General features: G+C 47.2%; 2 protein-coding genes across 7 annotated transcripts; both read right to left on the reverse strand.

Moving 5' to 3' along the window:
- Positions 1 to 1,713: 1,713 nt before the first annotated feature.
- On the reverse strand, positions 1,714 to 25,532 carry CLEC19A (C-type lectin domain containing 19A). The gene is made up of 5 exons (XM_059038053.2): positions 25,396 to 25,532; positions 13,316 to 13,481; positions 6,942 to 7,035; positions 3,500 to 3,632; positions 1,714 to 1,994 (listed from the first exon to the last, which is right to left on the reverse strand). The coding sequence occupies exons 1-5, from the start codon at positions 25,481 to 25,483 to the stop codon at positions 1,915 to 1,917; spliced, it is 561 nt and encodes a 186-aa protein (XP_058894036.1). The 5' UTR covers positions 25,484 to 25,532; the 3' UTR covers positions 1,714 to 1,914.
- A 6,497-nt stretch (positions 25,533 to 32,029) lies between these two features.
- Positions 32,030 to 113,947, reverse strand: SYT17 (synaptotagmin 17). 6 transcript variants are annotated; one of them, XM_059038028.2, is made up of 8 exons: positions 113,544 to 113,947; positions 109,918 to 109,935; positions 109,115 to 109,263; positions 103,219 to 103,367; positions 99,797 to 100,416; positions 67,344 to 67,464; positions 65,429 to 65,584; positions 32,030 to 33,420 (listed from the first exon to the last, which is right to left on the reverse strand). In XM_059038028.2, the coding sequence occupies exons 1-8, from the start codon at positions 113,556 to 113,558 to the stop codon at positions 33,224 to 33,226; spliced, it is 1,425 nt and encodes a 474-aa protein (XP_058894011.1). In that variant the 5' UTR covers positions 113,559 to 113,947; the 3' UTR covers positions 32,030 to 33,223. The 6 variants fall into 6 exon arrangements, with proteins under 6 accessions (XP_058894011.1, XP_058894012.1, XP_066868559.1 ...); XM_059038029.2 differs by lacking the exon at positions 113,544 to 113,947 and adding an exon at positions 110,087 to 110,281 and having other exon boundaries at positions 109,918 to 109,940; XM_067012458.1 differs by lacking the exon at positions 113,544 to 113,947 and adding an exon at positions 110,087 to 110,174.
- Positions 113,948 to 144,179: the final 30,232 nt, after the last annotated feature.

Here is a 144,179-nt window from a genome sequence, read left to right on the forward strand (position 1 = left end):
GGCCATTCTGACCGGCGTGAGGTGATACCTCATTGTGATTTTGATTGCATTCCTCTGATAATTAGCACTGTTGAGCATCTTTTCATGTGCGTCTTGGCCATCTTCTTTGGAGAAAGGTCTATTTAGGTCTTCTGCCCATTTTTAAATTGTGAACCCATGTTTTTTTAAAAAAAATTTTATTTTTGGCTGTGTTGGGTCTTCATTGCTGCGCACGGGCTTTCTCTAGTCGTGGCGAGCAGGGGCTACTCTTCGTTGCGGTGTGCGGGCTTCTCATTGCGGTGGTTTCTCTTTGTTGCGGAGCACGGGCTCTAGGCACGTGGGCTTCAGTAGTTGTGGCACATTGGCTCAGTAGTTGTGGCTCGCGGGCTCTAGAGCACAGGCTCAGTAGTTGTGGTGCATGGGCTTAGTTGTTCTGCGGCATGTGGGATCTTCCTGGACCAGGGCTCGAACCCGTGTCCCTTCATTGGCAGGCAGATTCTTAACCACTGCGCCACCAGGGAAGCCTGAACCCCATGTCCTTCTGATTCCAGATGTGGTAACACTGAGATGTATCACCCAGATCCCCACCTTCAAGGAAGGGGGTAGAGTGGCTTCCAGCTGTCAGCTCCTACAGGGTCAGCCTCAGCTGCAGAGAGCTGCCTTAATCAAAGTCAACTCCTTGGGACTTCCCTGGTGGCGCAGTGGTTAAGAATCTGCCTGCCAATGCAGGGGACACGGGTTTGAGCCCTGGTTCAGGAAGATCCCACATGCCGCGGAGCAGCTAAGCCCGTGTGCCACAACTACTGAGCCTGCGCTCTACAGCCCACGAGCCACAACTACTGAGCCCACGTGCCGCAACTACTGAAGTCCGTGCTCCTAGAGCCCGTGCTCCACAACAAGAGAAGCCACCGCGATGAGAAGCCCACGTACTGCAACGAAGAGTAGCCCCCGCTCACTGCAACTAGAGAAAGCCCACACGCAGCAACAAAGACCTGATGCAGCCCTCCCCAAAATACATATATGTAATAATAATAATAATAAGATAAACAGCCGAGGACAAGTAACAGGTCTTGCTCCAAGAGTAAAAGCCAAAGAGCCTCTTTGGTTGCAGACAAAGAAGTTCTCATCTCTTGTGGCAGTAGGCAGATCAAGCCTGGGACTTAAGAGTGTCCGAACTTCAAAGGGAGTTGAGCTCTCAACCAGGGCAGCGTGTTATGCTACCGTCAAGGCCCTGGTTGGGATCCTGACAATGGGATGGGCTCATCTGGGTGGTGCCCCCAAAGATGTTTCCACTTTGGGGGCCATTATGAGTAATGCTACTATGACCACTCATATTTGAATACCTGTTTTCAGTTCCCTTGGGTATATACCCAGAATTGAAATTGCTGGGACCATATGGTATTTCTGTGTTTAACTTTTTGAGCAAGTGCCAAACCGTTTTCCAGAATGGCTTTACCATTTTACATTCCCACCAGCAATGTATGAGTTTGGTGATATTTTCCTTTTCCTTGGGGAGCCACCTTCTTCCTTGGGCCCATGTGGTTCAGGTGATGTTGACCCCACCCCTCCTGCCCAGCCATGTGCATCTAAGCAGGGTCTAGCCGACCAGCATATGCCAAAAAGATTGTTTCAAGAATGGGCATGTGCCCTGAGCCAGGCCAGTGAGATTCAACTGTGAATCTAGAACAACCCCTGGACTTTTATTACTTGGACCAATAAATCCACCATCCTTTATTTATCAAGCCAGCTGAGTTGGTTTTCCTGTCACTTGTCACCAAGTGATCACTCTGTATCTTAAGATTTGCTTGTATAAAATCTCTGTCTGGGGGATTTGTCTCCTCTGTGTGTTTTACATTTATTGAGTGTCGACTTTACATTAGGTGCATCTACAAGTCGATGCTGGAGCTGGGATTGCTCCGAGAGGGCGAGACTGGATCAGTGAATGGTCAGAGCTGCGATCTTGCAGACAAAGGGGAACTTTCGGCTGCAGGTGTTATCATTCCATGACCTCAGAGCTGTGATGGGAAAAAGCAGAGACTGTGCGTGAAGGTCCATCCACCACAGTAAAAGTCACCCTGCCATCCCACCAGAGTAAAAGTCCTCTCCCGTAGGCCTGGTGTCTACACTGGCATTCCTTTCTCGCAGATGCTTAACGAGGCTGCTGTCCAGCCTTACTCTCTCATAAGGCTATTGTTGAGTTGCCACTGTGGAGGAGCAGGAAAAGCCTCACCTAGAGGCCTGGCCCAGCTCTGGCTCCCAGGATAGCAGGTCGCTGTTCCATGCCCCCCTCCCCTAATCAGAAAAAGAAAAAGGAGCAAAGTAGGAATGGCAGCAGTTCAGCACTTGAATCTGGAGTAGATATAGGTTTGAAACCCAGCTCCATATCTGCTTGCTGGACAAACTTGAATAAATCACTTAACTTCTCTGAGTCTTGATTTCTTCATCTGCAAAATGGAAATATTAATAGTTTTTACTTCTTAAGATTGGTGTGAGCAGTGACGTTGTTGTTCACGATGATGGCGGTGATTGCTGATACCACATGCAAACCATTGCAGTCACTTTATGTCTCTTATCTTCTTTTTCCTTCATATCAACCCTGTGAGTTGTGTCATTAGCCCCATTTTGCAGATGAAGAATCTGAGGCACCAAGAGGTTAAGGCACTTACTTGGGGCTACACAGTTCATAAGTGGTTGAGCTGGGGTTCAGACAAGGACATTCAACTCCAGAGTCCATGCTCTTACCACTGTGTTGTATCAACTATATCTCCTTCAATGCTCAGAACAGCCCTGTGGGTAGCAACGATTATTAAATCCATTTTACAGAAGAGAAAAGGGAATCTCAGAGAGAATAAGTAATTGCCTGCAAGGACACAGAACTAGAAAGCAACAGGGCCAGTACTTGTACCCATCTGGATACTCTTTTCACTACTACACCTGGGCGCTCCTCCAGGCATCCCTTCATTCTAATGTCCAGGAGCACGAGCCACCTCTGGTGCATTGGTGAGATGACATAAAAGCACCATCCTTTGGTCTCTATACAAGTTTCTTTCTTTTTTTCATGCTTCTATCTCTAATGTCTTTTCCTCCAAATCACAGTTTGCATGTCAACAAGGCACCATTAAACATTGTTTAAAATGCATCCACCACAGGGCTTCCCTGGTGGCGCAGTGGTTGAGAGTCCGCCTGCCGATTCAGGACACACAGGTTCGTGCCCCGGTCGGGAAGATCCCACATGCCGTAGAGCGGCTAGGCCCGTGAGCCGTGGCCGCTGGGCCTGCGCGTCCAGAGCCTGTGCTCCGCAACGGGAGAGGCCACAACAGTGAGAGGCCCGCGTACCAAAAAACCAAAAAAAAAAAAAAAAAAATGCATCCACCACAGGGAACTGCCACACCCCTAACACCTCCCCACCCCCCAGGGACCTCTGGTCACTCTCCAAGATGTTGAATAATTCTCAGTTTCCTGGTTATCCCTGGCACCTCCCCAGCACCCCTGCAAGAGCCCTGGTCTCAAGGGCACCCACCGCTGGTGGGTCGGTACCATATTTGCACGCAATCCTCCTCTTCTGGGTCCGCATGGATGCCATCGTCCGGCTGGCTCCCATCCCAGTAGCTATAGTCATAGGATGAGCCGTCTGTCCATTCAAACTGCCCTTCCTGAGGGGTTGCACCCAGAGGAAAGGAAGCAAGCCAAGGAGAGAAAGATCAGGCATTTGAGCCAGCTCCAGCTTGGGCTAACATTCTAATACCTCCATATCTAACAGTGCAGAAGCCCTCACTTTTATCTGATATACTATTATTAACCACCATTCCTGAAACTGAGCAGGACCCTACAGGGCCCTCCCAGGTACAAAAGCCCCTCCATGTCCCCTGCCTCTTGTTTGCAGAAAAGCTATAGTCTCCCAGACCTTCCCTGAGTCACAAAAAAGCAGGCTCAAACAGTTAATGAATAGGACAATAGAGTCACAGAATCTTTAGTTCCTTCCTGAAGGATATAGATCACAGTGTCCTATGCACATTCCTGAGTTGTTGTGCAGATATTATGACTGCCACCAGAGGGAAAAAGCTAACTGCATGATGACCAGACTGTAGCCATGACATAAGCTGCTCCATCTTGAGCAGTACTGAATCTATGGCTAGCTCAGTGCCAAGAACTGGCCTCAAGGCAGTGAGGATAAACTGACCCTGGAGTTGAAGATTATGCTTAAAACAATCAAGAGGATGCTGATCCGACCACCGCATGACCAGTTTCAAGGTGATTGTCGGAGCTGGCTGTGCTGTTCTGCTCATAGCCCCCGTGCCTGTGCAGCCCTGAAACTCCCCTTTAAAACTTTTGTCTCCTAACCAGCAACTGGGAGATGATTTGGGGGATGCTAGTCCATCATCTTCCCAGGTTGCCGGCTTCTGGAATAAAGCATCTTTCTTGTTCTACCAACCCTGTCTCTCGAACATTGTCTTTTGAGCAACGAGCAGCCAAACTTGAGTTTGGTTCTGGCTCCGGCTGGTAACATTACTAGCCGCCGTTTGTTGAGGGCTTATTATGTACCATGCCAGGTGTGCTTTACTCATTTTATCCTCACCACCCTGCAAAGCAGGCGTTGTCATCTCCCTTTTACAGATGAGAAAACTGAGACTCGGATTAGTCTACCCAAATTCACACAGTTAATAAGGCATTAGTGCTAGGATTCAAACCTGGGTCTATCTGACTCCAGTACTCAAGACCCTAACTACCATATGAAAAAGAAAATATTTTTTACCAGTGGGTGGGAGTCACCCTTCATCTCTTTTCTTTCTGTCCAAAGAGTGTATATTTTTCTTGCCTGCTGTGGAACTAGTCTGTCCAATTACAAGAAAAGTCCTGCTGGGGATTGACTGGTGTTGCAATAAGTGTGCAAATTAACTATGGAAAGAACTAATTCTTTGCAATGTCCTGGAACAAAAGTCATTTCTCCATTTATTCAAGTTTTTAGAGAAGTGTCTCCCAAAGCACTGATGATTTTGGAGGCCATGTCATATAATGGAAACTGCATGCTCCTTCTGGGAGAGAGACTAGAGTCTGGGATTCCAGCTCCACCCACTTCCTAGCTCTGCAATCTGGACAAGTTACTTAACTTCTCTGAGCCTCAGTTTCCACAACTGTAAAATAGAGCTAATATTTCCCTCAGAGAATTATTGAGAGAATTGAATGAATTAAAAGCATTAAGAGGCTCAGCTAGTGCCTGGCATGTGGTGCCTAGGCTTGAAAAGAAAAATATAAAAACAAGTCATTTTACTGTATCATTTGTTATTATTATTCTTAGGTCTTTTTATACAAGTTCCTTAACTCTAAGTATATTCATAAGCCAATTTTAAAGTTACTATTATAATGGGACATTTTGGTTTTTTAATGTTACAACTTCTATACAAGTTTTTGCCAGATGAATTCTATTGAGTTTTTAAAATATCTATACTGAGTCTGGCCACTATTGATACTTCTGCTACTTTTTTAAAAAATATTTGTTTATTTGGCTGCACCAGGTCTTAGTTGTGGCACACGGGATCTTCGTTGCGGCATGCAGGATCTTTAGTTGTGGCATGCAGAATCTTTTAGCTGCGGCATGCAGGCTTTTAGTTGCAGCATACATGCGGGATCTAGTTCCCTGACCAGGGATCGGAACCCAGGCCCCCTGCACTGAGAGCATAGAGTCTTAGCCACTGGACCACCAGGGAAGTTCCACTTCTGCTACTTTGATAGCAACTTCAACCACCTTTAATGAGCTCTCACAGTGTGCCAAGCACAGGCTAAGTCCTTTACGTACCTTGGCCCATTTACTTTTTACAACCAGGCACTATTATTGTCATCCCATTTTACAGCTGAGGAAACTGAAGCTCAGAGATGCAAAAAAAAAAAAGTTCCAGTCACCTACCATCCACTACCATCTGGAAGAACAGGAGCTGGAACTGGAACCTTATCTGAGGCAGGGCTGGAGGCATACATTCAGGAGAGATGCTCAGGATACAACCTGTCCATGGAAACTGTGGAGACCAAATCTCCAGGTGGAGGGTGCCGTGATATTGCCAGATATGAGGTCTGGCCCAAGCCGGCCTCTTTGGCCTTGTTCTCCACCATTATTCCACGCACCCCTGCGCCACTCTGCATCCCAGAAACACTAGTCTTTAATGTCCTTGAGTGTGCCGTGATCTCTCCCACCTCAGGACCTTTGCCCATGCTGTGCCTGCTACCTGGAATGCTCTTCCTCTGGCTGATTCCTATTTATCCACTAGATGTTAGCTTAAATATCTCTTACCCAGGGAGGCTGTGGCAGCTGTGGACGTGCACTGCTCAGAGCTCCTTCAGGAGGACCAGCTGAGGAAGCATGGCTGACTGAAAGCCCCTTGGACCCAGCACTGTATCCACAGTGAGACTGTGCTTCCTCCATGCTGTTCCCAGCTGGTGACTTAGCATGTCAGAGGTATAAGTGCTGGCTTGCTCCTGCCCATGTGGGACTCCTGGAATGGGCATCCTTTGCCTGGGGACACCCCACTGGCTTAGCTAAGACTTTCCAGGGTGAGCTGTGATCTAAGGCTCTCCCCACTCAGCCGTTCCCTCCCCCTCTTCTTTCACAGGGCTCAGACCCACATCACGGCCTGAAGGGTCTTCCCTGCCTCTTCAACCCTCCCGTCTTTGTTCCTTTGCAAATGTTTTCCCTCAAAAGCCTCTTACCCATCCAATCACGTTTTTGTGTCTGCTTTTCGGAGAACCCAAACCTAAACAGAGGCCATGCCTGGCCATCCAATATGTTCCCATAATACCCTCTTTCACAATGATTATCATATTCTACCTGGGGCACCATCGTGTCTGATCTCTCTGTGTGCTGGGCACATAGCAATGACCTGGCACACAGGTTCCATGTGAAAGGCTGGTTAAATCAAAATGGGATCTTGGCTGGAACTTCCAAAAGGGCTTGATGGTCAGCACTTCCTCACCTGCCTGTGATCGTGAAGCCCTGTCCAGATGTCAGCTGGGATCCCAGGAACACAGCTGTTCACGAGGTCATACACGAAGACATTCTCCTCCCAGCTGCGAAGGTAAGAAACCGGGTAGCCCGTCACTCATTGCCTCTTGCCATAGGATTGAGTTGAAAATGCACAGAAGTCTTTGTTAGCCCTCCCAGACCAAAGTAAATAGAGGATGCGATGCAGTCCTGCTTTCTCTTTTTCCTTTTTTAACTAAGGCACCCATATGGGCTGTCCTCTCAGGGACATCTCTGGATTTGGTCCAAAGCAGGACTCAGCACACACTGTTACTCATCCTAGAAATGTAAAAACACTAGCAAACAAGGTGGATTGTATTGAACAGACAAAGAAAGGAGCTGACTTTGCATTGTACACATCAAATAATGAAAATCTCCACTGGATGTTTTTTTGTTTTTTGTTTTTTTTCTTGTGGTATGCAGGCCTCTCACTGTTGTGGCCTCTCCCGTTGCGGAGCACAGGCTCCGGATGCGCAGGCTCAGCGGCCATGGCTCACGGGCCCAGCCGCTCCGCGGCATGTGGGATCTTCCCGGACCGGGGCACGAACCCGTGTCCCCTGCATCGGCAGGCGGACTCTCAACCACTGTGCCACCAGGGAAGCCCCTCCACTGGATGTTTTTGCTCTTTCTCAAAAGCCCTCCTTATGGCACCAGTCCTTACATAGCCTCCTCTCTCCTAATCCTTTCTCACAGAACATCTTCAAAATCTTTTGTTTTGCTGGAAAATTCAGCTCGAGGCCTGAACCTGCATAGCCGACTCAGCAAAACCAAATCCTGCAACTATCAGTCCACCCTCTTCAGAAGGTATCTTAGGCCATTCAGGCTGCTACAACAAAATACCACATACTGGGTGGCTTATGAACTACAGGAATTTATTTCTCACAGTTTTGGAGGCTGGGAAATGAAAGATCAGGGTGCCAGCATGGTCAGGTGAGGGCCCCTTCTGGGTGCAGACTTCTTGCTGTGCCTCCATATGGCAGAAGGAGGCAGGGGAGCTCTGTGGGGCCTCTTCTATAAGGGCACTAACCTTATTCATCAGGGCTTCACCCTCAGAACTTAAGCATTTCCCCAAGGCCCCATCTCCTAATACCATCACATTGGGCAATAGGATTTCAACATGTGAGTCTTGGGGACACACGAACATTCAAACCATAGCAGAAGGCATTGGTGTCTTCTTGGGGGATTCTCACCTCCTATTTCAAAGAGCTTATAAAGTAATTCACCCAACAAAAGAAATTGATGGAGGACCCTGGAGGCAGTCTGCTGGCATAAACAACAGAGAAATAGGGATGGATGAATGGATAGATAGACAGATAGATAGATAGGAACACAGAGATTTTTTTTCTTCAGGTCGTTAAAATATTTCTTGAGCACTGATTTCATGCCAGGTACTATGCCGAATGTTTTATATACATGAACTCATTTCATCCTCACATCAGACAGGCACAGCGGCAGATGCTACAGGTTACCTACCTCACAGTCATTCCTAAACCTCTTGCCCGTTGCCTCCAACCAAATTTAGGAAGGGCAGATTTCACTTTCTCAGCCTCCTCTGCAGCTAACATTGGCCATCTGACCAAGTTCAGCCAATTAGATGTATGGGGGAATTGGTAGAGGACGTCTTGGAAACATTCTCCTCCCCTATAAATGGAGAGTGGTGTGTGGAAAAGGCCCCAGTTTCCACCAATGCCTTCCTTCCTGGGGTTGTAGCTGTGTGTGGACATGATACTTGGAGCTGCTGCATTGGAGGCCCTGGAGGGGGGGCCAAGGTAACCGCTCACCTAGTGCCCCAATATCCATGAACCTGGGAAATGTCATTTGCAGAGATAAGGGCGGGCAAGGGGTGTGACAGAAAACCAACAAATAACAGGCACAGTTCACTCAAGCAGTTCACAGACCCAGAGGGACAGATCCCACTGGACAAGGGATTCCACATTTTTGGCTTCCACATGACACTAAAAGGTGAACATTGGTGTGTTGAAGAAGTCATTACAAAGTAATAATAATCAGCCCCAGACCTAACAAACACCTAACCAATAACTCACTTCAAAACAGAACTATGTTGAGGTACCCTTTACGTTACAACGGTGTATATCTGCTCCCATTGGCGTCTTCTAAATCAGGGGTCGGTCTCCAACCCCCGGGCTGTGGACCAGTAGCAGTCCGCTGCCTCTTAGGAACCGGGCCGCACAGCAGGAGGTGAGCGGCGGGCAAAGCTTCATCTGCCTCTCCCCATCGCCCGCATTACCGCCAGAACCATCACCCCCACAACCCCCCCCCCCCCGGTCCGTGGAAAAATTGTCTACCACAAAACTGGTCCCTGGCGCCAAAAAGGTTGGAGACTGCTGTTCTAAATGACCTCTCTCTACAGGCTGCCACCTTGTCTAGAACACCCACCAATAGATTTCCTTTTGCTTGAGGCATTGGTGGCAAGTCAAAGCACACATATCTACACTCCTTAATTTTGTGTTTGTGGAAGACATTCTTAATCCATCCCAGAAGCACTCAGAATTCTGGCTCTCAGAATCCTTCGCAACACAGTGCTCTAGGCAGTCACATGCTGGGGATTGCTAAACAAATATTGTTAGGAATGGAATGTTAGTCCCCTGCCTTACAAGTCATATGTTGAAATCCTAACCCCTAATGTGATGGTGTTAGGAGGTGGGGCCCTTGGGGGTGATTAGTTCATGAAGGTGGAGCTCTGTGAATGGGACTAGTACCCTTATAAAAGAGGCCCCAGAGAGATCCCTTGCCCCTTCTGCCATGTGAGGACACAGCATGAGGGTGACCATCTGCAAACCAGGGAGTGAGCCCTCACCAGAACCTGACCATGATGGAGCCCTGATCTTGGACTCCAGCCACGAGAACTGGAGAAATAGATTTCTATTGTCTATCAGCCACCCAGTCTGTGATATTTTTGTTATAGCAGCCTGAATGGACTAAGACAGATATTATCAGAGGCAATGGAAAGGAAAGAGGGCAGGTGAGTCAAGGCTCACTTGCCCTCAGAAAGATGATCTGACGTGCGCACGCTAAGTAAGCACTGACCTCTTGAGACACCCATAATTATAATTAATAAAAATAATAACAGCTCCCACCATGGAGCACTGAGTTACCCAAGCACTTGTGTAAGAACTTCAGGTCCATTTTTATCTCCTCTAAAGCCCCTCAACGTTAAAGTCCGTGTGACTGCTTCTATTTCCCAGCTGAGGACTCTGGCTCAGGGAGTTTATGGGACTTGGGCGAGGTCGCCCAGGTAGGAAGTGGTGGAGTGGGGATGAGCCTAGGGCTGACTGACTCTAATGCCCTCAATCAATGCACGTAACATTGCACAGGTTTCTTCCTTTAGAACATCTGCTGCCCCCATTCCCTAGGCTTCCCAAGCCTTCAAGATCCTGATCCAGGACTAGTTCTTCCAGGAAACCTTCCATGAGCACCCTCTATCCAATTCTTGCCCACCTGTAGCACAAAGTTTCCATGCTCCCCAGGGCAGGCTGGTTGGTTTAGTTTTCTATTTCTGATGGGCTGGTCTCCCCAAAGAGAGAGAGAGCAACACGGACCCACATGACGCCTTTTTTTCTATTTGACATCTTATCTCACACCATCACCAGGCTCTATTCAATGCCGATGTTCCAAGACAGTGTGTTCTGTCTAATATCAGAGTGGCAGATTTCTGGGGACAAAGTGCTCTCCAGTGCAATGGGTCTTTGCCATTGGTCCTACCCAGCTAGGCACTGGCATCCCCAAGTGCCCCTCTCATGCACAATTCAGAGTGTCCTACATCAGCCGCTGAACATGCATGGTGAGCGGTCATCTGGGGGAGTGGCTGCCCAGCCATTTTAACACTAGTGTCATCTTTGTTGGGCGGCACCTGCTCAGGAAACTATTTCAATATTTTATTGCATTTTCCCCATATCTGGTCAAAATAACTGGGAGGGGGCTTCCCTGGTGGCGCAGTGGTTGAGAGTCCGCCTGCTGATGCAGGGGACACGGGTTCGTGCCCCGGTCCGGGAGGATCCCACGTGCCGCGGAGCGGCTGGGCCCGTGAGCCATGGCCACTGAGCCTGCGCGTCCGGAGCCTGTGCTCCGCAACGGGAGAGGCCGCAACAGTGAGAGCCCCGCGTACCGCAAAAATAAATAAATAAATAACTGGGAGACAGAAAGGCCCAAGGTGCTACTGCAAGTACTAAGGAGCAGAGATCAAATGAACTTAATTCAATTCAACTGTCAGTCGAAGCAAAGATGGAAATTAAGCTGAAAGTATGAAAATCTTAAACTTTAATCAGATGCTCCACGAACATAAGTTGATAGTGTGCTTAATTATGAAGGCAAAGAAGGAAAAGAACAAAATTACAAAGAATGAAAAAATGCCAGAATTAGAAAATTGGATTGTGTCTCAAAGACAAGATGTAATTAGAGATTTTATAATATTGTCTAGCTTTATGGGAACTGAACTTATAACAGATGAATGCGTTGTGCAAATTCAACTTTTCTACATGTTTTGGGGAACGTATTATATACCAAAGTGGTAAACTACCTGTATAAGAGAGGAAATGCTGGTATAACATTTGGGAAACGTTAGTATAAGGGAGAAAAACACAGATGTCAGGACTTGAGAAGAGAGGAAGGAGGTAAATTCAGGCAGAAAGGAACAGGATCTGGGTCAGGGGCTGTTGGAAAACCCCTGAATTTGCCTGGAATCCTTTCTAATGCCTATTAAACCAAGGGTTAGATTGCATGCACCGTGAGGTAGGCTGAGCCGTCCTTCCTGTGAAATGGCCAAAGGGAAATCTTCATTTGGAATCACTTTTACATTTACTGTTAATTACATATATTTCATTTTCCTCTATAGGTTGGTTATTTTTGAGAACTTATTTTATCCATCTTTATAAGTGCCAGTCACGTGCTATGCTCTGTATCACAGGGGATTTGACCCCCGAAGATCGCCTTTCCCAGGCTTCCATGTCAACTGCCCTCCATGTAATGGGAGGCACTGATGGGAAGGATGGGAGGGAGAGAGAAGCCAGGGTATTTCTTTCCCTCTCTGCCTGGGGAGGTGCTGGCAGGGGCTGCCTGCCTTCTGTGGCTCTAGCTCCCATAGGACTGGCCTGCCCTCCAGTTAGGGGTGGAGTTGGCTTCCTGCTGGTGTGATTCTCTAGATACACTACTGCTTCTTTAAGTTCTCAGCGTCCATCACTTGTGTATGTATGAAACTCTCTCCGTGTTAAATGTTTGTAGTGGCTCCTGTTTTCCTGGTCAGACCCTGACTACCTCACTCTATTCTTCAGCACCACCAGGGATGCAGTGGGTGCTCAATAAATCTGCTGGATGAGTTGATGCAAGGATTCAAGACTTCTTTGGAAGCTAAGATTGAGTACCCCTTCCCCACTCTTAACAAAACTCAGTGACTCTAAAGCATAAAGGACCAACCATCATTCTAACTTCAAGTCTCTGAGATTCTTAAAAAATGAGGTAAGATTGTAAATTTGTAGTCTAGTGGCAATGGAACACATCACACCTGGCTTCAAAGAACCCACAAATCAACAAGGAAGAAAGATGTGAAAAGAAGTCATTAAAGTGATGAAGAAAGTGCTCCTGGAGAGGTGGGTGGTGAGTGCAGTCAGATGCCATCGAGTCAGGGGTGACTTCGGTGGAAAGATGGCAGAACTGAGTCTGGAAGGTTAAGGAAGTGTCTCCTTGGAGGAGAAGATAGGGATGGGAATTCCCAGTAGAGGGAACAGAATGTGCAAAGTATGCAGGCGTAAATGGGCTGGACCACTTTGGAGAACTTTGAGATGGTGAGCATGGCTGGGGCTTAGGAGGCATGGAGGAACACTGAAGGAGGCCTTGGTGGGTGGGCTACGGAACCCAACTGCTCAGGTTCAAATCCCAGCTCCACCACTTTATAGCAAGTTACCTTCTTGGAGCCTCAGGTTCCTTATCTGTGAAATGAGGATACTTACCTAATATGGTTTGCGGGAACTTGATGCCTTATAAACTCTTAGCAAATAAATGTCAGTTATTATGTCTTATGTTATGTTCTTTACATACATATTATGTGAGTTATATCATAGGGTCAAACCCCCTGTGATACAGAACAGGGAAGAGCCCGAGATCAGCACTTATAAAAATGGACCTTCCAGCCTGCTGTTTGCTACCCTTGCTAAATGCTTTGTCCTCTACTGCCAAGGCCAGTTTCAATGAGAACTTGGACTGAATTAAAGGTGCAATCACCAAAGAGAAATGCCAGTGGGACACACCATTCTCCACATCCCTTTCCAAAGTGGGTGTTTGGTTGGGCTACAGAGGACAGAGGAGTCCACTCACCTGTGGATGGAGGCCAGTTTGGCGGACTTCCTGCCGATGGAGAACTCAGAGCAGTAGAAGTCAGCCTCAGCCCAGGTCTTATTGAGAGGGAAAAATCTATAGCAGTGGCCTTTGAACTCCATCCAGAACAGGGGGCACAGGGAAGCCTGGGGCAGCTCTGGCATGGCTGGGGGCAGAGAGAATACGGATTGGGAAGAAGATTGGCCACGCAAACGCTGATGCTACAGTTTATGACATCTTTTTAAGAATGAAAGTAAAAAGTGTCGCCTTATGATTAACGCATCCCTAAAGTTTACAAAATAATAAAAGTAATATGTGCTCATTATAGAATCCTTGGAAAACGTTCCTACATTAGAGTGTTTTTCTTCTTGTCATGTTGAATGCAAAGATTTTTTTTTTAAATGCAATTGTGATTATATTGACCATACACCCCTGTCAGTATTCTGATTTCTAAAAATTAAGAGTATAAGCATTTCCCCTCATGTCATTATAAATTTTTGTAAACATTGTTTCAAATAGCTCTTTAATATTCCCTAGTGGCCCCCCCTAGAGTTTATTTAATCATTCCCCAATTTGGGGATAATTAGATTGTTTTCTCTGCTAAAAAACAATTAGAAATAATCCTGAGATGAAAAGTCTTGCGCATAAAGCTTTTGCAGCATTTCTGATGATTTTCTGGGGATAGATTTTTAAGGCTTTGATACAATTTGCTAAATTGCCTCCTGAAAGCAATTTATACTCCCACGGTGATGTCTGAGAGTGTCCATCTCACAGCGCCCTTGCCTGCACTGAGTGTTACCACTTTAATGGCAATCTTTGCAAATTTTATAAGCAAAAAAATGGTATCTTATTTCAATCTGCACTTCTGGGCTCTCTGGCCAAGGTGTATATTTCCCTACTGTAGTCAAGACTATTTCTATCTTTAGCCCGTGGAACTACTGGGGTTCAGGATGTGTTCTTAATTCTGAATAGGGACAAACAAAAACCCCATGTTTGAGACACTAAAGTTCTCTGAAGTCTCAGCCCCTCTGGAGGCCTCTTAGCATATACTTCTTTTGGAAACCACGATTGAAGATGACTGACTGGGGGAGAAAGGCATGCCGAGAACCTGCCTGGAACTCAGTTGGGTGGCACATCTCTGAGAGCAGGCACCGGGCAGCGGTGAAATTGTTAGACTGGGGTCCAGAAGCCCGGGTCCCAGCTCCAGCTCTGCGCCTGACATGCCACGTGATGCTGGCACGTTCCTTCCCTTCTCAGCTGTCCGACTGGAAGATCTTTGGGGTCCCTTTTGTGATGCCCAGGTGTGAAATCTTGCCTTCAAAGCCACTGTAATAGCTGTCTGGGATCATGAATAAGGAAGTAGTGGACCACCTTTACTGAGCATTTATGATGTGTCAAGCACGCAGAGGGAAACTGAGACTTAGGTTAAGTGACTCGCCCAAGATCATCCTGCTGGTAGTAGGCTGAGTCGGGATTTGAACCCAGGCCTCCTGATACCAAAGTCTTTGATTTTAAAATCCACATGACACTTCATCATGGGAAACCAATAGGGCTGAGGATGGTTAATCATGTGTTAGCCCCTACTTCATCTGGTTGCTAGGCCAACTAATGGGGTCAAATAAAGTCGCTGAGTGCTTGGCATGTATGGATGCTCCATAATAGTATGATTCTTAATGATTAGCTCAGGGTTTCATCACTGAGGTTAATGGGCTTCAGGGGTCCAGTGAATCCCTTGAAATTAAATGCAAAATCAAAAGTCTGTATGCATGTATGTGCACACATACGCATCTATATGAATTTTTCTGGGGAAGGAAAGGGACAGTTGCTTTAGTCAATAGAGCTATGCTGGGACTTCCCTGGTGGTCCGGTGGTTGAGAATCCACCTTCCAATGCAGGGGATGAGGGTTCGATCCCTGCTCGGGGAACTAAGATCCCACATGCCACAGGGCAACTAAGCCCGCGTGCCACAATGAAAGATGCCGCATGCCGCAATGAAGACCCCGCATACTGCAACTAAGACCTGACACAGCTGAATAAATAACTAGATGAATTTACTTTAAATAAGTAAATACAGCTTTAAAAAAAATAGAGCTATGCTAAGCAGGCAGCTTCCATCTGGGCTACCTGTCCCTGATGAGAGCCATTGGGCTTTCCTGTTTGATCAGGACCAGCCCTTCCCCCACCCCAGGCAGCTGCGCTGGTCAGTCCTGCCTTGTCCCACCTCTCCCCACCAGTCCCGGCCAACTGTCTTTCAGTGTGTGCCAGTATGTAAACTGGAGCCAGCTGATTCAGAATTTGCTCTCTTAACCCTCCCTTACATGGCAAAGGGAGAGAACTCTTGCTTATGGAGTTGGGGGCTCAGGACCTCGTCTCTTCCCTGCCCCTCCCCGGACTTCGTTCTCCTCCTTTCTCAGTTGAGAGCATTGGTCTAGGAGGACATTGCCTCGATGCTAAGAGGGCTGAAGGACCCCTTGTGATGCTGGGCGTTGCTGAGCTCCCCTTGGGGACTTTTGCCCATTTCTCCCACACAGAGAGATTCGGCTGAATCATTCCCAGGGGTCTGCTTTTGGAGCAGTTCCCCCTTTGCATGGATGAGAAGCAGCAAATCATTTCCATATGCTTTCCACCCATCACTTGTAACCAAGGACACACATTGATGAGAATGTGGCCACGTCTGTCCAGGTGTTGGCTGGAATAGTTAGCCCAAGAGTATGATACTTGCTGGTGCTAAACCACTTTCTCCACTCTCACCCATCCTATAATTATTTTGCACCCTAACTATTCATATTAGAGATGGAAGTAGGGGATGTAACCACCCCAGTTTGCCCAGGACTGTCCCAGTTCTAAATCTGAAAGTGCCACATCCCAGGCCCCCCTTAGTCGATCACCCTGGAGCACTGATTCTCAACCAGCGGTGATTTTGATTCTCAGGGGACATTAAACAATGCCGAGAGACATTCTTGGTTGTCAAAAATAGAAGCGGTGGTGCTATTAGCATCCAAATGGGTAGAAGCCAGAAATGCTGCTAAACATCCTACAATGCCCAGGACAGCCGCACAGCAAAGGGTTTTCTGACCCCAAATGTCAATAGAATCCTCGCCCTAGATGGAAGGCAGAACTCCAAAATGTAAAATAACCCCACAGGGCAGCAACACAAAACATCGCAGCAAACGTCCACATTTCTCAGCCTGTCTGTAGTTTCTTTAACAAAAATTAAGGCACACAACTGATTAGAAGTAGAGTTTGTGTTATTTTTCTAATTTTGGAGTTAAAATATATAACTATTATAAACCCATGGCTTAAAAGCCCCGGGGCATTGCTAGAACACTGTGTTTAATGGTACAGACTTCACCAAAGGATGCTGCAGAGGGGAAGTCTTGCATTTCCTCCCTGAGTTTGGCATGAAGCTGACAAACTTCTTCATCGTCTCTCTGACAGAGGGAGGATTGCCCCCTCCCCACTCGGCGTATCCTTTCCTCTAAGGTGGGACTCTTCACGGGTCTCCTCTCTGTGAAAGGGTCCGAGTCTCATCACTCCCTCCCCGGTGTGGATGTGAAGCCCGAGCTTCTGTATTAGGGAGGCTGACACCGCACCCAGTGAGTGCTCTGCTGCTCATGTGCCCACTGCTTTGGTTTCCATCTCTAACTTTGTTTCCTGCCCCTGGTCGCCCTTCTCACTTTCTTGGAAGCCCAGCTTAATTTTCAAAGGATGTTTGTAAAGTTTATCTGTATTTCTGGATGTCTATAGTGGAGATGTTTTCTGTTCTCTAATTTACCATAAGGTCTGATCTGGAAGTTTCCACCCTCGTTGTCCTCTATCTCTTTTTCTTTTCCTTCACTTAAAAAAAAAATTAAACTTTTTATTTTTGAATCAATTTAGATTTACAGAAAAGTTGCAAAAATATTATACAGAGTCCCTGAATAACCTTCATCCAGTTTCCCCTGATGTTAACATCTTACATTCCCACAGCACATTTGTCATAACTAAGAAATTAATATGGGTACATACTCTTCAGTAAACTACAGGCTTTATTCAGATTTCACCAGTTTTTTCTTTTTCTGTTTCCAAGATCCAACCTAGGATACCCCATTACATTTGCTCTACCTTTGTGATTTATTTGATATCAAATATTATAGTATAGCTGTTTTGATTAAAGCTACTGTTCCTTTCTTTCCCCAGAAAAATGCACAGAGATGTGTACACACACACACACACACACACACACACACACACACACACACACACACACACACACGGCATGTGAGATCTTAGTTCCAGACCAGGGATCAAACCCGTGCGCCCTGCAGTGGAAGCGTGGAGTCTTAACCACTGGACCACCTGGGAAGTCCCATACACACACACAGTTGTTTTTTTTTTTTTTTTTTTTTTTTTTTTGTGGTATGCGGGCCTCACTGTTGTGGCCTCTCCCTTGCGGAGCACAGGCTCCGGACGCGCAGGCTCAGCGGCCATGGCTCACGGGCCCAGCAGCTCTGCGGCATGTGGGATCTTCCCAGACCGGGGCACGAACCCGTGTCCCCTGCATCGGCAGGCGGATTCTCAACCACTGCACCACCAGGGAAGCCCCCCACACACAGTTTTGATTAGACAAAACTGACAAGAATTGGCTGGACCTGACAAGAATGGTCTAGCATTGTTGGATATTTGCCCCAAATCATCTTTACCTCCTCTCTTTCCCTCTACACACATCAATCAATTTTTAAGTCTTGTTTATTCCATCTCCCAGCACCTCTCCAATTCCTTCCTTCCTTTCTTCTTTCCTCCCCGTCTTCCTCCCTCCCTCCCTCTCCCTCCCCCACTTCTGTCTCTGTCTCTTTCTCTTTCCCTTCCACATTCTTCCTCCCCCTGTCGTCTCTCACAGAGACCTCCTCAATTGGCTGTTCTTCCTGCCTTATCTCACCTTCCAGATCCAGAGGGATCCTTCCAACACCCTGATCTCATCTCACCGAAGCCCTCCAGGAGGGCCCATCACCCTCGGGAACAGGGCTCCCACCTGCCCCCGCAGCTTTGTCGCTCACAACATGCTCCAGATTTGCTTCAGCTCTTGCCATTTCTCAAAGTGTGTCCAGATCTTTGCAGATACTTCCCTTGGCCTGTCTTCGGCCAATTCGAGAGCCACATGGCGGCTTCTTTAGGGAAGATGAGGTAGGAGCCTCTCTAAGAGCTCCTAAAGCCCCTCATCCCTCCTTTCACACATCCCCGGGAATTCTCGTTCAGTCTGGCCTCCCCCTGCACAAGGTCAGCTGTGATCATCCCTCTCCCCAGTGCCTGGCACATAGAAGGTGTGCAATAACTAGTTTTGAATGACTAAATGCATGCTAGGAAATCAAATGCTGCTTCTTTGGGTCAACTGCCCCTTTTGGAGGACAGTGGTGAGAACGGTGTGGGCACCACCCATGTGCCCTGATGCCTCCAACCTGGTGTATCTTTTTTTTTTTTTTTTTGGTACGCGGGCCTCTCACTGCTGTGGCCTCTCCCGTTGCGGAGCACAGGCTCCAGATGCTCAGGCTCAGCGGCCACGGCTCACGGGCACGTGGGATCTTCCCGGACCGGGGCACGAACCCGTGTCCCCTGCATCGGCAGGCGGACTCCCAACCACTGCGCCACCAGGGGAGCCCCTAACCTGGTGTATCTTGACTCTAGGATGGCGTGCCTGGACCTTTCTAACTCGGCACTGAAGGCAGCTGACTGACTCTGGTTTTCCAGATTACTTAGCTGTGAGGGGCAGTATCACATCACCAGGGAGCTCATTAGCAACGGAGATCTCAGCTCCCACCTTCCCGCCCTTCTCCCCACGCCTGGTCCCTTTGATTTTCTCCACTGAGCAAGTGGTGATTATGGATGCCTGGGGTGAAACATACCAGAAAATGGGGCTGTGACAGGTCACTGCTCAATTACTCCCCTTTCCACCTGGGCAGGCAAAGGCCTTTAATTGGGAGGACCTGGGAGGCAAAAAGGAGCCACTGGCTTGCACTGGGCTGATAATGAACTCCACCCTGCCTGGCAACCCCTTACCTCTATCTCTGGGATTTTAGAAACAAGGATTAGACTTAGGACTTTCGTTTTTCTTTCTTTTTTTAAAAAAATATTTATTTATTTATTTGTCTGTGCTAGGTCTTAGTTGCAGCATGCAGGCTCTTAGTTGCAGCACACAGGATCTAGGTTCCCTAACCAGAGATCGAACCCGGGCCCCCTGCATTGGGAGCGTGGAGTCTTAATCGCTGGACCACCAGGGAAGTCCCTTAAAGGATTTTCATCAACCTGGAACCCAGAGTAGCCTTTGCTAATTTGTGTCTCTCTGGTAAAGAGATCTCTATAGCTTTATAGCTTGACACTCAGGTAGTGATGGTGACATTATAACCAGGGCCAACCCTACTGAGCTTCCATCTGAGCCAGGTGTTGTGTCAGGTGCTCTGTACATAAAAATTCATTTAGTCTTCATATATCCTACAAGGTAGGTACCATGATCATCCCCCTTTATAGATGAAGAAACCAAAGCACAGAAAGGTTGAGTAACTTGCCTGAGGTCACACAGCTCCTAAGTGGCAGAGCTGGGTGTTGAAGCCAGACTGTGTGGCTCCAGACCTAATTTAGAGATTCCTGCTGCATTTAAGCCCATTTCCTTTTGTCTCAATCTTGATGGTCTGGTTCTTCATTCATCCCTTTATTCATTCAACAAGTCTTATTTGAGCACCTACTTGGTCTCAGGTACTTGGCTATGTGCTGGAGATACTGTGGCACACTACACAGAGGTGACCTCTGACCTCATGGATCTTATACTCTCTGGAGGCTGACATTAAGAAAAATTAGCACAGAAATAAAATGTCATTAATATGCAATTAATATGGATTTGTGTCATGCAGGCAAAAACTTGAGGGAGCAGCACTCAAATTATTTTGGAAACTGGTTATTTGTTTGCCCCTTTTCTCTCCCTAGTTGAACTGGTGGCCACCCCAACCCTGCCTTCAGGGTGTCCACTGGTGATTATGACAGGACACCAGAGTGAGTCCCCTTCTGGATGGGGAAAATAAAGGTGCTGCCACAGGAGCACCTAAAAGTGGCACATAACCCAGATTTGGAGATCCAGGAGGCTTCCTGGAGGAGGTGATGTGAAACCCCCCACTGAGACCTGAAGGATGAGGAAGAGTGTTCCAAGTGGAGGGCACAGCATGTGCAAAGGCCCAGAGGTATGAGAGAGAAGGGAGCATTTGGAGAATTGCAAAAGGTTCAGCCTGGCTGGGAATTTGAGAGAGGGATGAGGCTGGAGGTGACAGAGGGGAGGGGTGGAAGCCAGGGAGGGATGCACAAAGAAGCTTGTTGCTCTGGAAACCAAGAGGCCAAACTACATGGTATTTTACTTCAATTAGCAGCACCAGAGGCCCCCAGGGTCTCCCAGCTGGGGTGGGAGTCAAAGCCTTTGGAAGCTCTGTTAAGGAAAGCTTGTTAAGGAAAGAGGACATGCCACTGGAGTTCAGGCCTTGTTTTTTTAAATCTCTCTTTTTTAAAAGAATACATTGTCACCTTCCCACACGATCTGGCTGCTCGCTCCCCTGGCCCCAGTCCAGCTGCCCACAAACACACTACCCTGCCTCCTCCTGCCCAGATCAGCCTTGAGAGCCAGCTGGGAGTGGAGGGGGAGGCTCTGGGGGCCACATTGGCAGCCTCCCCGCCCCCAGTCACTAGGCCCCAGATGTCCCAGGGGGTTAGAAGTGTCTCCCAGTGTCTGGGAAGGTGGCCACTGGGAGGGCTCAGTCACCTTCATTGCCTGCTGTCTCCCTGGTCCACACATCCCACCCTCAGTGAATTCAGTGGATTCACCCCCAGTGAATCCTGGCTCTGGGGTGCAGAACTGCTGATCCCAGGCCTCTCATGCCTGAGCTTTGCTTTCCCTCCTTCCAGGCTGCTTTTGTGGTCACATGATACAGAGGAGACAGCACTGGGTGATTTTTTATATTGCTCATAACAGTGGCCATTCATTGCATGGTTAATATAACTGTCAAGACCAAACTGGGAGGGGTATCTGTATCATCCCCATTTTATAGGTGCAGAAACTGAGGCTCAAAGATGTTAAGTCACTCGCTCCCACAGCTAGCAAGTGGCAGTGAGATTAAGGTTGAGATTAAGGTCTGATGGACTTGAAAATTCCTAAGCACTACAGTGCCTCCAGAAAACATCTTTTGCTGGTCTTGGTTTTCTCATTTGGCAAGACAACTATATTGAACACCCAATTTAACAGCATTATGGACTGAATGTTTGTGTGTCCCCCTCCAGTTCATATGTTGAAGCCCTAACCCCCAGTGTGATGGTATTTGGAGCTGGGGCCTTCAGGAAATTAGGGTTATATGATGTCATAAGGGTGGACCCCCATGATGGGGTTAGTGCAATTAGGAGAAGAGGAGAGACCAGAGCTCTCCTTTCCGTGGCCATGTGCAAGCCAGGAAAAGAGCTCTCACCAGGAACTGAATTGGTCAACACCTTAATTTCGGAGTTCCCAGGCTTTAGAACTGTGAGAAATAAATACCTGTGGTTTAAGCCTCCCAGTCTATGGTATTTTGTGATAGCAGCCTGAGCTAACTAAGACCAACATAATTAAGTAATAATTCAATGCCTCCTGGGTGCTTATTTGGCTTGAGGTCTGTGCCCTCAAGTTACTCACAGTCTGAAGGGAGGAATGCATAGCATTCATACATGGCAATGAGTCCTCATATACTAAGGGACATTCTAGAAATATGCAGAGGGCTCTGTGACCATAGAGGAGGGGTAGGGAATGGGTTAGAGTGTCCAGGTGGGGGCACTCTAGGATCTGACTCTATGATACAGACTGGAAGGTGGGGAAGGGTGTACTCTAGGAAGTAGGGACACCCAGTTGCCCAAGCCTCTGTGCTCCAGCCTCAGAGCGTAGACTGTGGAGTTAGATGACTCCAGTTAGAAACTCACCTCTTTGTGCCTCAGTTTTCTCATCTGTAAAATGGGCATGATGATAGTGCCTACTTCACAGGGAAGCCAGTGCCTGGCTTATAGTAGGTGTTCTAGTAAACATGAGATATTACAACAGAAACAGCCTGGGCCCTGGAATAATCCTGGTCCTGAGTGCACAATGCCAGTTTCTTGGAGGGGAGAGGAAGAGGCTACAGAACTTGACTGATTCTCCCTTCCCACCCCTGAAGCCCTGCAGAAGCAGGCCCTGAGCATCAAAACACTTTGCTAGAATTTCCTTTGCTGTGGAAAGTTCTTGGGCTCAGGAGCCAGGGAAATGAAACTTTTTTATGGTTATGGTTGAAGACTCATAACAGCAAATATTTATGTAGCTTTTACCAGGTGCCAGGCCCTCTTTTAAGCACTTAATATTTGTTAATCCACGTAACCAAAGTGATCAAAGCCAGGTTCAGAGAAGGGTTTTAGGAGAAGGATCTAGTCTGGCTAACTCCTTCCTAGTCTCTCAGAAGTGTCTAAACGTTTGTTTCCAAAGCAGATCTAAGGGTATGGCTGGGTTGCACTATTTGCATATATTTGCATGTTCATGAAAGGTCCAGAGCAGTGGGATGAAGGATGGAACGACCCTGTTCTGTTTTGTACCTAAAGACTCGGGATGCAGGGGAGGAAGAAGAACCAGGCCCACTTTCAGTAAGGAGGGCTATGGTTGTGCGCCCACCTTCATGGTCTGCAAGGGCTCACCAAGACCCCAGATAAGGCTTCCCTAGTCACACATCAACACGCACACTCACACGCACACACACTTAACTCACACCTTCTCTTCTGCATTGAAATCACTTTCCTCTAGCAGATTTATCCACTCAGGCTTGAACTGGGCTTTCTGCTGGACTGGGTGGATGATGACCTTGGCCAGATTATTTGGCCTCTGTAGGCCTCAGTTTCCACAGCTGTATTGTGGAAGGATTGGGCCAAGTGGATTTCCAGGACCCTTCCTTCCAACTCCAACTCTGAGGTCTCCAAAGTTGCTGGGCTGGAAGGGATCTCAGTCTCCTCATCTGTAGAGTGGGACTGAGGCATGGGGCTAGATGTCTGGAAGTTCCTTTTTGAAGGCATTTTGTCACAGCAGAAAACCGTGTCTCCTGGTCAATTCTATCATAACGTCAACAACCACAGTGGCAGAAGTAGTAAGGTAATAAGCCATTTTTCAAGTGCTTTCTATGTGCTAAGTGCTTCACTTGCATGATCTCATTGAAGATTCCCCAAAACGTTTGATGGACACCATTATCATCCTCACTTTCCACAGGAGGAAACTTGAAGCTCAGAGAAAGGTCCCATGGTCACAAGCTCTCACTCTCAAACTCAGCCTCAGGACTTTCCCCTTATGCTGGGCAGAAAGGCAAGATCTTGGAACACACAAATATCTTTCAAGGATATTTTGTCCAACTTCTCTCCTGCTCACCCACTGCACGGATGAGGATATTGAGGCACGAGGGCAAGCAGGCAAAGACGCTGTTATGGACTGAACGTTTGTGTGCCCCCCAGATTCCCATGTTGAAGCCCCAACACCCAACGTGATGGTGTTTTCATGGGGTCTTTGGGAGGTGATTAGTGTTAGATGGAGTCATGGGGCCCCCATGATGGGATTAGTGCCCTTATAAGAAGAGGAAGAGAGACAAGAGCACTCTCTCTCTCCACCATGTGGCTACTTGCAAGCCGGGAAGAGGGCTCTCACCAGGTAACAGATCAAGTGGCATCTTGATCTTGGACTTGTAGCCTCCAGAACTCTTCCTGTTGTTGAAGCCACCCAGTCTGCGGTATTTTGTTATGGCAGCCCGAGCTGACTAATACAGATACTCAGAGAGTTTATGGCAGACCAGAGCCCCTGATGCTTGCCCAAATGAACTGACCACCCTTTATCTCCCATCACTAGGGTTACCAGATTAAAAAAAAAAAAAAGAATTCCCAGTTAAATTTGAATTTCAGATAAACAAGAAACAAGTTTTAGCATAAGGTATGTCCCATGCAATATTTGAGACACTTACAGTAAAAAATGATTTATTATTTATCTGAAATTCAAATTTACCTGGATATCAGGTATTTTATCTTGCAATCTTATCACCCCACTATTTAAATTCCCCTCAAAACTGTAACTACCCAATAACATGGCTTTATGGGGATCTTACAGATGTTTTATTACAGTGTTAGTTTTATTTTAATGGGGATAGAAATAGTATCTCTGCCATAGAGCTACTGTGAGGATTAAATAAATCCGTATGTAAAAAGTGCTTAAAACAGTGCCTGGCATATAGTGAGGGCTACAAAAGTATCAACTGTTGTTATTGGTATTATTATTATTATTATAGTTTTTAAACCATGTTTGGAAAGAACCCTCCTGGTAGAGGTGACGGGTAAGATCTTCCACCTTGAAGGGACTGAAGGACTCAGGACTCTTCCTACCCCAGAGTCAGCACCCTAGCCTCCCTATTGCAAGGGTGAAGAAATTGAGCTCATTTGAAGCCCCATGTCCTCCAAGTGGGACCCTGGGAGGCCACGTGCCCGAGGCTGATGGATCCCAATCCCTGGGGACACTGAATATCCGCAGAGCTGCTTGTCACTGGGCCAGGCCACCAGGGAGGTCACTAGAGGGACAACTATGTCCTCCTGCATGCCCAGCTCCCTGGGAACAGCTGTCACAGCCAAGGTGGGACTGCGGAGCCCAGATGCCAAATCCCTAACAAAAATACCATCTTCAGATCTTCCTGTGGTGCCGGCCACTTTCCCCAGATTATCTCATCTCCCTTGCACAGTAGCCCCAGGGGGTGCCATCGTGACCACCGTTTTCTGAAGGAAACAGGCTCAGAGAGGTTAAGAAACTTGTGCCAGGTCATACAGCTTTTAAGATGCAAAGCTGGGATTGATCACCAGGTCTCTTTGCGTCTGGCCCTGGCACAAGGCGCATGAGCTGGAGGGAGACTAGCTGGAGGGGCTGTCAGGGGGCTCAGCTTGGCCCCCTAACATTCCTTGGGTCAGGTAGGCCCGCAGCCCAGGCAGCGAGGCCTCACTTACAGCTCAAGCATTTGTGGAGTGTCCTCCTCTCCTCCTGCTCCGGACCCTGGCCCCGTGCTCACCTGGGCTGATATTGATGTCCGTCTGCGGAAAGGCCTGGGCGGAGAGGAGGGTCAGGACGGCCGCGGCCCACAGTCCCCACCTCTGCATCCTGGGCCCCGAGAAAGCCACCTCACGGTCTGAGCAGAGGAGAGAGGCCCTGCCGTGGGAGCTGGGGTGCAGACGGCTCTCCTGCCCAGAGCTCAGGAGGACTGGGTAGACCGTAGACTCCTCCCCCGCCCCTCCCCTGACTCCTGTTTCCTCCCTGCACGGCCGGCCGCCACGGCCAGCTCAGAGTGACAGCCTGAAAGCCGCCCCTGGCCGGCCCCCTTCGGAGAACTCAGAGGAAGCACAGCCCTGTTTCCGAGCCACCGAGTGGCCTCTCGGAGCCCTAGGAGGAAATAGTACCAGAAGGTAAAAATACAAGTCAGCATCTAGGGCAGAGGTCTCCTGGGCCAAAGCGAGCTCACCTGTGGATGTGACGTGTTGGGCCAAAGCGAGCTCACCTGTGGATGTGACGTGTTGGGCCAAAGCGAGCTCACCTGTGGATGTGACGTGTTGGGTCCCATGCTGTGTTTTAAAATTTCTAAAAATTCGTTGTCAGGGTGTAAGATCAGGAGATTTTAAGTATAAATAGAGATTTCTGCCTCTGCTGAGAATCTGAAGATCTGACAAGACTTAGGCCTCCTTTGCACACGGGAACAATTACGCGGAGCTGAGAAAGGGCTCCCCCTGCAGGCGGGGCGTCAGCGCTTCGGCTCAGAGGGGCCCCAACGTGTCGGCCCAGCTCCGAGGGCATTGGATTCCCCGCAGCGAGGAGGAAGGGCAGGCGCGTCACCTCCTGCAGGGTCTCTTGGAGGTTAAAGGATGTGCCGGTAGAAGGTTCTCGACACAGAGGAAGAGTTCAACAAAAAGGAGCAAACGTTATCATTAGTGTACAGTTCTGGCGTGTTCCAACTTAAAATAGATCCACTGGTATTTCTTTGGAATCTCACTGCATTTATGAATTGATACCTCTAAAAATCAGTCTTTGTGTATCCTCTGCCTCTCTGAGCCTCACTTTCCTCCTTTAAAAATAGGGGATTGGGCTTCCCTGGTGGCGCAGTGGTTGAGAATCCGCCTGCCGATGCAGGAGACACGGGTTCGTGCCCTGGTCCGGGAAGATCCCACATGCCGCGGAGCAACTAAGCCCGTGAGCCATGGCCGCTGAGCCTGTGCGTCCGGAGCCTGTGCTCCGCAACGGGAGAGGCCACAGCAGTGAGAGGCCCGCATACCGCAAAAAAAAAAAAAAAAAAATAGGGGATAATAACAGTACCTACCTCACAAAGATTAAATGTAATAATTTGTAATACTTAGCATAGAAGCTGGCTCGTAGTAGGTGTTGAATACCTGATAGCAAATTTTGCTATGATTGTCATTGATCCAGTGCAGGTCTTTTCCTGGCTTTCCCTGCACACTCCCTCCTTTTTCTCCCGAAATGCTCAGCCACGTGCCCTGACGCTTCGTGTGGCTGGCGTTCACAAGGGCTCAAGCCTGTCCCAGTCGCTCACTTTCTCTCTGGAAACCTGCCGCTGTGCCTATGAGAAATGAAACTCGTGCCCACGCAGCGTGTTTTGCCGGCCCACACGGGGCTGAAAGCCTGCCAAGGCCTGACTCAGGCTACGAGCACAGCCCAGGCCCAGTTTCAGCCATGGCATAACTCATGTCTACCCGTTGTCTCAAAGCTTTGCGCGGATGCACCCCAGAGCATGAACATTTATTTATTTATAAACGACACACGTTTATTATATGAGTGATGTGCATCGTGTCTGTTAGAAAAAAGCCCTCCCCCTAATTGACTTTTTTAAAAAATTGATACAAACTATACAAATGGAAGAAAGTTGGAAGGCTTTCTCCGCACTCCCCATCATCTGGTGTGCTGACTGTACTTTAGAGGCCCCTGCTGTCATGGAAATCAAACACTCTCTGTGTGAATGGACCCGGGGAAAAGGAGGGTCGTCAGACACAGGCCGCTGGAAATGCTTTTGAAAAGTGGGGGAGCCTTTGACTTGGCAAATAAACCTCCTAAATGATCTGCGTTGATAATACAATACGTGATGGCTGGAGGTTTTGGTAAGTTGGTTCATGCCCCCTCTCTGGATGGAAACATGTAAAGTATTTGTGACACGCTCATTCCCAACTGTGGTCCGTGGACCAGCAGCATAGGCATTTCCTCGGAGCTCGTTAAAAATGCAGAACCTCAGGCCCCACCCCAGGCCTGCTGAATCCGAATCTGCATTTTGACTAGATCCCCAGGGAGTCATATGTACATTAATGTTATGAAGCACTGTTCTAGATGGAGGTAGGCAAACTTTCTAAAAAATTCTATTTTTTAAGAAAAATTGTTTGTATTTAAGGCGTACAACATGATGATGTGATATACATATATATAGTGAAGTGATACCACAGTCAAACTAATTAACCTATTATCTCCTCACAGGGTTACCTTTTGTGTGTGGTGAGTGCACCTGAAATCTACTCCTTAGGAAATTTCCAGTGTTCAGTACAGTGTGATGAGCTATAATCATTATGCTGTACCTTACATCTCTAGACTTATTCATCCTACATAACAGCAGCTTTAAATTTTTTTCTGTAAAGAGCCAGATAGTAGTGGCTTTGCAGGCCACATGGCCTCTGTCACAATTCTGTGAAAGACTTTAGGAATGGGCCTGGCCAGGTGCCAATAAAACTTTATTGACAAAAATCAGCAGTGGGCTGGATTTGGCCCACGGGCCATAGCTTGCCACCCCTTGCTCTAGACCTCAAGTTTACTGGCTAGGAAATAGACAACTCATTCACTTAACAAATAGGATCTTTGCTGCCATTTGGAGGTTGTAGAGGTCTCTCTGTAACACAGTATATATTTTCTGGGTTCTTAAAGACATTACTCTCCCCCCGTCTGGGCCCACGCATACACACACCGTGCTCATGGTGGCCTGGGGGTTCGGTGAAGATCTATTTCTTCCTTCCTATCATCTGTCTGCCTATCTATCTATCTATCTCCTTTAGTTTCTTAGCTTTTTAAAATTGTCATTTATTTACCAGTAAGTAAAACAAAGTTCCCTTCCCCTCACCACCATTATAAAAGGGACAGTAGAGGCTAGTTTATTTCATGCCTTTCAACCCAGGCACATCTGTATCTGTGTTCAAGTTCCAGACCTGCGTCTGTGTGACCACACACTGATTATTTAATCCGTCTTAGCTTCAGTTTCCTCATCCGAAAAATGGGGACAAATCAATACTTTTCCTCATACAAGTGCTTAGAACAATGCCTGACACATAAATGTTCAATATACGTTAACTACCATTATGTCACTATGGAACCTTCAAAAATACTGACTAGGAAGGTATAAAATTGCGAAGCAAAACAACTTCCCAAAAGTTAACCCCTGCAGCCTTCAGGGCAATGTCTTCCAGTCTCTTTCCTAGACATAAGTTTTAAATGTTTACTCAGTGGTGCTCATTCTTGAATTATTTTAAATCGTATTTTTGACCATGAAAAAAGAAAAGGTATCCCAATGGTGGTGGAAGACAGGCCACCCAGAAAGGAAAGGAATTCTTCCTCTTTCCCTGCAGTGATTCCCAGCTTTCTGGGAGTAAAATATCGGTACCCCAAATAGCTGTTCCTGGTGCCCTGAGAACCATCACATCTGGGCAGGGCTGGGCAGAGGTCATAGCTTCTGTCAAGTCCCAGGGGGTGGACTAGAGTCCTGAAGGGTTCTGGAGTCCCCCGAGATGAGACAGCTCACGATGGGCCCTGGGAAAATAGATTCAGGTTTAAAACTTCACACCACCGCTTCCACTCTACCTCCTTCCTTTGAACTCAGGTCCCCGCACCCCAAAGAGGGTGCATAGGTGGCCCATGCATCTCCTTTCTCACCTCCTGGCTGAGGAGGAGGAGGATGCTAATTAAACCGGGTAGGTGGCCCACAATAGGGCACCTGGGGTCCAGGTTTCTATAGAAACCAAGTCATTTCTTCACCTTTCAACACATTTCCCTCATCTCCTGACAAAGTACCCTTGGAGACATAGATGGCTCTGACATCTGTGCTCCTGCTGTTTTCTCCAGTCACTCAGCAAACACTGCCTGATGTGTGCCCGGTAGGAATAGCCATCAAGGGCTGTGTGTTAAGCCTTTGCAGGCGTTATCCCGGCCAACCCTCAAATCCCATACGATCCTACGGGGTAAAAACTGTCATCCTATTTGCAGATGAAACAGCCCAGCCGAGCGGTCAGCCACACCAGCTCCGTGTAAGTTTGCTAGGGCTGCCGTAACAAAGGACCACAAACTGGGTGGCTTAAATAACAGAGCTTCACGGCCTCATGGTTCTGGAGGCCGGAAGTCTGAAGTCCAGGTGTTGGCAGAGCTGCTTCCGTCTGAGGCTGGGAGGGAAGGAGCTCTCCTTGGCTTGGGTCTCCAGGCCTCGCTCCTTGCTCGTAGATGCCGTCTCCCCTCTGTGTGTCTGTCTCTGTGTCCTAATTTCCCCTTCATATAAGGACACCGGTCGTATTGAATTCGGGCCCACCCTGATGACCTCATTTAACCTTAATGACCTTTAAGGACCCTACCTCCCAATACAGTCACACGCTGAGGTACTGGGGGTTAAGGCTTCATTGAAGTATGTGAGTCTGGGCGGAGATACAGTTTAGCCCATACCAGGCTCTAGAGTCAGCTGGGCCTGGGCTGGCGTTCTAGCTCCAATGCTCGTTTGCCACGTAATCCCACGAAACCTCGGCTTCCTTATTTATAAAAGAGGAATAATAACACCACCTCTCACGTCGGTTGCTGCGTGAGGACTAAATGAGATGCCTAGCACTTGGCAGGGTGCTTAGTCAGACCTGTGGTTGTCGTGAATGAGGGGAGTAGGTGCTGGGGATGCCCCAGTCCCAGCGCTGGGCCACCTGAGTTCCCCGGATGCTGAGGTGCGCTGGGCCACGCAGAGGGACAGCTCACCTGCTCAGGCACGTGCCCCTCATTCTCTCCCGGGGGAGTTCTCCGTGCTACCCAAGCTGGCTCCGCCCACACAGGACAGCCCTAAATTGCCAATCATTGGACGCCTCCGGGGCTTTACTCTCAGGCCCTGAGAGATGAGGGGCAGTAGTTAAATAGTCCAGCTTCCCCAGAGCAATCATTTTCAAGCGTGTTCTACGTGCGCCCCCAGCACGACTGAGCCCCAGCGGCCCACGATGCCAGTTAAAGCAGCCTTTGCGTTTCTCCTTCCCCTGACTTATCCTTCCATTTATGCCTCCTGGGCTCACCTCCCAAATCAACTTGGCACCCAAGTCCTTGCCTCAACGTCGGCTTCTGAATGCCCAATGTAAGATAATAATGAGGAAACTGAGGCCCAGAGCAGCTCCGCGGCTTGTGTGAGGGCACAGGTAGGGTGTGCTGGGCCTGGGGTTTGAACCATGGCTTCTCTGCCTCCAAAGCCCACGGGCCCAATCACCATATGACCTCATCTCTGGTCCTGAATGCCTGTCCTGTATCTGTCTTTCCTCGTTCTGTCTGTTCTCTCATATTTTTATCCTCTTCTGTACAACCATGGGAAGGAAGCCATTTTATAGAGAAGGAAAAGTTTCTCCTTTTGTCTCCTTACAAGCATAACCTAACTCAACCTCCCTGCCTTTCGCCCTTGACCTTCATGCCATCTCCATTCCAGAGTGAGAGAGACAACAGAGGGACCCACGAGGGGACCCTGCAATGCCCAATGTGGCCAGAAGGGGTGAAGCCATCTCAGCCCACAGGGGGTTAACCTAGGTCAAGCCCCTTTCATTGGGCATGGCCAATAGAAAGCTAAGTAGCCATGGCTCTTGCCCTGAACAAGCAAACCGTTTTATAGAAAAAAGCGTTACTTTCCTCACCTGGAAAATGGGGATAATAGCTTCTTCGTCAAAAGGTTGTTGTGAGAACTAAACAAGACTGTGCAGGTATTGGGCTTAGCACACAGTAAGGCCCCAAGAGTTAAAGAGAAATATAAGCTTCTTGTGGGGAGGAGAGAAAGCAGCTGTCATTTCTGTCTTGGGAAATCAGGAAGTGGTAGTTTAAGCTGGGTCTTGATGATACGTATGAGTTGGAACTATTAAGCTGCTGGTAACCATGACACTCACTGAATGGGGAGAGCCTGTCCAGGAGATAGCATGATCCACAAAGCCCTGATTACTTCATTTGAGCCCCTGGATCCAGCTATGCCTGAAGACAGGACTTCCTTTGTTGCTTAAACTATTTTGTGTTAATTTCCTGTTGCTTGCAATGGGAGGGGCCTAACATCAATCCTCGTCTTCTCTTTGCCCGGGTTCAGTCGTCAGATGAGTAGATCTTAACGTTTTGACTGTTCTTCCTTCCCAGACCACACACTAATCTTACCAGCAATGTCCAGTGTGACCGGTTGTCTGCTTATACCCACTGTGGCCTTCGAGTCTTCCAGCTGAGGCCGGAGGAATCATGGGACAGAGACAAGCCATCCCTGTGTCTGGTCTGAATTCTGGAGCCACAAAATCTGGAAGCATAATAAATACCAGTGTTTTGAGTCGTTGGGGTATTTGTTACACAGGGGGAGGGACTGAAATACCCTCCTACCCTCCATGCCCATGTTCATGAAGAAAAAGATAACTCAAATGCATGGCACAAATAGATAATCTTTAATTTCAATAAACAGCTCCCCATTATACCAGACAATATGCTGTGGGAAAAGATACAGAAGCATCCAACAGAGAGAGAGAGGTCTATTCTAACTACACGAATTTCTTAGCACGAGAGAAATGACTTTAGTTCACACACAAACACAGAGGGATCCTCAGGGTGTCACGAGGAGGGCTATCGTCTTGGATGGGGGGGTGCAGCCGCCGTGGTGGCCGTTTTATTCCCTGGAACTGTCCTTTGCCGGTGTTCTGTGAGTCACAGTCGCCATGATTCGGTCAAAAAATGTTACTTCTGCTATATCATATTTTATTTACTTGACTTACACACACGCTACTGTTACTGAAGGTGGGGTCTTCACAGACGGGAGGACGCTGGGTGAGACTTCACTGATGAGCGAGGCAGAGAGAAGGGAGCTACTCAGGACTGAGGTCCCGGCCCAGCGCCTTGCTCACGAAGGGGACACACAGGCACACACAGGTGCTCACCTGAGGGCACACACAGCAGAACACCCACATACATACCCACAGGGAGTCCCCAGAAAGAAGCTAACACAAGGACGAGTTCAATTAAGCCAGGAGAGCCTTCTTACACTGGAATATTTTTTGTTGCCATTTGGTTTCTCCAAATAGTCTAATCTATTTATCACGTCCACTAAAGAGAAGACAGAGTACTTACACTTTGGGGGAAAGGTACCAGGTTTGAAGAACCCCTAGGAACAGCAGCCCATTCAGAAGTCACCCAGTGGGTGTGCATTTTAGGCATGGGGGTCAGGCCTCCCAACACTGGCCAAACTCTTGGAAAATTTTGTCTCAATGGAGGTTGGCACCTTTGGGGAGGCCCTTTCTCTGGCCTGAGGTTGAAAGTGCATTTTGGGGCAGGGAGACCCACAAGAGCAAGCACTACCCATAAGTCTCAGAGCAGAGCCTACTCAGCTCATGACCTATGGATGGGACTTCTGGAAAGTTCTCAGGCTTCGCTCCTTGAGGGTGGCCAGTTTGTGATCAATAGCTTCCTTTCAGTTCTGAGAGGTGTGTGTGTGTGTGTGTGTGTGTGTGTGTGTGTGTGTGAGTGCGTGTGCAGGTGTGGACGTAATAGTATACATATATGGCATATTTTTTTGTCCTAAGTTTTCTTTCTTTTTTCACAAATGAAAGCTGCCTTCCCCGCAGCCCTCAGGTCACCTCCAGCGAGGCAGGGGACACACGGTCACACTCAGCCCGGGACCGCAGGCTGTGCCATTGCTCTACGGCCGTGCGGTGGGCACTGAGCATCCGCCGCCAGTGGTTGGATTCTGAGGGGCCCGAAGAGTACTGGCCGATGACGATCCTCCCGATGAAGTCGTTGCTGCTCTTCATGTTGTGGCCGAACACTAGCCAGAGGGCGAGAGGCGGAGGGGGCAGGGCAGGAGGCAGGAGCAAGACAGAGGCGTTAGTCTCCATACTCCTCAACTGCAGACGTGAGGTCCTTGTTTTCAGGACACTGTTACTTTTAACCATGAGAATTCCCCGATTCCCTCATCATCCTCCCACGAGTCCCTTGGCTGCAACTTTAAACTTCCGACCCCTAGACTCACCACACTGTCCTCAGGGCACTACAGCCGGACAGTCCTGGTGGAACTGCCAGCCACCACTGGAGTCCAGCTGAGCACTTAAACCAGGGTTCTCAAGCCCGGCACTGTTGACATTGGGGCCTGGATAATTCTTTGTGGGGCGTCCTGGGCACTGTAGGATGTCCAGCAGCACCTCAGGCCTCTACCCACCTGATCCCAGTAGCACCCACTGCCCCCAGATGTCACAACCCCAAAGTCTCCAAACATGGCCTGGTATCCCCAGGGGGTCAATTCATCCCAGATAAGAACCACTGGGCCATGGAGCCAGACATCCTAGGTGAATCCTGGCTCTGTCGTTCAACAGCTCTGAGACCCTGAGACAAGCAAAGGAGCCCCTCTGACACTCAGTTTCCTCCTCGGTTACACAGGAATCTTAACAGTACTTTGAGAGCTTCCAGTGAGATAATGCACACACTGTGCCTGGCACTCAGTAGGTGCTCAATAAACACTACACTGCTCTTTCGATCCTCAATTTCTACCTCTTGACCTTTTACAAAAGGGACTTAGGCAACAGAGGCAAGTTTCCTGAGAGAAAGGGCTCCAGCCATTTCTCCTCCCCTTGTTGCACTGCATGGCTCTGTGGAAGGCTGTTAATTCTCATGCAAGCTTAATTTGTGTCTTTCAAGCCTAATGAGATAGTTAGCTTGATTTATCTTCCCAGCCAAGTTCTGCCTAATTCCTTATCTGCATGTGGGTAGTCCAGGCATGCCATCTCACTAACAGGGAAGCAGGCTGTGTCTGTGTTACAAATGAAAGACTACAGAATGGGGACTATCACAAATTCACCCAGCGTGAGCAGAGCACAGGCAGGCTGGATCCCAGGAGGGATGCCCATTATCAAACAAACCAGCTAAAATATGCAGCCCAAAACAGAGCCTGAATGCTAACACATCTCTCTGTTCCCTTGTGGGGCTCACATCAAGAATTCCAAATGTAAAAATATGTGGAAAAAAAGAAAAGTGGAAAAACAAAACCAAAAATCCCATCCATTGTCTTTAAACCCAAAAAAGACCTAGAGTGAACCAGGCTAAGTGAAATGCTGTGCCATCTCCATCAAGAGTGTTCTGTACCTGTCAGCTCTGTGAACAAAAATTGGACCATGTATATTTTTTGTACATTTGGTAAAGTGTTCACGGTGCACAAGTAGACCTTATTTATATGAAAATCCCTTACGGAAGAGAAAAATTAGGAATAGAATCTTTGCTTAATAAAGGAAATTGCTGAGAAGCTCTCTGATGCATCTGAAAAAAAAAACCAAAACTTTTTTGAATAGGTAACATTCAGGACTCTTGAACTACACCTCGTGGGCAATGTAAGGTTTAATTTTCACCAAATGAAAACAAGTTACCAGAGTCCCCTTCCCCGTGGGCCTCAAATCTAAAGGAAGACATTAGGAGACCATTTCAGGCCCCATTTGGTTTTCTTTCCTGGGGGCAAAATATTCTGTCTTCCTCTGCCTCTCCAAAGCTCAAGAATGAAAATGCAGAAACATCCTAGTCAATAGGTGTAGGTTTTGCTTCCTTGGCAAGTGGTTCTAAGAAAGGAAATCTCAAAGGTTCTGTTGGTGAAGGAAGCACGTTCAACTTTTGGGGGAGGTTCACAGTATCTGCTCAGAATAAGAATGTCATTACTCAAGATCCAGCAATTCTACTTCTAGGGATCTGTCCCATAGAATTATCTGCACAAATGGACAAAGATAAACATACAAGAATTATCCACTGTAGCAGGCATTGGCAAATTAGAGCCCTCAAGCCAAATCTGGTCTGTACCGGTTTTTTGTAAATAAAGTTTTACTGGAACCCAGTCAAACCCATTTATTTACATAATGCCTGCAGCTGCTTTTGCACTACAGCAGCAGAGCTGAGTAGTGGCAGCAGACTATGTGGCCTGCAAAGCTGAGAATATTTACCAGCTGGCCCTTTACAAAGAAGTTTGCCAACCCCTGCTCTAGAACATCATTTGTGAGAATGAAAAATGGAAATAACAAAAACACTTCATGATGAAGCGTGGCGAGGCTTGCTGGTACCCTGCCTGCCCCCTCAGCCCACCCCAGAGGCTACCCATAGCTTCTGTTGCTGGCATCCTACCATGAGCGCCCAGTGCTCTCTGCCTGGGACATGTCGGTGCATGCTGACAATGTGAGTTTTGGTAGGGGACCTGGGCCACTCAGTAGAAACTTGACCTCTGAAAAGGCTGGGGACTAGGATCAATCCAAATCCTAGACACCAAGGCTTCAGTGCTCTTCCCTGGTTGGTGATCCTCTGAAAATGCTGTCACACGTTGTTACTGGGAGAATTAAGTGCTGTCCATATACAACCGGAAACTCACGGCCGATCTCTCCTGGACTCTGCCTTTTGCTGATTTGAGTCTGTATCCTTTCACTTCAATAAACCGTAACCACAAGTATAACAGCTTTTCTGAGTTCTGTGAGCCCTTCTAGAGAATCACTGAACCTGACGGTGGTCCTGGGGCCCTCCTGAGCTGCAGTTACCCACGCATCAATCGTCCTTGATTGGGGGCTTCCCTGGTGGCTCAGCGATTAAGAATCCGCCTGCCAATGCAGGGGGCACGGGTTTGAGCCCTGGTCCGGGAAGATCCCACATGCTGCGGAGTAACTATGCCCGTGTGCCACAACTACTGAGCCTGTGTGCCACAACTCCTGAAGCCCGTGTGCCTAGAGCCTGTGCTCTGCAACAAGAGAAGTCACAACAATGAGACGCCCACACACCGCAATGAAGAGTAGCCCCCGCTCGCCACAGCTAGAGAAAGCCCGTGCACATCAACGAAGACCCAACACAGCCAAAAATAAATAAATGAGTAAATCAATTAATTAATTAAATAAATTTTTTAAAAAATTGTCCTTGATTGGCCTGCCTCCCTTCCTGGTCTCACTTCCCCAGCCTCTTATTGGTGTTTCCTGGGATCACCTTCCTAGTAGCCTGCTTGCACCCACATCATTGTCTTAGGATCAGATTTGGGAGCATCCAAACTAAGACTGGAGAGGACTAATTAAATAATTTCTGATGTGACAATACCATGGAAACCAGAACCATGGTAAAAAATGAGACAGACCTATATATACAAGATGGAAACATCTCCAAGACACATTGCTAGGAGACAAAATCAAGTTGCAAAACAGTATATGTAAACACAATCTCTTTTTGCTTAAGAAAATGTTAACATATAGAATAGAAAACAGTATCTGGAAGCATAGTCACAAAATTCTTAAGAGTAGCTCTCTCTAGAGAGAGGAAACAGAGAACTTGCCACTTTTTCTACTTATTATATTAAGTATGTACAGTTTGAACTTCTTACAAGAATATATTATTTTGGAAAGAAAACAAAGGAAAAAATAAGTTGATATTAGAGAATCAACATCGAAATTACCAGAAGGGGCAGAAAGATGAACGGAAATCTGAAAGCCTACGTTCCTTATCCCAATGTGCAAAGTAACTTGGCTTGGTAAATCACTCAGCACTTGAAAGGTGGTCGCTGCTCAGTGATTCAGCCCTTCTGATGGCAAGCAGTTGCTGCTATGGCCATCTGACCTAACTGGCAGGCTTTGGGACTTGCAAATCACTTGGTAAAGTTATGGCAATCTTAACAGTCTTTTAAAAACCATACATTTAAAATGCAAATTATAACAAGCTGAATAAAACTAATGACTTCTATCATAAAAGTTGCCTGGGAGAGTATCCTAGTATTCTAGGAAGTGTGAGAATAGGGTATTAAGACTGGGTGTTTATTGAATCCAGAAAGGGGCTCAGAGACAGGAGACCAGATACCCCCGACCACTCCACTTTGTAGATAGGGAAGCCAAGTCACTGAGCAAGCTGGGGAGACACTCGCAGTATTTGCAGCAAAAAACCTGTAAAGGAAGCAAATTCCTCATAACTAGATCCCTACATTTCTCCTCTTTAGAAACAATAACATCTAGAAATTTTGTTGTGAGGCACCCCAAATACCCCCACTGGGTGTTATGGGGGACTCGTCTTACTGCAGTCAACAGTATATACCTGCAAAATGTACAGGCTCTAATTTACCCTCATCCTCTGGAGGGAACTTCAAAACAACCTTTACAAACCAGAGAGTGACAAAAAGGCATAGATGTCAACAAGGACCTACTGTATAGCACAGGCAACTATGCTCAATATCTTGTAATAACCCATAATGGAAAATAATCTGAAAAAGAATGTGTGTGTGTGTATGTATAACTGAATCACTTGGCTGTACCCTTGAAACTAACACAACATTGTAAACAAACTATGCTTCAATTAAAAAGAAAAGGCATAGATGTCACAAAGTCCATGCACAAAACCTGTGAAGAGGGCACCTCACATTTCCTCTTAGATCCTATTTACTCTTCATGGCTTTAGACATAATTCAAATAAACTTGGTCATGTGGTTTCCCCATCTGGAGTAATTTAAATTAATCTGGTAGATTGTGACTACCAGACCAATACCAGAACTTAAAACAGTACAACAGAACCAGGGCCATTAGGTGAAGGGGCAAATAACCCTTTTCTCCTTTAGAGAGCCTGGGGAAATTCACTGCGTGATCATTTATTTTTATAAGTAAGATTCTGAATCAGTAGGAAAGCTCAACGTCCTGGTTAATGGGTCAAAGGAAGTACAAACAGTTTTCTATCAAACAGTTAAAAACTTTAAAGTCTTTTTATTTTTAAAAATAAATTTATTTATTTATTTTTGGCTGTGTTGGGTCTTCGTTGCTGCGCGCGAGCTTTCTTTAGTTACGGCGAGCAGGGGCTACTCTTCGTTGCGGTGTGCGGGCTTCTCATTGCGGTGGCTTCTCTTTGTTGCGGAGCACGGGCTCTAGGCACGCAGGCTTCAGGAGTTGTGGCACACGGGCTCAGTAGTTGTGGCTCGTGGGCTCTAGAGCACAGGCGCAGTAGTTGTGGTGCAGGGGTTAAGTTGCTCTGCAACATGTGGGATCTTCCTGGACCAGGGCTCGAATCTGTGTCCTCTGCATTGGCAGATGGATTCTTAACCACTGTGTCACCAGGGAAGTCCCTAAAGCCTTTTTGAAAGTTTAAGGGGAAATGCATCTGGCGAGTAGAAAATTTACTCACACAAAACCCCTTTAGTGCCCCTCCCCCAGTGATCAGAGTACAGCACCGGGCATGCCAGGAACGTGCTCTGTACCCTGTCACACTGTTCTCTCTCTAGCCTCGACAAACCTCATGCACCCTGACGGCTACGGTCTCCAAGGATCACCCTGTGTGGACCAGTGAGTCACTGAAGTCCAGCTCTATCCTCAGACGGGGCGTGGACACACCTGGCATATTCAACTTTCTGAAATTTATCTCTAAAGAAGCACCAACATATTGAAACCATGTACAAGCCCCTGTGTCCTTGTCATGTTGCAGCAAAAATAGAAATGAGGTTTTTTTCTTTTCTGACAAACAAGGAAAATAAATGAACAATGGGTAGGCTAGGGAAACAACATAAACTGGCCTGAGAGAGTTAAGCAATCCTAGTTTTACTTTAACTGTTACTTGTCCTTCACAAAGCTAACTCCTTAAACACTCTCTGACTCATGTGAATTACATCCTGCACCTGGTATTTACATCCCCTACACTCCCTTGTAACAATTTACCCCTTGTAGCATTCTTCATTTCAGGAAGAAGGTCACCAGTGATAACCCAGAGATGAGCAGACCTAATTACGATGCCAGCTGTGACTGTTGTAAATTTTTGCAAAAAAAAAGAATAAAAGGCCATCACTGCTTTGATCCTTATCACCTATCCCAGACCTCAGACTATAACACCTCTCCTGGGACTCCCCTGGTGGCACAGTGGTTAAGACTCCGTGCTCCCAATGCAGAGGGCCTGGGTTCGATCCCCGGTCAGGGAACTAGATCCCACATGTGTGCCACAACTAAGAGTTCCCATGCCACAACTAAGGAGCCTGCCTGCCGCAACTAAGACCCGGAGCAAATACATAAAATGTCAAAGAGAAATGCACACTTAGATATATATCCCAAGGAGGGGGGGGAAAGACCTCTCCTAATTCCCCGAAGAGGGGGGCACAGTTCTTGAGGCACCAGCCTGCCGTGTTCCCTTTTTGTCTGGCAAAGAATAAAGCTACTCTTTCTCCTCCAAAACTCTGTCTCCATATCTTATTTCAGCATCCGTGTAAAAAGAGCCCTTATTTTGACATCAATATCTGTCTGCTTCTGTGGTGCCGATTGCCATGGCAATTCAGGTTAGGGAAACACAACTGGCAAAACAAAAGCATGATGAGAGGCACCGATGGGCTCAAGGCTTTGAAGGAACATGGAGAGTACCACTGTTTATGAAGCACCTACTGTGTGTGTATGGCCCAGGGCTAAGCATATCACATGGATTAACTCACTTAATCTTCATAGCAACCCACTAGAATGGGGTTTCTCACCCTCAGCACTGCTGACATTTGGGGCCAGGTCGTTCCGTGTTATGGGGGCTGATCTGAGCACTGCAGGATGTCCAGCAGCACCCCTGGCCTCTGCCCACTGGATGCCATTAGCAGTCCTCTCCCCAGCCGTGACAACCCAAAGTATCTCCAGACATGGCCAAACATCATCCACCCCCTCCGCTTCCACTGAGAACCACTGCTCTAAGGCAGCTGCTGTCACGGGCCCATTTTACAGCTGGGGAGCCCGAGGCCCAGAGGTGCAGGGAGATTCCCTGTTCCAGTCAACATCCACGTGCCCTGAGTGAGTCAGGGGCAAGTTGAGGCTTTCACGTGTTGATACGTGCTGTAACAACGATTTTGTTCTTTGCCACGAGAGCTAAACTCTTTTGGTTGCTAATTTGGTTTGCCAAGGCAGACGGTTCTGGAAAGGAAGCTGGACGACTTAAAGAGTGTGGGTGTGATAAACACTGCAAATGAAAAGGAAAGAAAATCTTGATCTTCACCAGTGGAAACAGACTTGGCAGCTGCCCAGTTTGCAGGTTCGGTTCACAAGGTGATGCCCCCACCCGCACAGAGACCCCCGCCTCATGGAACCCCACCTCGTCGCTGTCGCCTGCAGTCCCCCTCTTGGGTGTTGGATTGAGCATGCTCTCGCATTTCTGAAAAAGCTGCACTAAGCTACCCAAACCCATCCTAGCTGTTTCACAGTCCTCCTGAACAACTCCCTGTGGAGGGATCCCCAGGCTTCATCAGGCTGTTCAGGAGTGATCTCAGCCCTTGGAGGAGCCCAAAGCAGTCTCTACACGTCCCTGCTTTCTCGCCTTCACCCTCCCCACAGGCCACTCCACAAACGTACCCATTCTCTTGTCAACTTTTGCAAAACTTCCTCAAATTACAGTTGGCCCCCTGCATCCGTAGACATGGAGGCCATTTCATATAAGGGACGTGAGCATCCACGGAGTTTGGGATCCAAGGCGGGTCTGGAACCAAGTGCCTGCAAATACCTCTTTTTTTCTTCTCTCTGGAACCTAGAAGCTGTTTCAGGTTTTTCTTTAAAACCAGGTAGATCATCTCACTTCCCTGGGCCTTGGTTTCCCCATTTACACGATGAGTGGGTTTATGTAGGACTTAAGGTCCCTTTCAACTGAGATTTCTTCAGTTCTAGTTTCATCCATGATTTAAGGGTGATGTTTTTCATGCTTTCTTGGCTCATTCTGTGATTCACAGCAGCTGCATGGACGGAATTTTTTTCTCCATGGTTTTCCTTCTAACAGTCATCATGACAATTTAGATAGCAGTATTATAATAATTTAAAATCAGCAGTGACGAATCCTGACGTCTTTTTACTAGGCACTGAGCAAAGTACTTTATATACATTTTTGACTTAATCAACACCACCATCCTATTAGGGAAGGTGCTATTTATACACCCATTTTGCAGATGGAGAATTAGAGGCTCAGAGGGCTTAGGAGGTTGAGTGTCCAAGGTCACACAGCCAACATGGGCATAGAAGGAACTGAAATTCAAAGCTCAGCATCATTTCTCCTCCTTCTGTCTCAGAAAGAAGAGACTTCTCACCCATTCCCCCCTTCCACTGACCCTGACACAAGACAAAGACAAGATTAGGAACAGAAATATACACAACAGGTCCTCAAGTCAGCATGTCAAGGCGGAGGTGCTAAGAGTCAGAATGGCCCTAAAACCCCCTCAAGACAATGCCATGTTGGAGACCTTCACACCATCTCTCTGAGGTCCAGCAAGGTCAGGTTAACCTCCAGCATCTGAATGGATGGCTGCTTCTTCAGGGGCACAGCAGATAAGGACGTTGTCTTATGTTTAGGGCCTATGGATATGAAAAGTATAATAATAGCAGCTAACATTTACATAGAGCTTATCATGTGCCAATCCTGTTACATGGACTTTGGATACACTAAATTATTTAGTCCACACAACTCTATTTACAAGGAGAGTACTATTATTATTATCTCCTTGGGCCTAGAGGTCACACACTGGCATCATGGTCTGCCTTCCTGAAGATGGACCTGGAGAAAACCCTAAGCAGGCTTCAGTCATTTGGGTGAAAAATTCTGGGATCCCAGTACTCAGAGGTGATCTGGAAAGGAAGATGTGGGTTCCAGGTGGGCACATCTCCTTGTCTCCCTGGACTCCTTGCCTTCAGACCCCCTCACCCCATTTAAAGTACAAGGCCCAAGAAGACCTAAATAGACATTTCTCCAAAGAAGACATACAGAGGGCCAAGAGCACATGAAAACATGCTCAACATCAGTAATTATTAGAGAAAATGCAAATTAAAACTACAATGAGGTATCACCTCACACCAGTTAGAATGGGCATCATCAGAAAATCTACAAACAACAAATGCTGGAGAGGGTGTGGAGAAAAGGGAACCCTCTTGCACTGTTGGTAGGAATGTAAATTGATACAGCCACTATGGAGAACAGTATGGAGGTTCCTTAAAAAACTAAAAATAGAACTACCATATGACCCAGCAATCCCACTACGGGGCATATACCCAGAGAAAATCATAATTCAAAAAGACACGTGCACCCTAATGTTCATTGCAGCACTATTTACAATAGCCAGTCATGGAAGCAACCTAAATGCCCATGGACACATGAACTGATAAAGAAGATGTGGGACATATATACAATGGAATATTACTCAGCCATAAAAAGAAACGAAATTGAGATATTTGTAGTGAGGTGGCTGGACCTACAGTCTGTCATACAGAGTGAAATAAGTCAGAAAGAGAAAAACAAATATCGTATATTAATGCATGTGTGTGGAACCTAGAAAAATGGTGCAGATGAACTGGTTTGCAGGGCAGAAATAGAGACACAGATGTAGAGAACAAACGTATGGACACCAAGCGGGGAAAGGGGGTGGTGGTGGTGGGATGGATTGGGAGATTGGGGCTGACATATATACACTAATATGTATAAAATAGATAACTAACAACAAAAAAAGACCTCTTTAAGTAATAGAAGACATGATGAGATGAAAAATAAATAAATAAAATTAAAAAAATAAAGTACAAGGCCCAGGGTAGAGGCCCCTTCTGCCCAGGTCTGCAGGCAATGATGGCTTAAAGTGTTGGATTCCTTTAATCCAGTGGTTCTCAGCTGGGGCCAGTTCTGCCCCCCAAATTTGGCAATGTCAGGAGACATCTGCATTGTCATCTGGATGGGGGGTTATGGCTGGCATCTAGTGAGTAGAGGCCAGGGACATTCCTAACCACCTTACACTGCACAGGACAGCACCACAACAAAGAGTTATCTGACCCCAAATGTCAACAAGTGCCAAGGTTAAAAATCCTGCCTTAAGGGAAAAGCAGGGGTTTTCGGGTTTCCCTTCATTAACACCCAATCCATTGTCACCAAAGGAAAGTCCCTGTGACCCAAGTGCCTACAAAGATCTGCAGGGAAAAAGGGTTGGGAGGAGAGAGGGAGGGAGAGAAGTCACCTCTCTGAGATAAAGAGGGTTTGGGAGCTCAACAGAGAAGAAATCCCAGAGCAAATTCAGGGCGAGAGGAAACCGGGGAGTGGGGGAAGGGACTGCTGAGAATGTCACTGTGGCTTATGAATCAGATCTTCCTCCTTTCCCAGGAGAAAGAAGTCAAGATTGCAATCTGTTTTAAAATTCCTTCGGACCACGGTCGGACTACTTCTTTGTGTCTGCGTGGAAACTGAGCCATGTGGAGCCTGCGTTTACAGGGATGACATATGGGTTGAAGAATCACGTTCAGATCTGTGTGTGGATCACACTGTCTAGGAGGAAGCATTTACAAGTGTGACTGTAATGTAATGTGCTTGTTTTTACATGAACAACTGAAACCTACACGTCTGAATGAGGATCATCTCTGTAATATTTGTTAAGAGATGCTGGCATTGCTTTGGGAGAGAATGTTCACTGCAAACTGTCTTCCGAGCTAGTTAAAAGACACCCATTCCCATTGAAGCTTTAGAAGATGCCCCTCGTCTTCTAAAATAACTGAGAAAATAGAGGAGAGATACCACAAACATGAGAATCACTTGGAAGACTTTTAAAAGTATCAGTGCCTGGGCCTCACACCAAGAGATTCTGTTGATTGGTTTAGGGCTGGGGGACTGGATGCCAGTGTTTTTCAACTGTTCCCCAGGTGATTCTCATGTGTGGTCAGGTTAGACACACTGTATTAGCAGCAGATCAAAATATCCACTGGACTGCTGGCTTAGCTGGGCAGAAACCCCACGTTTGGTGGCAGAAATGTTGTGAGTAGAGAAAAGCAGACAGTTTTTTCTTTTCACTGTGTTCCAATAAAACGTTATTTATAAAAACAGGGAGTGGGCCAGATTTAGCCCATGGGCGGTGATCTGCCAACCCCTGATGTATCTAGGGCAGCGATGTTCAAAGTATAGACCCCAGACCACCAGCTTCAGTATCACCTAGAGCCTGTTAGAAATGCAAGTTCTCAGGTGCCATCAAGGATCTACTGAATCTACTGGAGATCTACTTGTCCTATATAATTTTTCCTTATTCCCCAACAGCGTCTCTTTCTTAACCTTCAATGCGGGTCAATGCAGCAATTGTCTTGAATCCTAGCTCAAGACAAGGTGTCAAATCTTAGTGATAGGTGGAGGCCCAGCTGGGATCCAGCCAGAGGGACAGTGGTATAGAGCTGGGATTGAACTCAGGTCCTGATGACCTCCGGGGTCCCTACTCTTAACCTCTCTTGGCATTTGCAGCATTCTAAATCATGCTTTGAAAGAAATGATGCTGATTTGGATGGGCACATTCTAGTATGTTTAAATATCACCCTACTTTTAGAATAGATACGTAAATTGTTGTATAGTTACACACTGAAATACTATATTAAGAATGTGATGAAAGGGGACTTCCCTGGTGGTCCAGTGGTGAAGACTTCGCCTTCCAATGCAGGGGGTGTGGGTCTGATCCCTGGTCGGGGAGCTAAGATCCCACATGTCTCGCGGCCAAAAAACCAAAACATAAAAAACAGAAGCAATATTGTAACAAATTCAATAAAGACTTAAAAAAAATGTGATGAAAAACCACAAGTACACATAATTATATGAATAAATTTCATAAGGATGATGCTGAATGAAGGAAGTGGTATGATTCCACTTACACAAGGTCAAAAAGAGACAAAATGAATGTATGATAAGAAAAGTCAGCACAGTGTTCCCTGCGGGAGGGAGTAGTAATTGAAAAGGACACAAGGAAATTTCTGGGAATGCTCTTTTTCTTGATCTGAGTGCCAGTCACATGGGTGTGTTCGTTTTATAAAAATTCATGAATTGTATCTTTAAGATTGATGCACTTTTCTTTTTTTTTTTTTTTTCCTTTTTTTGTGGTATGCAGGCCTCACTGTTGTGGCCTCTCCCGTTGCGGAGCACAGGCTCTGGACGCGCAGGCTCAGCGGCCATGGCTCACGGGCCCAGCCGCTCCGTGGCATGTGAGATCCTTCCAGACCGGGGCACGAACCCGTGTCCCCTGCATCGGCAGGCGGATTCTCAACCACTGCGCCACCAGGGAAGCCCCTTGATGCACTTTTCTATATGCATATTACACTGCAACAAAAAGTCAACTTTAAAAAACAAACGAATTGGACAAACGAATGTCTACAACTGACCTTGAAATGCATAGGAAAAAAAATGAATCAAGAGATAGAGAAGGGCTTCCCTGGTGGCGCAGTGGTTGAGAGTCCGCCTGCCGATGCAGGGGACACGGGTTCGTGCCCCGGTCCGGGAGGATCCCATGTGCCGCGGAGCGGCTGGGCCCGTGAGCCATGGCTGCTGCGCCTGCGCGTCCGGAGCCTGTGCTCCGCAACGGGAGAGGCCACAACAGTGAGAGGCCCGCGTACTGCAAAAAAAAAAAAAAAAAAAAAAAAAGAGATAGAGAGATGGAGAGACGTGTGATAAAGCAAGCAGAAAATGTTCATTGCAGAATCTAAGTGGTAGGAATAGGGATGTTGACAGAGCCATTCTTTCAAAATTTTTTAAAGTTTCTTCATAAAATGTTGGGATTAAAAAAAAACCAAACACACGAACAGCTTAATTGTCCTACTTTTATATTTTATAGCTTCTGCTCGCTTCTTTATACCACAGAAATATCAATTTCCAGGTCTGTGTGCCCATTCAGTTCACAGGCTGGTCACAGGGCTGTTGGTTCCTGCAGCAGGAAGGCAACTTGGTGAATCATTGGGGACACAGGAGCAAGCAGGACGAGACTCTCTGGAGAGACGGTGAAGACCTCCCAGTGGGTCCTGCCAGCTTATCCCAATGACCACAATAACCAGACCACACATGGCCAGAAACACTGTCCTGCGCCTGAACCGAGGGGTCTCACACCGTGATGATCTGTCTACTCACAACACCAAACTAAAGGCTCAAGTTGACTTTGGACCACTGATCACAGAGCAAACCCCTGCCTTCAATGCCTTCCTCCTTCCACATGATCTACACCACAAGCCACTGGAGAAATGCAAACTAAAATCACATCTAGTTGTTTCATTAAAAAAAAATTACCTACATAGAATAAAATTCATCCATTTTTAAGTATACAAAGTTTTCTCCCTAGTACTTCACATCATTTCTACTCAGCATAGCTCAGCTGTTTTGTTTACTGCCTGTTTTATTTATAACATTCAAGCACTCACCCGATGAAACTGCGATTTTTGTCTGATTCCTTCACTGATGTATGTACAGAGCCTGGCTCACAAGAGGTACTCAATGAATATGTGAGTTGAATGAATATATACATTAATATGGAAAAAAATCCAAGATATATTATGTGAAAAGAGTAAGTTGCACGAAAGTATATTTATATAGTTTGGATGTTAACAACTGAGGATGGATATCTATGCACACACACATGTATACACATGTCACACACACACACACACACATGCGTACATTCCTGGAAAGAAGGCTACAATAAGTTGTTAAGAGTAGTTACCTTTAAGTAGGGGGACTTAGGGATTTTTACTTTTTATTCTACTCTCTCCTGTATGTTTGTATCATACACACATATGTATTATACATACATATATGAATATACATTTACATGTACATATAATAACAACATAAAAAAGCCTCCAGTACTCCTTGTCCCATGTAACCCCTTCACGTCACCACATGCAGGTGACATGCACCCATAAACCACAACGTGGGGTGGAGTAGAGACCTGATTGAAAAATACTCCGCTCATCTTCCCAGGAGGGTTGCCCAGCCCTGTCTCCCGCTGAGCCAGGCCACAGTGCGTCTGCCCAGGCCACACTACCTGGGACATGGGGCTTGTTGGCAGAGCAAGATGTTTCTGTCTGGCCCAGTGTTTATGGGCAGAAACAGGGAAGCCGTTTGAAACCCTGCACAGATGAGCACGAGTTCAGCCAACAGGCTCTGCCCTGGAACTCTTCACACTTAGGCAGCTAAAGCGAAACTGCTGGGAATGATGAGAGGTTAAAATGCCATAAAGAGAAGAGACATGCCCCAAAGAGGCGCATTACGGGAGCAGACCGGCTCCAAGCCCACACCAACCTGCCCTTCACAGCTCCTGGAGGAGGCCACCACCTCACCTGCAAACTCCAAGGAGACCAGAAGAGTTGCTACTCCAGCTCAGGGGGTCCCAACCTTAGAACCCCTGACGTTCTCCTCTGTCTTGGGCAGTGTAGGATGTTTAGCAGCATCCCTGGCCTCGACCCACGAGATGCCAATAGGCTCCCCCAAGTTGTGACAACCAAAAATACCTCCAGACATTGCCAGATGTCCGTCCCCTAGGTGACAAAAATCAGCTCAGCTGAGAACCACCCATCTAACAGCTTTTCTACTTGAGCAGGTGCCCAGGGCTTGCCAGCCAAAAGGTATTTGGTGAATATACTGCAAGGACTTCTCTTGTTAGGCTGAATTCCCCAAGCCTGGAATTTGGTGGTGTGGGATCTCCCATTGACACTGACCATGAACTCAGGTAACAGGTGCTTAGAGAGGCAGTGGAGCAAGCTGGTTCAGGGTCCAGGCTGGCTCTTTTGTTTGCCTCTTGGGTGCCTGTGGCAGAGACAATCGTGTGGTCTCCAAAGCCTTTTCTTCCTGGACAAGCAGCTGGACTACATTTCCCAGCCTCCCCTGCAGGGAGTTGTAGCCAAAAGTGTCTGAGTGGAAGCGGAAGTGATATTCGTAACTTCCAGGACTGCCCCATGAAAACTTCCCACGCAACACACAAACCTCAACTCTCTCTCTCTCTTTCCCATTCACCAGCTGGAGACGAAACCCTCCGAGGCCTGAGAAGATGGCACAGCCACAAGATGGAAGGGGCCCAGGTCACTGAATCACCGAGTGGAAGGCCACTTGTGAGAGAACCCACAAAGGATAAGAAACACACCGAGACACATAGTAATTAAATTGACAAAAATTAAAGAAAAATTATTGAAAGTAACAAGGGAAAAACAACAAATTACATACAAGGGAACTCCCATAAGGTTAACAGCTGAATCTCAGCAGAAACTGTACAAGCCAGAAGTGGCATGATATATTTAAAGTGATGAAAGGGAAGAAACTGCAACCAAGATTACTCTACCTGGCACGCATCTCATTCAGATTCGATGGAGACATCAAAAGCTTTACAGACAAGCAAAAGCTGAGAGAGTTCAGCACCACCAAACCAGCTTTACAACAAATGCTAAAGGAACTTCTCTAAGTGGGAAACACAAGAGAAGAAAAGGACCTACAAAAACAAAGCCATAACAATTAAGAAAATGGTAATAGGAACATACATACCAAAAATTACCTTAAATGTGAATGTATTAAATGCTCCAACCAAATGACACAGGCTCGCTGAATGGATACAAAAACAAGATTCATATACATGCTGTCTACAAGAGACCCACTTCAGACCTAGGGACACAAACAGACTGAAAGTGAAGGGACGGAAAAAGATATTCTATGCAAATGGAAATCAAAAGAAAGCTGGAGTAGCAATACTCATATCAGATAAAATAGACTTTAAAGAATGTTACAAGAGACAAGGAAGGACACTTCATAATGATCAAGGGATCAATCCAAGATGAAGATATAACAATTATAAATATATGTGCACCCAACAGAGAAGTACTCAGTACATAAGGCAACTGCTAACAGCTAAAAAAGAGGAAATTGACAGTAACAGTAATAGTGGGGGACTTTTAACACCTTACTTACACCAACGGACAGATCATCCAGATAGAAAATTAATAAGGAAACACAAGCTTTAAATGACACAATAGACCAGATAGATTTAATTGATATTTATAGGACATTCCATCCCAAAACTGCAGATTACACTTTCTTCTCAAGTGCACATGGAACATTCTCCAGGATAGATCACATCTTGGGTCACAAATCAAGCCTTGGTAAATTTAATAAAATTGAAATCAGGGACTTCCCTGGTGGTGCAGTGGTTAAGAATCCGCCTGCCAATGCAGGGGATGTGGGTTTGATCCCTGGTTCGGGAAGGTCCCACATGCCGCGGAGCAACTAAGCCTGCATGCCACAACTACTGAAGCCCGCCCGCCTAGAGCTAGTGTTGCACCACAAGAGAAGCCACAGCAATGAGAAGCCCACGCAACACAATGAAGAGCAGCCCCCGCTCTCCATAACTGGAGAAGGCCCACACACAGCAATGAAGACCCAACACAGCCAAAAAAAAAAAAAAAAATTACAACCTTAATATAAATAAATAAATAAATAAATAAAATTGAAGTCATATGAAGCATCTTTTCTGACCACAACGCTATGAGATTAGAAATCAATTACAGGGAAAAAAAATGTTAAAAACACAAACACATGGAGGCTAAACAATACGTTACTAAAAAACCAAGAGATCATTGACGAAATCAAAGAGGAAATAAAAAAATACCTAGAGACAAATTACGATGAGAACACAACGATCCAAAATCTATGGGATGCAGGGCTTCCCTGGTGGTGCAGTGGTTGAGAGTCTGCCTGCTGATGCAGGGGACATGGGTTCGTGCCCCGGTCCAGGAAGATCCTACATGCCGCAGAGTGGCTGGGCCCATGAGCCGTGGCCGCTGAGCCTGCGCATCCGGAGCCTGTGCTCCGCAACGGGAGAGGCCACAACAGTGGGAGGCCCGCCTACCGCAAAAAAAAAAAAAAAAGACACATGCACCGCAATGTTCACTGCAGCACTAGTTACAACAGCTGGGTCAGAGAAGCAACCTAAATGCCCATCGACAGTCGAATGGTAAAGAAGATGTGGTACATATATACAATGGAATATTACTCAGCCATATAAAGGAACGAAATTGGGTCATTTGTAGAGACGTGGATGGCCAGAGAGACTGTCATACAGAGTGAAGTAAGTCAGAAAGAGAAAAAAAAAAATCATATATTAACACATTTATGTGGAACCTAGAAAAATGGTATAGATGAACAGGTTTGCAGGGCAGAAATAGAGACACAGATGTAGAGAACAAACGTATGGACACCAAGGGGGGGAAAGGGGGTGGGGGGGCAGTGGAACTGGGAGATTGGGATTGACACATATACACTAATATGTATAAAATGGATAACTAATAAGAACCTGCTGTATAAAAAAGTAAATAAAATAAAATTCAAATATTCAAAAGAAAAAAGAAAGAAGGGCCACAAAACCTCAGCATTTGATCTATTATAGCTGCTCTCCTTGCCTTCACTAATACAGTGCCTTTTTTTTTTTTTTTTTTTTGGTGGTACGCGGGCCTCTCACTGCCGCGGCCTCTCCCATTGCGGAGCACAGGCTCCGGACGCGCAGGCCCAGCGGCCACGGCTCACGGGCCCAGCCGCTCCGCGGCACGTGGGATCCTCCCGGACCGGGGCACGAACCCGCGCCCCCTGCATCGGCAGGCGGACTCCCAACCACTGCGCCACCAGGGAAGCCCCTAATATAGTGCCTTTTGAGCAGGTCACTTGAGCTCTGAGTTTCCTCCTCTGTAAAATGGGAATAACACTAGTACATTCCTCATTTGGTTGGTGTGAGGATCAATTGAGAGAGTGCTTGGGACAGTGCCTGGAACATACTGAGCCTTGATAAAGGCTGGCTATTATGATTAGTGGGGAGAAGAGCTACAACTGAATTCCTGCCCCTCCCACTATCTCTTCTGTAAATTCTTTCCCAAGTCACACTCAGTAACCTGAAGAAGAATGATTTGCTGCCGTCCTGAAATGCCTTAGGGACACACTGGGATTTTAGGGATACTTCTTGTAATGACGCCAGGGACCCTCATTTTATCACGCGGTCGTCCAGGCATCTCTTAAGTATCTTGGCCTCTCTGGACCAAAGAGGCCACTGAGAAGCCAACGTAACCCTGCACAAGGATGGAAGAGGACCCCACCCACGAATCATTCACAGGCTGCCTCTCCTCTGCTTCTCCAGCCCCAATAAAATGTAGAATAAAATCTGAAAGCAGACACATAGAACGGGAAGTTTGGCACCAAGCCAGCGGATACCCCTCCTGGATGCTGTAACTCAGGATCCTAAAGGGAGTGGCTGAGAGTTAAGCCCCCAAAGACCCTCCCTTCCCCGCCGGTGTGGGCACCAGCTCCTGGAGACAGCGGGAAGGATGAGCCCTTCCGCCCACTCTGCTTATTCTTCACCCGCTTGTATGCTTTGTTTTTTTGTGTTTTTTTTTCTGGTAAATTATGCCCTTGCCTAAGGCCATCTCTAGAAATAATTGCCATTATAAGTCAACTACATTCTGTCCTGATTTAATGCAGGGGGCGGGGGTCAGGCAGACGCCCAGGGAAGCAGTTTTCATGTCCACTTACAAACAGGGAAAGAGAAAATTACACCCACTGAGCATCTGCTGTGTGCTAAGTGCCCGGCACTCACGTCAGCTCACCCATCCTTCGTGAAGGCAGAGCCACACCTGCCTTGCTCATTTCTGTTTCTCCGGTGCCAAGCAGTGCTAGGCACACGGGAGGTTATCACCTAAGCTCCTGACCATGGCCCCTACTTATCACTCTGACCTCGCTGCATAAGCCACTCCCCTCATGAACTATGCTCTCGCCACTGTACCATCTTTCTTTTCTTTGAACAAAACAAGCTCATTCTTACCTCAGGGTCTTTGCATTTGCCATTTCCTCTGCCTAGAATGTCCCTCTCTCCCATCTTTGCAGGGCTGCTCCTTTCTCAGCTTACCTTACCCAGTTTAAAGTAATGCTCCGGGCCCTCTCTGTTGCCTTACTTTACTCATCTTTAGGTGTTTATTTCTTTCTTGTTTGTCTCACCCCAACTAGAATGCCAGCGTCGTGAAAGGATGGATTACTTCTGTCTTTCTGCTATCTCTCCAGCAACTAAGCACAGCACCTCAACATAGTAGAGGCTTGATAAATATTTGAGGCTGTTAAAACCCAGCGACTGAGAGCCCAGAACCTGGATCGAGATGACCTGAGTAGGAATCCTGGCTCCAGGATCTTGAACCAGATGCTCATCCTATTGCTGTCTGTTTCTTCATTCCTCATTAAAATGATAACGACGCCCACGTCACAGTGTTTCTATGAGGATTAAATAATTCACGTGAAAACAGCTGGAGTAGTTCCTGGCATGTAGGAGACGCTGTATATGTATTTGCTATTATTATTGCTAAAAACTGAACGAACAGGGTCGGGGAGGGGAGGGGGGAGAGGAAGAAAGAAGTCAAAAGGTACAAACTTCCAATTATAAGATACAGAAGTACTAGGGATATAATGTACAACATGATGACTACAGTTAACATAGTATGATACGCAGGAACGCTGTTAAGAGAGTAGATCCTAAAAGAGTTCTCATCACAAGGGGAATTTTTTTTTTCTTTTCTTTTTATTGTATCTATATGAGATGATGGATGTTAATTAAACCTATCGTGGTGATCATTTCACAATATATGTAAATTAAACCATCATGCTATATGTCTTAAACACATACACTGATATATGTCAATTATTTCTCAATGAAACTGGGAAAAAAAGAAATCTAAAATAAGAAACCAGGGCTTCCCTGGTGGCTCAGTGGTTGAGAGTCCGCCTGCCGATGCAGAGGACAAGGGTTCGTGCCCTGGTCCGGGAAGATCCCACATGCCGCGGAGCTGCTGGGCCCGTGAGTCATGGCCGCTAAGCCTGCGCGTCCGGAGCCTGTGCTCCGCAACGGGAGAGGCCACAACAGTGAGAGGCCCGTGTACCGCAAAAGAAAAATAAATAAATAAAATAAAATAAGAAACCAGGAAAAAAACCTGAACAACCCCAAGGTAGATTCTATGTGCATCTGAAAGATGGAGAATTGGAGGCTCAAAGATATTAAAAGGTCCTTCACAACGTGATACAGCAACCAAGCTCTGGAATCTGGTTTTCTGATTTCTAAGCCACATCTATTTCCATGACAGTGAAAGCTCTCCTCGAAATACAGAGAGACCGGTAACACTATAGCTTGTGCCCTGCGGGCCCTGGCATTTTAAAGGTTAAGCCTTCTCCAGCTGACTGGCAGGTCTGGGTTGGTGAAGTCAGGACAAGGCAATGGACAGAAGGGATATCTGGAAAGGATACTTTCGATTTCTGATTTTACTTCACACACAAGCCTTCACCTCCACCGCCCTCGGGTGCTGGCCTTGGCTGCCGGGCCTGACTGCTTGCAGCCAGCACTGAGGCACAGGCGAGGCTGATCCTGGCCTCCACTGTCTCCCTCTTCTCACTCCTTGTAGCTCAGACCCTGCAGGCACACATATGGCTGGATAAATTCCCAGCCCCCTGATGGTCTCCCCCATGGGGACCTGCCTTCATCAAAAGGCACCAAAATCATTAGCCAACCATGCAAATGGAATAAAAATCCCCAGGAACGCTGGCAGCTGGCCTGGTCTTCAAAGGCTGCCACTGGAACCCAAAATGAATGTTTAAGATCCAGCCAAGTTTTACCACCTGGGTGGACTCCGGCAGCCTCAAGGAGCTCTCTGGAGAAGAGGCTAAAGTGCAGGTGCCACTGTGGGCTCTGTGCTCTGCCAGGGGAGCCCCAGGGTGACGGGTCTGAGCTTCTCTCTCCTGATGACTCAGCTGGAGTTCTGTGTCCGCCCACATCCAAGGTCAAAGCCACAATCCGCAGAGGCCTCACCAAGCACTGTGCTAAGCATGTTACCTACAGGATTTCCTTTTGTCCCTGCAACACTCCACTCTGTGAGGTGGCAACTGAGATGTACGGATAAGGGAATCGTGGTTCAGACTTAAGTAACTTGCCGTGATAGAGGATGGTCCTTTACATCTAATCCACCAGCACGTTCTGTTGACTCTGCCTATACAGTTACATCCTATCACGCTACTTCTCTGAAACCCTTCTCTGCCACCGCCCTGGTCCAAGCCACCGTCACCTCTCCCCTGGACCAGCACCACAGCCTCGCACGTGGTGGGGAGGAGCCTCACTCCCCCTCCTGCTTTCCTTCAACCCAGCTCAACAGCTGGAATGATACTTTAAAACGTTATCCAAATCCTATCAGTTCCCGGTCAAAACCCCTCCAAAATGTGTCTCGAAGCACTTAGAAAACAATTACAAGCTTCTTTCCCTATAGGCTCTAGTTGATCTGTCCTCTGCTAATTCTCCAAACTCAGATTGCCTTCCTTGCTCTAGATGTAGTGGGGTAACGCGGGAGAACAGAGGGAAGGTCTTCTTGCTATTCAAACTGTGGTCCTCACACCAGCACTGGTGTCATCCAGAGCTTATTAGAAATACAGATGCTCAGGTCCCATCTCAGACTTCCTGATTCAGAACCTGCATTTTAACAAGATCCCCAGGTGATTCATACACACCTAAGTGTACGATGAACAGTCAGGAAGGCTTTGGAATCAGATTGATTGGGAAGCTCAGCTCAACCACTCACCAGCTGAGTGAATCGGCACAAGTCACTAGTTACTTGCTGTGCAGTGAAGAATTCACCTACCCGAAGCGCGGTGTGGTCAATGCCCTTGGCTCCTGGGAGGTGATCTCCAGGCCCCTGGAATGCCCTGCGGAGTGCCTTTGTGTGTCTCAGGGCTCTGGCCGTGGGACTAACAATGTGATTTATGATGGGAGCTTTTGGCCTCACAGTTCAATTCAGACCCCTGGAGAAACTGATGACTAAGACCTGAGCTGGACCTCCGGGAGGCGCTAGAGATCAAAGGTCAGCCACCAGACAGCGTGTGATCAAGCCCCAGTCAGAACGCTGGACATCAAAGGCTCGGTAAGCCTCCCTGGTTGGCAATACTCTGTGCACACTGTCACCCTTAGTGACCAGGAGGAGGTACCGCTGCCCATGACTCCATGGGGAGAAGATGACGGGATCCTCTGGACTCTGCCCTGTGCGTCTCTTTCCTGGGCTGATTTTAATTTGTACCCTTTCGCTATCATAAAACTGTAGTCGTAAGTAGTGCTTTCCTGAGTTCTGTGTGTCATTCTGGTAAATTATTAAACCTGAGGGTGGTTACAGGGACTGAGAACTTGTAGCCAACTGGCATGAAGTGAGGGTGCCCCTGAGCTGGGGATCCCTGAGCCTGAAGCGAGGACAGTCTTGTGGGGATGTTCTCTCAGGCTCTGCAGTTGACTCAATTCATTGCACTTCCCTTCTCTGAGCTTCAGTTTCCCCAACTGAAAAATGGCCATCAAAGAGATCACACCTTATATGGTTGTGGAAAGAGTAAATGAGACACTGAGTACATAGGAGCCTCACGATAACTACAAGTATCAGTATTACTGTTCCCATTGTTCAGACAAGGAAACTGAGGCTCAGAGACGTAAAGCAACTTGCCCACAACCACACAGAGTGTGAAGCCAGGTCTGGCTGACTTTGTCCACAATGCGTTACTGTCTACTCATGACTTGCGGATGTTTTCTGGGGAGGGAAGGACAGTAGTGGTCCTGCTGAGCTGGGGTCGCCCCAATGCTCCCCTCTGTTTCCCTTCTCTCCTTCTGGGATTCATGTGACATAAATATTAGACTCCTTAATATTTCTCCATAGGTCTTTTTCCCCTTCTTTTCGTCTTTCCCCCACCCCCAGAGAATTTTTTTTATTCTCTGTTGTTCAGATTGCCTAATTTCGCTTGATCTCTCTTCAAGTTCACCAACTCTTCCCTCTGTTTTCTCCAGTCCGCTATTGAGTCCATCCAGTGAATATTTCATTTCAGTGACTGTACTTTTCAGTTCTAAAATTTCCATTTGGGTTTCTTTTTATATCTTCTATTTCAATATCTGTTGATCTGCTGTCTTCTCTATCTTGTCATTCTTTTTAAGAGGGTTCACTCTTACTTCCTGAAGCATGGTTGTAATAGCTGCTTTAATGTCTTTGTCTGATAATTCCAATACCTGGGCCATCTTGTGGCTGGTGTCTGTTGATTATATTTACTCTAGGAACTTGCCAGATTTTCTGGTTCTTTATAAACCAGGTAATTTGTATCCTGGACATTTTGATCTTGGATTATGAGAGTCTAGGTCTTGTTTTTCTTTTTCTTTTTTTTTTTTTTTTGCGGTACGCGGGCCTCTCACTGTTGTGGCCTCTCCCATTGCGGAGCTCAGGCTCAGCGGCCATGGCTCACGGGACCAGCTGCTCCGCGGCATGTGGGATCTTCCCAGACCGGGGCACGAACCCTCATCCCCTGCATCGGCAGGCAGACTCTCAACCACTGCGGCACCAGGGAAGCCCTTTTTTTTTTTAGGTCTTGTTGAAATCCTATTGCATATGTTGATTTTTTTAGCTGCAGGCAATTGATCAAGGATTAGGTTCAGACTGCAAGTTCTAACCTGCCTTCATGTGCTGTTATCCCGATGCCAGTTCAGTCTGCAAAGCCTTTGCAGTGCTATTCCTATCTGTACCTCATGTGTGTCCCCCAGGGGTCTACCCTGTGATTCAGTTCTCGGAGCCCCTGTTACACTGTGTAGGGCCATCTCCACTCACGTGCAGCTTGGAATGAGCTCAGGAGTTCATACATAAGCTGATGGCATCCCTCCTGGAGCGCCTCCTCTCTGCAATCTTTCTCATTCAGGCTTCCAGGGCCCACTTTCAAGGCCCTCTGGCCAGAAAGTGGAGGCTTTCGTTTTCCCACTCTGCAGCTCACTGCCCGTGACTGGGTCTGGAGCCAAGTGCCCACTGCCAGCCCCGCACACACTGCCAAACCCAGGGCGCTGAAGGCAGCACAAGCCGGCCTGGTCCTGTGGCTGAGTCCACACAGCTTCAGTGTCCATCCCTGGCTCCTGGACGCTGTACCAGCTGGCAGCTTTGGGGTGACGGTGATTAGGTGAGGGAGACAACCACAGGCAGCTGGGTTGAGCCAGTAACCTCAAAAGTGCCAGCGTTTCAACTCACACACACTGCGATGATTAAAACAGCAGGTATGGATTTCTAAGTGGTCACTTATGGGATGGACAGGTCCACATGATGATCTGCCTTTAATTCCCATAATAGGAATGATTTGCTAGATTTTACACAAGAGAAAGTTGGGACTCAGAGAGGTGGAGTCATCTGCTTGAAGTCACACAGCTGGTTAACGGTGAGGCCAAGATTCAAACCCAAGTCTGTGTAATTCCAGGGTCCACTCCTCTATGGCAGCGTCCATTAATCTCACCATCATCATCAATCTGGTATTTCTTTTTTAAAAAAAAAATAGATTTATTTATTGATTGGTTGATTGCCTGCATTAGGTCTTCTGTTGCTGCGCGCGGGCTTTCTCTAGCTGCTGTAAGCGGGGGGCACTCTTCGCTGCGGCGTGAGGGCCTCCATTGTGCTGGCTTCTCTTGTTGCGGAGCATGGGCTCTAGGTGCGAGGGCTTCAGTAGCTGTGGCTCGAAGACTCTAGAGTGCAGGCTTAGTAGTTGTGGCTCACGGGCCTAGCTGCTCCACGGCAATGTGAGATCTTCCTGGACCAGGGCTCGAACCTGTGTCCCCTGCATTGGCAGGTGGACTCTTAACCACTGTGCCACCAGGGAAACCCAATCTGGTATGTTTTGAGCACTAACTATGTACAAGGCACCGCCTAAAGCTCTGTATATGAATTGTTGAGACTGGAATGTTATAACAGGGGAGGAAACTGAGGCTCAGACGAGGGATATCAATTACCCAAAGTCACAGGCACTTGCTGAGTGGTAAAGGTGATATCTGAACCAAACTGCATCCCACTTCAATCCATACTCTGAGTGGCCATGCGACCATCTCTCCAGGAGGCAGAGCTAGGCCTGGTACCGAGTGAGCAGGGCTGGGAGAGGAGAAGTCAGAGCCTTCGGAGGCTGCAGAAATGGGGCGGGGCATAGGTGGGCCGAGGCCAGATGCTGAGGAACATCTGTGCCCTAGAACAAACCCACAGCATCTTGATCTCAATGGAGTTTCTGGCTCTCACAGAATGGCTATGCCCCTCTCAGACTGGCTTGCCCTTCTCTCCTCTGTTAGAAACCCACTGCTCCACTTCCCAAACCCCGACACTTTTCCAGCATGTCCTCTGTTGCCCATTCAACCCTGAGGTCTTTCCAGGTAAGAGGGCAGCACACTGTGCTCCAGACCTCCCCTCTCATTCTCCTCCACACCTCCCCACCAGTCTCATCTCACCAGCAGATGCAATTAACCAATTTGATGCTACAGCTGCAGAAAGCCAAGCAATTATGGAAAACAGACCAGGTGCCTTGGAACTCACTCTCACAGAGGGGCCTGGGAAGCCTCCAAGCAGACAGTGGGGTCGGGAGGGAGGCAGAACAGGACAGGCAAACGCTTGCCAACCCAGGCTGTGCAAGAGATCCACTTGGGAAGTTTTGATAAATACACACACACACACATCCACACACACCCCAGATACAAATGCCCTGGCTGCTTTGGGCCAGGGCCTGGGCATCAGGATCTTTTAAAATCCCCACGTGATACTAACGTACAGATGGGGTTAAGAAATCTAATGATGTGCAGAGGTGAGGATCACAGCTGGAGAGTCTGATTCTTTCTAACACAGGCAGAAAGACCGTCACTCACCCTGAAGCACTTTCTGGGTCTCTGTATATCTGCTCCCCAAAGCATGGTCTGCAGACCTGCAGCACCAGCACACCCGGCTGCTGTTAGAAATGCAGAATCCCAGGCCCCGCCCCAGATGGAGTTGGAATCTGCATTTTAACAAATCCCTGGGGAATGCCTGTGCATGTGAAAGTTCGAGGGGCCATGTTCTCTAGTCCTAGCTAGAGACACTAAGAGTTGGCAAAAAGCTAGGAGTGTCATTCATTGCCTGGCTTCCCTTCCCCGGTGTCCTGCAGCCGCTCGGCACTGGTTATCACCGACAGGCCCCCTTCGAAGCCTATGCCCAGGCCAATTCCTGCAGCAGCTGCCTTGAGAAATTCTAACAGGACGGGAGGGCAGGAGGGCATGGGTTAGCGCCCGTTAGCACCAGGCTGAAATGTGAAGTCGGCCTCGATTTCTCCTCCAGCCCTGCCTGATCTCCTCTCCCTCCCTAAAACCTTCAGCTCCCAGCTCACATGTCACCTCCTCTCACTCCCCAGACTGGCTCAGGCACTTCTACAATAGGCCCTGCTTCTCTGTTTCATAACCCTTAGGCCAGCTCACAATTACATCGCTTTGCTGTGGCATTTGATTGATGTCTTCCTCAAGAAGAAAGCTCCAGCAGAACACGTGTCACGAACGTCTGGTTGTCTACTGAATAAGGAGCATCTAGCACAGTGCCAGGCACATAGTAGGTGCTCAAAAAAAATTCATTTGGTGGGGACGGACACCTGGTTAGTTCCTGTCTTGGGCAGCTGGACCCTGCCCGCCCCCAGCTCTGCCATCAGAGGCCGCCTGTAAGCAGCGGGTCCCCACTCCTGCTGCCCCCAGGCATTGGGAACGTTTTCTAAGCTAAGTGCCTCTTGACTAAGGTCACCAGATGAGTAAGAGCTCTGAATGCTTTTCAGAAGGCCAGAAGCCCAGGGCGGTTAGGGGAAACAGACAGAGGCATAGGGCCAGAGGAGCATGACATAAACTTTAGTTCCTTCTAACCTAGCGATCTCCCCCAAACTTCACCTCCAAGCGGACAGAGGGTCTTTGTCTGACGCTCAGAAGGAGAGGGACAGGAAGATGAGACAATACCCCACCCAGGTAAGTCTGTAAAATAAGTCCTTCCCTTTTTGGCCTTTCCACAGAATCTCAGACTCTAAATTGACAAAGTGGGTAGAACATATTATTTATTTATGTATAATTACCCGTCTTCTTTCAGAAGCTTTAAGATGGCATCTGGCTGCATAAATCTGATGTCTATCAACTAGCAATAATAGTAGCTAATACTGAAGGAGCACTTTCTCTGAGCCAAGCACCATTCTAAGCCTTCACATATATTAACTCATTTGGGGCTTGACAACATCTACTGAAGTAAGGGCCACTGTCCCCATTTTACAGATGAGGAAGCTGAGGCAAAGAGAGGCCAAGGAAAGTGCCAAGAGCACGGAGTGAACCCTGGGCATCTGGCTCAACGGTCTGGCCCCTAACCACTGCACTTACCCCCTCAGGGAGGACAGCCTGCAAGGGTCTGGCCTCAGCGTCCAGGAACTACTCTGAACCACTGGCGTTCTGCGGAGCTCAAGCTACATTTCTTGTCTCTCTCCTTTTTTTAAACTGTGGTAAAATACACGTAACATAAAATTTACCATTTTAACCATTTTCAGGTATACGGTGGCGTTAAGACAATTCATTGTGCAGCCATCCATCACCACCATACATCTCCAGAATCTTTTCATCCTCTCAAACTAAAACTCTGTATCCATTAAATACTAACTCCCCATTCTCCCCTCCCCTCTGCCCCTGGTAACTCTATTCTACTTTCTGTCCCTATCAGTTTGATTACTCTAAGTACCTCATATAAAGGGAATGACACACTATTTGTCCTTTTATATCTGGCTTATTACTTAGCATAATGCCCTCTAGGTTCATCCGTGTAGGAGCATGCGTCAGTTTCCTTCCTTTTAAGGCTGAATAACATGCCACTGTATAGACACACCACATTTTGTTTACCCATTTATGCATCCATCAGTGCACACTTGGGTTGCCTGCTCCCACCACCCCCCACACCCCGCTCTTTTTAGCTGTTGTGAATAAGGCTGCTTTGAACACGAGTGTACAGATATGTCTGAGTTCTGCTTCCAATTCTTTTGGGCATATGCCCAGAAGTAGAATTGCTGGATCATATGGCAATTCTATTTTTAATTCTTCGAAGAGCTGTTATCAAGCTACATTTCCTTTTTTCTTTCTTTTCTTTTTTCCTCCAACTTCCAATAACAGCCCAATAAGCCCAGTGGACAATTCTACTTGACTATCTGGGAGGCCTCTGGACCTCAGGCTGCAGTCTCAGGAGTCAAAAAGCATATTTTCCCCTCTTTTCTTTTAAACTTCAGCTGCAGAAATCACCTGATTGCAAACTGCAGAAGAACCCTCATCCCACACAGGAAAGGAACTGCTCAGAAGGCCCAGCCCACCAGCTAATTACAGGCTTTTACCAGGATTCTCCACAAATGCTTCAATTGCAGATCAACCTTCCTTTTGTTAGGAAGTGTTTGGAAACATGCTAATGCTCTGGCTTTCAGATCCTTAGCCTAGAGGTGACAGCTCTTTCCCCCAGTTGATAAATAAAGCAAGTTAGAACCTTATGCATTTGAATTCAGGAGAATCACAGCTTTGCCCAGATAGATACCAGCTTAATCCACATTTCTTTATTATTCCAGCCAGTGGCCTTTATGTAAAATGCCACCCCAGCTGGGATTTCCACTCAAAGCTGTGGCTCGGAAGGCTAACTGAGCATTAGAAATATCTGGGGGGCTTTAAAAATATAGAAATTTATAGACAGCCCAGGACCCCGGCTTAGCCCAGCTGAATCAGAGTCTCTGGGGTGGCATCTGGCCACTGGTAGCAGCTTAAAGCTCCCAGCTGATTCTAAAGTACAGCCAGGCTTGAGAATCCCTTGCTTAAGGGGGCACAGAGGCCTGCAATCCTTCCTGCTCTACAAAGAATATTTTCAATGGGCTTTTAACCTGAGGAGAGAAACCCGAGCTAGGGGCCTGAAACACCAACCTTTAAAGGAGAGAAGCAGGTCTTCCACAAATGGAGAGCACAGGCCTTGCTGATGGCCGCAGCTGACAACTGCCCCCTAAAGCTGGGGGAGGAGGGATGTCACATGAGGGATGTACGGTGGGGAGGTGGGGCTGGAAGCGCCACTCGGGTTTGAGGCTTCTGCCCTATTGGCCTCATATATGGGATTCAAGGGGTTCAAAACACCTCTGAAGTGTGTGCAAAATTTTCCGTCCTCCTGTGTATTTTTCTGGGGAGGGTACTCCGGAGTTCCTATCGCACGCTCTGAAGCTCTGTCACACACTCCTACCCCTGCCCCTAGAATGAATAACCTTGGCTTTTTATCACAGTATACCATGTGACGGTATATAATGCAGTTATTAAAAACAGAGTTAGATCCATTCATATTTGCATTGACCTGGAGGGACTGGACACACTTATTGTTAATGAAACAGAAGCAAGTTTCAGAGTGACATTCACAGAATGGTCCAGAAACCTCCAGAAGAGCAGGGATTGCTTAATACACAGTTCTGGAATTAACGAATAACTTTTTGAAAGAACTGACTCTTCCATATGTGGATGATGTTTGTGTGAACAAGGGGAAAAGTGTGGAGTGAGACACACCAGGACGTTAAAGGTGGCGACTTCCGGGAGAAGGGCCTGGAAGGAGGGGTGAGGAAGAGAGTAAAATTTCCTTTTAATAATAGTTAACAGTTGAGGGCTTGCTTTGTGCCCTGGCACAGTGCTCAGCATCGATTATGAATGGATCTCATTTAATCTACATAACAGTCCTTTGAGGTCTCCTTGTATGGTTATCCCTGTTTTACAGATGAGGAAACCGACGCTCGCTCGCAGATCTTGCCCAAGGCCACAAAGTCAACACCCGGGCTATGCAATGAACCCCCTCTGTTCTTCTGCTTCTCCGTCCATACACATCCTTCAGTTGTCTCACTCACAAGCATGCGCTACTTTTGTCATAAAATTTTAAGTAAAATACAAAAGTGTCAGGACTTTCCACACGGCCTCTCTCAATGCAACCCACCCCCTGCCCGAACCCTTTCCTGATCTAAAGGTGCAAGGTTAAGCCCTTTAGTCTCAGGAGGGATGGAGGAATCGATATTCCATACTTGGATCCAGTCTTGCTTCAGTATGGTTCCCAGAGCCTGCTGGCTACTTTTAAGGAGTCAGTGGAATCACTGTCTTGTCTTGACCTGAAACTTTCCAGGGAGTGGGGTCCTTGTCTGTTGGTAACTCAATCTGGACAGAAGCCATCACAGGCTCTATTAGAAATCATTACATCTGCTAGGGCAGGTGGCCCTGATTAGATGCAGACTCTCTGGGTGACAGGTCTTGAGAAAGCCCAGAACCAGCCTGCCTTGGAGGGGTCTTAGAGCACGGAACATTAGCAATCTTGGGGAAGAGAAGCAATAAGCTTGTGTAGTGGAAGGACTGCATGCAAGGACTTTTCAGCCATGGCCTGCTTTCTTGGGACACCTGCACCAAGGATTCTAGATTGGATCTAAACAGAGGAAGGTTTCCAATGACTCTGGGGCAGAACTCCTCAAAGTATGATGTCAGATCCTTAATGCCAGCACTACTTGGGTGCTTGAGGAAATGGAGATCCCTTGATTTTAAGGAGCTAGCAAGACCAGAGCTTGAATCCTGACTCTTACCAGCTTGAGACCCTGGGTGGATTGCTTATGTTTTAGGCCACAGTCCCCTGCCCTGTAAGTGGATGAGGATGATGTTGACTTGACAGGGTAGACTATGATGAATATTAGCAATAATATAGGTGAGGTCTGTGAAAAGGACACAGGAAATAATAACCATTACTTCTACTAACTACCTTGTACGGGTAGAGGCAGCTTCTAAAATGGCTCCAATGATCCCTGCCTCCCAGTATCCACACCCTTGTATCCTCCCCTCCCCTTGAATGTGAGCAGGACCTAGCGAGCTGCTCACACCCTTGTATCTTCCCCTCCCCTTGAATGTGAGCTGGACCTAGCGAGTTGCTTCTAATGAGTGGAATATGGCAAAAGTGACAGGACGTCACTTCCAAGACTGGGTTACAAAAAGACTCGAGCTTCCATCTTGCTTACCCTCTCTCACTCCCTCACTTGCCCACTCTAATGGAAGCCATCTGCCACGTTGTGCACTGCCCTATGAAGCAGCCCACGTGGGCAAGGTCACTGGCCAACACCCAGGAAGGAACTGAGGTCTCAAGCCAACATTTTGCAAGGAACGATTCCTGCCAACAACTATGTGAGAGAGCTTGAAAACAGATCCCCACCCTACCTCCAGTTGAGCCTTCAGATGAGACTGCAGCCCCCCACCAATACCTTAATTGCAGCCTTGCCAGAGAACCTCAGCCAGAAGCACCCAGCAAATCTATGACTGGATTCTTGACCTACAGGAACTATGAGATAATAAGTGTTGATTACTTTAAGCCACTAAAGTTTGGGGTGATAACTAATACACTCTGGAAACGGTAGATTAAATTACATGCTGGAAACAATAGATTCAGCCAGAGTGTGGCACCTGCAGCCTCTCCTTAAATACCATGTGCTCTGGGAAGCCTTTCAAAATCCTCCTCTCAGAGTTAGGTGATCCTATTTTCTCATGTTTCCCTATTAGACCATAAGCCACTTGAATCATCATATTGTCAAAGCTAACACAGCACTTACTGTTATCTTATAGACAGAATTTACTTAATCTTCATGACAAACCTATGAAGCAAGTACTATTATTGCTCACGTTTTATCGATGGAAGAAACTGAGGCTCAGAGAGGCTAAGTCAGCGGTCCCCAACCTTTTTGGCACCAGGGACCAGTTTCGTGGAAGACAATTTTTCCACAGACGGAGGGTGGGGGTGGATCGGTTGTTTGGGCGATAATACGAGCGATGGCGGGGATGGTTCAGGCAGTAATGCGAGCAGCAGATGACGCTTCGCTCGCTCCCCCGCTGCTTACCTCCAGCTGTGCAGCCTGGTTCCTAACAGGCCGCAGACCAGTACCGGTCCGCAAACTGGGGGTTGGAAGTCCCTGGGCTAAGTAACTTGCCCAAGACTTTAGTAATTATGTGGAAGTGCTAGGAAATCTGGCTCCAAAATTTACATTTGTAACAATTATACTTTGTGGTTCTATGAATCTTTTCCAAGTCCACAAATGGTGAGTTCAAACCCAAGTAGCTGAATACCAGATGTGAAGTTCTTAAACATCACCCTCTCTAGATCACCTTCTATCCCGAGGACAATACACTGAATATGCCTCACCTGCAGTTCATCAATGTCTGGAACACCACCTACCTGTAAACACTAGGCTAGCATTTTCCAGTTCTTCTTGGGGAACTTTGAAGCTGAAGGATTCATTGTAGAAAGGGTCAATTGTGCCTCTTAAGAAGGATGTCTTCTTTGTTTTCACAAGCTTGAGTCCATGTACCAGCTGGATTTTCACAAAGGGATCTGAGAATTGGATGTAGAATCATAGCGTTGGAGATCAGGAAACCCAATCCAACCATCCATCCATCCATCCATCCATCCATCCATCCATCCATCCATCCACCTATCCATCCAACTTCCCATCCACTTGACAGCCCAACCACTGACCCATCCTTTCGTTTCTCATCAGTCCACCCATTCCAGGTTTCCACTCCTCTTTTCATTCATCCATTTTCCCATCTATCCATCTATTATATATTCTTCCTTTTTCCCATCCAGCTGCTTATCTGCTCACCCTTTTCTCTCTTACTCTAGCCACCCAAAATTTATTGAGCTCCTCCCGTGTGTCAGGCATTGTGTTCATTTTACAGATGAAGAAACTGAGGACTCAAGACAGGAAATGATTTGCTTAAGATCAGGCTAGTGGAAGAGGAGCTAGACCCAGAACCTGTCCTAGTTGTCTGCCCTTAGAGACCCATTAACATGTCAGTGAGCCCACAGCCCATACAGGGAAAAACAGAATTATAACTATCATTCTCAGATCACTTTATGGTTTACAAAGAGATTCATGTACATTATCTAATTTTGTATCTGTTTAAACAACTCAGTAAGATGAATACTGTTATTATCTCAATTTTTCAGATGGAGAAATTGAGGCTTATAGAGGCTAAGTAACTTCCCCAAGGCCACATTATTTATAAGCAGTAGAACTAGGCTTTTGTTCCAGGCAGTTTGACTCCGGAGCCTTTAATCATTTTATCATACTGACTCTCCCATTGTGGTGATTCTGAAACTCTCCAGCCTTAATACCATTCCCTCTACTGGCCCCTCAAAACCTGTTTTTATAATGTGGTTTTTGAGAATACAAGTTGTCTTCTAAATTCAGCTGTCACTTTATAGCAAAAATAATTTATTTTAGGTATTACACTTAGAGAAGACTGTATTTCCACTACTGAGCAAACATGGCTGCTTTCATGATAATATCCTTTGCTGTCATGGGAAAGCTACCTACAAATGGAATGTAATCTGTTCTATTTCATTAAAAGTCACGTTTGAATTGGTGTGTTATAGGCACTTTAAATACAACAGTCTTTTCAGAGTTGGGATTTATAAAGACTTATGCTACTCTTGAAAAGAGCTGGGAAAAGACCCTCAGTGTGTCCACCGCTCTCACAGATTAGAATACATGGTCAGTGCACGCTACTGCCACCTGGAGTGTGGTGTCTCCATTACATGCATAGCATCTGGAAAGGCAAGTAACTTCTTTGGGGCTGCATGTGTACAAAGAGGATCTAGATTTCAGTAGTTATCACACCTGGTCTCAGTCAAACCCCTGCTTCAAATGGAGTAACTGGAATGGTATCACTTACCTGCCTCATCCTAAGAAACAACCAATCGTTTATTTTTTCTTTTTTTTTTTTTTGCGGTACGCGGGCCTCTCACTGCTGTGGCCTCTCCCATTGCGGAGCACAGGCTCCGAACGCGCAGGCTCAGCGGCCATAGCCCACGGGCCCAGCCGCTCCGCGGCATGTGGGATCCTCCCGTACCAGGGCGCAAACCCGTGTCCCCTGCATCGGCAGGTGGCCTCTCAACCACTGTGCCACCAGGGAAGCCCCTATTTTTCCTCTTGAACTAACATCCTAGATCTGGATGCTATTTTACCCTCAAAGGGTCGTATTAATTAATAATATCCAGGATGCAGAAAAAGAAAATCAGGTCCCTTGTGCCAAGCAAACATAGATGGCTTGTTAAAGAAATGGGGGAAGGAGAGGCCACACAGTACCTGAACCTTGGCTCACATCTGTCTGAAGAAGTTGCTTGGCTCGAATGACATCAACGTTCAGTCTCCCAGCACTCGGGAGATAATTCAGTGACAGAAGCAGCTCCCCCAGTTCTACCTCATTCTGCGAAGGAAGGATATGGTCAGGAAGGTGCATTTTTTTGGTATTCTTTTTGTACCTATCATGCAGGAAACTGATTCTAGCAGCTCACAAATGGACTTCTGTGGGTGGATCAGCTGACAGTGAGTGCCTTTTTCTTTTACTTCTTTTAGCCTCTGTCCCCACTTATTTTCTTCCATCTCTTTCAGAAAGTTTGTTCTGCTCTTAGAATGTTTCAGAGCAGCCACAACAGAGTAAGAACAAAAGCATCAATAACGATAGTAAATAAATGCTACATGTTGAGCTCTGTGTTAAGTACTTAACATGTCATTATTAGTTCAATCTTCATAACGAGGCTCAGAGGAAACAGGGGCTCAGAAACATATCCAAGGCCACACACAGCTAGAAAGTGGTAGTGCTGGTACTTGGAGCCAGGGAGGCTGATTCCAGATTCTCTGACCATTGTGCTATTCTGCCTCCCTGCAGGGTAACAGGGAGGAAGACCACCCTGCAGGGAAACCATCCAGGTGAGAAATCTGTTCTCAACCTGCAGGCAGAGTCCACAACAGAGCCCATGCTTCTCACCTCACCAAGGCAAGCTCAGACTGTGACATCCCTTGTTAAAGAGCACACATTCCTCTGCTGTCAACATTACCACACTCATGGGAAATTCACATACGCACCCAGTGCATGACTCCATACTTCCAAAAGTACCTAGAAACAAGAGGCCCCCATCTCTCTATCCCCTTAAACATTTTTTTAACCGTAGAAAATTTCAACCATGTACAAATTAAACACGCCAGTTCAATGAATCTCCGTATACCCATCACCCAATTGTACCAATTATCAACATTTTGCTGAAGGATGTTGCATCTTGTCTTAGTCCATACAGGCTGCTATAATAACAAAATACCACAGACAGGGTAGCTTATAAACAACAGAAATTTATTTTTCACAGCTCTGGAGGCTGGGACATCAGGGTGCCTACATGGTCGGGTGAGGGCCCTCTTCAGGGTTGCGGACTTCTCACTGTATCCTCAGCAGAGGGCTGGGAAGCTCTCTGGAGTTTTAGTAAGGGCACTAATACCATTCAAGGGGGGCTCCACCTTCATGATCTAATCACCCTCCCAAAGGCTCCACCTTCTAACACCATCGGACTGGGTGTCAGGATTCCAACATGCAAATTTGCAGGTGGTAGGGAGGGGAACACAAACATTCAGATCATAGCACATCTATACCCTGACTTGTGAAAAATTTTAGCTGAATATTTTATTTTATTTTAAAAATTTTTTTATTTATTTATGGCTGTGTTGGGTCTTCGTTTCTGTGCGAGGGCTTTCTCTAGTTGTGGTAAACGGGGCCACTCTTCATCGCGGTGCGCGGGCCTCTCACTGTCGCTGCCTCTCTTGTTGCGGAGCACAGGCTTCAGATGCGCAGGCTCTGTAATTGTGGCTCACGGGCCCAGTTGCTCCGCGGCATGTGGGATCTTCCCAGACCAGGGCTCGAACCCGTGTCCCCTGCGTTGGCAGGCGGATTCTCGACCACTGCGCCACCAGGGAAGCCCCTGAATATTTTAAACCACGTCCCAGACATGACGTCATTTTACGTATACCTCTTTCAGAGTGCATTTCTAACTGATAAGGACATTAAAACAAATATTTTTAGTATGGGAAATTTCCAGTCATATTCAAAAGAAGGCAGAAGAGTATAAGGAACCTCCTCATAGCCACCATCACTCAGCTTCAACAATTATCATCACATGGCCAATCTTGATTCACCTATCCCCTTGTTCAACTCCCTGTATTATTCTGAAGTAATTCCCAAACATCACATTATTTCATCTGTAATATTTTAGCACGTATCTCTAAAAGATCAGGTTGATCTATCTGCCTGTCTAACTATCCATCCATCCATCCATCTATCCATCCATTCTTCATCCACCAACCCACTCACACACCCATAATCACACACCCATAATGTCAGTCATTTGAGCAAATTAATGCCAAGTGGCAGCTCTAGAACAATGCTCCATAGATACTCAATAAAGATTTGTTGACTAGATGAAGAGTCAAACCAAAAGATTTCTGAACCGAGTGACTCAGTCCCCAAACAAGAAACAACCTTGTAAATTAACTCAGAGGTTGCAGACTGGCAGCCTGTAGATGTGTTCTGTTTGGTTCACATCATGTTTAAACAGATAATTCCTTGCTAATAATTATAAAATTTAAGAATCAAGATTTTTTCACACTAAAAAAAGTCTGGATTTCTTGTCTTTCTTGAAAAACAGGAAGGTCTGGCAAGGCTGGGCCCACATTCCCACCTGGCAACATCTGGCCACAATGCAGTGCCCTCTAGATGGGACCTGCCTCTTCACGTCACTGGGTCCCCACCTGTCCTCCTTCACCCTTTTAGGTTCCTGCTGTCCAGCTCCAGGCACATAAGCTTGCAGATTTTTCAAGAAAGAAATGGCCAACTCAGTGTCCTGAGTAATCAAAGAAGTTCAGAGCCCTTTACGCATCTGCTAGGGGTTTCATTCTTGTTCTTGAAGGCCTGGAAGATGCCGCATCTTCAGAGCATGACCCTGAAGACACATTTGTCCTCAGGCAAGGAATGCTGTGAATTATGCTGGTGCCCAGGCCATGGAGACGTCATTCATGTCCTGTGGACTTTTTGTTCCTCCCAGGTTTACAAGTGTGAGTGATGCCTTCCCTGCTTCTAAAACAAACCAGCATCTCCTTTGATGATGTAGCTGTAAAGACAGGGATCAGGACTTGTAATTCAGTCAGCTGAGCTGCATAAACAGGGCAAAAAATGGATTCAACCAATCTAGTCGTCGACGGTAGTTTGTTTAGGGATGGGCTCAACTGAGGAACAATTTAGGATGGCAAGAAATTAGCCTACGTACACAGACCAGTGGTTCTCAACTGGGGACAATTTTGCCCCCAGGGGACATTTGCCAATGTCTGGAGACATTCTGGGTTGTCACAACTGGGGTCAGGGATGCTCCTGGCACCCTTCCCTTTGTAGGATTATCCAAATCTAGTGTAAGTCCCGGACCCCAAACAAAGAATGATCCAGCCCCAAATGGCAACAGTGCTGAGGTTGAGAAACCCTGGATAGACAAGAGAAACGGGGGTAGATGTCTCTTTTGTGATAACAAGAAAAGAGTAAATATTCTTTAACCCAATAGTTCCATCCCCAGCAACTTAGCCCACAGATATCCTCAGACATGTGTGTCGGGATGTGTACACACAAGGATAATGAAGACAATATCATGGCTTCCATAGATTGCTTGTGGGCCTACTACGTGCCTGGACTGGGAATGGGATACGGTCCCTGCCTTTGAACATACACTCTGGCGGTGAAGACAGACAGGAAACAGACTAAAAAAGTCATGAATGAGGTGATTTCAGATAATGTTGAATATCAGGAAGAAAACTCCTGCAGGGTACGGGAGGTGAGGGGCCTTTCTGGGGATATGGAAATATTCTGTATCTTGATTGTGGTAGTGGTTACACAGGTGCATTTGCCCCCAAATCAATAAACTATGTATTTTAAATGTATTTATTGTATGTAAATTATACTTCAATAAAGTTGATTAAAAGGAAAGATCTAAAGTAAGCAAGTAACGCAGAACATTAGCCCTTGTCAAGTCTGGGAGACGGGTACACGGGTGTTTGTTATATTGTTTTACGTTAGAACTATTTCACTTAAAAACACAAAATAAATATTAAAAAAGAAAGCAAGAAAAGTTAGGCAAGAGAGTGGTGACCAATGGGGCACACATGGGGACCGCTATGTGAGCCAGGGTGGTCGGAGGGTGAGGCCTCTCCGTGAGGTGAGCTTGGAGGTGGGGGACACGCCAGGCAGAGAGAACAGCAAGTGAAAAGAGGGAGAAACCAAGCCGGTGTGTTCAAGAACAGAGGGAAGGCCAGTGTGGCTGGAGGGTGAGAAGAGGTGGTTTCTGGAAGGGTCCCCGGAGCCAGAGAAAGCTGCCCAGAGGCTGATCTCAGCCCCGGTTGCCAGGTCAAGAGATGGATGGAGAGAGAGGGGCCTGAGGACAGCTCCTGAGTGCTCAGAGCCTAAGTGGCCCTCAGGCCCTCTCTAAGTGGAGAGTGCTTTCTGGAGTGGAGAGAGCTAGAGAGCTGCTCTTTCCCTCCCCTGAGGCCATTGACTGAACCCTCAACGAGGCAGCTTCCTGGTGTCATCACCTTTCTAAGAAGGTTGCTTGTCATCTAAAAGCTTCTTTTCGTCTTCCCGTGCTCTCCCGGTACTCCACCCCCAACACAAGCATATCAAGGTTTTCATGTTCTATTTTTCCAGGGAAGCCGTTCCATTGATCGAGCCACTCTTTCTCTCTGTCTTGGGAGTGATCAGTTTGCAAGAGAGCTGTCTGGAATTTGGGGAACAGTTGGTAGAAATAGAAAAGAAGGCTAATAGAGCAATATCGAAGGGCTGATTCACTTAACAAACATTTATTCAACAGTTACGGGGGCCTGGGCCTGGAAAGTCATGAACATGGTAATTACAGCAAACCTTTATGGAGAAATCACCCTAGGCCAGGCACTGACCCCGGCAAGTTAAGGCTCAATCTCATTTCTTCCCCTCAATAGCCCTAGAAATTTCCATTTTACAGATGAAGGGATTCCAGCTCAGAGAAGCCACGTGACTCAAGAAATCATAAAGAAGGACAGAATGCGAGCTCAGCCCCTGCATTAACTCTCACACCATGTTGCTGCCAATTAAAGCATAATCCCAGCCATCAACAAGTCAGTCTGTTGGGGAAGACTAGGGAAGGTATAAAAAAATAAAAATGCCAGGGGCCTCATGCTCACAAGGATGATTATTAAAAAAACAAACAGAAAATAACAAGTGTTGGCACAGATGTGGAGACACTGGAATCCTGTACATTGCTGGTGGGCATGTAAAATGGTACAGCTGCTCTGCTGTAAACTCTGAACAGTTTGGCCATTCCATGAAAGGTTAAACATACAGATACCATATGATCCAGCAATTTCACTCCTAGGTATATACTCAAGAGAACAGAAATATGTGCACATGAATTTCACAGCTGCACTATTCACAGTAGCCAAAAGGTGGCAACAGCCCAAACTTCCATCAGTGGATGAATGGATGAACAAAATGTGGTCTACCCATACGATGGAATATTATTCAGTCATAAAAAGGAATGAAGTACTGATACATGATACAATGTTGTGTAGATGAACCTTAAAAACATGATGCTAGGCGAAAGAAGCCAGACACAAAACCACATCTTGTGTAATCCCATTCATGAGATATCCAGGATCGGTAAATCCATAGAGACAAAAAGTAGATTAGTGGTTGCCAGGATGTGGGAGGAGGGGGAAATGGGGAGTGACTGCTTAGTGGGTACAGAGTCTCCTTCGGAGTGATAGAAATGTCCTGGAAGTAGAGAGAGGTGATGGTCACACAATGTTGAGAATGTACTAAATGCTACTGAATTGTACACTTTTTTTAAAATTAATTAATTTATTTATTTATTTTTGGCTGTGTTGGGTCTTCGTTTCTGTGCGAGGGCTTTCTCTAGTTGTGGCAAGCGGGGGCCACTCTTCATCGCGGTGCGTGGGCCTCTCACTGTCGCGGCCTCTCTTGTTGCGGAGCACAGGCTCCAGACGCGCAGGCTCAGTAGTTGTGGCTCACGGGCTTGGTTGCTCCGCGGCACGTGGGATCTTCCAGGACCAGGGCACGAACCCTCGTCCCCTGCGTTGGCAGGCGGACTCTCAACCACTGCGCCACCAGGGAAGCCCTGAATTGTACACTTTCAAATGGTTAAACTGATGTTATGTGAATTTCACCTCAATTACAAAAATATTACAGGTCCTAACTGTTAATGAGCCATATGAACCAGACCTAGTGCAAGACTGAAGCACAACCCACTCTTGGGAGGGGCATGATTAGGGAAGGCTTCACTCAGGATGCATTTGAGTTAATCCCTAACAGACAGATAGGGTGTGTTAACGAAGCTAATCATGGTAGTCACTTCAAAATGTACACATCTATCCATGTCATCACACTGCACCCCTTAAACTTACACAATGTTCTATAGCAATTATCTCAATAAAGCTAGAAAAAAGAAAGATAAGTAGGGTTTTGTCCAGCAAATATTGCAGGGAGGCACACTGCACACTGATGGAACAGGGGACCCTTCACTGCAGCCCTGGCACCTTTTGCTGCTCTGATCCTGAACGTTCTTGATTTCATAACATAAAGTCCCGAGTAGCTTGCTACTAATAATAAAGTAGCCAAAGAGGGTTAATAATTTGGATTTCTAAAATAAATTAGTGAGGATTCTCCTTACAAACAATGTCTCTAGACATTGCCAAAGGTCCCCTCAGTGTAAAAGCGCCCAGTTGAGAACCACTTGTCTACCAGGATATAAATAATCTGACCCCTGCTTACGTCTCAGACCTCATCCAGCGGCCACCTCTGCCTTCTATCCCTTGAAAACAGAAGACCGTTCCTAGCCCAAGGCTTGCTGTTCCCTTAGCCTGGGAATCTCAACTCCAATGTCACCTCTTCTAGGCTTTCCATGACCACCCAGTGGACAAGAGCCCCCTGCCTCCATCACTTACTATCACATCACCTTGTTTTATTTCTTTCGTGGCACTTGTCCTTGTCGGATGTTTTCCTGTTCTCCATAAAGGCAAAGACAGTGGCCGTCTCTCCACCACTATATTCCGAGCACGTGGAACAACTACAGTCCAGGGGCCATGAGAACAAGCTGTGTGGCCCCAACATGGAGGCTTCCTGCACCACATCCTGGTCCGAGAGGGGTCATCAGCACAGTGTCTGTCGCCTGTCCTACCCAACCTCCAGAGAATTGAAGCTGAGGTGGGAGAAGGACCTGGGTGACTGGTGACACTTCTACCTTTTCCCGTTTCAAGACAACATCACAAATAGGCCTCTTTTCCTTTTTAAGAGCCTGACGAGCTTCATTTGCTTGAATCACGTGGGGTGGGCTTGGGAGAACTGAAATAGACCGTCCGTAAATTACTCAGATGAATCCAGAAGCCACCCTGCCAGCCCCCCGGCAGCTGGCTTGTGCAAACGCTGCTCCACCCTCCACCCAGAGAAAAAGTCTGTCTCTCTGCAGCCTCTGAACACAGCTAAGTTCTAATCAATAAAAAGGAAATCAAGGAAAACCATTTGGGACAGAAGGCACGTTCTGGGGAAAATAACAGCCCAGCTCTCCTCCTGACATACTTCCTTTGAAGTGCTTCTAATGGCACCCTGGCTCTTGCTCACCTAGCAGAGGGGGTTTCGGATGTGTGCACGTACTTTGAATGATGCCCAAACATAGCTGCTGTGCGCCCACGGTCTTTGCTCCTGTGAGTCAGAAGAAACCCTTTGTCTCTTAATTTACTGCACAAACAACATTAAAATAGGAATGGATTTTTTAAAAAAGCAAAATCCAACCACAATCCCAGCATGTTACACATTTCATCAAATGCTTTCTTTTCTCCACCGCCCAGCTTTCAGATTCTTTTCCAGTCCTTGTCAATAATCAAAACAATATTTGCATAGCTGCATTGACAGCACAGGTGAATTCCGAAATACCACCCCCGACCATTTTAAAACGTAAATAAACAGACATACACATTTTCCAAGTGATACTTTCCATCACAAGTATCATTTGTAAAGTCTACTTAGAATATTCCATTAGGCTGAAATACTGCAATTTATTTTAACCATTTTCCTATTGCTAGGTACTTAGGTTACTTTTAATGGTCTAAAATAGGGCACTCTGGCACTTTTCTTTTAGATTACATCCCTCTAATAAAACCCAGGGGTGAGATCACTGGGTCAAAGAATATATTAAAACATATCAAATATATCCAGATATTTTTCTGTCATTCAGTAATGAACTGCCAGACTGTTTGTGAAAAGGGCTGAACTAACCTCACAGCCACCAGGAGAGGGAGAGGACAGGAGTATCACCCAATATCACCAGCACCAGGTATTAACATTTTGACAAATGGATGTGGGATCAGTGTGGTTGCATTTCTTTGATTGAATATCTAGCCATATATCAATTTAATTATATTTCCTCTTTTACGTGGAAACACTGACTTTCTGTGTGAGTTCAATGTCCCTCCTCGATATATGCCCATGCTGTGGTCAACAATATACACTTCGCACTGGATTGTATTTGTCTGTTACTGTCAGGCTTTCTAATTATTCCTGTCCACTGGATATCTTACTATGGATTTAGTTTGTATTTCCCTGACTGCTAAAAGGACTGAGTATCGAGCTTCCCTGGTGGTGCAGTGGTTGAGAGTCTGCCTGCCGATGCAGGGGACACGGGTTCATGCCCTGGTCCAGGAAGATCCCACATGTCACGGAGCGGCTGGGCCCGTGAGCCATGGCTGCTGAGCCTGCACGTCCGGAGCCTGTGCTCCGCAACGGGAGAGGCCACATCAGTGAGAGGCCCGTGTACCGCAAAAAAAAAAAAAAAAAAGGCCTGAGTATCAGCTATTCATTTTTTTCTCTTCTATGAAAACCCTGTTCATTTCTTTTGACTTTTTTTCTTTTTAAAGAAAACTAGGTGTCTCTCTTTTATTTATTTAGTTAGTTAGTTAGTTATTTGGTTGCACTGGGTCTCTCAGTTGCAGCAGGTGGGCTCCTTAGTTGTGGCATGCGAACTCTCAGTTGTGGCATGCATGTGGAATCTAGTTTCCTGAGCAGGGATCAAATCCCGGCCCCCTGCATTGGAAGTGTGGTGTCTTAACCACCCGGCCACCAGGGAAGTCCCTTTTGGCCCATTTTTCTATTGGGCATCTACTGATTTATAAGAAGGCCTTTAAATATTATGGCTATGAAATTACTCACCAGTTATATGTTATGGGTTGAATTGTGCCCTTCCCCAAATTTGTACATTTAAGTCCCATTCCTGAGTGCCTGAGAATGAGACATTATTTGAAAATAGGGTTGTTGCAGATGCAATTAGTTAAGATGAGGTCATAGTGGAGTAGGGTGGGCCTTTAATCCAATTAGAGGGAGAAATTTGGACACTGACATGTACACAAGGAGAATGCTATGTGAAGACTGGAGTCAGGCTGCCACAAGCCAAGGAACTACCAGAAGCCAGGAGAGAGGCCTGGAATAGACCCTTCCTAGAACCTTCAGAGGAAGCGTGGCCCTGTCAACATCTGGATCTCCAGAACTGTGCAACAGTAAATTGCTGTTGTTTAAGCCAGTTTGTGGAACTTTGTTACAACAGCCCTAGCAAACTTATACATGTATATAGTTTTCCCAGTCTGTGGCTTGTTTTTACATTTTTTTTACCATGTTTTCTGATGAGCAGAAGTTTATAAAGTGGTAGAATGCATTTATCTTTTTCATCTATGGTTCACACTTTATGACTTTTTCAGAAATGCTTTGCTATTCTTAGGTCATAAAGATATTCTCCTTTTTTTCCTTCTAAAACTTAAAGTTTGGCTTTTCAAAAAGTCCTTGGACCATCTGGACTTGGTTTTGGTGTATGGTGTGAGGTAAGGCTCTGTTTTCATTTCTGAGGTAGTGACCCTCTTTTCTCCTATCTTTCTGCCCATAAGGCTGTCAAGGGTAGTGATTTTATGTTACTTCCGTCCATCTCTCCAGGTATAGAACAGACCCTGGGTGAATGCTGGCCAAGAGAAACATTTGTTTATATCCTGTGTATGAAGCTAAACCTTCCAGGGAAGATGGGAGAGAGGCTCAATCTTCTGATGTATGAGAGTTTATGTCTAGTGCTCAATGGCTGTCCAAATTAGATCAACCTACTTCAGATCCACTCAAGCATCTTGAAAGAGTGAGATACTGACTCTATTCTAAATTGGGCCCCCAGTGAGCATCTTGTAGCAAAGACAGCTGTTCTAGCAGAGATGCCGCCATAATATGCAACACTATCAACCCAAACCTGAATGGCAGACACGAAGCCCTGTCTCCAGCTACCCAGTGTCCATAATGAAGGACCAACAGTGGACAGTTAGGGAGAGTGACCCTTTAGTAGAAGCAGCAGCAGCAGCATCCAGGATGGGCCAGGGCACTTGCAGGGAAGTGGCTGGGAGAAGCTCTGCCAGCCAAGGGAGGGCTTTCGAGTCAGCAGGGTCCAGCCCCAGACCCTTCTTTCGTCTGTTCATCCTACTTCTGCACAGAAAGCCCCCCTCTGCTTCTCTGTGTCTTAGCTAATTAGACCTTCCCCGACCCAACCTGCCAGTCCACATATATTTATAGAGTGTCTACCACATGTCAGGCACAGGGCTAGCATAGAGTAGGTGCTCAATAATTATATGTTGACTGGGCAGTCATGCTAGACACAAAGGACACAGCAGTAAGCAAGACGGTCAAGGTCGCTGTAATGCAGTTCCTGATAGTAAACATTATTTAATGAATTATTATGCAGAACTAATTAATAATGAGATGATTTAATTAGCACTGTGGTGTGTGCTATGAAGAATAACAGGGTGCTGTGGCAACCGACTTTCCTAAGACTCCCCTGCAGAAGTAGGGACAGGAGTTAGTTAGAGGGCCAAGGAGCAGGTCCACTGAACAGTGGAAAAGGCCTATACGGACAAGGAAAGGGGGAAGGGCTGGGGTAGAGGGCAAGGTGCAGAGCTGAGGCTGGGGGAAAAAGCAGGTCAGCTCATGCCTTGCTGCCAGGTAAGGAGTTTGGACTTATCCTGAGGACTAGGGAGCCACAGAAGGCTTTAGACAGAATCACCTAATTCGACGTGCATTTTTAAAAGATCTCTCTGGCTGCACCTCCTTCCTCCTCTGATGGAAGCTGTCTCTCCTTCTGACCCCCGCCTTCCACTCATGCTGTAATTATTCACTTCTCTGCACCTCTTGTAACAAACTCTTTTCTGAGGCTATTTTACTTTTCATGTACTATCATTTCTCCGGGGCAGGGCTGCACCTTCTATGTTCGCCCTTACCTCTCTTTCCCACCCCAGTATTTGGAGGTAAGGTGGCTGGTATGCGTTGAATGGTGTCCCTCAAAAAGATCATAGAACCAAATCTCCCTCATGGTCTCCAGAAGGAACCTGACCCTGCTGACACCTTGATTTTGGACTTCCAGCCTCCAGAACTGGGAGAGAACACTTTCCTGTTGTTTTAAGCCACCCGATCTGTTGTCACTTGTTACAGCAGCCACAGGAAACTGATACAGTGGTGGTATAAGTAGGACGGAGTCACAGCCCTACAACCCAATGCCAGCTCCACCACGTACTCACTGTGTGGTCTTGGACATGCTGCTGACCCCTCTGAGCCTCTCTTCCTCTCCTCCTGGGGAAAACGGGGGGCATAATAGACACCCCACGAAGTTCTAGCAGAGACCAGCTCTTCTTGCAGTTCTGTCGCCACACATGACTGGGTTCTCACCTACCTTCCCTCTCCTTCTAGCTTCTGTCTCCTGGTCTTCATAGTTCCTAATCCCTCTCCCCTGCCCTTAAATGCAGTTTTCCCCAGAATTCAACTCATGGTCACCTTTTCTTCTTACATTATACAGTGTTTCTTGGTAAATGCTGTCGATGCCTAGGGTTTCAACTATCATATTTTCTATGTGTCCCAAACATGCTGATTTCTTTTGAGTTCTAGTCCTGCCTAAGCCTTATATGTTTTCTTTCCTCCTTCTCCTTTCCTTTCTGCCTTACTTGCTTCTCTTCCATAAATATTTTTATTGAACATCTATTATGTACCAGGCACTGGAGGACCAGCAGTGAACAAGACAGAAAAAATCCCCATCCCCTTGATCTTTACATTGTAGTGGAAGGAAGAGATAATAAAGAAATCAGTTTGCAAAGTCTGCTAGTGGTAAGTACTGTGAAGAAAAATAAAGCTGCCTAAGGGGAGAGAAAGTGATGGGGCTGCTCTTAAAGAGGGAAGGCAAGGAAGGCCTCTCTGAGATGGTGACATTGAGGGCAGACCTAAATGAAGAAAGGAGGGAGCCATGCAGGTATCTGGAGGGAGAGCATTCCAGGCAGAGACAGCAAGTGCAAAGGCCCTGAGGCAGGACCATGCTTGGTGTGTTTGAGAAACCCAACAGAGTTGGTATGGCTGGAGCAGAGTGAGGGAGGCCACCAACAGGGAAAAACAGGTTGGAGGGAGAAGGGATTGGGTCTTGTTTAGATTTTATCTTGAATGAGACGGGAAACCACTGGAAAGTTGGAAGCAGGAGAAAGACCTGAGCCGATATTCATTTTACTAGATTCCCTGGCTGCCGTGTTGAGAATATATTGAGGTAGGCAAACGGATGAAGCAGGGAGACCCATAGGAGAGTTACGATAATCCAGGTGAGAGGTGAAGGTGGCCTGGACCAGAGAGTTGGAGTGGAGGTAACTGGAAGTGGTTGGTAGGGCTGGCACGGTTTGCTGATGGTTGAAGGATAAGACTCCTAGGTTTAGGGGTAAATGCTGATACCACTGATGGATATGGAGAACATGCGTGGAGGAGCAGTCTGGGGAGAAATCAACAGTTCAGTCTTGAACGTATTATGAGTGAGGTGTCGGCCAGCCATCCAGGCAGGGGACAGGCCTAGGCTTACAGAGTTCCATGTTTCCATAGCTGCCCTCATCAGAAGCATCCCTGGGGGATTTACGGGGCCTCCCCAAACCTACTTGATCAGATTCTTCGTAGGAGGGGCCTGGGAGTTTGTATTTTAAACAAGTGCCCCAGAAAAACTGATAACACAGGTGTTTCAAGCGATGGGCTCAGACACAATCACTTAGGGAGTTTAACTTTAGTCCACAGGAAATCTCCAAGTGGATGCTCCACGGTCATCCTCAACCCCAGCATCCCAAAATGAACTATTCATCACCACCCCCTCTCATCCCCGCCTGTTCCTCACTGCCCAGCTCCCCCAGCCAGCAAGCCCCTCAAACTGAACAAGATCCTGGAGGCCTCCTTCACACCCTCGTCCCTCATGTCACCTCCAAAAACTAAATATCCTCGACTCCGAGCCCACCCCTGCCCTCAGTCACAGCAGGACGCCTCGCCCACTAGTTACAGGGCCACCCGCCTCTGCTCTCACACTTCTCTCAACCAGTGCTCCTCAACCAGGCTATGTGCCCCCAGGGGACATTTGGCAGTGCCTGCAGACAGTTTTGGTTGTCACAACTGGGGTAGGAGGTGCTACTGGCATCTAGTGGGTAGAGACCAGAGATGCTGTTAATAATACTCGGTCCCGCCTAAAAGAGAATGATCTGGCCCAAGATCAGTAGTGTTGAGAGTGAGCTCTAACCTATCTGGTCTAAACACCCCAGAGGATTAGCCTAAAATGCAACCCTGGCCAGGTTTCCCTGCTATTTATCATCTTTCAGTGGCTCCTGCCCCCATGCCCCGCCCCCCGCAATCAGGATAAACGCCATCTATGAAGTTCTTCGCTCCCCAGCTTCAGTTTCCCTCCATCTCATGCTGTGAAATTCCTTGTAGGGTCCGACTATGTGCCAGGCAAACGGAACATACCAGACCACCCAACCTCCCTCCATGCTCCCACCCCACCCCCAAGTGGGGACAGGGGCCCCTCCCACAGGCCTCAGACTCTCAGAGGAAATGCTACCAACAGGTCATTTATTCCACAAACAGAAGCTCTGCTCTGAGCCAGGCGCTGGCACAGCACTGGGCATACAGCAGTGAACGTGTCCCCCAGGAACTTTAGCCCAGGGAGGTACCAGCGCAGAGCACAACTTAGGACACTGGGTTCTAACTGTCTAGACTTTCCATCTAGACTGAGAGTCTGCACTAGAGCTGGCACATGGGAAACCCTGCTAACATGTTTGCTAAATAAATGAACAACCGCAGTAGAAAATATTAACTGAATACTTCTGTGGGGTGGGGCATGTGGCATGTATTATCTCATGCAGCTCTCAAAAGAACCCGTTGATAATGATAATGATGCCGATGATGATGATGGTGATGATGGTGATGTTGATGATGTTGATGATGATGATATAACCAACACGACTGAGGACACACCATGTGCCAGGCCCTGAGTTCTGAGCCCTTTCCTTTATTTTCCCATTTAATCTTTCCCACAACCCTCTGGGAGAGGGACTATTATTATCCTCATTGCACATATGAGTAAACTGAGACACTGGGAGGTTAAGACTTGTGCCTGACCTCACATAGTGAGCAGGGAGCAGAGCCAGGGTGTGATACAATGAGAAATACATATTTGGTCTTTGTCCCCAGTTCCTGGCATACATCTCCTAAAACTCTTGGGATCTCTGAGAGAATCTTCTGTATGCTAATAAGATAACTGATTTAGGCTGGGCGTCCCAAAACAGCTTCAGGATGGAGGCTGGTCACCAGAAAGACCAAGGCAAGATTAGAGGGTTGAAACTCTCAGCCACAACCCCCATCGTCTGGGAAGGGGAGAGGGTTTATAACAGGGTTTAGAGAGCTTCTGAGTTGGTGAACACATTGAGGCACTGGGAACATGGTACCCCTGGAGAGGGCATGGACGCTCTCCCCCCTCAACCCACCGAATGCCTTGCCTTAAGCATCTCTTCCATTTGGCCATTCTGAGTTGTATTCTATATAATAAACTGATAATAGTAAGTGCCTTCCTGAGTTTTGTGAGCCATTTTAGCAAATTAGGGAACCTGAGGAAGAGGTCGTGCGAACCCCTGATTTAGAGCTGGGTGGGTCAGAAGGGTGGGTTGACAATCTGGGACTTGTACTGGGCATCTGAAGTGGGGGCAGGCTTATGGGACTGAGCCCTTAACCTGTGGGGTCTGAGCTAACGCCAAGCAGTTAGTATCAGAATCGAACAGACTTGCAGGACTCCCAGTTGGTGTCTAGAGAAATGGAGAATTTGCTGGTGTGGAGAAAATACCCCACACATTTGGGGTCGAAAGTGTTATGAGTAAAAGCACTTTATGGCGTATGAACCTAAGGAGGCTGGCTCCAGATTGTGCCTTCTTGACGACTATGCTCTTGGGCTTTTATCCCCATTTCCCCCACTGAAAACTAAGGCTCAGAAGAGTCAAGTAACTTTCCCAAGGTCACATAGCAAGTGGTCCCTATGACAGCACTAGTGCCCTAAGTGCTCAGTAAATGTTTATTGAAGAGATGAAGGCCTCCTTACACTTGGTCAAGTCTGGATTAGAACTCAGGTCTGTCAGATGTAAGTCTAATACATCTATTGATGGAAGGAAGGGAGGAAGGAAGGAAGGAAGAGAGGTAGGGGCATTTCCTTTCTTACACCTGCTGCCCTTAAAAGCCCTCACTTAGGGCTTCCCTGGTGGCGCAGTGGTTGAGAGTCCGCCTGCCGATGCAGGTGGACACGGGTTTGTGCCCCCGGTCCGGGAAGATCCCACATGCCGCGGAGCGGCTGGGCCCTGAGCCATGGCCGCTGGGCCTGCGCGTCCGGAGCCTGTGCTCCGCAACGGGAGAGGCCACAGCAGTGAGAGGCCCGCATATTGCAAAAAAAAAAAAAAAAAAAAAGCCCTCACTTATGAAAATCCACACTTTCTCACAGTCTTAGGTTTTGGAGGGGCCCCATAGGATGCATCTGTTATTTCTGTCTATTTAGCATCCCTCCCACTTATTTGAACCTCTTTGGCTGTGGTTTGGGTGGGGCTCACCCTGGGCATTTGACACCCCCCGCCCACTAGAGTAACTCCTCCTCTCGCTGGCCAGGTGACGGGCTCAGAGATGGCCATGTGACCAAACCACCCAATCAGAGTCCTCCCCCATGGGGGATGTGGGAGATCCAATTCTAAGATGGTCCCCAAGACTGGTGCACACCCCACCCCCAGTTTACCCTCCCTGAACAATCAATCCCCTCCCCTTGAGTGGGTGGGATATGTGTAGAGGATCCGACATCACTCTCATGATTAGGTTACATTAATGAAAACATAAAGGGTGTCTGCAGATGTAATTAAGTCCCACATCAGTTACTCTGAGTTCACCGAAAGGGAGATTATCCTGGGTGGGCCTGACCTCATCAGGTGAGCCATTTAAAAGAGGATTTCAAAGTCAGAGGTCAGGAGCAACAGCAGACACTCTCCAGTTCAGGTTCAAGCTGACCCTGAAGAAACTGCCATCTGTAGAGAAAGCCACAAGGCAGGAACTGCGGGAGGCCTCTAGGAGCTGAGGGCTCAGTCTACAACCACACAGAACCGAATTCTGCCAATAACCAGGAAGTCTGAAGGAGGACGCCAAGCCTCAGATGAGATCAAAGTCCCAGCCCACACCTTGATTTTAACTTGGTGGGACCCAGAGCACCCAGCTCGGCTGTACCTGGAAAGTGCAAGATAATGAAGGGGTGTTGTTTTAAGCTGCTAAATTTGTGATTGTTACGGAGCAATCGAAAGTGAATACAGAGTGCCAGGCTGTGAGAGCTGGCTGTCTAACGACAGAGTCTATCTGAGGGATGGAGAAAGAAAGGTGGCCCTGAGAACAAGCCTCGAGCCTCTGGATCCAGCTGTGCCTGAAGCTGGGGAAACTCCAGGGATTCTTAGTTCCCTGAGCCAGAATCTCTCCTCCCATCTCCTATAAAGGAAGGCTGAGCTGGGGTTGTGTCCCTGGTGGCCCAAATGGTCCCGACACACTTCACAAATGTCACAGGAGGCAAGTCCCAGCCCCCATTCCCACCAGAAGATGAGGGGCGGCCGGCCTCTCCGTGCTGCAGATAAGCAGTCTCTGTTAGCACTCTGTTGCCACACAGAAACCAACTTCCTCTATCACACAAGCTTGAAGTGCAGGTAGTGTAGTCACCTGGACCATCCAGGGGTGGCCGGGGCCTCCGTAGGGCCTGGTGCTGAAGGGGACCTCTGCCATGGGCCTCGAGAATGTGTGAGGGGCCATTGAGAGAGCCCTGGATGGTGGGGAGTTGGAGCTATTCCCCAGCGGGTTCCCCCACTAGGATGTACAGCCTTTCTTCCAGATGTGTCTGCAAGCTGATCTGACCTTCAGCCTCCGTGCACCGACCCATCTGCCTAGTTTAATCCCTGCGCCAGTTCAAAGGGGCACCAGAGCCAAGGAATCTGGCAGAGTCACCAGTGTGGGCAGAAACACGTCAGGAACTAAATCCTCCATCTCATCTCTCCCTCTCTCCTTTCCCCCAGCACTGGGATTACATCCTGAGGCCAAAGCCAACTGAAGTAACTGTCCAGATCAAACAGGGCCACGCCTTCTGGGGGTGACTGACAGTACCTGCCCAAGACACCCAGCCCCAGGTGCGGGCCCACTGGATTCCCTGTGTCCTGGAACTTTGAAACTGGAATGGAGAGAGAGGAAGAAAGCAACCCCATGTCCTTGGATCCAAGTCAAACCATCTTCTTGTTCTAGTGCTGCGCTGTGAGAACAGACACCACCAGCCTCCCGTGGCCACTGAGCGCCTGAACTATGGCTACTCCGACCTGAGCTGTGCTGTAAGCGTGAAACAGACAATGGAGGCCACGATCTAGCGTGGAAAGAAGATGTAAAATTTCACACTAATAATTTCTGATGATTACACACGGAAATAACATTTTAGTTATATTAGATTAAAAAAATAGTACAGAATAAATTTCATCTGGTTCTTTTTAGTCTTTTTAAATGTGGCCACTAGGTGATTTCAGATGACATAAGTGGCTGTTATACTTCTGCTGGACAGTGCTGCTCTAGAAAGAAGTTTGTGGAGATCTGCTCCAAAGGATCCCAGAGCTGCCTGGGAGCCTTCAGGGTTCATTTCTTCCTTTGCTTTTATGAACTACTCCACTACCCTTTCTATACTGCCCTCTTTTTCTCCCAGAGAGCCTGGTATGAAGCCTGGCTCTGCCATTTACTGTGTGACCTTGGGCAGGTTCGCTAATTCCCTGACGGCCGTTTTCTCATCTGTACAATAGGGACAGTAAGAGCACCTGTCATATATAATTGATGAAATAAATGGGTTAATATATGGGAAGGGTTTAGAGCCCAGCATTTAGTAAGTGGATCTATTATTTTATTTACCATTTCCCTTAAGGTCGCCACAGTCAGATTTGCTGCTGCTTGAAATGAACAGACCGTTCTCCTTTGGTCCCACTAATTTTCACCTTGTATCATAGTTACCGATGGCCCTGACTTGTTTCTCAGAGGCACTTCCAGGTAATGAGGAAGTACTGAGCTCCGGAGTCACCTAAGTTCAAATCCCGGCTCCAATATTTATTCCTTGAACACCGAGGCAAGTCACTCATCGACCTGAACCTCAGTTTACTCCTGTGTAAAATGATCACTGTACCTCACAGGCTCGTATGATCCAACGGGGTCACGTATCGAAAACGCATCATGCAGTGTTAGGAAACAGGGAGCACTGACAGATGCTTACTGTTGTTATACAGTCGTTCCTCGGTATCTGCAAGGGACTGGTTCCAGGACGCCCTCAGGTACCAGAATCCACGGATGCTCGAGTCCCTTATACAAAATGGTGCAGTACAGTTGGTCTTCTGTTCCGCACCCGCGGACTCAAGCAACTGGATCTGGATTCAGAACTCCTGTATGTGGAGGGCCGACTGTATTACGATGAGAATCTTAAAGGAAGGGATCAGGTCTCACTCATGTTGGTAGCCTCAGAACCTGCCCTCTACATTGCTCAAGCAATCAGGACAGCCCGCGGAAATTTTCAACCTCTCCCTCTTTGAAGAGAGCCCCAGCATCCTCTCTGGGGTGCACCGCCAGATGCCTGGACCACCCAGCCTGCCAGCCACTCATCTTCTCAACCCCAGCTGGAGTGGATGAATGGCTCGGCTGGCAAATGTTGCTTTAATCTCCTTGGTCAAACTGAGTCACGGTCCCTCGGCTGGGAAGATTTTAGTGCAATCATCATAGTAACGATTGACAGTGACATTTCCTCAGTGCTTACCAGCAGTAAGAGGACGTCAACTGAGGCCCTGCCACGTGAAGGCCCTGTGTAAACAGCACAGGCGTTATCACATCCCACCCTAACCACAGCCTTTGAGGTCAGGGTTGCTATTCCTGGCATCTTCCAAAGAAGGAAGATGAACCTCAACGAGACAGGGTGGTGACCAAGAGCAGATGCTGGGAATTGAATGGAGCCTCCTTCCTTCACTGACTGCACGGCCTTGGGCAAGTTACTCAAATTTTCTGTCTCACTTTCTTTAACTGCAAAATGGGGAGAATGATAGTCCCTGGTGGTTTTCTGATTTACACGGAAAGCCCCAGAACAGTACCGGGTCTATGGGAAGCACTCAGGAAGAGTCAGCAATTTCCATTACCACCAGTGACCTTGAGTAACTACCCAAGGTCACACCGCTGGAAGTGGCTGAACTAACTCTGGCCTGAAGATTTGGGGACTGCTGGGTCGTGCTCTTGACCACGACATGGCACCACTGTATACACGTGTCAGGCTCTGCTCTGGGTGGGGCAGAAGCGGGAGGCTCTGATTACAAATGCTACAGCATCTGTCAATTTCATACACAGTGGCTGATTTTCAATCTGCCAGTGTGAAGTCAGCGGGTTTGTGAAATTCCTGAAAATAACAATTGACTCTACAGGCCAGTTCAAGCTGGTTCCAGCACACCACATGATTCCCATTTTATAGACAAAGAAACTGAGGCTTAGAAATGATGAAGTTAACTTTCCTGGACCCACATCTGTAGAAGGTGGCAAAGCTGGGACTTGAATCCAGGTCTGTATGACTCTAGGGGCCTGTGCTCTTAGCCACTATAGATCCCTTCCCTTGCGGGGTAAAGCAGTATGTGCCAGTAGTAAGACCTCCTGCCTGCTGATCAGGTGACCTAACTCTAGTCTCCTTTCTGTCACTGAAAGCTGTGTGAGCTTGGATAAGTCACTCAACGTCTCTGTGCTGCAGTTCTCTCATCTATAAAATAGGATTGGTTCAAATCATCTCTGGTTCCCCTTCCAGTTCACATTATAAACTAGGAATTAAAAGCTCACTTTAAGGCCTGAAATGTAAACTACATTTGTATTTTAGGAGGAAGAAACAAGAAGGACCACATAGAAAGAACCTTCTAGTTAATGCTGCCTTGTAAGTTTCTGGTCTGCGCCCAGCCCTGCCTGCGTAGTGGTGCCAACACTGCTGTTCACCAAACCTGGGCAGGAAACCCTTTTAACTAACACACGCAGAGGACAGGTTTCTGCCGAGAGGGTCAGGGCTGACAACAGCTCAGGACAAGTTAAAGACGGCTTCTCATTAAAAAACTGACATATGCCTTGTCAAGGGCTTTGCCTATTTAGGTATCAAGTGGTCAGTGATCACCAAATACAGTATGCAGTCAGGAGAGGCTGGGGCGTGTACAGCCCCAGGCAGATTCCAGGTACTAGGCCCAATCAGCACTTGCCTCTGGGTACCTCAAATCATCACCATTTTTGCTATTAAAAAATGTCCTAATAAATTCCTTCTAACTTCGTTTGCCTGGGGCACGGTTAAGACCAAAGAAGCACATATTGAAACACGAATCGGATTCTAAGGCCAGTTCCTCATGGCTCAAACTCAATTGCTTCCCAACCTCTCTTCCCTCTTTTTGCCCTCCTTCCTCCTCAGTTCCCTCCCCAACCTCCTGGTGCCTGAGCTCCTGGTCACCACTATTCAGTGTATATTATACGCCAGGTGCTTTGCATGCCAGATCTTGGTTTATCAAGAGGCAATGTAGCGCAGTAGAGTGGCTAAGTGCACAACCCTGGAGCTGGACTAGCCTGGGTTCAAATCCCAATTCTGTGGTCTTAGGCATGTTACTTACTTAATGCATGCCTCAGTTTCCCCATCCATAAAATGGGATGCTGATAGTAGTGAATACAAGAGAAGCCTCAGCACCATGCCTGCTATGTAAGTCAGATATTGCTATTGTTATCTTCACAATGTTCCCCCAACTCTTCACGCAGTAAGCATTATTATCCCTAATTTAAAGGTGAGGATTTGAACCCAAGTTCATTCAGCAGTAAATGGTGAAGCCAGGACCTTAACCAGGTCAGTCTAACTCAGAAGCTAACACTCTATACACAATGATATTTATTTAATTCAAAAACCACCTATCAAGTTCCTTCTAAGTGCCAAAGATACAGAGAATAAATAACAAAAGCTGATGTTATGGAGGGTCTGGCTAAGCCTTTAGCTTGTGCATGGACAGAATGTGGAGGGGGACTTTTCCTGTTGATGCCAGAACTGGCTGCCTGGGCCCAAAGCTGGGGACTAGAGAGAGGCAGCAAGGAGCTGGCAAAAACTGGGCCCAACACCTCCCTCCGGGATTTTTAAGAGGCAGAGACCTGGTCCTGCAGTTTTCAAAACCATCCTCCTTTCCCACCTCTATAAGCAGAGGGGCGGTACTGGCCGAGTGGGGAGAGCTGGGCATTTTCCCTGCCCACCCACTCAAAACCGAGAGAGACAGCTGCCAAGAGGGTCACTTGCAAACATCAGGCGCCTCCTCAAGAAGGGGAGACTGGCGCCTTTTTCTCCATGGGCATCCACTTAGCCGGGGGTCTTGCTCATCTGCTTTGCACCTTCCTGCCCAGAGGAAAGAAGAATGGAGAAGGGAGGGGGAACATGGAAGATCCTGCACTTGGAGCCTTCGACGTGGCAAGGTTAAGTGTGGTGATGCTGAGGGTGCAACCCAGCCCCCGGCCCTGACCAGCCCTCAGACTCTCTGCCCACAGAGTCTCAGGCCACCAGGGTCCTCTTGAAACCCAGTCCCACTAAAACTGAGTTCCTCTGCTGAGTTTATGATTAACTCTCTCTATCCAAAACTTTCTTTCCCTGAACCTGTTCCCCTCAAGATTGAGGACTACCAAAGAAAAGGGGGATGGGAACCATATACAAGCCCCTTTGAAGTAAAAGCCTTTTGCTTTAGTTTCCCAGACCTCCCTTTGATTCTCTAAAGGCTGGCTCAAGACTTCATGATTAGGAAACGTGAAGATGTAGAAACAGAATAGCTATTGGACCGGGAAACTGGTACCAATTTAGACTATAAATCCGCCACATAGCAGGATCACCCAACTCCCAGTCCCCTGAGAGACAAAGATACAGGCCTGACACACAGTCCTAAGTTGTTTTTATAGGAAGCTGACTCCCTCCAGATGGAAACTGCTGATCGCAAGAACACAGACCCTAGGCTGGTTGAAACCAGAAGGCTGATGATGCTTGAAACTTCACCTTGATGCTGACCAATCCGAGAATTGTGCACGAGCTGATCACACACCCTGCAGCCCCCTCCCTCTCACTGCCTTTAAAACCCCTTCCCTGAAAGCCATTGGGAGTTCGGGTCTTTTGAGCATGAGTTGCCCATTCTCCTTGCTTGGTGCCCTGCAATAAATGCTGTACTTTCCTTCACCACAACCCAGTGTCAGCGGGTTGGCTTTACTGCACACAGGCGAGTCGACCCTGGTTTGGTTTGGTAACACTCTCTCCTCAGATGCATAAGGCAGGCTGGAGGAGCCCGGGGAATTAAGCACTTCTGGAAACATCCTTCAACCTGTGCCTGCTGGGAGCTGGTGAACACATGCCCCAGCGCCCCCCACCCCTGGGGAAGCCTACACGGAGAGCCCAGGAGGGTCGTGATCCAGATGCCCACAGTGGAAACTTGCCTGATAACATTGGTTCTTCTTGACATCACCACCCAAATAAAATACTTGCACTCAAATCTTGATCTCAGGGTCTTTTTTTTTTTTTTTTTTTTGTGGTACACGGGCCTCTCACTGTTGTGGCCTCTCCCTTTGCGGAGCGCAGGCTCGAGACGCACAGGCTCAGCGGCCATGGCTCATGGGCCCAGCCGCTCTGCGGTATGTGGGATCTTCCCAGACCGGGGCACTAACCCGTGTCCCCTGCATCGGCAGGCGGACTCTCAACCACTGCGCCACCAGGGAAGCCCTCAGGGTCTATTTCTAGGGGAGCTCGACCTAGACCAATAGATGACTCTCTCAGGGGGCAGTGAGCCCCAGAGAAGGGAGCTGGGATTGGACCATCTGACTAGGGCCCACCCTCCAGGGCTGCTCCTCTCTGAAGGGACCTCAACAGTAAGAGGCCATGGGAGACACTCCCAGGGCTAGGAGTCCACCCACCCACCGCCAGGATGTTCCAAATAGTTGACACATGCCTGCCACCAGGGCCAGCTCTTGAACCCTGCCTGCCAAGTTCTTCAGTGGGGACATTAGCCAGAGAAGCTTCAGCAATAAAGAGAAAACTGTGGCCATGGCAGTGAAATAAGGAGACAGTCATACTTCCTTCTCTGAAACTGCACTCCTTCCCACTGCAAGGCCTCCAGGGGTTGTGAAAAGCCACACTCCACTGTGTATGAGGAGGGCAGGATGAGGGAGGCCAGGCCCCTGAGAATCCTCCCTGGGACTTCTGGAACTTTCGGGAAAGAGGATCTCTCTTTCCACTGGTGTGGCCCAGCTGGCAGGAGGTAACCCCGGGTTTTGCTTCCCTGGGGAAAGGGCCTTCCTGAGAAGAAAGGCAATGGACGAAGGCGGCGCTGAGAAACATTCCAGCTGAGAGATTCCCAGGATACAACCTGGACCCCAGATTCAGTGGAGCCTGGAGCCCACACAACCACAGACTTTTCTCTTTGACCAAAGCCAGTCTGTGATGGGTTCTGTTGGCTGTAACCAACATTTTGGAAGCCACCTAAGAAAGTAAATCTCTTACGTCAGAGTCATGCAATTTTTCTTCTATTGCTCAATCAAAACAGTAGTCCCCACACTGACAATCAACTTGGTTACCAAATCAGACTGTCCTTTGGCCTCTTCGAAAGATCCAATCAGTTTGGTGTTCCTGAAGAAGGCCACCAGCTCACCCCTCAGACTCTGATGGCTCTCTCCTAAGGGGCTCCAAGCAAACACAGAATTCCTCTGAATGGCTCCAAAGGTGGAAAGAAGCAAGATACACACTGATATAAAAATCTGGGTATACTTATGAGAAATAGTCTTATCACATCCAAGTTACACGGGGTAAGTCAATTTACAAAGTCCTCAGCCAGGACTTCCTCCTAAATAGATTATTTCATAGCGGTTATGGATATGAGCTTGCTGTCAGTCTCAGATTCAAGTCCCTACTCCAGCTGTGCAATTTGGGGTAAGTTTCTTAACCTTCCTGAGGCTCTGGGTCCCCATCTGTAAAATGCAGGTGCCACTGCCATCTATCTGGTGAGGAATCGTTGAGTATTACACCGAGCCCAGGGTCTGGTACGTGATAAGAACCAGAACACGCTTATTGCCACCACCTCTGACTCTTATGCTGCAAAGGCAACACACACAGACTTCACTTCCTAAGCCACAGGGCCTTGAATTATAGGCACTGAAGGTCTAAAAGGCGTTCCTTTGGACAAAGCAAATCTCACATTAAAGCAGTTTTCAGAAACATAAATATCCAGCAGCCAGATGTGCAAATATCACTTTTGACTAAGCACATTTTCTTTTTCTGGGCTCAAATCAAACATTGTTCCTCAGCAGGCAATGTGGCTTTGTAATAAAAGATACTACACCCCACATGACTCAGAATTATCCCCCAAGAACATTTAAGAGCACGCTACACGGAGCCTGCTCCTTTCCCAGATGGCTCCATAAAATACCATCCTAATGGCAGCCTATATCGGGCTTGCAGGCAGCCAGGCCAGCTCATTAAATCAACACAGCAGCCGACCACTGACACCACATCTCAGACCTGTCTGTCCAGCTGCAACAGCCAAGCCCCTTCAACATTCCACTGGCCACCCAAGTGCCTCCCAGAATGAGGTCCGCAGTTCACTTACGTCAGACTCTCCCAGCACATTCACTCAAGTGCAGGCTCACCCACGACTTAAGAAATCGGAATCCAGGAGGCTGACGTCTGGGAACCACACAGGCACAGCTCCTGGCTGATTCTGATGCCCGGGAAGTAAGAAAACAGCAGCATCCCCTGTTTGAGAATCCCCCCTCTGTCTGAGAGCCCTCATTTACAACACCCCTGAAGCTGGAGTGTAAAGGCTAAGGGCTGGCTCTGGGGATCAAAGACTCTGCCTTCAAACTGTCTCCCAAGCTGGGCACTTGTCCGCTCCCCCTCCCACCCGGAAGCCTGCAGGATACTACTCCTAACTGGTGTTCCCCAACATTTTCTTACGAATGTTACCAAATACAGAGAGGCTGAAATAACTGTACACTGAACCCCTTTAACTATATCACTGAGCTCGTACAATGAACAGTTATTAATTCTGCAACTAATATTTTGAAAATATGCTATATTTGCTTTATCGCATGTCTATCAATCTTTTTCTGAGATCATTTTAAAGTAAGTTGCAGGCACCAGTGACCTGAACACTTCAGCAGGCATATCATTAACCAGAATTTGATGTTTATGGCTCTTTTATTTTTCCGATAAAATTTATATGCAATGAAATGTGCAAACCTTAAGTGATGAGTTTGACAAATGCATACACCTGTGTATCCAACGCCCTATCACTATTAGTCTAGAAACTTCCCTTTGGCCCCCTTCCAGTCAATCCCCTTCCCCAGTCACAACCACTGTTTTGATTCTTCACCATAGTTTAGTTTTGTCGTTTCTTGAACTTTATATATATGCAATCATCTATATGGGCTCTCTTGGGTCTGACTTCTATTTCTCATAATGGTTGTCAGCAGGATGTTCTACTTAGCATAATGTTTGTGACATTCATCCATGCTGTATCAGTCCTTTTTCCTTCTTATTGCTGAATAATGTTCCATTATATGAATATACCATAGTTTATTATCCTTCATCCTGTAGATGGACACCTGGGCAATTTCTAGTTTGGGGCTATTACATGTAGAGCTTCTTTGAATATGCATGTACAAGTTTTTGTGTGGACATAACATTTTCATTCTCTTGGGAGTGGCACTGCTGGATCGTGGGGTAGATATCGGTTTAGTTTTACAAGAAACCACTAGAATTTCTTCCTAAGTGGTTACATCACATGATATACCCACAGCACTGCCTGAGAGTTCCAGGGGCTCCACATCTTCACCACCATTGGATGTCGTCAGTCTTTGTGATTTTAGACATTCTGGTAGGTGGGCTGTAGTGGTATCTAAGGTTTTAACCTGCATTTCTCTGATGGATAATGAAGTTGAGCACTTTTCTATGTGCTTTTAGACCATTTGCATGAGTCTTCTTCTGTGAAACATCTGTTCAAAATTGTTGCCCATTTAAAAATTGGATTTTAGGGCTTCCCTGGTGGCGCAGTGGTTGAGAGTCCACCTGCCGATGCAGGGGACATGGGTTCATGCCCCGGTCCGGGAGGATCCCACATGCCACGGAGCGCCTGGGCCCGTGAGCCATGGCCGCTGAGCCTGTGCGTCTGGACCCTGTGCTCTGCAATGGGAGAGGCCACAACAGTGAGAGGACCGCGTACCACAAAAAAAAAAAAAAAAAAAAAAATTGTATTTTGTCTTTTATTATTTTTGAGTCATTGGAGATTTTCTTTGTCTTTCACTTTTTTAGAATTGGGGTTATAGTTGCTTTACGATGTTATGTTAGTTGGAGTTCTTTATATATTTTGGAAATAAGTATTTGTGGGTCCCCCAGGAACAGTTCTCTCCAGGAAGCCTGGCTGGGTCACCCCTCCTTCTCAAAATATTCCAAGGCTTCCCATCACCCATAGGAATAAAATCCAAGTCTTTACCTCAGCCTACAAGATCAATGTGATGGGGCCTTTTAAGCCAGTTCAACCTCAACTCCTACTGCTCTCCCCTCACTCACTCTCCTCCAGCCTTCAACATACTCTGCCTCAGGGCCTTTGCACTTCCTGTACTCACTGTTTGGAATGCTCTTCCCCTGGACATCCTCCAGGCTCACTCCCTCAACCCTTCCAGCTAGCTCTCTACTTAAATGCCATCTCCTCACCTACCTAGAATAGCTTCCCCACTCTCACCACTCAGCCACCCCTCTCCAGCCCCTTATCCTGCTTTATTTTTCCTCCTGGCAGAGACAATGCCAACAGGCATGATGTGTTAATTCATTCACTGAGTATCTCTGTCCACTAGAATGTAAGCTCCATGAGGGCAGGGGCTCTGTTTTGCTTGCTGTAGAGAACCACTCTAATGTCTTGGTTATGGTACATCGCTTTTTAAGCCAAAGAGCCTCAGTTCTACCACTCAGTACAGAAAGATTACTTAACTTCTCTCTGCCAGTTTCCCCACTTTGTAAAATGGGCCCTTTTGAAGACAGACAAGTAAGTGAGCATGTGTAGAACACTGTTTGGCTCATGGTAGACACTCAGGAAAGTCAAAGTGAAATTAGTAGCCCCAGCCCCTAGAACATGACAATCACCTAACAAATATTCATTGACTAAATAAACGGATAGTTTATATATGTACAATATTTTTATTGTACATTTATAATGTACAGTGTATTTATAATTTTCCTCAATTTGAGGGACTTTCACAGCCAGAAGTTACTTTCTCCTGAGAAGAGTTTATAGCCCTAGAGATGCACTGCAAGGGAGTGGGCAGCAGGTAACATGTCTCCACTTGACACGAGCAAACCAAGACCCACAGGGTTACATGACTCCAGTCACAAGGGAACTAGTGAAAGGGCTGGAACAAGAACTCTGGTTCCTCCTAATGCTCTGTGAGGTTCTGGCATGCCCACGGGACCTCTGCTCTTTCCATCTCCCTCCCCCTTCCTTCCCCAAACCACATGATCTCAAGAGAAAATGAACGTCCTTCATCCTGAATATTTTTCTGGCTCAAAAAACTGTTGAAGAAATAACTGCACACCCCTGTTCATAGCAGCATTATTCACAATAACCAAAACATGGAAGCAACCAAGCATCTATCAATGGATGCATGAAAAAACAAACAAAACGTGGTCTATCCACACAATGGAATATTACACAGCCTTCAACAGGAAGGAAATCCTGCCACATGCTACAACGTGGATGAACCTTGAGGACATTATGCTAAGTGAAATAAACCAGCCCCAAAGAGACAAATATTGTGTCATTCCACTTATATGAGGTACCCAAAGTAGTCAAACAGAAAGTAGAGTGGTGGGTGCCAGGGGCTGGGGCCAGTGGGGTGTGGGGAGCTATTGTTTAATGGGGACAGAGATTCACTTCTTGCAAGATGAAAAGAGTTCTGGATGTGGGTGGGGGGTGATGACGTGTGTGTATGTACTCAATACCGCTGAAAGATGGTTAATTTTATGTTATGTGTGTTTTGTCACAATTATTAATAATTTTTTAAAAAAGAGTTGAGACTACATGGATTTCACCTCTAAATGGCCAAAGTATCAATTCACTTCAATCCACTTGTATGAGAGAATTTCTCTCAGCAGCCACTATAACTCCATACCACATCAATCACACCACACGCTTCGGTATTTCTATGTCTTCATTTCCATTATCTTTTGGCCCAGCGTTCTCAATGTGACCAAAACATCTGCAGTAGATCCATTAGCTGCTAATTTCCTGAATGTCAAGATCAAAGACACAATGTTCAAAGGCACAAAACAACTGGGACATTCTGCCGTGAGCCAGAAGATGCCTATATGCTGGCCCTACGAGCCAGCCATCTATACGTCCCCACGGGGTCTCCACGGCAGAGACCGTAGAACTAATCAACCCTCAGTCGCTCTGACACACATACCCCCACCCGCGAAGTCAGGCTGAAAACGAGAAACTGCTTCCACCCCCCGCCCACGCAGCTGCATCTTCGGAGAGCTCTGGTGAAGGGAGACACCTGCCTCCAGTGGAAATCAGCGGTGATGGCCAACCTAACGGCCCGGGCGCACTGTGTGAGGATTACGTTTTCTGTCTCCAGTGCGGGCCTATTTTGCTTGACGTGGATTTTTGTTCAGAACCGGTATCTCCTTTTTCACATTTGGAATGAAAACCAAAGCAGCTACCTGGAGATCTACCCCTCACATCGCCTTCCCCTTGGCCCGACCCCGACCCCTGACAACTGTCTCTCCCTGGAAAACCCTCCTTCCCCAACAGGGAACAGCCCAGCTCCTGTCTTGCCTGTCATGGCAGACCCTGCTCCGTCCCCCCCAACCTCCATCCTCCCCTTCACCCCACAGCAGGCTTCCTCAGCCTCAGCACTACGGACATCTTGGGCCAGATCATTCTGTGTTGTAGGGTCTATCCTGTGCATTGCGGGATGTTTAGCAGCATCTCTAGTCTCTACCCACCAGAGGCCAGCAGCACTCTCCCACCCACCAAACCCAAAACATCTCCCAGCACTGACAAATGTCCTGGGACCAAAACTGTCCCTGTTCAGAACCACTGTTCCATAGTATAGAGGCTTCAGGGAGGGCCAGGGCTGCCCCGCTGAAAATCGGATTTCCCAGTACGGTCCCCACCAATGACTGACAATGTGGGCTGGCTGGCTCCCTTGTCTGAAGGAGGAAATGCTGCAATGAGACCCAGGACCCAGAGTCCCCTCCGCACCACACGCCAGGCTGAGTCACAGCCTTGTTTGGCTGTCACCCTTCACCTAGACCACTTCACACCCACCCCTGCAGGGTTTTCTCTTGCATCCCATTTTGGGTTGAATTGTATCCCCCAAAGGTGTGTTGACCTCCTAGCCCCCAGTACCTTGGAATGTGACCTTACTTGGAAATGGGGTCGTTCCAGATGTGATTATTGAAGATGAGGTCATCCTGGAGTAGGGTGGGCCCCTAATCCAACATGACTGATGTTCTTACGAGAAAAGACACAGACACACACACACAGAGAAGGCAGGCTATGTGAGGGGGAGGCAGAGATGAGAGTGATGCAGCTATAAGCCCAGACCGCCAACAACCAGAAGCTAGAAATAGGCAAGGAAGGATCCCCTCTAGGTTTCAGAGGAAGCACGGCTCTGCCAGCACCTTGATCTTCGACTTAGCCTCCAAACTCTGCGACAATACATTTCTGTAGTTTTAAGCCGCCCAATTTGTGGTGCTTTGTCACAGCAGCCCTAAGGAAACTAATCCACACTGAAATCCTATCTCAGGCTCTGCTTCTCGGGACCCCAACTGCAGACAGCTGACCTTCCCACTCAAAGAGTATAAATTCCAGAGCAAGCTTGAGATGGCAGATATGAGTCCATTCTTCTCTCAATTTCCATGAGCCTTTCTTGACATGAGAAAGAAGAAGAAGAAGGAAGGGAGGAAGCGGGGAGGAAGGGAAGAAGGAAATTTACTTGGGGATCCTTCTTTCCTCGATCCTCTACTCATTCAATAAATATCACTGAGCACCACCACCTGCCAGGCACTGTCCCAGGGGCAGGGGAGAGAGCGGTGAACAAACAGACAAAAGTCACTGCGCTCACAGGGTTCACATACTAGCAGGGGAGACAGACCATAAAATGTACGGTCCACGGGATGACGACAAGTGCCATAGAGAAAAATAAAGCAGGAGAAGGGGACAGGGAGTGCCCGGGGCGGGGGCTGCCTCTGGCACCTGATACAAATGCTCCCATGCTCCTGTCTGGGCGAGGTCTCAGCTCGGGCAGAGAGCAGCGTACCTGGTGCACACTTGGGCTCCTTCTCTTTTCTGCCCTAGCCCTTCTGTGAGGTTTCGGGAGCCCACCTGGCCAGTGTGCTAGGACGGGGTCCACGCCCATCCCAGTACCAGAACGGGGGCCTTCAGAACCACCACTGGCTTTGACGTTCCCTCCTTCCCTGTCTCCTCCTCGGCCCTCACTCCTGCTTCTTTGGATCACCTCCTAAATTAACGATCTGCACCCAGGCCCCTGCCTTGGCCTCAGCTTTCGGGAGAACCAAACCAGGGCAGATGGGCCAGGAAGACTTTCCATTTCCGGCAAGGTAACCTTTCAGCCAAGACCTAAAAGAGCCAAGGTATGGGGACGTCCAGATTCTCTACTTCCGGGTCCTTCCACCGATGTGAAGAGTGGAGCTGGCAATTTGGAATTTATTTTGTCAGGTGGGCCTCCCTCTTTCAACATAATTTTCTTGACAGCTGAAAACCGAATGATATCAAATATCGAGGAGGATACAAAGAAAGCACCAAATATATCCTGATCGTGTGACGGGAAAGTGGATTTGGGATGACAGCAGACATTGCCAACATCGTGCCCACCTTCTTCTGACCGTGACCACTTCAGCTCCTGCGCTTTTTTTTTGCATTTGTGCATATCAAAAGTCTCTGGACCTGCCAGCATAACAGGACAGAAATACCAGGAAATGAACCTCCCCATCCCCCCGGCCCTCACTGAGTGGCTGAGAGGAGGTGCTGTACAAAGACCCCGGGCTCCCTCACCCCTCAGGTGGAAAGGCTCTTCGGTGTGTGTGTGTCACTGGCTCCCAGTTCCCCCAGCAGGTTTCAGCTCCAGTCACCCACAGTGGTGGTGGCTCAATAACTGCACCCTTCATGCGACTTTCCCACCCCCTCCTGGTGTTTCCTCTGGTGTCACCTATTAAATGACTTCCCCTGCCTCGGGGTCTTCTTTTTCTTGGGGAATCCAAACTAAGAGAGTGATAGCTTTGAAGATGTGTATACACACACACACACACAGTGGAACAGCCCCTCCAGTCCTCATGTTTAACACCTGCACCCCAAATGTGATGCTAGCTCATCAAATCCCTGGCCAGTAGAGCTCAGCTTTAGAAGCACCTTGATGTATTTGATGCAAAATAACCCCATCTGCATTACACAGGATCATTGTCCGGCGTGGATGGTCTAGCCCAGCCTCCAACAGGTGGGGTTTTTTTCCTTCCCATACACTCCCCTCATATCTTTCCACCCACAGTGGGGGCAGTGCTGTCCTCCAGCCCACAGAATGCCCAAGGGAGGGACCCTAAAAGCCCACTGGTGGGACAGCCTGGTCCATGGGTGGCTCCCCAAGCAGCCAATTGCTTTTCCCTGGGCTGGAAGAGGGAAGGAAGCTAATCTCACAATTTGCCTGAAAAACATCCATCTAACATCCCGTTCTTCAGCCTTCATTTTATTTTTCCCAAATCAATTTCTGAAAGTCAAAATGACTGATAGCTTCATACCCTGGACAATCACTCTCCTTAGTAAATAACCCAGCATCAATGACAAAAAGCTCCCAGAGCAGTGGTGGCTACATGAACCCATACACAGGATAAAATTTCACAGAACTACACAAACACACACACACACACACACACACACAGGGCGGTGCATGTGAAAACTGGTGAAAAATTGCATAGGGTCTGTAGTTCAGTTACCAACATCAGCTTTCTGGTATCACTAATGCACTCGGATCGTATCAGATTTATCATCGGGGAAGCTGGATGAAGAATACACAGGACTCTCTGTACTGTTCTTGCAACTTCTTGGGAGTCAAAAGTTATTTAAAAAACCAAAGATTTTTAAAATGCAAAAAAAAAAAAAAAAAAAAAAGGTTAAGTACTGAGATAAAAATAATCATTTTTAAAAAAGCTCCCAAGAGGAGACGCCGTCAACCCACCCCTTACCTGAGAACTGGGAATGAGCGCCTTCCACCAGTGTCCGCCTTTCACCAAGTCGACCTCGCACAGAGGCACGGCCACCTTGCCGATGACACAGTGGCGTGAGAACTTATCAAAGTCCAGCACAGTCAGGAGCAGGGTCCTCCTCTGAGCCTCCAGGAAGGGGATCTCGAAGGTGTAGCGCTCCTCGAACACGGGCTTCTGGGTCTTGCGTTTGACCCCGGTCTGCTTGGAGTTCTTCTGGTCCGGCAGGAGGCAGATCTTGACGTAGGGGTTGGAGCGCGCCATGTCCTGCCGCGTGCCGTCCTGGGAGATGGGAGGTGGCAGGTCCCTGGCCTCGATCACGCGCACCGTCAGGTGGTTGTGCAGCAGGTCGTACTGGGTGCTGAAGTGCAGCATGCCCAGCTGGTACTTGGACAGGATCTCTGCGTCCGTCAGAAAGTCCACGTCGTCGCTGTTGGAGCCGAGGGAGTACAGGTGGGGCTCGAACTTTCTGAAATAGTCATCCGGGGTGTAGGTCCGTCTGAGCACCGAGGGCTGGATGGGCTCCTTCTTGGCGCTGAGAACACCGAACTCGATGGGTTTAATATCGATGAGCGGGGAGCTGGGTCGTCTGGACTCGAGACCTACACACCCATCAGAAATAACAATGAACACCACACCCAGTACCGGGCCGGACCTGGGCCGATCTGTGAGACGGATGACATGTCCCGGATCCTCACACCTGTTCGCTCTGCTTTGTCATGCTCTTTGCCAGGTGCCTTCCGCTCCCGGAAATCCTCTTATTTACTCTATGGGAGGCAGCCTGGCGGTACAGCCATCCCCATGGCCATCAGCACGGCAGCTAAGCGCCAGGCACTGACCTACCTGCACTGCATATATCCAGTCAGCTAATCTTCACAGGGTATTAGCCAGTGACTGTTACCTCCACTTTACACATAAGGAAACAGAAACTTTAAGTCACTCACCAGAGGTCACACAACTCGCAAGAGGAGGAGCCAGGAGTCAAGCCCCACCTGTCTGGCCCCAGAGTCTGGCTCTAACCATTACCCTATACGGCCTCCACTTTCACAGAGTAGGCTCTGGGGCCAGAGTGCCTGGGTCAAATTCCAACCGGGCTACTTCCCAGTTGAGTGTGAATCTCTAGTAATGAGCCACGTGACTCCGGGCACATTTTACACACTCGGTTTTCCCATCTGAAACACGGAGTCAATCACAGCACCCATCTCAGGGGCTGTGGTGAAGATTCACTGAGCAATGCACAGAGAGGGCTCAGCAGAGAACATGCACACGGTTAAGAGGCACTGAATGGGAGCTATTACCCATCTTCAAGGATCACATTCACACCTCATCACTTACGGGGTACCTCTCCCCGGCAAGCAGCAGAGTTCACTGCTCCCGGGTCCACCATTCCAAATCTCTGATCGTCCCTCTATTCTAGCAATGAGCTCATGGCATTCTTTTTTCATTTTGAAAGCACTTAACTGAGGCATGATTGACATAAAAAAAACCTGTCTATATTTAATATACACAACTTGATGAGTTTGGAGATAAGTTTGCACCCATGAAACCGTCACCATAATCTATACACCATAAACGTATCCATCACCTTCAGAAGTTTCCTCCTGCCTTCTTTATCTATTTAATTTTATGTGTGTGGTAAGAACATAAGATCTACCCTCTTTTTTAAGTACTCCATACAGTCCTGTTAATTGTATGCACTCTGCGGGACAGTGAATCTCCAGAACTTACTCATCTGGCATAAGTGAAACCAACACCTGCCTGGTTCCAGCTCCCCCTGGTAACTATATTCTACTCTCTGGGCTTAGGAGTTTGATTATGAGATGCCTCGTATTAGTAGGATTGGTATTTGTCCTTTCGTGGCATCTTGTTAATTGCCCAAAGCCTGTCTTGCTGGCTAAAATCACGAGTCTTTGCCGGTGCGTGGCTGCACTCTCTGATAATTATGTGCTAAATGCAGTCACCTCTGTACAGAGCTGGGCACGAGATTTAGGAATCATCTAGACTTAGCGCCATCCAAGAGAAAATAAATGCGAGCCAGATACAGATGTACAAGCCACAAAGGTAGCTTAAAATTTTCTGGTAGCCACAATTTTTCACAACTACAAAGAAACAGGTGAAATTAATTTTAATATTTCATTTAACCCAAAATATCCAAAATATAATCATTTCAATATGCACTCAATATAAAAACATTTTAGTGAGACACCATAAATTCTCTTTTTCACACTGGCTTCAAAATCCATTGGGTATGTAACAGGTGCGGGGCAGCTCAGCTCGGCCGCATGTGGGTGGTGGCCGCTGTATGGCACAGCGCGGGGCAGGTCAGCCCTCTCATTCTACAGATGGAAAGACTGAGGCTACAGAAGCCTGACATCCCCTCCGTTTCACTATTTCAAGCCCTTGAACTTTACTTCCTTCTTCTTCCCCACCTACTCCCGGGAAAGATCAGACATCAATCATTTCCAACTGAGTGGATTAGTTTCATGAATTTAAGCTTTTTCCCTGTTAAAGTGAATTTCAGACATCAGCTGAATGAGACAGAGGAGACCCATTTGGGGAGTGACAGGAGGTTGGGAGTTTCTGGGCTTTCTCCTCCCCACCCAAATCATGCCATCTGGTCAAACACACAGGCTATACATCAGAGTGGACAAACTGAGAGGCCTCAGGGCCACATTCAACCCAGAGGTACATTCTGTTTGGGTTTAAAAGTAAGGAAGTTTCATATAAAAACCCAGACTGCCAGTTCCTCTTTCCAAAGATCAGGCAATACAATCCCACATGGCAAGAGCTGAGTAGTAGCTGCCCCCGTCCAATGAGACACTAGCTTCCTAGCTGGCTCCAATCCCCACCCTGCCCTAGTACAAGGCCAAGAGCCGGCTGCCATTTGTCACACTGCATTGGGGTGATATTCCTCTCTCTCCAACCCTCTGCACTCAGTCACTGACACAATCCATTTGGCCCTGAAGTCACTTGAATTTGCAAGCCCTGCTATGTAACATGGTAACCTAACACTTGCCTTTCGGGGTCCGAAATGATATGTGCTGACAGTGTCATCAACTGAGCCAATTCAGTGAAACTTGTGATCGATACTACATACGTCAATCAAAATGATCGCTTCTTACTGAACCTGGAAGCAATCAGGTGCGATGCGCTCCTCTGTCACACTGCCATTATCTCTGTCATCTTGTCTCCTGGACTGTCACACCACTCCACCCCCTCCCCAGAGGTGACCCTGTCCTTCACGCCTTTCCCGGGGATGCTCCTGAGTGTCTGGGAATGCCAGCTTTCTCCATTTGTCCTGGGGACCCAGATAACGGGGGGGTACTTCACGGACTCTGAGGGGCAGCTGAGCAGCAAGGCTTGCTCGGGCCAAGACCCCTGACAGTGATGGCAGAGAGGCTTACTTGAAATCCTCCGGGTCAGGCTGTACGTAGACTTAGATGTGTCTGAAGACGAGCATCTCCGATCTGGGGAGTTGGTCCGTGGGGTCAGTGGGACTTCACTGGCTGTGTGGACAGAGTCCCCGTCCTTGTCACTGCTCCGGCTGGTCAACCTGTAGGAGAGAAGAGGTCCCGGTGATTGTCAAGAGAATCCCCAGGGATGGCACCTCTGGCCCGTGGGAGACAGACCCACGATGAAACTGCTCTCAGACCCAGTTTATGCAACTTGGAATAATACGAATTTGAAATAAACTCTCAATAACGTCTTGCTTGTTGCACAAAATGTGAAACGATATAAATGAATATTTCCCAATTTAGAACAATCTGCCAAGAATTTGCATAATTTCAAAGCTGAGGCTGGGGTGGGAGGAGGGATATATAAACTTATCCAGGATATTGCCACACGGTGGGCGCCACTTTGACGAACCAAGACAAGACCTGTCAATCTTCAGTCTGGAAGGTAGAAATGTGGCTGTTTATATGCATCAGAACTTCTGCAAGTGGCTTCTGGTAAGAAGTGTCCCACTAGTTCAACAGTCACTGTGTCTATAACATCTTTAAAAAATATCCTATACCAATGTCACTCAAAGTTTCTTTGAATGGCAAGGCTACGGCTACAAAATGGCGCTGAGAATCAATGATTTAAGAGCAACGTTTTGATGTGTAGAAACAGCTGCGAATTAGCAGCAGCCACAACTCAATGTGCTCCCAATAAGGATGAGAAATGCTGAAAAAATGGAAAGCACTTCGGGGGGGGCGGCGGTATGAGGTAGTAATTAAGAGCTAGCTCGAGGCAAGTCCCTCCCTCTCTCTGTGCCTCCGTCTCCCCATCTGTAAAATGGGACTAATCATAGTACCTGCCTTACCCAGTTGCTGTGAACACTGAGTTAACAATATAAAATGTTTAGCACAGTGGTTGGTATGTTGCAGGTAAGTGCTCAATACATTTTAATGGATGTTATTATAGCAGAGGTGGCTTTAAGATCCCCCAATACTCACACAGCTACTAAGGACGCTGGGAGGGGGAAGGAGCAGGGAGACAGCTTGCAAAGTGGCCATGAGATTGATGTTGCCTATAGCAAGCCCCTCAGCCATCACGGCCCGTAGACCAATACCTTCAAGACTGCATCCCCCGACTTGACATTTAAACCTGAGGCGAAACTAGTCTTGAAAAATGCAACTTTCAAAGTCTATAAGGTCTGCAGATGCAGCCTGTGCATGACGTGAGACTGATCTGATGTTCCTCCAAAGCTAGGGTCACAGCCAGAACAAATGGGCATGTTACGGGGTGAAACTCCCAGTCCGTGCTTGCCTCCCGCTCCTGGTGTGTAAAAGGAGAATGGAGCAGATGAATGTGGGGCATGGAAGGGAGCAGGGGAGAGCACAGAGGTGCGATCATACGCGATCAATCCTTCTCTCTCTCCCGTAAATGAAAGCAGCAGCATCTCCCAAGGAAGGTGGGACCAAAACGTGACGGCCACTGGCGCCCCTCCACCTGCATGGCCTGTTTCCCGGCTGTCATACCTCACCGAGGCCGCTGCCTCCACCTGTGAAGTCCTCTCAGTCTTCAAGGATCAGCTTAAATGCCATTGCTTCCTGAAGCTTTGGTTGAGTCCTCTCAGACACGCTAGCAGTGTATGCCCAGCCCACCCCTGTCCCTTCTGCAACCATCAAGCCTCCGTGCCCTCTGTTCCTTCCGCCTGGAATGCTCTTCCTGCCCCCATCACCTGTCTTGTTCCTCCTCATCATTCAGATCTCAGCTGCAATAGCACCTCCTCAGAGAGGTCCCACCCCGTCCCGTCACCTTCTCCCACCCACATCAGTCCTTACCCCTGCACCTTCTTTTTCCCACTTCAGCACATAACTCTTCTTCAGTGTGGCCTGCCTGCTTAGCTTCTGCGTCTGACGCTAAGCCACAGCTCCACGCGGGCAGGGGGTAGTATCTGCCTTATTCACCGCTGCCCTCCTTGCCCTAGCACGGCACCTGGCACGTTTGGGGTGCTCTATTTTTTTCAGTGAATGGGTGAATGAATACACCTTTCCAGTGGTTCTTATCTGACTTATCTTGTGTCACTCTGACCTGAGTGCACGCCTTGTCACTCCTCGCATAACAGGGTACAGATCTTAACGGTGGGATCTGTACTTACTATGATCAAAAGTACCAGGTGCTGAGCACTTACTATGTGCCAGGCACTGTGCTAAATGCTCTGTATGAACCATCATTTCATCCCTGAAACAATACAGGAGTTAGTCGTTATGAACCACCCCCACCCCCTTTACAGACAGGGAAATGGAGGCCCCAGTCAGGTGGAGGGAGGGATGGAGAATTGACCTGCACCACTGTGAAATGGTAGAACCCCAGTGGAATCCAGCAGTACCAGACTCCGGATCACATGCCCCACGCTACAGAGCTGGGTATCCCCTGGGAGGCCTGTAAGAGCCCTGCACTTACTAGGTACTCAACCCATGCTTGTTGGACAAAGAAATAACCTAATTCACTCTTCAGTGAGGGTCTTCCTGGCACTGCCGCAAAAGGAGCCAGTCGGATTGTACCATTTTTCTGACCCTCACCAGCCCAGCTCAGCCCAGCCCAAGAAAGTTGGGGGAACCACAGGATGGAAGCATATGTGACAATTAATGGTATGTCCCCCCCAAATCACGCACACAAAAGGCTAGCTCATCTGCCACATGCCACCCCACAGAGAGGCATGTTCTGTGGTTCTTGGTTCAAATGTCACAGTAGGAATAGCACTATAAAGCCTGTGCACTTGACATTTCTACTCCCTGCCTGTTTGATAACATGCAACTGTCTGCTTGGTAAATAAATCTGAGGAAAGCACAAGCTGTAAATTCTCTTTTTGAAGGATTTAATCGGCCTCCCCTTTCCAGATTTCTCTTAATATTTTGCATGATATTGACAGTCCAAAATGTACACAGTGTGCCCAGGATTCAAGGAAGACCTGGGTCATCTTAGGAAGCACGAAGGTCATGTACAGCTGCTCAGACTGTACACTGCACTACTCCAGGTGGTCCCATTCATAATGACCACCACGTGAAGGGCACCTCCTGAAGCCGTGTGGTGTGTTGGCTCTGCTGGAAGGTTCCAGCCCACTTCTCTACTTGTGGCATAACCAAAACAAGCGTCTTCCCTGAGGGTCCCACCCCAGAAAAAAATTCCCTGCTTGTACAAAGGGTCAGCAGCCTGGGCAAAGCAAAACTATCCTCCAACTCAGTGGCCGTGCATCTGTAACACTCAGCATCTGGGGCAAACAGATACCAGGCTGTGATTTTTCAATGTCTATCAGGGGTCTACTCTGGATCAGAAGAAAATCCAAATTCCTTAATGTGGCATTTGAGACCCTACACGACCTGAGCTCGCAGGCTCGTTTTCTATGATCCCCCCGATTCGTGGAGTTTGTCCACCCTGGATCCAGTCACAGCACCCAAATTGTTTATTACCCAGGTCTGCAAACTACAGGGCCAAATCCACTGCCTCATTTCGTAGAAGTGTTATTGGAGCACAGCTATGCCCATTCACTAATGAACTGTCTGACTGCTTTTGTACTATAAGGATAGAAGTGAGTAGCTGCAACAGAAACTAAGCCCATGAGGTTAAAATATTTACTATCTAGCCCTTTACCGGAAAAGTTTGCCAACCCCTGTTCGACTAGCTTATTATTTCATGTGTTTCAGGTGGAATAACCCTTTCCCTGGTTCCAGGATGGTCAGGAAACCCAGGAATGATCCCAGCACTTTTTCCTCCAAGCAAAAGTGACTGGACCAAGTGATTGGCACACGACCCGAGCCAGGGCAATGAGAGCCTTTCCTGATACATTTGTTGCTGTTATAAATGAGGCAGAGAAAAAAGAAAGCTTAAGAATGAGGCCAAAACAGAAGAAACAGAAAGAAAGAGAGTGAGAGCGCGTACACGCACGCCCATGACATCATTTGAGCCCCTGGATCCAGCTATGCCTGCAGTCATTCTCCCAGGATTTTTCCCTAACAAAACTCTACGCAAGACCGTCATACGGGTGTGCAGGGTGTGAACACACAAACTGAACTTATATACCTGCTGTATCTCCTATACTAGGGTTTAAATCCCCTGAGCAGGGGAACAGGACTCTATCTAGCCTTGTAGGGCAACCTCAAGAAAAAAACTACCAAAGAAACTGAGATTAACTTTTCAATAGCATGACTGGCACTTTCAGGAATCAATTTCTGCCTGCAGGTTAGTCAGTTGGTCAACAGCTATTGTTTGGAATGAACAAGACAGCCCTGCCGTAACAGAGCTGGAGTCCTTCTGAGCATGTCTGTGAAGACACCAGATGGGCTGAGCCCACCTCTGTCACTGGAAAATGGGAATGATCCCTTGATTAACGAGTTGGTTTCACCAAACATCTCAACTCTATGCACACCTGCAGGATTCAGGCTACAACCTGTGAGTAATGGAAGGTTCCTTAACATTATCTTTATCAGTTTAAAGAATCTCTATCAATACCTAATAATAATAGAGATGAATACTTACTACTGTGCTCAGCATGTTACGTGCATATCTCATTACTCTTAACAGCGACCCTATAAAGTAAGTACTATTACTTTTCCTACTTTACAGATGGGGAAACCCAGAACAGGGTAAAAAGAATCACTTAACGTCTATGATTACCAACAAGGTATCAAGCAGCCTTAGGTACTTTTCCTTACACTAATTCATGCAATCACCACAACCACCCTATAAGATAAATACTATTCTTTTTATCATCCCCATTTGACAGATGGGAAATCAAGGCACAGAGAGATCAAGCAACTTGCCCAAGGGAACAGAACTAGAAAAAAGTAGGACAAACAGGATTCGAACTCACAGAGCCTGACACAGAGCCATTTTGCTATGGAAATATTTGATACTTGCTTCTAAGAAAATAAGAGGACTGAGGCATGACCCCCAACTTGGAGGGAAAGATGGGGCGCCAGAGGCTTCTGGAACCTTAGCCCAAGGATTTAGCTGAGACAGCACTGGATCCCCACTGAGGCTCCAGCTGTGGGCCCTCACCCTGTCTTCTCACCTCTCTGAGCCTCCTCTCTGTACCATGAGAAGTGGCACTTGGTGATGCCCAGGCCCTAGACCTCTAGACTCAACCCAGACTCTCCGGCCACATTCCCCTCCCAGCCAGAGAGGTGGACCAGACACGTGGCTGAGAAGCTTCAAAACTGCGTTCCCAAAATATCTGAGCGGCTGGCAGATGGAGATGTTGTACGCAGGCGCGGGAGGAGAACGAATTGGACTTAAAACGAAAGATGCCAGAGAGAACACAAACAGCGAAGGAGGACACGATGGCGACTGGAGGTGCTTTACTGCTTCCCTGTTTCTGAAGTTCCTGCTCAAACCAGCAGAAAGGCACTTGTTTGTTCATGCTACCCACACCAAATACTCATTGAGCATCTAGCACGAGCCAGGCACGGGCCAGGTGCTAGGACAGTTTGTCATACTGACTTGGATTGAAACCTTTAGAATGTGGACATCCCTTGAAGAATATAGAAGCTCACAGATCTCTTCTCCTGCTTGGAATGACACTCAACGTGATTAAAAGTGCCCACATGCTTAGCATCACATAGCTCATATCTCAGACGGCCCGATGTGAAACCAGCTAAACTGAAGCCCCACCCCCAGCCGGTCTCACCAGCTTGCCAAACGCAATGAGGCACAGAGCACATCCCATCAGCAACTAAGAGGTCGATGGAAACTCAGCCTTTCCCGCTTTCATAGCCCAAATTCTCCTTCCCGTGCTCCAAACCCCCTCGCAGAAACGGAGAAAAGAAAGGTCTTAAGATTGCCTTCCGGGAAGTTTGGAGCAGTTTTACTTACAGCCAGGGAGGAGTCTGGGCAGGGAAAGGTCCCAGAATTTCAACTTCATCCTCACTCGACTGGCAACAGCTGGATTCATAGCACTTCTGACAGCAGTGCCGGCAAGTCCATCTGCAGAGCAGCAGATCGGAGACTCTAGAAAGAAAACCCTGAGGCCGTTGGGGGAGGTGGGTAGTGGAGAGGGGCAGAGGGGAGGTGGAAAGGGTGGGGAGGAAGAAGAGGAAAAACACCCAATATTACAAGCAGCCGATCCCTGATGAGAAATAACATCATTCAGGAGGTCTGTCTCCGCCACTGATCACTTAGAACAAAATGTTTTCCATTTCTATTTACCAACTGCAGGCACAAAGATGGCAAACACCAACCCGCCCGAGCCATTAATAGCGAGCAAAATATTTGCAGGTATTTTCTTTTGTAGTTTATGTGAACGTCTTTCTTGACATGTGGGTGGTTTATTCAACATCGTGAGGGCTATGCAATATGTTCTCAAAACACAATGAATATTATTACTTTGTCTTCTTGAAAGCAAAGCAGAAATATTTAAAAAAAAATAATCTCATGACATGAAAGTAAACAGATAATCAAATGGAATAAGTAGGGGGTGGGAAGGAAAACTTATCTCATCAACTAGTGTCTTTTCACCGGGATCTCCCTTCGTAGAAGGGGATGGAAACTGTGCCGTTATCAACATCCGGTTGCTGTTTAATATTCAATATCCCCGCAGCCCCACATAAGGCTCCAAAATGACAAGCAAGCATTTCTTGATTAGAAGCCAGACCAAACAAATCACCGAATTAACTCACCTCGTTTAAAGGTTCCAACTGCCCTTTTAGAGATCCACGTGAAGCCAAGGGGCGCAGAGGGCGAGGGGGGCGACAGAGAGAGAGAGACAAGACCAGTTTAGCAATATTCCAGCAACCCAAAAAAAAAAAAAAAAAAAAAAAAAAAAAAGTCCTGCCTCTTTCCACTTACCATCCTGGGAAGGGAGCTGACCTCCTAACAAGGTATTGCTACCTTCCGGGTTGCTGGTAGCCTCCTGGCTAACCAACACCGAATAAATGGGAAACTTTAGCATTTCGATTTGATTTGCACCGTATGCTGTTATGAATCAGAGCGGGTGGATAGATAGTCATGCTATCCAATGCAGCCACACTTCAGGAGAGGAGCGAACCTTCCTATACAGAAATAGCCATGAAGCCAACCCAAAAGGACATGATTAGCTAACATGCAGGCAGGCACAGCGTGGATGTGACTTGGCTCCCCCACCCTCCCCGAGGCCCTACCTTCCAATTCTGCTCCAATGGTGGGGAGCTTCACATGACCACCCACAAATAGAGGGAGCCAAAGAAAAGAAAGCCATAGTCTGGTCCTCGTGAAGAAGGGAGGGGCTCCCTCCCTTCTTCAGCCCCACCTCCACCCCAGTTTCTTCTCTCCGGTTCCCAAGGAACAGGCTCCCGCCACCCCCTTCCGGGAGAGAGTCTTAATGGCTTTCCAAACGGGCCAAGTAAACCAGGTAGGTTAGGAGGAGTCTCCCATAGAACTCAGAACTTTGAGTCAAGAGGGAGAAAGTTAACTGTCTTTTTCAATTCTCTTGCAAGAAGGAGAAAGTCTTAATTTGGTACCATTGTATGTGACATTTTTCTAACAGTTGCAAATCCCATCCCCGCCTTCCTTTTTAAACAGAGAGCAGACCCCAGCTCAGAGCCTTGGAGACAGCCTACCCATCTAGAATCCAAGAATGTGGCATTAATCTCATTGTGTTGATTTTTCCTGTTGCCTTCTGTTTATATCACGTGACCCTGGTTTTCTATTATGGTAATGACATAAAGTTTCCTTTCCATACTATTTTTTAAAGTTAAAATAAAGTGCAAGTCCATTCATAGAAAAAAAAATTAAGTGAATAACAGCACAGGTGGTTCGCAGCTCATGAAAAACTCAAAATCCTTGCAGTGATAAGGGATTTACTGCAGCTTGGGAAACAAAGTCTTGGGCAATAATCACACGGAGGGGGGGTGAGGGGGAGGGTATGAAACTTGAGTGAAGAAGCACTAGTCCTGGCCTCACCAGTGGCCAATCATGTGACTTGGGCAAGTAGGGGTGGTGGGGGGGAATTCTAAGCCTCAGTTAACCTCTTTAGTGGAAGGGCTAAGCTAGGACACCTATGAAAATGCTTTGTCCTGCCCAGCTGCACAACATCTGAACCCTTTCTGTGGCTTATGAGAACCAGACGGTTTGTCAAGTCCAGTTGGAACCTGCTAGGCACCAGGGGATGTCCTGGCCAATACAGCGGTGAGGTGAACAATGTAGCAAAAAGCTAAGCCCTCGTGGGGCTTAACATGAGAAAGTGCTTTAAAATGCTTACAGTAAAGTGCAAGAATAAAGTGATGCTTTTTCACAACAAGCCAGGCTCACAGGGAAGTGTTTCTTGGGCATGTAGTGATCCAAAGAGAACCATTTCTAAAACCATGATGAGCAAAGGCAAGGCCACCTGAGGGGCCCCAAAGAGGTACAATCACGCAGCTTTCTCAAGGCCCAGGTGCAAGGTGACTGTCAGGGCGGCAAAGAGAAACCAAGGAAGATGAAGAAAGAGGAAAGGGAAGATGCTCTGAGGCTCCCAGGCATGCCGAGTCTTTGAGGCTTGGTTTCATGTGTTTGACCCAATGGAGGAGAACTGATTAGAGCCAGAAAAAAAAAGGAGAAAGGAGGAGAACCCAGATATTTTAGAACAGGGGGTGCAAGCTATGGCTAGCAGACCAAATCCAGCCTGCAGCCTGTTTTTCTATGGCCCTCCAGCTAAGAATGGTTTGTATATTTTTATTTGGTTGAAAAAGAAATTTAAAGATTAATACTTCTTGGCTCGTACAAATTATATGAAATTCAGCTTCAGTGTCCACAGACTTTTATTTAAATATAGCCATGCCCATTAATTTACTACTGTCTATGGCTGTTTAGTGCCAGAGTCAAGAGGTTGTGACACAGACCATGCAGCCCTCCAAGAAAAAAGAAGTATTTACTATCTAGCCCTTTACAGAAAAAGTTTTAACACCTTGTTCTAGGAGGAAAGTCAACATCACCGGGCCATCCTCATACCAGATGCTCAACAAATCCCCCACAGATCCCCACCATCCCCCTTTTTAGGCCTCACCACACCCCTAAGCACCTGTATGGCCTTGGGCAAGTCACTTAATTACTCTGTGCTTGAAGGCAGTCATTAAGACCCATAGAAGCCAGTTCTAACTGTTGTTCCTTTCTCACTGCATTGTGCATTCTGAGGGGCAGGGACCTGCTGCTTTCTCAGCTGTGTCCCCACTGCCCATACATAGTAGGTGATCAGCCAAGTGTCTGTCGAGCAACTGTCGAACAGCGCCGCTCCCGACAACATCCACACAGTAGGTGAACAGTAAATGTGACCTTCATTGAACTTGAAAAGATGACCTAGGGATTCCATAAAAGAGAAGTCAATGGAGCCAATCTAAGCCAGGAGAGGATGTGGAGGCTATGGCCTACCTAGGTGGCAGAGCAGAGTTCCTGGCAGGTGGAAAAGTCTAAGGACATGACGAGGGGATGTGTGAGCCAAAGGGGGACGAGGGGACCAGCAGCAACCCCAGCTGTAGCCGAGGGGAGACGTGAGCCCAGATGCACCCTGACTGTGGAAGCCTGGAGGCTTCTCTGCCAGGCTGAGAGGAGCTAACCCCAGAAGCAAGCAGCTCAGCGGGTCTGACTGCATGACCTTGGCGCTGACCCGTCGCCACTTCCCCCCCATGTATTGAGAAGAAAGGTCTTTCAGTCAAGCAGCGCCCCCTCACCCCCCAAAAAACGGGTGCTTGTAAATTATTTCAGCCTAAGGATTCTTGAGGAGGTGTCCCCAAGATGATGGGGGTCCACAACTCCCACACCCCAATGCAATGGCCCAAAGTAATCGGCTGCCCCCCAACACCACCAGCGCGCCTCTGACGTGTCCTCCACCGCTCAGCACCCAGTGCCCGGGAGAGACGGCGTCCTTGTCCCTCCCGGCCGGAACAAGTTCCCTCCGCCGGCCAATTAGCCGGAGCCGTCACCAAGGCAACGGCAGCTGGCGGGCCGGGCTGCTGGCGCGCCCCGGGCCGCCCTGCCCGCGGCCCCTCCCTAGGGAGGGGTGCACGAGGGAGGAGGTGGGGGAAGGGAGAAGAAAAGTCCGCCCCACCCCCATTCCTTCCCCAGGAGGCGAGGGCGCGCGTGAAGAGTCCGCTTAGGGCCCTTCGTCCCGGGGTGCGGGGGTCCCCAGCCTCTTCTCCTGGCTGCACAGGTAGCCTGCGCTCAGACACCCTTTTTCTCCAGGCAAGTTTGTGGCAGCGCAGCCGTCTGCCCTCCCTCCCGCGCGCTCACAGTCGCAGGGGGCGCGGCACCCCTCACCCACACCGCGGACCTGACCCCCCGGCCTCAGCCCTACCTGAATGTACGCCATTTTCGCCCGCGCGCACTCACTCCGGCCCGGGCATGGCGCCGCCACGGCCACTTTGCCCTCGCCAACCGGAGAGAAGGGAGAAAGCAAAGGGGGAAAGAAAGAAGAAGGCAGCCGGGTGGCCCCAGACGTGACTGGCGTGGCTGATGAGCGGCTCCCGCCCCTCTGTCGGCCGCCCCGTCCTTGCCTTCCCCTGCGTTACGGCTCCCGGAGTCGGGGCCGCCTCCCAGGTTGGGAGAGCTCGGGCGCCCAGGGCCTCCGCCTCGGCCTCCCTCGCTGTCCCGCGCTCCCCCCGAGGCCCTCCCCGCGAGGCGCTCCCCAGGCTCGATTAAGGCCGGGGCGCCTGGGGAGGGAGCCCGGGGCAGCCACGGAGACTGCAGCGACCCCGGCGCGGGCGGGGCCGGAGACGCTGGGGCCCGTGCGCGCCAGAGGCGGGGGAGGGAACCGCGATGGGGAACGGGGTGGGAGGGGGCAGTGCGCGGGTCAGCCCATCCGGTCGGCACTGAGGCTGGCACCTACGAAGAGCAGGGCCTCCGAGGCGGCCGTGAAGCCGAAGGGGCACGGTGAAGCCCACCTTGTAGTCTGGAACTGGGAGAGCCCTCCCCATCCAGCCCTCTCCCAGACCAGGTTGGAAAAACTTTATTCCCGCCTCCCCCCCGACGAGCCTAGAACTGTTGCGGTGAGGAACGCAAAGGCCAAACGAATGGGAGCCTCAAGTTAAGGTGGGGCCTTGGGCTCCCCGAGGGAGATACAGCGGCCGGGGTGGCAGGGGCGCGCGGAGGGACCGGTGCGTACCTTTACCCTAAACCTGCCGTACTTGCGCCCTCGGCGCAACAGGTCTGGCGCGGGACGGCCCAGCAGCGCCACCCAGCGTCGCGCCCAGCGTCCTGCGTCTCTGCCCGCTCGAAGCTCCGCGCCAGCGAGCGTGCGCCCCCGGGCGTGTCCACCCGCCAGCCTGCCTGCCCTCGTGGCTGGGACGCTCTGGGCCTGGAGGCCTCCCGCAAACCGGTCCTCCCACCCCAAGGCCACAGAGCTGGGGCTGGGTCTCCACTGAGGGATATGAGGTGGAACATTGCCAGTCACCACCAGTTGCCAGTCACCAGTTTACCCGCTTTTTAAATCTCCCACTGCCTCTGTCTTTTCATCAGTAAAAATAGCATAAAATCTCTACCCTGCCTTTCCTCCAGGGCTGTCTTGTGGGAGTAAATGAGGAAATTAATGCGGAAGTTATAAACAAAAGGTGTACTATACATATGTGTAAATATTTTGTGTAAATATCTAGCATACATATACATTTCGAAGTATGATATATTATTTCATTTGTAGCACATGGCATGTAACACATGTTGAGCGATTATAATTCCGCAGGCACCGTGCTCAACCCTTCACAAGCATTTCATCTTGTCCTCTGCCTTGCGTACTCCTATACATCTAGCAGAGTGCTTGACTCCTCTTAACTTTATGAGGGAGCTGCTGCAACTATCCCCAGTTTACAGATGGGGAAACTGAGGTGCACAGAGGTAAAGCCACTCTACCAAGTCATGACAGCTGGCAGCTGGTCGCACTGGCATTTGAACCCACATGGTCTGTACTCCTACTAACTTCATGGTATGTATCCACGATGTTTCTTTAACACTGAAGGGAAGTGTGCTTGGTCGGGAGTGGGCTTCACAGAGGAGGGATGCCCACTGGGATAGGTGCTCCTTGGGGAGACTTGAGGGAGGTGGAGGAGTTTGCTAGGTGTTCCCATGAGGAATAACTAAGCTTTTTGAGATTGTGCCAGGCAGGGCCTTAAACCTTTTAAAACCTTTTACAACAAATTCAATCTTTTAATTCTCTGATATGCTTGAGGTGGGCACTATTACTGTCCCACTCTTCAAATGAGAAGAAAAGGAGGCACAAAGCAGTGAAGTTGCCCAGGGTCTATCTATACAGCGTCGAGGAGCTGGAATTCAAACCTAGACCCCTTAAATGGAAATCCTTCCCTAGCCACTGCCCCACGTTGCTTCATAGTGCTGGATATTGGGGGGAGGGGGATGAAATCCTTAGGATTAGTTTGGTACCTTAATCCGTAAAGACTTAAAACTCTCTCAGCATACCAAGCACCCCTCCTCCAATGAAGGGGGTTATTTTAAATGGGGATAATAGAACCTACCTCTGGGATTATCCAATACTTTCATGTATGTCAAGCACCGGCATGCAATGGGCGCTTAATAAATGCTTGCTGAATGAACAAATGGATGGTATTCTACTAGAGCATGGACTTGAGGATATGGGGAGGGGGAAGGGTAAGCTGTGACGATGTGAGAGAGTGGCGGGACATATACACACTACCAAATGTAAATTAGATAGCTAGTGGGAAGCTGCCGCATAGCACAGGGAGTTCACCTCTGTGCTTTGTGACCACCTAGAGGGGTGGGATAGGGAGGGTGGGAGGGAGGGTGACGCAAGAGGGAAGAGATATGGGAACATATGTATATGCATAACTGATTCACTTTGTTGTAAAGGAGAAACTAACACACTATTGTAAAACAGTTATAGTCAAAGATGTTTAAAAAAAAACTTTACACAGTTAAAATTTAAAAAAAAAAAATGGATGGTATTAATAGCTGATATGGGTGCCTCCAACTCTTGAGTCATTATTACGATTGGGGGCTGATCCCTTCACGTGCATTCTTGTGTAATCTTCACCAGAGCCCTACAAAGTGGGTACTATCATCGTCCCATATTACAGGTGAGGAAGCTGAAGATCTGAAAGGGGAAGGGAGTTGCCCAAGGTAAACAGGTGAAAAGTGACAGAGACAGGAGAAAAATGCAGATCTGGTCAGCTGTAAAGGCCCATTTCTTTAGGGCTGCACCATCCTGCCTCCAATGAAAGAAGGAACAAGAAATCGGTCCTAAGTCTTTCATCAGGGGAATGCCAGACGTCACTTGAGGGTCCCTGGCTCTGCGAGCCTCTACCTGCCCAACAGGGGACCTGCGGTCCAGCTTTGAGGGGAAACCTGGACTCAGACCAAGGCTGTACCTGTTTAGATAAGGCAGCTGGCACCTTCCCGGGTCTCGGTGGAGAGGCCCCCAGGCCAGTACACTGACAAATTCATGGAATTGCATGTGACCTGTGGTGTGATAAAGGGAGGCCCAGGGGGCTGCCGGGGTACTGAGGAGGGGCCCTAACCTAGTGTGGTGAGGGTCAGAGAAGGCTTCCTGAGGGGTGACCTTAAGCTGAGTCCCAAAGAACCGAGATGGAGAGATGATTCTAGAGCCCAGTGGTGCTTAATTGGGGTGGAGAAGTCCATGAATTTAGAAAGGCGTAAAGTTACATCTCCATGGTCACTGACCTGGGACTTTGTCACCAGTAGAAATCACATATATTCCTATCACATTACGGTTGCTGCTTATAACTTGACTTTTCATTGACACTCTTTCCTGTTTGAAAATTACAGCAGTTATTAGGCCTCCGCACTAGATCTTTCATTTAATGCATTATTGAAGAAGCACATGCATTCCCATATTTAAATTTAAATTGGTTTTAATATTTTGATAAATGTATATCAGTATATTATAATTTCATTATAACTCCATGTATCCTGCTCTGTGATTGAAAAGACATTGTTTTGAGGTGGGGTCCGTAGGCTTCCACAGACTGGCAGAGGAGTCCATGACAGAGAAAGGATTAAGAACCCCTGGAGGTCGCATGTACATTAGCTTAGAGATGAGAGTGGGAACTCCAGGTAGCTCTCTAGCTGAAGTGAGGGGAGGGTGGTACCAGCTGAAATTCAACAGGTAGGAGGGGCCAGGGGCCAGGTAGTCTGGCAGCCTTGTGAGTTACCCCATAGAAGAGCAGGAAGGGTCAGGCTGAGACAGATTTCTGGCGTGTCTGTGTGTGTGTGTCTGTCTGTCTGTCTGTGTGTCTGTGTGTCTGTGAGCACCGAGTAGACAAGCCTGAAGGCAGGGAGGCTGTTGCAGCAATCTGGGTAAGAAGCAGTGTGAGTCTGAACCAAGGTCATGGCAATGAATCAGTGACCGAAACTGAATAAGCAGTGATGAGGTGTGGAAGGCAGGGGAGGGTGGAGGAGGGCAGGTTTGCTGGGGGAGGAATTGGGGTTTTGTGCTTGGATGTTGAACCTCAGATGTGTATTGTCTAGGGCTCCTGAAAGAAACCCAGTTCAATCCAGCTTGAGCGAAAAAGAGCTCATGGGCTTATTAACTTGGAAGGCCAAGGGCAAATCCCACAGAGATGTCTGGATTTAGGGATGTGGTGAAGTCATGAGGACTCACTCTCTCTCTGTATCTTCTCTCTGAACATTGGATTCCGCCCCCCACCCCGGACTAGGTTTGCTTCACATGGCAGAAAAATGGCCACTGGTGCCTTGAGCTTATATTTTAACAGTTTATGCTCCAAAAGGAAGAGAGACTTTGTATGAAATCTTAGGGAAAAACTCTAAATGGTCCTGCTTAGGGCACGTGCCTACCTCTGGACCAAGCAGTGTTTCCAGAGGACCCAGCACTCTGTTTGAGTCAGCCTGGACCAGGTGACCAGACATATGTGGGTATTATTAGCCATGACCCCATAAGGACCCAGAGACGGGCAGGAGGGGTTCTGTAAGAGATTACAGGAGACAAAAATGCGAACAATGATACGGCAGTGGAACATCCAGGTGTAGATGCCCAATGGGCAGGTTTAATAGTTCCAGAGTTCAGCCCCTCCTAATGCAGAAAGACACTCAGAGTTGAAGACCAGGAGATGAGGCTTCAGTCACCTCCTGGTGGTACTCGCAGCCTCATCTCAGTCTACAGCGTCTACAAGGAACCTGGCCTCTCACATTCTCCCCTCAGAGACCCAGCCCTGGATGGCAGACACAGGTACATAATAATGGTTTTCTCTTCAGGATCCTTAAGAAGGTAGTTAGAGGTGGCGCTGCAAACCACAGACCTCAGGATACCTATTATAACTAAAAAGCACCAGAACGGCAAAAGCAGTCACTGGCATCCATACGGGCAACACACATTCTGGTTAGGTGACTTTCTATTTCTGCCATACAGGCTGACGGCATTGTCTCCCAAGTCAATTTTAATTATACAGCTTCCAGAACATGCCATTTAGCTCCTGTTTTAGCTGTGCCGGTAACCCTGGGCAGTGTTTCTGAACACCACGGAAGTAAGACGGCTCTGGGCTAATTAAATAGCTGGTCTGGAAATAGGAAGGGCGGCCCCAGGGCTGACATAACAGAGCAAGCCTCTGAGTGACCGGGCATCAGAGTCAGACCCCTTTCATCTCCATCATCACCAGGGGTAGTGTGGTTTGATAGCTTCAAGTCCAACCTCACCTACATAATAACTCTGTGGCCTCAGGCAAGCCATTTAATCTCTGGGAACCTCAGTTTTCCTCACCTGCAGAATGGGTATAATGCTTTCCTCCCAGAGCAGGTGTGAGATGAGGCCAATGAGAAAAATGCATGTGAAACACGAGCGCCTAGTTCAAAACTGGTGGCTTCTTTCCCCCATAGCATACAATTAATCTGCAGCCACGGTGCCTCTTACCCTATTTTACAGTCGGAAAGGAAGAGTGTGTCGGGGGGAGGAAGGGATAATGTGGAGGTTAAAATCCTGACCTCCGGGGTGAGCCGGGCCTGGGTCTAAGTCGTACCACCTGCCACTTAGAAGCTGTGTGACTTCACACCTGTCTCTGTGCGCCTCGCCTCCCTCCTTCATGAATGGGATGCTAACAGCCACTGTTTCATGGAAGTGAGGATTCATCCCTTAGCACAGTGCCTGCCACCGAGGAGGGTCTCAAGAAATGCTAGCTATTACTATTTTTTATTTTCAAAATATATACACACTACACAGACAAGTCACTATTTTTACTAGTCGCTGTACTAGATGCTTTGTTTACCCTGAACCATTGTCCTTTTCTGTTCATGGCCAAAAAAGAGAAGAAAGAGCTGTATCATACACTAGGACATTCGTTCTCAAACCTGACTGCACAGAAGAGCAGGATGGGGGCTGTCTTGTTAATTTCCCATTCTCAGACTCCTCAGCAGAGATTCTGGTGCAGTGGGGTCTGGGGAATCTGCATTTCCTAACAAGCCTCGGGTAGTCTGATGCAGGTGGTCTAAAGTTTGACCTTGACCTCCGCACACTCTAACATCATCTTTAGGACGTCCCTGGTGGCGCAGTGGTTAAGAATCCGCCTGCCAATGCAGGGGACACAGGTTCAAGCCCTGGTCCGGGAAGATCCCACATGCCGTGGAGCAACTAAGCCCGTGTGCCACAACTACTGAGCCTGCGCTCTAGAGCCCCTGAGCCACAACTACTGAGACCGAGTGCCACAACTACTGAAGCCCACGCGCCTAGAGCCCGTGCTCTGCAACAAGAGAGGCCACCGCAATCAGAAGCCCGCACACCGCACGGAAGAGTAGCCCCTGCTCGCCGCAACTAGAGAGAGCCTGCACGCAGGAACAAAGACCCAATGCAGCCAAAAATAAAAGTAATTAATTAATTTTTTTAAAAAAAGAACATCATCTTTATGTTGGCCACACACTTCCTACCGAGGAGGGTGGTCACCAGCAGCCAGGCTGCCCCATGAGTGTCGTTTCATTGGCTAGAAAGAATCAGGTGGAAGATTGCATGGAGGCAGGGGTAGGCCTGATGGTGTCCATAATCCCTCAAGATGTTTGACTCACCGGTGATGCTTGACCTCCAGCTGAGCCCTGCATCCCACTGGACATCTCCTTATCTTGCATGCTGTCTGCTGGCATCACTTCTAAGGGTCTTGCTCAGATGAAGGAATCTGAAGGTCTAGCCTCTGAAACCCCACTGAAGCCCCCAACCCATAATACCTCCGGCCCTCACACTGGTTCAAGAATTTCTACCACATATGCTCCTGACTAAGGCTGGTAGCTATAGTCAGCCAAACCCTCTCCGCCCCGTGATTCAGAAAAGGGTAGCTAATTATTTAGCCTTGAAGAAGGAAAATCTTAGGGCAATTTAATAATGGGCTGCAAACATATGAAGAGTTATTAGCAGGGAGCTGGTGACCACCTGTTCCCTCTGCCATGGCTAGGAGAAACGGAGATGGGATTTAACTGCAGAAATAAAACAGGACACCAGGGCAGTCATGAGCATACATCACTAATGTGATTTCAAGGGGCAGCATATAAAATCTACCTTCCTGGGATTTACGGCAAGGAAAGAGCTTTGGATCTGATGTGCTGTCTCCCCGCAGAGGCCAGAGAAAGGCCTGAAGCTGTGAGCCACTTCAAGACAGGGATTTTGTCTTACTCAGCCCTGAGCCCTGGCACTGGGCACACCGTAGACCAGCGGTTCTAAAAGCAGGATCCCTGGACCAGCAACACCAGCATCATTTGGGCTCTTGTTAGAAATGCCGAATCTCAGGCCACATCCCACACTGACTGAATCAGAAACTCTGGGAGTTAAAGGGGACCAACAAGCTAGGTTTCAGCAGATGATCCAGGTGATTCTGATGCCACTACTGTGTGTTCCACTAACCAGGGGGTCTTATTAAATACAGTTTCTGACGCAGCAGGTCTGGGGTGGGGCCTGAGATTCTGCATTTCTAATGCGCTCTAAGTGATGCTGCTACTACTAGTGCATGGACCAAAGTTTGAGTATCGAGGACCCAGAACAATTCAGCTCCCGTCATTCCTCTGCTTAAAACCCTCCAATGACTACCTTCTCATTTAAAGTAAAAGTCAAAAGGCCCCACATAACCTGGCCCCCATTACCTGCCCTGCTGTGCTCGTCTCTTCTCCCCTACACCTCGCTCGCTCCCCTCCAGCCACACAGGCCTCCTCGCTGTTCCCCGAACACCCCAGGCAAGCTCCCACCCAGGACCTCTGCGTTTATTCCTCTACCTGTCACACTCTTCTCCCTGGGGTCCCCCATGGCCCACTCTTTCCTCTCTATGACGGGCAGCTTCTAGGATGGTCCATAGTGATCCTGCTTCCTGGTATTGACACCCTTTCATAGTCTCCTACCGTTGAGTATGGGCAGGACCGATCACAGGCAATGAGACATCAGTTCTGTGATTAGGTTACATAAGGCAGTAATTTCTGCCTTGGTAGCAGATGCTTTTCCTTGTTTGCTTTGATGACCCAAGTTGCCATGTTGGAGAGACCCACATGGCAAGGAGATGAGGGGTGCTTATCTAGGAATTGAGACCCTTAATCCAATAGCCCTAGAGGAACTGAAATTCTGACAACAGCCATGTGAGCTTGGAAGCAGATCCTTCCCCAGCTGAGCCTTTGGGTGAGACCCTCAACCCCAGTCGACGCCTTGATTAAAGTCTCGTGAGAGACCCTGAAGCAGAGGGTCCAGCTAAGCCATGCTTAGCCCCCTGACACACAGAAACTGTGAGATTATAAATGTGTTGGGTTTTTTTTTTATTTTTTATTTTTAGATGTTTGTGGCAGATGTATACAAATGGATTGCTTTTAGTAGATTGATCTATTTAGCAGCCTTGATGAACTCTTACTTGCTTTTGAATTCTTTTTAAAAAATATTTATTTATTTACTGGCTACATCGGGTCTTAGTTGCAGCACGTGGGATCTTTCACTGTGGCCGGTGAGCTTCTCTCCAGTTGTGGCACACAGGCTGCAGAGCATGTGGGCTCTGTAGTTCGTGGCACACGGGCTCCGTAGCTGTAGCTCGCGCGCTCAGTAGTTGCAGCGCACGGGGTTAGTTGCCCCGTGGCATGTGGGATATTAGTTCCCTGACCAGGGATCGAACCCACATCCCCTGCATTGCAAGATGCATTCTTCACTGGACCACCAGGGAAGTCCCATAAGTGTTGTTCTAAAGCAGCTAAGGCTGTGGTAATTTGGTAGGCAGCATTAGATACTACAACCCGCTTCAGGTTTGGCTCAAATGTCACCTTTTTAATCTGACCTTTCTGACTTTCCTTTTTAAAATAGCAACCTTTCCATTCTTCCAAGAACACCCTATTCCTTTTCTCTGCTTAATTTTCCCCCATAATACATATCGCCTTGTGACATATATTTTTCATATTTTTATGGCCTGTCTCTCCAACTAGAAGTAAGCTTTCTGATCTCAGGGTTTGTTTTCTTGTTTGTTTTTTGTCTTTTTCTCCCATACCTATATCCCTAGTACCTAGAGTAGTGCCGAGCATGTAGAAAGCACTCAGTAATTTTGTTGAATGAATGAATGAATGAATTCTGCTGACAGTCTCCCTCCATACAGTGAACAAGTAGCAGTAATGGAGCACCAACCTTAGTTTTTCACTATAGCAACCCCGGTGAGAAAAGAGGTTTTTCCAGACATTTTTATTTATTTATTTATTTATTTATTTGCGGTACGCAGGCCTCTCACTGTTGTGGCCTCTCCCGTTGCGGAGCACAGGCTCCGGACGCGCAGGCTCAGCGGCCATGGCTCACGGGCCCAGCCGCTCCGCGGCACGTGGCATCTTCCCGGAGCGGGGCGTGAACCCGCGTCCCCTGCATGGGCAGGCGGACTCTCAACCACTACGCCACCAGGGAAGCCCGCAGACATTTTTATACAGTAGTCCTCACTTACCTGTGGTTTCAGTTACCAGGGGTCAACTGTGGTTCAAAAGTATTAAATGAAAAATTCCAGAAATAGACAATTCATTTGTTTTACTTTGCGTGCTATGCTGAGAAGTGTGATAAAATCTCGCGCCATCCGATTCTGTCCTCGAGGCTGAGAATCAACCCTTTGTTCATCGTGTGCCGCCCATTAGTCACTTAGTAGCAGCTCGGTTATCAGATGGACTGTTGGGGTATCTCAGTGCTTGTGTTGCAGTAACCCTTATTTTACTTAATAATGACCCCCGAGGCACAATTAGCGTTGCTGGCAATTCTGATGTGCCAAAGAGCAGTTGTAAAGTGCTTCTTTTAAGTGGAAAGGTGAAAGTCCTTGACTTAACAAGGGAAGAAAAAAATTGTATGCCTAGTTTGCTAAGATCTACAGTAAGAATGGATCTTCTATCCACAAAACTGTGAAGAAGTAAAAATAAATCTGCACTAGTTTTGCTGTTGCACCTCAAACTGAAAAAGCTACAGCCACAGTGTACAAGTGCTTAAAGGTGGAAAAGGCATTAAATGTGTACAATAAGATATTTTGAGAGAGAGACCACTCATATGACTCTTGTTACAGTGTATTGTTAAAATTGTTGTGTTTTATTATTGTTATTAATCTCTTAACTCTGCCTAATTTATAAATTAAACTTTATCCTATGTATGTATAGGAAAAACATAGTATATAGAGGGTTTGGCACTGTCTGTGGTTTCAGGCATCCACCTGGGGTCTTGGAACATATGCCCCACTAACAAGGGGGAACTACTGTGTATCAATCCAGGAAGGGACTCATTGGGCCCACCTGGCTCTTGTCCCACCTTATTAAGGGAAACATGGGAAAATCCCTTGTACAGGGACTGAGACCTTCTGACATCCGTGTATCAATCTGCCTTCTCAGGAGTAGCGGATGAGTCTTAACACTCTATCCATCATTGTCAAGCAAGGTTCACCCGGAGGCCTGGGTACATTTTCTTCCAAGAAAGAGCTTGCCTCTCTGAGGTGAGGAAGGAGAATTCAGCATTGCCTACAGAGCCCTTGCCCTGCATGAAGACTTGTATGTGAACATTCAGAGCAGCACTATTCATGATTGCCCCAAAGTGGAAACAACCCAAATGTCCATCAGTGGGTGAATGGATAAGCAAAATGAGGGTTAGCCATGTAATGCCTAACTTTACAGCAATAAAAAATAAATAAATAAACAAATAAATAAATAAGGACTTCCCTGGTGGTCTAGTGGTTAAGACTTCGTGCTCCCAATGCAGGGGGCCTGGATTTGATCCCTGGTGTGGTAACTAAAAGATCCCGCACGGGGCAATGAATATCCTGCACGCTGCAACTAAGACCCGGCACAGACAAACAAACAAACAAACAAATAAATATTAAAAGTCATTTTTAAAAAAGTGCAAACTACAACACAGATCACCTCAAAAGCATTCTACCAAGTGAAAGAAGCCAGACAAAAATCCATGTATTATATGACTCCATTTATATGAAATGTCCAGAAAGGGCAAACCTGTAGAGATAGGAGGGAGGGAGTCATTGTCTGGGGCTGGTAGTGGAGTGGGGAACGAATGCAGCTGCAGTGGAGAATGGGGAGTGTGGATGGAAATGTTCTAAAACCATATTGTGGCGATAGTTGCATGACTTTGAGAATTACTAGAAATCATTGAATTTATACTTAAAAATGAGTGAATTTTACGGCATGTAAATTGTACATTAACAAAGCTATTTTTAAAAAGAAGATAAAATGAAAAGCCCTTGCTAAAAATCTTTTTTGGTTCTATGTCTAAAGGACCTCCTCTCAAGTTCTCTTTGAGACTTATGCTTCCTCACTTTTTAGGTGTCTTTTTCTATGAAAGATCAATGAAAAGCCCCCATTGGTGTCCCAAATTATATAAATGAACACAATAAATTAATAAATAAACAAGCAGGCTTTGTTTCTGCCCTATGGCAATAAAAAGGTCATAACATTCTGACCTTCTGAAGTGGTTTTCTGCTCATGTTTGCAGACCCTTTGTCATCTGACTCTGTCACTGGGTGAACTGCACCAGCTCCGGGGGTCTGTGCCCATCAGAGCAACTGAAGAATCCACATTCGTGTAGGAACAGGAAGAGTACGAGTAAAATCTTGCATTGTGATTACAGGAGTTTGAGAAAGAGTGAAATACGCGGATTAGTCTGTCTCTTGGTGACCTGCAATATCCATCTCAATGCAATCAGAGGACAGAGGCAGCTTCAACTTTGGCAGCCCCTGGAGCAAGCGCGATGCAAGGGGGGACGTAGTGCTCGGTTTGGCACTGCCTTGGTCAGGTGCCCATGTAAGCACTAGGGAAGGCACACCATGAACGGCAGCCCGCTGGAAACACATGGAAAAGAGAAGGGAAGTTCCCACAAAGAAATAAGGATGGTGAGGAGGCAGCAAAACCAGAGGGCCGTTATATTACTCCCACATGTGGAAAAACCATAATAGGACAAGATATCCTATGGGCAAGGGCAGCCAGTATGGACTTCAGAGAGCACAGGTCTAACAGCTGCTCATAGGGAAATGCCTTCCTGGTTATATTCAGATCATCTTGATCAAGGGCAGCAAGATTTTCCTTTCTTAGGGCCAGCCCCATACACATACAGGTCCTCGCTCTCCACCCAAGGGGACTTAAAAGTGTTGAGGATTCTGGGATAGCCTGTGTTCCAAAGGTGGTGGTCACTGGATGATCCACACGGACAGTGTGAAGAAAACAGCAGCCTCATTTAAAATAAAATCGAGAAGCCAGAAGGGGGAGCTCTCATGCCCTGCTACTCCGTGTCAGTCGCCTCCCGGAGGGAAGAAGGTTACTTTGCACTCCTAGCACAGCAATAGCCCAGCCAATGAGAAATGTCACTGCTAAGCTAATGAGATGTCATCACCACCCAGAGTTCCGACGTTCCCCCGGTGAACTGTCGTTTAAAATAGCCCCTCCCAACTCCTTCCTTTCCCCTATAAAAGCAGGCTCCCTTCCTCTCTTTTCTGGACATGCTTACGGTTTATCATAGGTTGCATGTCCCCAATCACAGTACTTTGCTTTTCCCAGATAAACTCATTTGCTGGTAAAATAACTAGCTGTTTTAATAATTTAAGGTCAGTTTTAAAACTGTTGACAGTTTTTAAGGTCAACAGCAGGCAGTTCATTGTCCACTGGGTCCTTTCCACCCCTGACCTTTACAGTTATGCAGGAGTGGCTACCCATAATTTTCAGGGCTCAGTGCAAAATGAAAATGAGGCGCCCCTTGATCAAAAGCTAGCACAGGGTCTTTCTGAGCGTGGGATCTGTGCCACTGCCACTAAAGCTGGCCCTGTCCTCATGACATAAATGTCTTCTTCCTTGTCCTACTTAGAAGACTCCGGTACCCCTCTCTCCCCCTAGTCACTTGTGCCCCCCTCTTCCTTCACCTCTGGCTCCACTTTTATCTAGTATTGAAAACTAAAAAAACAACACAAACAAAAACAAAACAAAAACCCTACCTCCCCTGCAAGTTTAAATCCAAATATCTCTGAGGCTAAAGAGCTCTGCCAGGAGAAAGAGTTTTGCATTTTAAGTATCTTAAAGTATGTCTTACAGTATCTCTCCTCATCCTTGCCTAGAAACGGCCCCAGCATTTTTCGTGCACCTCGGGTTGAAGATGAGTAGCTTCCTGAATGGAATCCCAGTCCCCCGGGCTGTCACCACTTGGAGATGTTTGATAATAACTATTTCCATTTATTGAGCCCTTACCCTGCGGCCAAGTACAGCCCTACACACTCCACATACATAGATTCCATTCCATCCTCACAATAACTAGCCAGGAACAAAGGTAGTATCCACTTTTCAAGAAAAAAACTGAGGCTAAGAGATATTCAGCAAATCCTCCCAGGTCAGACAGCCAATAAGTAGCAGAGCTGGGATCTGAGTCCAGGCCTGACAGGGAGCAGAGTTCCCGTGACACCAGACAACGTTTTATCATTCCATTTCTAACCCCACGGAGTCCCGGAGACAGGACACAGGCTAATGAAGCTATTATTATCTTAAGATGCATGTTGATGCCTTTTGCAGTGCTCAGATTCCATTAAAACTGATCAACTTTGAAGGTTACCATGGAAAAGAAAATCAAAGATAGGTCAACCAAAGTGCTTTTGGTGAGAACCAATGTCAAACCCTACTAGACTATCCATGTTCCTAGGTTCAGAGTTAAAATCTCTGAAGCTTGAGCGATAATCTTCCTGAACAAAGCAAATGGGCAATTAGTAGACATGAATAAGTGTAAACCACCCTGCAGAGAAAGGATGGGCTGGAGATTGCTTTAGAGAGCTGGAGAAGAGGCTGCACTAAAATAGTGGAAACTTGCCCAGTCTTCCCTAAAACACTGTTTGAATCATTTATTCCACCAAGTGTCTTGAGCACAAATTTCTATGAGTCAGCCAGAGTGCGGGGAATGGGAGATTCAAGGTGGGCCATTTCTCAGCCCAAAGGCCTCCCGTGGCCCCCACTGACCTGGCATTCAAGGCCTTCCCTGACCTGAGTTCATGCCATCTTGTAGAGGGAAGGCACACAGTGCATGCAAAGCTGGAGAAGGCGAGGGATCATACTGGGGAGAGCTGAGTTAAAAGAGTGAGGTCAGGCACTGGGAAGGGAGATGGGTCTCCTGACTGTCAGTTAACAGTGGCTCATCTTTGTGGCTGGGCTGACTTCACTGTGTGGGAACCACATTTTGCCTTCCTGACCGTCTGAATCACAGACCTCCCTGATGAGATCAGATGCCCCATCACAGTCTCAGAGTGGATGGTGTCTGACGCACAAGCTTGTACCCCTTGCATGGGGCTCTATGATCAGGCCACCCAACATGGCCATTCTCTTGCTCTCTGTACATCCCCTGCTCGACCAGTCCCTGCTTCACCTACGCCTACTCACATGACTAACCTTCTCTCTTAACCATGGAGCCTAATCAGTAAATGCCTACATACCTGCCCTGACCCCAGCTTGTGATTGTTCTAATCTTTCGATGAGAACTATCTCCACTATGATAGTTTATCAAAGAGGTGTGCCCCTCTGCTGGTTTCCCTGGCAACCGATGAGCCAACCTGAGGTCAAGTCCCTCTATAACTGGTAAAGCACCCCCCACGCTGCCCCCATAGCGAAGCTTGCTGCCATGTCCTGCCCGCTGTGTACTGCACGAAGTGGGGTGTGACTCCAGGACCTTGCTTCGGACATGTATGATCCCCCATCCATTAAACCATTGATGTCTCTGTCATGGACTCTGGGCTCTTTCTTCAGTCTTGAAGCTGGGCAAGAACAGGGCTTACAGGCCTATGGGGTGCAGCCCAACACGGGGTATGTTCAGTTAGTAACGCTAGGCCTTTCCCTGGATCTGGCGTGACCCAGAGACTGTCCCTGCTCCTTGGGCCCCCTCCCTCTCCAAAAAAAAAAAAAATGCTGCTGACCCAGTGAGTAACCAAGTAATTCCTAAGGGGCCTGGTCGGCTTGATCTCAGACCTGCTGTCACACTGTCGGTTCAGCCAGTTTTTCAGAGAGAGGTACACCTACCCACCCATCACCCCATCTTGCTCAAATATTACCCAGATCCTCACTAGGCATGTCTGAGCCTCCTAGCAAACCCCTCACCAAAGTCTTCTAAGGATCAAACTCTTTTGGCCTCAGACAAATCTTCATTTGTCAAAAGTTTTGTTGTTTTTTTTGATTCTGCCTTCTTATCTCTCTCTCTTTTTTTTAACATCTTTATTGGAGTATAATTGCTTTACAATGGCATGTTAGTTTCTGATTTATAACAAAGTGAATCAGCTATACATATATTCCCATATCTCCTCCCTCTTGCGTCTCCCTGCCACCCCTCTAGGTGGTCAAAAAGGCTTTTTTTTTAATTAAAAAAATGTTTTTATTGAAGTATAGTTGACTTACAATGTTGCATTAATTTCTGCTGTACAGCAAAGTGTCTCAGTTATACATATATACATTCTATTTAATATTCTTTTCCATTATGGTTTATCACAGGATGTTGAATATAGTTCCCTATGCTATGCAGTAGGACCTTGTTGTTCATCCATTCTATATATAATAGTTTGCATCTGCTAACCTCAAACTCCCAATCCATCCCTCCACTACCCACCTTGGCAACCACAAGTCCATTCTCTATGTCTGTGAGTCTGTTTCTGTTCCATAGATAAGTTCATTTGTGTCATATTTTAGATTCCACATATAAGTGATATCATATGGTATTTGTCTTTCTCTGTCTGACTTACTTCACTTAGTATGATAATCTCTAGGTCCATCCATGTTGCTGCAAATGACGTTATTTCATTCTTTTTTATGGCTGAGTATTATTCCATTGTATATATGTGCCACATCTTCTTTATCCATTCACCTATTGATGGACATTTAGGTTGTTTCCATGTCTTGCTCATTGTATATAGTGCTGCTATGAACATTGGGGTGCATATATCTTTTTGAATTACAGTTTTGTCTGCATATATAGCCTAGGAGTGGGATTGCTGGATCATATGGCAGCTCTGTCTGTCAAAACCTTTGATGCAATTTATGTCAACTGTGAAATACCTCGTAACAAATTTGATACTTACAGATTATTGTTCAGTTGTGGGAGGAAACCGGCAAGTTTCTTTGTTTCCCATCATTCTTCTCATCTGGGTCTGAAATTCTCTTCCTGTTTCAGGAAATTTACCTGTTAAAGATAACCCAGGGCTTCCCTGGTGGCGCAGTGGTTGAGAGTCCGCCTGCCAATGCAGGGGACACGGGTTCGTGCCCCGGTCTGGGAAGATCCCACATGCCGCGGAGCGGCTGGGCCCGTGAGCCATGGCCGCTGAGCCTGCGCGTCCGGAGCCTGTGCTCCGCAACGGGAGAGGCCACAACAGTGAGGCCCGCATACCACAAAAAAAAAAAAAAAAAAAAGATAACCCAGTCTCCTCTCACTTAAAACAGACTTTTCCCAGGAAACAGAGGGATCAGAACGCTTTCCCTCAGCTCAAGGGCTGTGCCCTATCCTGACCCCTTCCCAAGACGGATGCATGGAACATGTAAGAATCCCAGCGGCATTCTGGGAAGACTGTTGAGGAGTAGCAGGTCTACGCTGGTCTGGATTGTGTTGTTTCCTAGATTTCATGCTGGAATCCATTACCCATGATGGTGGGTCCTGCTCCTGCTTCCATCCTCGTGTCCCTGTGATTGTTTCTTTCCAACCCCAGCTTCTACAGGTCCACAATGACCTTTGTAGCCCCAAGGCAGTGGGGAGGGTGATGTAAACCCTTGGGAGGCAGGGAGGTTGTGCAGCAGTTGAGACTCTGGGCGGTCACCCTCAAGTCCACCCTCATCCCACGTTTTCCTAAATCTTTGTCAATCTACCATTCCTGAGCCACCTTGAATTCGATGCCATGCCAAAGCAGGTTTCTCTTAGAGACCTACAATCTCTCTAGGCTGTGTCACAGAAAGCTGGATTCTCTCAGATCCCCCAAAACCTTTCTGGAGATTTCTACAACTCACTGGCCTTTGCTACTTTCTCCAGGAAGTAAGCAGTGAGGACTCTTAAACCTAATCTCTTACCTCACTTCCTCTCTTTCTCTCCCCTCCTCCTCCCAGCTGATTCTACTTCCCCATTATGTCTGGTAGGAATCTTCTTTCATCATTACCTCATAGCTATTTCCTTCCTGTTCAGTAGTTCCCAGAGTGTGGTGCCAGACCAGCAGCATCAGCTAGGAACTTGTAAAAAATGCAGATGATTAGGACCCAATGCAAACCTTCTGAGTCAGAAACTCTGACAGTGGGACCCAGCAATCTCTATTTTAATAAGCCCTCAGGGGGACGCTGATGCATGCTCAAGTTTGAGAACCCTACTTTAAGGTCTAAATCAATAGTTCTCCATCCTGGTTGCTTTAGGATCTCCTGGGTAGCTTTTAAAATTTAGTGGTTGCTAAGCCCCATTGCAGGCCAACTAAATCCAAGGCCCGTAAAGAGACCAGACCAAAATCAGCCCAGCCAAGTGCAGATCAACAGAACTTCCCAACTGACCCACAAACAATAATAACAGGTGTAAGCATTAATAACAGGTATTGTTTTATGCAACTAAGTTTGGGAATAGTTTGTTATGCAGCAATAGCTAACGGATACACAGCACATGTGTGAACTTCTGGTGGAACAGTGACTGATCTCCTTACTTCCCCAAACCCAGTCCTCATTTCTGTTCCATGCCTGTTTTCCTAGCTGCCCCAGACACTGGGAGGATACTCTAGCCTGCCAGGTCAGACCTCCCCACTGACCCTGCCCCAGGCTCAACAAAGCAACCAGTCAGGACCAGATAGTCTCCAAACAAATAGAAATATAACATGAGACACATACTTAATTTTATATTTCCTACAAGCCACATTTTCTAAAAAGGTTAAAAAAACAGTGACATTAATTTTAATAATATATCTTGTTACATATTTTATTATATATTTCCTTTAACCCAGTATATCCAAAATATTGTCATTTCACCATGTGGCATGGCACATGGCAGATGTTGACTAGCCACATACAGCTAGTGTTTTGGACAGAGCAGCTCCATGCAGACCGCTACACGTGTCCCTTCCAGAGCAACAATGACAGCGGGAGTGAGTAAGGAGCAGAGAGAGCAGAGCCTCCACCAACCATACGTCACACAGAATCTTGACCCAAGAACAACTGCGCCCAGCATTCTGCCACTTGTAAGACATCTGCTTATGCTCTCCACCTGCCCTATACTTCTTCCCATTCTGCCCAACAGCTCAAATGTTGCCACCTCTGTGAAGCCTTCCTTGAATGCCCATAGCACTAACTTTAGAATTCTAAAACAGTTCTTAAAGACATACAGTTGGCCAACAGGCACATGAAAATATGCTCAACAACACTAATTATTAGAGAAACGCAAATCAAAACTACAATGAGGGCTTCCCTGGTGGCGCAGCGGTTGAGAGTCCACCTGCCGATGCAGGGGACGCGGGTTCGTGCCCCGGTCCGGGAAGATCCCACATGCCACGGAGCGGCTGGGCCCGTGAGCCGTGGCCGCTGAGCCTGCGCGTCCGGAGCCTGTGCTCCGCAATGGGAGAGGCCACAGCAGTGAGAGGCCCACGTACTGAAAAAAAAGAATATACATGCATAACTGAGTCACTTCGTTGTACAGCAGAAATTAATGCAACATTGTAAGTCAACTATACTTCAATGAAATAACTTCTAAAAAATAAAAATAAAAAATTCTAGGGGACTTCCGTGGTGGTCCAGTGGTTAAGAATCCACCTTCCAACACAGGGGATGCAGGTTCGATGCCTGGTTGGGGAACTAAGATCCCATGTGCCGTGGGGCAACTAAGCCTGCGTACCAAGCCTGCACACCATGACGAAGAAGAGCCCGTGTGCCGCAACTAAGACCCGACACAGCCAAAATAAGCAAATAAATATTTTTTAAAATTCTACGAAACACACACACACAAATAAAGTAATTAAAGTCTTCTTAACAGCCTATCCCCAAAACAGCTACCACTTAGTGAGTGCTTACTGTGTGCCAGGTACTGGGCTGTGCACTTACCCTGAATTATACCATTTGATGCTGACACTACATCCTGAGTAGGAATTACTATCCTCATACAGAGGAAGAAACTGAGGCTCAGAGAGCTAAAGGGGCTTCCAAGCTCACTCAGCTAGTTAGTGGAGGAACCAGGATTTGAACTCGGGGCTGTCAGGCTCTAGAGGCCATGCTTCCAATGCCTGGCTCCTCGCTAATAAAATGTGGTCCCTAGACCAGTAGCAGCATCACCTAGGATCTTGTGAGAAAGGCAGATCTCAGGCTTTTCCCCAAATCTACTTCTGAGAGTCTGCATTTTTAGAAGATCCCAGGTAGTTCATATGAATATTAAATTATGAAAGGTGCTGGCCGAGGCTAGTCAGTATTTTAGTTACCTGTTTATATGTCTGTTTCATCCCTAGGCCACCAGCCCCTCAAGGGCAAAACTACACCTCTTTCACTTCTCTGTTTCCTGATCACCTACTACAGAGCTTCGCACAGTAAACTGCTGGGAACAGTATTGAATCAATTTCTCATCCTGCCTATTGGAGTTTTTATCAAGCAGCCTACTTCCTTTTTTTTTTTTTTTTCTTTAAATCCTGCCTAGGGAAAAGAACAAGAATCCACTGCACAGAGCCAATTTGCTACATCTGCCTGTGTCCTCAACAGTAGCCTGTTCCACTTTAAAAGGCATGACAATACCCTGGAGTCTCTGGTTGCAGAGCTAACCCCCCAAAGTTGTTGAAAGCCAGGGCCCAAGACTCAGCGGTGCCGTTCCGATGTTTGCTTTTCAGGAAAGTAATTTTTCTGAATGGAACCCATTCTGCTATCTTAGGAAGGGTAAATCTTTGGAGACTACTCAGCAGAGGTAGCCCCAGAATTTTTACACTAGGAGACGAGTTGGGACTCTGGTGGAAGGAGGATTGAAAATGAGGATATTGAATAGCACATCAGATTAAGAGAATGTCAGCTGCCCATATTAGAGTGGTGGGCTGATGGAAAGTGAGGGATGGGGAAGGGTAAAGCGTCCCCTTACCCCCCAGCAACACACACAAACACACACACACACACACACACACACACACACACACACACACACAATGCTGTCCCCTTGGAACAAACAATGGTATTCGGGTCTCAGGAGTGGAAACCACGAACCATTGGAAGAATAGTTATTTGGGGTTCAGTGTTGATCCCAATCAATGTAGTAGAATTTTACGATATTAAAACATCAGAGCTGGCTGTGACATGGCATAAGATGAGTGTTTCAGAAATATTTCTTAAAAGTTTAGCAGTGTTGCCAAAACTCAGCCTCTGTTCACCAGTGCCAAATAGAAATGTGGAGACAGAGTTTTGGGTGAAGTAGAGAAGAATAGCTTTATTGCTTTGCCAGACGAAGGGTGCCACGGTGAGCTAATGCCCTTAAAACTGTGTGTCCCCTCCTGGAGGGGGTAGTGAGGAGTCTTATAGAGCTCAAGGAGCAGGGCGTGGTCGGTTTGTGGACATTCTTCTGATTGGTTGGTGGTGAGGTAATCAGGAGTCAACATCATCAACCTTCCAGTTCTAACTGATGTGGGGTCCATGTGCTTGTGGGCAGCGTACAGTTAATTTCTTCCACCTGGTGGGGGTTTCAGTATCTGCAAAACAGCTCAAAGGACATGGCTCAGAATATTCTCCACAGTGCTTGAGGAGGAGCTAAAGGTCCTTGACTTTGTTTAATGGCTAAAGTACCATTATTTTGTCTTGCTTGACTGTTTTCCTTTCTTTCTGCATTTTCTCACTTCTCTGATTAAATATTTTCTTTGACTAAAGTTTTTCTACAGACAGTAGGCGGGCAGAGGACATGGATGGGATCTATTCTGGGAAGGCCTCTTAGGATCCTGCTTGGTTACAGTAGGAATTAGCTTGGATTGAGATTTTGCTCATCTTTTAGATGCTACTGAGATCAGGGATCCAGGAATGCCTGAATCTTGCCCCTGTCAATCTCCTTATACCACCCCCTCACTCCACCTCATTCCCAATGTTACTTAGGGAGCCACATGCAAGGAACAGTAGCTAGATTGGAATCAAGACGCTTTATTAGTGGTTGAACCTAGGCCTAATAAGCACCAGTGTAGAATTTCCTTTAAATATGGCACAAAAGAACCAATCTAAAAAAGAGAAACGGACTCACAGACATAGAGAACAGACTCGTGGTTGCTAAGGAGGAGAGGGGAGGGAGAGGGGTGGACTGGGAGTTTGGGGTTGGTAGATGGAAACGATTACATTTAGAAACCTTGTTGTTTGTAGCACAGGGAACTATATCCAATCTCCTGGGATAAACCACAATGGAAAAGAATGTATATATATAGTGTAAAACTGAGTCACTTTGCTGTCTAGCAGAAATTAGCACAACCTTGTAAATCAACTATACTTCCATTTTTAAAAAGGAAAAAAATAAAACTCCCTTTAAAAAGGGAGCACTTTTCTAGAGCACTCAGTTTAAGCTCTAGAATAAAACGGGCTTCTTAATCCCCTGCCCCCATCCATGAATATAAATCTTGGAGCCTGCCCAGCCTCATGGAGTGGGGGAGGGGCTGAACAGAGCTGCAGTCATTGCCACCCAGTGACCCCTCCCACTAGTGACCCATGGCCCAGGGAGTGTCCTGGACTCTCGGGGAGCTGACTAGCACCTTCCCCTCATAGAGGAACTAAAAGGGTGATGGGTGCTGGAGTCAGGCATGATGTCTGAAGAGTCCTCTTTGTGGACATAAATAAATCAATAACCTCTCAGGCACCACCCAGCCCCGTTCACTTTGCATGAGAAAACCGAGATCCCCAAAGGAAGAGTGGCTAGCCCAGGGTCACACAACAGGACCACTGGCACAGCTGGAGTGAGAACTTGGGTTTCTGATTTCTGATTCAGAGCTTGGCAGATGGATTCTCTTCCCAGCTGGACACAGCCTCCAAGACTTATCAACTCTGTAAAAGAATGAAAGGAACTCAAGTGGCATCGAATGTCCTGGAAATGAAAGCAGCACTCCCCTTGGCCAAAACAGGATCACATGGATACCCCTAGTTGCAAAGACGTCTGGGACCACAGGGAATAGTATTTCCCAACTGACTGGCTTAGTGATCCATAGTCTAAGGCGAGCCCACTCCTACCTGGAACTAATTCAGAGTAGGCAAAAAAGTAGGGGGGATAGGTAACTTGTAGGTAACATCGTCCATATTACAAATGAATAGCCTGATATTAGAGAGGTAAATTGATTTGCCTAAGGTCACAGCTAATTAATGGTCAAATTACATTTCTCCCTTGATTCTGAGTTTGAGCTCTTAGCTGTAATGAAACATTGACTTTCAGAAAGAAAACAAAAATATGCGAGTCTTCAAAATTTTGGAAAGCTAATCATTTTAAAATCATCTCAGTTCAAAGATACGTGAAATTTTTCATTCAAAGCAGCAGGGGATCATTTTTTCTTCACAATGGAAGGGTGTAGGAAGATCAAACCTCACACCTCCAGGAGGCGATACTCGCATGGGACCTGTGTTATTAGCACCCTCTAAGTTGTGCAGTGCACAACCTGCCCAGCCACAGATATCAAACGGTGCTAAGTTTAATCTGTCTGGGCTCCAGTTTCTTCATCTGCAAATTGAGCCGGTTGTTCTGGAATGATTCTGAGGTCCCATGTGAGACCTTATGATACTGTGCCAAACCATGTGTATTCACACAGGAGAATAACAAATAGGAAGGTGTCATGCTTTCCCAGGAGGCCTTGCTGGTGCTTTGCCAAACTGCAGCGTAGAGATGGTTCTGAAATTCCCCATATTGCCCATAATACAGCCCTTTCGGTTGTAAAACAACCTTGTCAACAACCCAGAACTCTCTGGAGCTTAATTTTTCAGAAACAAAGTATGTCCTTAGAGTCACATAAGAGTGATGCCTCTTCCTTGTCAGACTAGCAGCGAATAGGGTGCTGATCCTTGAAGGACACTCTTCCTGGGCATGGTGCCTGCTATGAATTGGCCTGACCTTTCCCCCTCATATCTGTCTAGTCCCCAGAGGCATAGACCCTCTTATTACATTTTCTCAGCCTGGAGTTTAGCTCCACAGGCAACCTCCTGTCATTTGTTTGTCTGATGGATATTATTTCTTCTAAGAATCTAATTAGGAACTTTTAAAGGGTTCAGCCTGGAAGTGAGGGAATTAACTATGACTCAGAGTGTGTGCTTTTCAAAGCCAAGCAAAAAGTTAGATGATCATTCATTTGATTTATTCATGTATTATTCATTCCACAAGCCCTGACAGTTCACCTTTTTTGTGCCAATCTCTGCTGGGAGTTCAGGCAAGTGGATAGAAATGGATGATTTCTGGGCTTGCCTGGTGGCGCAGTGGTTGAGAATCCACCTGCCAATGCAGGGGACACAGGTTTGAGCCCTGGTCCGGGAGGATCCCACATGCTGCGGAGCAAATAAGCCCGTGCGTCACAACTACTGAGCCTGCGCACTAGAGGCCTCGAGCCACAACTGCTGAGCCTGCGTGCCACAGCTACTGAAGCCTGTGCGCCTGGAGCCCGTGCTCCACAATGAGACCACCGCGTTGACAGGCCCGCGCGCCATGGCGAGGAGTGGCCCCCACTCGCTCCAACTAGAGAAAACCCGCTCGCAGCAACGCAGACCCAACACAGCCAAAAATAAATAAATACATAACAAGAAACGGACGATTTCTTTCCACCTTGGAACTGTTTAGCCACATATCACAAGTGTGCTCCACTTCAAGGAAAGTGATTTAACATGGCACAAAATGCCATGGGTCCACCAAGTCACCTTTTAGTTCCCTCTTTTTGGGGGGTGGTCAAAGAAGGTTACATTTCACAGCCCCTCTGCAGCTAAGTGAGGCCACGTAACTAGTTCTAGCCAAAGGGCTAGAAGTGACCGGTGTCATGAAGAAGCAGGGTGCAAACTTTCATTCTCTCTTACCCTGGCTTGACGACCAAGAGTGCAGAGGTGGAGGTGTCTGAGTATCTGTCAGCCTGGGTCTCTGAGTGACTGAGTGGGGCAGAGCCCCACCCCTGCTTCCTCTACCCTAATTCAGATGTGTAGCAGGAACAAGAAATAAACATTTGTCTTCTTAAGCCGCTGAGATTCGGGGATTCACTTATCACCACTACATAACTTAGCCTCACCTGACTAATCTAAAATCTAAACATTTAAACCAGTTAAACTGGTGGTGATGGACCTGGGGAGAACAGTTATATACCTCGTTTATTTGGTAAATGTTTACAGAGCGCAGACTATATGCCATATACAGTGTTTTGGTTCCAAAAATGAGTAAAGGATTGTATCTGTCCTCATGGAGCTCATGATTTGATCATAATCATAACATTACAGTGTCTGACACATAGTAATTGCTCGACAAACAATATTACTACTCTAACTGAAGCTCGGATATGAAGAGATATTCACACCTGCAGTGCACTCCCTCCAGCACACCCAGATTGTAACAAAACAAAAATGTATTAGGAAGTAATCTGTGCCTCAGATTATGTTCTTCTTTTTGCTGTGCATCTCCTACAAACATTTTGGTAGCCTATGAAAACTTAAGATAATCATTTTTAAAAATCACAGAAAGTTGCCCTCTTATAAGACAAAGCAGATAAACACACTTGACCTCACTGCCAAAAAAATGCAACTTTAAAAGAAAATCAGAGTTATTAAATACAATATGTTATGCTCGATTGGATCCTGGATCAGAAAAAGGACATCAGTGGAAAACTTGGTAAAATCCGAATAAAGTCTGGAGGTTAGTGTGTACCACTGTGCCAATGTGAATTTCTTAGTTTTGAAAATACACCGTGGTTTTGGAAAATTTAACATTGGGGAACTAGGTGAAGGGTATACTGGAACTCTCTATACTATCTTTGCAACTTTTCCATAAATGTACAATTATTCCAAAAGATTTTTAAAAATCAGTGATGTTTTCCAGGTTTGTACTCTACAGATAATGTAAGCAGGTGAGTCTGTTTGCAGGGTAGCCAGAAGAAAATACAGGAAGCTCAGCTGAACTTTAATTTCAGAAAAATAGTGATTTTTTTGTATAAATATGCCCCAAATATTGCATGGGGCAATAAATACATTTAAAAAAGGTATTAGTTGTTCATCTGAAATTCAAATTCACCTAGGGTTCTAAATTTTTATTTGCTAAATCTGGCAACCATATCCAGATGTAACTTGATAAAGAAGCAGAAATAACCTTATCATTTAAAATGATACTACATACACTGTAGATTCTAACATGTTATTATTAATATGAAAAAGCATTATTCCTTGTTTCACTTGTCTGATATTAATTAATTATAACAGTGAGGCATTCTATATGAATGGTTGATTAAAGGAGCTAATGAAAGAAAGACAGGAAGGAGACATGAATGGGTGAATAAATAAATAAATGAGTGAGTGAGTGAGTTGAATGAGTGATATGTGTCCCCAAATTCCAAGAGAGAAAAATTTATTGGTATAAATATTAAAAATACAATAGGGCTTTCTAAGATACCTGCAATCCACTTTATACATTGAGACAGATTGAGATGAATTGGATGTCACAGTTCTAGTTACAATGGCACCAGTGTTGCAACACTTAACTCAAGAAGGAAAAGGAAACCAGGAGCGTGGTGAAAACTACTCTGAAAATGGTACTTCAAGGAACCTGTGCACCCTTTTCCCCACAAAAGGATAGAGTGCTTTGCTCATGATTTTTATCTACAAAATTTAATATAAAAATTTCTGAATTTATCAAGAAGTCTAAAGAATTTTATAGCGATCGCATAAACTGAAATGTGTCCATCCCCCTTTCCACCTGTTAATCCATCCTGAGTGTTGATACATTTCAGAGTAAGTTGCAGATATCAGTTCACTTCCTCCTAAATTCTTCTCAGCAAGATTATTATTCCCCAGAATTCAATATTTGTGTATAGGTAAAATTCCAAATGGTAGTTCGCACAAATCTTTAGTATACCACTTAATGGGTTTTGACAGGGGCACACAGCTTCGCAATCCAAACCCCTATCAAGATACAGAACATCTCCATCACCCCGGAAAGTGCTCTCATGCGCCTGCTTTTCTCATCCATGCCGATCTTCACTTTTGTAAAGATATCTAAAAGGGTAAAACTAAAGGCAAACACACATAATTCTAAAAGAGCAACTCAAAGTTCTGCAAGCCATGGATGGCAAGCCAGGACGGGGGTGGGGTGCCACTTACGGAGCACCTTCTGTGACCGAGGCACTGCAGAGGCAGCAGTGAACTAAACAGCCCCCCAAATCCCTGCCCTCACTGTGTTTCTCTACCAGTGTGGGGAGTGGGTGGCAATAAACACAGAAATAAGCAAATATATGGATTTCCAGATAGTGCTAAGTGCTACAGAGAAAAATGAAGCAGAAAAGGAGACTAGTGGGTATGAGGCACGGGGACGTGGGGTTGCGATTTTAAAGAGGGTGGTTAGGGGGCTTCCCTGGTGGCGCAGTGGTTGAGAGTCCGCCTGCCAATGCAGGGGACACGGGTTCGTGCCCCGGTCCGGGAAGATCCCACATGCCGCGGAGCGGCTGGGCCCGTGAGCCGTGGCCACTGAGCCTGCGCGTCCGGAGCCTGTGCTCCGCAACGGGAGAGGCCACAGCAGTGAGAGGCCCGCGTACCGCAAAAAAAAAAAAAAAAAAAAAAAAGAGGGTGGTTAGGAAACCTCACTGGGTGACAGTTAAGCAAATACCTGCAAGTGACAAGATGTATAGGAAAGTGTGATGAAGGAATATATGAGTGCATTAGTCTGCCAGGGCTTCCATAACAAAATAACACAGACTGGGGGGCTTAAACAACAAACATTGTTTTCTGAAAAGTTCTGGAAGTCCCAGACCACGGTGTCAGCAGGTTTCTCCTAAGGCCTCTCTCCTTGGCTCTCTCCCTGTGTCCTCACATGGTCGCTTCTCCATTTACGTGCTGTCTGTGTCCTAATCTCTCCCTCTAAGGACACCAGTCATATTGGATTAGGGCCCACTCATCTGACCTCATTTTACATTAATTATCTCTTTAAAGGCCCTATCTCCAAACACAGTCACATTCTGATGTACTGGGCATTAGGACTTGGACACAATGAATTTTGAGAGGAACACAATTCAGTCCATAAGTGAGTGAATGAATGAACACAATTCAGTCCATAAGTGAGTGAATGAATGAATACAATTCAGTTCATAAGTGAGTGAATGAATGAATGAACAAATGAACCAGTCTGCTGCTTCGCTTCTGGGTGAGAAAGTGAAGGTAGCCAGAGAAACACGAAGAGGAACAAAGGACAAGGAACAAGCAGCCACATCAGGAGAAAAGCTGAGCATTTGACATGTGTTGTTTTTCAAATCCCTCTCGGCCGATTCAAAATGTGCTTTTTTCTGGCTCTGGCTCTCAACTATTTCCAGAAGTGGTTTTATTAACTGCTGGCTTGCAGCAGGAAGTGGTAGAGGAAAACCCTGATCTTGGAACCAGAAGAGCTGGGTTCTGTATCTACTCTACTGAGTGACTTTGAAGAAGTCACTTAACCTCTCTGCTTTATCTGTAAAATGGAGATGAGAATCCTGCCCCTTCACAGAACTGGCAGAGAAGTCAAGTAAGGCAATCAGCAGGCAGATGAGGGCGTGTAGCAGCAGGGCTTAGTAAACAGGGAAATGTAATATACATAAAAGTGGAAGGTATTACTGTGAAGCTTGCAGTGAAAACTACTGCAGACAGCTCATAGGTGGGGCCTTCCGGCCACTTCAAAGAGAGTTTATTAAACTCTAGTCCCTGTCCTGGTTGTTTCCCCTCAATCCCCAGGGCAATCAGAGAGCTGGGAAAGTGCAGGCTGGGGAGAAGAAAGGCTTATAAAAATGGGAAGAGAGGTTGACCCCATCTCAGGCGCAGAACTGGCCATTCCTGCCTCACCAAGGATTCTTTATACACACACATACATATATAAAGCTGTAGATGTTTAATGCATACAACCTGATGTGTTTGGAGGTAAGTATATACCCGTGAAACCAACATGACTGTTGATGCCATAAACTTATTCATCACCTCCAAAAGTTCCTCCTGCCCCCTTTGTTTTTGCTTTTTTTCTCTTTTGTGGTAAGAGCACTTAACATAAGATCTATCCTCTTAGTGAATTTTGAAGTATATAATAGAGCACTGTTAGTCATGAGCTCTATGTTATACAGTAGATCTCCAGAACTTTATTTTGCATGACTGAAACCCTTGGACCTCCAGCTCCCAGGCCCTGACAACCACCATTCTACTCTCTGCTTCTGTGAATCTGACTATGTCTGAGTCCACATATGAGTGAGATCATGCTGTATTTGACTTTCTGTGGTCTGATTTATTACTTAGCATAACGTCCTCCAGGTCCAACCATGTTGCTGCAAATGGCAGGATTTCCTTCTTTTTAAGGCTGAATAGTATTCCATCATATGTATATACCACATTTTCTTTATCATCAAGGATTCTTGGTATCGAAAGCTGACAATAATGGGCCCCCTCCTTGCCAGATTTGGTACTAAGCCCTCCCCAGGCATCAATTCACTGAATCCCGACAACACCCTCTGAGTCTGGAGCTATTATCTACCCATTTTTTAGATGAAGAAACTGAGGCTCAATGGAGTTAAATAATTGCCCAGAGTCATGTGGCTATTAAGAGACAGAATTGAGCCCAAATCAACTTCCACCTACACCTCTTCACAATTACACAAACTGCGCTAAGGTGTGCCTGGCACTTAGCAGGTGCTAAAGATATTTAAGGCATCTCAATTCCGTTTGAATCCCAGCTCTAACACTTCCCAGCTGTGTGACTTTGGACACGTTGTTTACCTTCTCAGAGGACTACCCTGCCAGCCTGTCACCTCCAGTACTGGCCAAGTGTGAGTTGGGGGTTGTTCTTTAGCCTCTTTGAGCCTCAGTTCCCTTAGCTGTACAATGGAGACAATAACAGCCCATATCCCAAGTGAAAAGCACTTAGCCCAGTACCAGGCAGCTATCATTTTGTGATAGCAACAACAGTGCATCTACACCACATGGGGGCGAGGAAGAAGAGCAGAGATAGAAACACGAACAGAAAGAATAAATTTCAATTTTGTACGTTTTGCCCTTTCAGAACTTAGGATAAAAAAATAATTATCTCAGCTAAAGATGTGTCATTTTCCTTTGACTAGAAAACAAGAAACAGTGTGATGTGTTGTGTTTCCCTTTTTGCTTTGGCTACCAGAAAGCTCACAGCTAAATTCCATTCTTATTAATAGTGACTGGATAGAACAGAGTCTAGGCTTAGTCTTCCTTTATGCTATATGCATGTTAAAATTTCTGTTCTATTGACTTTATTGTCTTGTAACATTTAGAGTCAACATTAAAAAAATTATTAATCCAGCCGCTTGAAAAGTAGGTAAAAATAGTCAAGACATATTATGTAGCTATATGTCAACTATATATAGGTTAAAGCAGTACATTTGAAATAAAAACATTACCTGTTACTTGAATTTTAGACAAAGATAAAAGGCACTGAGATTACTTTCAAAGTAAGAGATTACTTTCAAAGTGGATTAGTTCCGATGAAATATTTAGGGGGAAAAAAATGTAAGTGATTCCCAGTGTGGGTCAATCCTACTCGCAGGCAGAGAGGAGGGTCAGTTCTGGGTCCCCAGGGTCCACCGGGCTGGCACTCAGCTTTTCCAGGTCCCAGCGCTACAAGGAGCAGAGGCCTGCACTGTTTTCCATGCCTTCAGGGGTTTCCTGTTTATCTTTCCAGATCGTGTGTCCACTTGTACAAGATGTGAATCCCTGGCAGGGCCAAGATGACAGGAGCTATTTCTGTAAGTCAGTTTGATGTTAGACATGCTGGAGGAAGGAAATTTACATTTAAATTAAATTTTGGTTATATTCCCATTGTACAGAGTCTCCAGAAAGAGTAACTGTGTGTGAGAGAGCATGTGTGTTTATATCCAAATACGATATTCTCTCAAATTGACGGTTTCAAGGGTTCTCATTCTGGTGCTGGTATAATGGCCCAAAGACTGGAAACAATATAAAATTAATCAATGGGACCTGGTAGGATGATATGCCCACAGAATGGAAGAGGACGCAAGCGTTAATAAAGAACGAGGACCCAGCCACTTTGGGAACTAGTCTGGTTAAGATGAACTCGCATGTAACCTAGGATTTCCTCAGCCTCCCTCACTGTCAGAATAAAATCCAAATTCCTCAGCCTGGCCTACACCAGGCTTTCTCACCGTGGGCACTGTTGACGCTTGGGGCCGGATAGTCTATGTAGTGGGGGGGCTGTCTCATGAGTTGTAGGATATGTATGGACGTCCCTGGGTGCCACCCATAAATGCCAGTTGCACCCCTGCCCCCGAAAATTGTGACAACCAAAAGTGTCTCCAGACATTGCCAAAATATTGCTTCATGCAACAACATAGATAAATCTCACAAACAGAAAAACACACACAAAAAGCGT

Source organism: Kogia breviceps, chromosome 14 (assembly GCF_026419965.1).
Source record: "Kogia breviceps isolate mKogBre1 chromosome 14, mKogBre1 haplotype 1, whole genome shotgun sequence".
In the NCBI taxonomy this organism is placed as follows: domain Eukaryota; kingdom Metazoa; phylum Chordata; class Mammalia; order Artiodactyla; family Physeteridae; genus Kogia; species Kogia breviceps.

What these genes read in the sequence shown, in the direction of transcription:
- CLEC19A (XM_059038053.2), bottom strand. Translation starts at nt 25,483, where the DNA reads ATGCAGAGGTGGGGACTGTGGGCCGCGGCCGTCCTGACCCTCCTCTCC. An exon ending in GGACATCAATATCAGCCCAG is followed by an intron (nt 13,482 to 25,395) that starts GTGAGCACGGGG and finishes CTCTGCCCCCAG; the next exon opens with CCATGCCAGAGCTGCCCCAG. An exon ending in AAACTGGCCTCCATCCACAG is followed by an intron (nt 7,036 to 13,315) that starts GTGAGTGGACTC and finishes TTACCTTCGCAG; the next exon opens with CTGGGAGGAGAATGTCTTCG.
- SYT17 (XM_059038029.2), bottom strand. Translation starts at nt 110,189, where the DNA reads ATGCTAAAGTTTCCCATTTATTCGGTGTTGGTTAGCCAGGAGGCTACC. An exon ending in TCAGCTCCCTTCCCAGGATG is followed by an intron (nt 109,941 to 110,086) that starts GTAAGTGGAAAG and finishes GATCTCTAAAAG; the next exon opens with GGCAGTTGGAACCTTTAAAC. An exon ending in TGCTAGCCTAGTGTTTACAG is followed by an intron (nt 33,421 to 65,428) that starts GTAGGTGGTGTT and finishes CCCTCTGGCTAG; the next exon opens with TGTTCGGCCACAACATGAAG.